This window comes from Populus nigra, chromosome 4, assembly GCF_951802175.1.
Source record: "Populus nigra chromosome 4, ddPopNigr1.1, whole genome shotgun sequence".
Taxonomy (NCBI): domain Eukaryota; kingdom Viridiplantae; phylum Streptophyta; class Magnoliopsida; order Malpighiales; family Salicaceae; genus Populus; species Populus nigra.
In genome coordinates, this window is record NC_084855.1 from 23,886,724 (window position 1) to 24,008,163 (window position 121,440).

At 31.3% G+C, this 121,440-nt stretch overlaps 15 protein-coding genes across 16 annotated transcripts; 9 read left to right on the forward strand and 6 right to left on the reverse strand.

The window, feature by feature from the left end:
• The first annotated feature begins 1,997 nt into the window (after positions 1-1,997).
• Positions 1,998-2,922, forward strand: LOC133691107 (auxin-induced in root cultures protein 12). The gene has a single exon (XM_062111443.1). It carries the CDS (start codon positions 2,042-2,044, stop codon positions 2,804-2,806), a length of 765 nt encoding a protein of 254 aa, XP_061967427.1. The 5' UTR covers positions 1,998-2,041; the 3' UTR covers positions 2,807-2,922.
• Positions 2,923-10,449: 7,527 nt separating this feature from the next.
• On the forward strand, positions 10,450-12,729 carry LOC133691106 (cytochrome b561 and DOMON domain-containing protein At3g25290). Its single transcript, XM_062111442.1, has 3 exons — positions 10,450-11,162; positions 11,336-11,590; positions 12,150-12,729. Exons 1-3 carry the CDS (start codon positions 10,521-10,523, stop codon positions 12,441-12,443), a joined length of 1,191 nt encoding a protein of 396 aa, XP_061967426.1. The 5' UTR covers positions 10,450-10,520; the 3' UTR covers positions 12,444-12,729.
• Positions 12,730-29,863: 17,134 nt separating this feature from the next.
• Positions 29,864-40,378, forward strand: LOC133692067 (uncharacterized). The gene is made up of 14 exons (XM_062112746.1): positions 29,864-30,313; positions 30,403-30,512; positions 30,817-30,879; positions 30,970-31,162; positions 31,351-31,455; positions 31,545-31,675; positions 31,818-32,394; positions 33,949-34,014; positions 34,204-34,280; positions 36,011-36,292; positions 37,841-38,174; positions 38,259-38,411; positions 38,967-39,503; positions 39,928-40,378. The coding sequence occupies exons 1-14, from the start codon at positions 30,047-30,049 to the stop codon at positions 40,114-40,116; spliced, it is 3,084 nt and encodes a 1,027-aa protein (XP_061968730.1). The 5' UTR covers positions 29,864-30,046; the 3' UTR covers positions 40,117-40,378.
• A 664-nt stretch (positions 40,379-41,042) lies between these two features.
• Positions 41,043-43,163, reverse strand: LOC133692431 (ras-related protein RABA5e). The gene is made up of 2 exons (XM_062113365.1): positions 42,575-43,163; positions 41,043-41,487 (listed from the first exon to the last, which is right to left on the reverse strand). The coding sequence occupies exons 1-2, from the start codon at positions 42,915-42,917 to the stop codon at positions 41,174-41,176; spliced, it is 657 nt and encodes a 218-aa protein (XP_061969349.1). The 5' UTR covers positions 42,918-43,163; the 3' UTR covers positions 41,043-41,173.
• A 4,412-nt stretch (positions 43,164-47,575) lies between these two features.
• Positions 47,576-48,372, forward strand: LOC133692430 (cysteine-rich repeat secretory protein 55). The gene has a single exon (XM_062113364.1). It carries the CDS (start codon positions 47,576-47,578, stop codon positions 48,335-48,337), a length of 762 nt encoding a protein of 253 aa, XP_061969348.1. The 3' UTR covers positions 48,338-48,372.
• Positions 48,362-51,965, reverse strand: LOC133692429 (asparagine--tRNA ligase, cytoplasmic 2). The gene is made up of 8 exons (XM_062113363.1): positions 51,119-51,965; positions 50,703-50,939; positions 49,795-50,364; positions 49,479-49,655; positions 49,326-49,387; positions 49,082-49,211; positions 48,923-48,981; positions 48,362-48,760 (listed from the first exon to the last, which is right to left on the reverse strand). The coding sequence occupies exons 1-8, from the start codon at positions 51,746-51,748 to the stop codon at positions 48,577-48,579; spliced, it is 2,049 nt and encodes a 682-aa protein (XP_061969347.1). The 5' UTR covers positions 51,749-51,965; the 3' UTR covers positions 48,362-48,576.
• A 9,432-nt stretch (positions 51,966-61,397) lies between these two features.
• On the forward strand, positions 61,398-62,546 carry LOC133691708 (EPIDERMAL PATTERNING FACTOR-like protein 9). Its single transcript, XM_062112315.1, has 3 exons — positions 61,398-61,663; positions 61,907-61,980; positions 62,088-62,546. The coding sequence occupies exons 1-3, from the start codon at positions 61,591-61,593 to the stop codon at positions 62,262-62,264; spliced, it is 324 nt and encodes a 107-aa protein (XP_061968299.1). The 5' UTR covers positions 61,398-61,590; the 3' UTR covers positions 62,265-62,546.
• A 13,908-nt stretch (positions 62,547-76,454) lies between these two features.
• LOC133691811 (uncharacterized) lies at positions 76,455-78,159 on the forward strand. Its single transcript, XM_062112406.1, has 2 exons — positions 76,455-76,760; positions 77,361-78,159. Exons 1-2 carry the CDS (start codon positions 76,638-76,640, stop codon positions 77,601-77,603), a joined length of 366 nt encoding a protein of 121 aa, XP_061968390.1. The 5' UTR covers positions 76,455-76,637; the 3' UTR covers positions 77,604-78,159.
• Positions 78,160-85,692: 7,533 nt separating this feature from the next.
• On the forward strand, positions 85,693-86,127 carry LOC133690459 (uncharacterized). Its single transcript, XM_062110678.1, has one exon. It carries the CDS (start codon positions 85,749-85,751, stop codon positions 86,040-86,042), a length of 294 nt encoding a protein of 97 aa, XP_061966662.1. The 5' UTR covers positions 85,693-85,748; the 3' UTR covers positions 86,043-86,127.
• Positions 86,128-88,932: 2,805 nt separating this feature from the next.
• LOC133692812 (ylmG homolog protein 1-2, chloroplastic) lies at positions 88,933-89,975 on the forward strand. Its single transcript, XM_062113959.1, has one exon. The coding sequence runs from the start codon at positions 89,024-89,026 to the stop codon at positions 89,771-89,773; it is 750 nt and encodes a 249-aa protein (XP_061969943.1). The 5' UTR covers positions 88,933-89,023; the 3' UTR covers positions 89,774-89,975.
• Positions 89,976-92,666: 2,691 nt separating this feature from the next.
• On the reverse strand, positions 92,667-96,388 carry LOC133691542 (uncharacterized). Its single transcript, XM_062112086.1, has 8 exons — positions 96,206-96,388; positions 95,964-96,138; positions 95,729-95,814; positions 94,976-95,088; positions 94,660-94,725; positions 93,751-93,860; positions 93,587-93,652; positions 92,667-93,382 (listed from the first exon to the last, which is right to left on the reverse strand). The coding sequence occupies exons 1-8, from the start codon at positions 96,298-96,300 to the stop codon at positions 92,990-92,992; spliced, it is 1,104 nt and encodes a 367-aa protein (XP_061968070.1). The 5' UTR covers positions 96,301-96,388; the 3' UTR covers positions 92,667-92,989.
• A 2,383-nt stretch (positions 96,389-98,771) lies between these two features.
• LOC133691055 (uncharacterized) lies at positions 98,772-102,189 on the forward strand. Of its 2 annotated transcripts, none has more exons than XM_062111375.1 (5): positions 98,772-99,138; positions 99,538-99,698; positions 100,028-100,046; positions 100,567-100,669; positions 101,724-102,189. In XM_062111375.1, exons 1-5 carry the CDS (start codon positions 98,833-98,835, stop codon positions 101,828-101,830), a joined length of 696 nt encoding a protein of 231 aa, XP_061967359.1. In that variant the 5' UTR covers positions 98,772-98,832; the 3' UTR covers positions 101,831-102,189. The 2 variants fall into 2 exon arrangements, with proteins under 2 accessions (XP_061967359.1, XP_061967358.1); XM_062111374.1 differs by having other exon boundaries at positions 98,774-99,138; positions 100,028-100,052.
• A 695-nt stretch (positions 102,190-102,884) lies between these two features.
• Positions 102,885-104,443, reverse strand: LOC133690500 (uncharacterized). Its single transcript, XM_062110723.1, has 2 exons — positions 104,052-104,443; positions 102,885-103,377 (listed from the first exon to the last, which is right to left on the reverse strand). The coding sequence occupies exons 1-2, from the start codon at positions 104,132-104,134 to the stop codon at positions 103,038-103,040; spliced, it is 423 nt and encodes a 140-aa protein (XP_061966707.1). The 5' UTR covers positions 104,135-104,443; the 3' UTR covers positions 102,885-103,037.
• Positions 104,444-105,900: 1,457 nt separating this feature from the next.
• LOC133691529 (uncharacterized) lies at positions 105,901-107,935 on the reverse strand. The gene is made up of 4 exons (XM_062112069.1): positions 107,721-107,935; positions 107,357-107,563; positions 106,552-106,728; positions 105,901-106,377 (listed from the first exon to the last, which is right to left on the reverse strand). Exons 1-4 carry the CDS (start codon positions 107,724-107,726, stop codon positions 106,324-106,326), a joined length of 444 nt encoding a protein of 147 aa, XP_061968053.1. The 5' UTR covers positions 107,727-107,935; the 3' UTR covers positions 105,901-106,323.
• Positions 107,936-112,677: 4,742 nt separating this feature from the next.
• LOC133691338 (uncharacterized) lies at positions 112,678-113,937 on the reverse strand. Its single transcript, XM_062111797.1, has 2 exons — positions 113,780-113,937; positions 112,678-113,139 (listed from the first exon to the last, which is right to left on the reverse strand). Exons 1-2 carry the CDS (start codon positions 113,792-113,794, stop codon positions 112,867-112,869), a joined length of 288 nt encoding a protein of 95 aa, XP_061967781.1. The 5' UTR covers positions 113,795-113,937; the 3' UTR covers positions 112,678-112,866.
• Between the last annotated feature and the right edge of the window lie 7,503 nt (positions 113,938-121,440).

The window sequence follows — 121,440 nt, forward strand, 5'->3', positions numbered from 1 at the left end:
AGGGGCAGAATCACCTTTTCCAAAGGGACCCGACAAATTGGTCAGTACAATTTATTTTTGCCCTTAAATAGCAAAACAAATGTATATATTGGTTGAGGGGCTTTTTTATTTTTTATTTTTATTATTTGCATACTAAAACTACCATTATATCCTTTAGAGCATTATTCTATTTAAGAATGTAGTTATTATTGTTTTTTAAAGTATTTTTTATTTAAAAATATATAAAAATAATATTTTTTATTTTTTATAAATTATTTTTTATATCAGCGCATTAAAATATTAATAAAAACACCAAAAATATATTATTTTAAAATAAATAATAAAATTTTAATTTATTTTAAAAGCACTTTTAAAACTTAAAAACAAACATAAATTTAAATCAATACATAATTTTTTTTTGTTGTATTTTTGGCTGCGAGCCTTCTATTTGTCTCCCAATTTTTTTTAACCTCAATGTATATATATAAAAATTTATTGAATCTCGACTAATTTAGTAGAATAAAATTATACGGCTAAAAAATAAAAAATTTTTAATAATAATATATTTCACACAAAAAGCTCAAACTTAAAATTTTATTTTAAAAAAATAAATGCCGGACCACAACCACCATGGGTTGACTCACAACTAAACTGTAAAGTAATATTTCTATAAATAGATAATTTTCTTTGAGATGAAGTTTTAAAATAATTAATAAAACATAAATTAGGAAATACGGAACCCTCCCTCCCTCCCCCCCTCTCTCTCTCTCTCTCCCCTTTAAAGATTGGTATTAGTCTATTAAGTCTTGCAGCTTATTTTGACCAACGCATTCTCAGCCTGGAGTCAAAATCTCTGGATAATCGGTGAAGTTCACATTGGTCAATAAGGATTTGGTGTCTTGTGGATTGCTCAATGATCAATTACCAAACAAGTTATTCAGTGCACGAAGTCATTTTTTCCGACTTATTTTTTGAGGGAGGGAGGGCTTTGCTGGCTGGCCTTTTCAAGTCTGAAACAAAGAACTGAAGGATCCTCTGCTGATTTCTTTTCCCTTTTTGATGATGGGATTTCAGCCAGTTCACACAAATGCGATGATACCTACATTTTCTCCACCCAACCTCAAAATTCTTAAGTGCGATATTGCTGACAATTTACTTTTACGTGAAAAATCCACTTTCAAAACTATAGATGTTAAATTTTATTTATTTAATGAGTTGATACGGGAAATATATGATTTAAAATCTAGTTCGAGTCAAGTTTTTAATTAAATTATCTCAACTAATCTGGTTGGATTTTTAGTGATCTGGTTGGCTCTACGTAACCTATTGAGTTAATAATAAGAATTATTTTGGAAAAAAAGACAATATTGTTTTAATGAAAATGATGATTTGAAGGTTGATGCAATAACCTAATATGTTTTTCGAGTATGTTTGCTAAAACCAATTTATTCAGTCAAACGTGTTTTTGGGCCCTCTTTCTGACTGGAATTCCATTGAAAAACATGTTTGCATTAAAATCTTGTACTTCACATTGGTAGGAGGTATGGACACTTTCACAGAGGTGTTCTAACTACAGTACCGTGACAGTGATATTAAAAAAAAATTGTTTAAAAAGTTTTGTGAATTGAATTATGAAGAAATATGGATGGACAGTGGAAGTGTGAACATGTCCTCCCCTCCATTTCAACGCCAGCACTTCTCACTGCTCCTTTAACGGTACATTTTTGCAAGTAGCTAGGCATCACCCACATGCTCTTTCCACGTTCCTTTAATGCTTCCCTTAAAATCCTCCCTCCTCCCCTTTCTTCGAGCCCCCCCACCGACTCCCACCTCCGCAAATCCAAGTCAACTACCACAGTTCGTCTAACCACTAACATAAATCCACGTCCAAGACCTCACCCCCCATGTTTACGTGTCACCAGCTAATTGGTGAACACACTGTAAATAGCATAAACCTCACTTGCACTTTTTTGCGTACACCACGCTCCCACTATGGCCTATATATATTCTTACAAATCTAGAGGAGTATCCTCACACAAGCTCCTCTGTTGAAGTCTTGACAATGGCCTCCCTTCCCTTTTCTGCCCTCTCTCTGTTTTTTTCCCTCTGTGTTCTGCTAGTCTTGCCCACGCATTCACTAGCCTGCAGCACCTCACAAAAATTCACCAACAACAAGCATTACACTAACTGCACTGACCTACCTGCCCTCAAGTCATACCTCCACTACACCTACAACTCCTCCAATTCCTCACTCTCAGTCGCGTTCATCGCTTCTCCGGCCAAACCCGATGGCTGGACCGGTTGGGGCATCAACCTTAACGGCACCGGCATGGCTGGGGCCCAAGTCATTTTAGCTTTGAAATCCAGCAAAGGCGCACCAGAGGTAAAAACATACAACATCATATCATACAGTGACATCAGGGAGGAGAGACTGTCTTTTGATGTTTGGGATTTGAGTGCTGAGACCAATGCAACAAGTGGTGAGTTTACCATCTATGCATCGGTTAAGTTGCCTGAAAAGGTTGAGTCTTTTAATCATATTTGGCAAGTGGGTGCTGCTGTGAATAATGGGAAGCCTGTCAAGCATGAATTTGCAGCAGAGAACAAGGATGCTAAAGCAACTTTGGAGTTGACTACTGCTCAGAAAACTGGTAAGTCTGCTACCACCACCACCCCAGCTGGTGGCAATTCAACAGGCAATGGTACTACTAGTTCTTCAAGTACCACCACTACTGGTGGCAATAGTGGGAGTTACAGGATTAAGGAGATGAATGTGGGCTTCTGTTTTGCTGTGTTTGTTCTTCTTGCTAGTTTCATTGTTTTCTAGTTCTGATGATATAATTTTTTTTTTTTTGGTATGAGTTATATGTGGTGCTAGGAATTCATGAGTGTTAAAAAAAAAGTATATTTAGAAGAGAATAATTACTTTTTGTCTCGGTGGAATTTGATTCTTCCCTTTTGTTTGCCACTATGGTGACATGTCCTGCGAGCACATCCAATATTAAAGTGAAGTAAACTGCTTTTTTAAAAAAAAAATTACATTAAAATATATTTTTATTTTTAATATTAACAAGTTATAATTATTAAAAATACTAAAAAAAATACTGAATTGATATTTTTTCAGGATAAAAAACACTTAAATTAAAGCACAAGTTACACACTCATAAACTATTTGTAATTGTATAACATATAGTTTGAATTTACATAAAATAATTTATATATCAGAATCATGATGGGAAAAAAGTGGTTAATCTCATAGTAAGGGGGGATCCACCCAACCAAACTTTCATATAGCATAGGAGACACGATGAACCCACAGCCAACAAGCCTCTCCAAAATCTACCTAATCTTCGTGACAAAAATCACAATGCAACAAGCTCTCTTCTATTCCACCTGAGCTTCACAATAATTTCAATGGGGAAAAAGCTAACTAATGTTGGATTTAATTTATTTTTTTTTCAAATTAATTTCAATGGAGTCTTGTAACCCCATTTCTTAAGCTTGTATTCATGCATACCTGCTTACATATAGACGATTAGACACCAGATTATTATATATTTGATGTATGTTTTCTTAAATAACAAATATTCACACTATTTATACATTCACAATGTACTTGTGTTGAATAGTGCCATGCTATTCACACGCTTGTAATTTTCTGTGGATTGAAACAATATTTTTTATGTTTTTCATTTTAGTGCCTTAATCTTTGTTTTCATCAATTGAGTAAGTTAATTGCAAAGTTTGCTAATTACTTTATATTTGTTGGGTAGAGATAAAATTGAAAGGAGGACCAACATAGAAAAGACACCAAAAATAGATTGTGTGTTTATAGTTGATGTGAAAAGTACAATTTAGTCCTTCAATTTTAAAAATTTGAACTCTTCAGCCCTTTATGGTTTCTAAATTTAATTTTGGTGCAAATTTTTATTTTTATTATTTTCAAGTTCATGATTTATGAACACGAGAGAAAGTCTCACCGGATTCTTTTGTAGAGAAAAAAAAAAGTTGTTTTTGCTATTCTGACCACTATAGTGTCATACATGGATCATTTTTTGGGTTTATTAGATTGATAAATTGATTTATAGATGTTTTGAGAGTGTTTTTTTGAGGTATTTTTTTTTTTGTTAAAATGGGTTACAAAATGAGTTTTCAGGGGAAAATGACTCTTGCTTGATTTTTCAGTCATCACTACGGTAGCTGGAATTTAGACAGAGAGACAACACTTCTGATTATTAGTTTTATTCTAAAAAAATAGGGGTAGATGATAAGTCATCTTAAAAAGACAAAATATACAAGGTTTAGGCATGTAAGCTGAGTTATTTTTTTAGTGGTCTAATGGGCTCTTTTTTCAACTTTTTTTCACAATTTTTTTGTATTCTTTGTTTTGGCGAATAATAAATTTAAGAGAAAAACATTATTAGACCTGGTTTGGTTCTGGGCACGAATCAAAGTTTTGACGAGTAAGACACAACATTCATGCCTTTTTTATTGTTTAATGCATTTTCCCTTTATTTTTTTAATAAAAATGCAATTTAACCCTTTGTTGCCATTAAATTTTTTTATTTAATTTAAAATAAAATAAAAATATAATTTCATACTTTTTATCATTTATTTTAAAAAAATCATGCTTAATTGAGATCATATTGATGACCTATATTGTAAATTTTATTTGTTAATTCAACTTAACTGGAGTCAATACAATATGATATATTTTTTTAAATTTCATCTTTAATTCTCTTATAACTCTTCAATTTACTTTCAAATTTAATCTAATTCATTTTCAACTAAGACCCGATCAAGGCCTAGCTAAAAAGAGAATAAGAGGAGAAAAAAAGAGAGACAAATAATCTAATTAGGCTAACTTGTTATGATTGTGTCCATTACTCGAATTATAAATTTCACATGTTAACTCAAGTCAGCATAAAATGTTATTTTTTCATTTCACTTCCTCATTTTTTTATCCAGTCCTTTGGTATTTTATTGTTTCACGTTTTACCTGGGATTAAGCAAAGTTAAAACAATGGTTGTGTGGATTTTATTTTCTAACCAGATCACCATTTAAACGAGTAGATCAATTCACCCTTTACTTGCTAGATTGAAGAAGCCATGTCAACTTTTTTTTATTTATTAACACTTATAGTGATCGATTGATTTTGTTTGATATATTAATTGAGTTTTTAATCCTCTTTCCAGATATTTCATCATATATAAGAAAAAATAATAGCATCCATATTTTATTATTAGTTATGTAATTATTAGTTTTTTAGCCGACCCATGGCAAAGCGTGGGCCCAAGGCTAGTTTTTTTTATTTGAGTATGGCTACTTTTATTTTTCGTGGTGTTTGGAAATAAAAATAAAAATATAAGGGATTGAAATAAATTTTTTAACAGTTGCGGTGTCTAAAATAAAATTTTATCAAAAGCTTCCGTTACGTTACTTAAAATTAGACAAGGAAACAAAATAATACAGTGAATCATTATTATATATTACGTTTTTATTATATCACATATTTGATTACATCATGTTAAATCGTACCAAACATGTCGTTAGTTGTCATGACATCTCAATTTTACATTGTAAGACTAAAATGTAATTTCAAAAAAAAATTAAGGATGAAATAATCTTAAAATAAGGACCACTTCATCAATAAAAATAAAAATACAAGGGGCTAAAACAAATTTCTTAACTATTGCAGTGTCTAAAATAAAAAGTTTATCAAACCCTCCAATGTGTCTATTTAAGATCTATTTACGAGTATGGTAGATATTATTTTTCAATGTGATTTTTGTTTAAATTATATTAAAAAAATTAATTTTTTTTTAATATTAACATATTAAAATAATCAATAAACATGAAAAAATTGATTTAAAGTTAAAAAAAATTCAAGAATTTTGGACTGTAATGTTAAATAGAGTCATTAGGCCTATTTAACATTGTGACAATTTTTGCTTTTTTAATTGTTTTTTACCTCAAAAATTATTAAATTGTTTTTTTAAAAGTATTTTGTTATGGTCTTGATGTGTTAATAAAAATAAAAATATTATTTTGATATATTTTTAATTAAAAAATATTTTTAAAAATCACAATGCATATCATCACCAAATGAAATAATAAAATAAAGTAACTAATCATTATTGTACATTTTTTTCATTGTATTAAATCATATCAATCATGCTGTTAATTGTAATTGGATTAAAGAAAACCAATTGATCTTAGAAAAACATTATAGCTTCGTATTTAAGATTTAAGTATATTGTTTACTTGAACAATGTAACAATAGTTTTACCTTTTCATTCAAAAACATTATCCCTCTCTTTCAATGTCATTTAAGTATTTTTCTTAAAGCTTATTTAAGATCACCAAATTGATTGGTTACAAATAAGATTTTTTCAATCTTAATTACATAGTGAAATGATAAAAATACTTTTGAAATTCAAAAATTAAAGATCTGCATCAAAGTGTATTTTTGTATTTTTCACAATGTTTTTTTGTTATTAAAATATCAGTTGGGGTAAATTTTAGCATTTGACCAAATATAAAAAAACAATAAACAATTAAAAAGCATAGGGAAATTATCAAAGTGCCTTTTAAAAAAAAAAACTAGAGTTAGTGAGTTTTTTTTATCTTTTCACAAAATTTTTTATTATTGTTGTTGTTGTTAAGTCAACTTTGGGAAATTTTGGTATTTAACTATATATATATATATAAAAACAAAAAACAAAAAGATTGGGTGTATGAATGATACCAAGAGACGTGTTGGAGGCGCTCACACCTTGTATATGGCACGTGCAACGTCTCCTGATATTTAAAAATGCCTTCTAAAGCATTGTCGTGTCATCTTCTATATGTAGCAGCTCGTGTCTATTTTGGTGGTCCAAATTTTTTATCAATTATCCTTTCTTTCCTTCTTTTTTTTTGCCTCACATTGAAAATTACAAATTGACCCTTTTTGTTGTTGATTTTTCAACTTCAATCTTTATTTTTATTTTATTTTATTTGTTCTCGACTCTTTTATATAAAGTTTTATTTGTTTTCAATTTCATCCTTCCATCACAATCTACTATATATTATTTTTGTCATTTTGGTCCTTATGTTTTTTATTTCTCATATTTTTCCCTGGTCCTTTTGTAAAAAAATTATTGGTTTTTAATTTCATTCTTCAATGCAAATTGATGGTATTATATTTTTCAATTTGGTCCTTATTGTTTTGATTTCTAATTTTTTTTCTTCGTTATTTTGTAAAATTTATTATTATTTTCAATTTCAGTCTTTAATCAAAGATTTATTTTTATATTTTCATGTCAAGCGAGATCCTCATTCTTTTGATTTTTTAGGTCCTCTTGCTCAATTGATTTTTCTTTAAAATTTCATCATTCAATTGCATATAAAATTTAATTTGTATTTCAATTTTGATCCTTATACTTTAATTGCTATTTTTTGAATTATTTTGTATAATTAAATTTTTTTTTCAATTTTATCCTTCAATATTTGTCCGACTAAGAATTAGACTTCATAGTTTTTTCAAACAGGGTGTTTCAGGTCTAATGACTCAGATTACAAGTTTAAAATATTAACATGTTTTTTTTAGTAAAAAAAACTTTATAATTTTCTTTATTTTTTATTAAGTTATTCTAATTTCATTATCTGAACCGTGAGTTTAACATGATATATCGGGTTGTTGTTTTCTATATTTCTTTTTGTCTAATTGAAATAATATCATATTATTCGATATACTCAGATTTATAACCCGAGTTATATATTATTTAAAAAGAAAATACTTGTGACACCTAAACATTATTTATTAATAAAAAATAATAATACAATTTCCCAACTAAGCGGGAGCACCTCGGATAATACTATATGCATAGTATATGGTATTTGTTACGCTTCTCGAAAAAACTTGAATAACAATTTACTAACAACCTGAAATCTAAATTGATTTTAAAAAATAATAATTATAAATGATATTCCGATTTCAGTAAGAGGCATTCAACGTCTACTTGACCTCTTGCTGTTAAAACACTAAAAATAAAAAGAAAAATGCTAATTTTACCATCAAAGAATCAATTTCTCCGGAAAATCGTATATTATGTATAAATAAGTTGAAAATAGAAAGCATGTTTAGGTAAAAGCTAGCACAACTCGAGCATCTCGGCATGAAATTAGTTGGGAATCAGGTAAAAATAAATTAACATATTTAGGCCAAATTCCACGTGTCATCTCTGCCACCCTTTGTAATTCCCAAATTGAAATCATTTTTCAAATTCTTTTTTCTTTTTTTAACAATCATTACCACACATGCTGTCTAATAATAAGAAAAACAATAATTACATTTCCTTTTCTTCTCCTCACATCCTCTGCGTGTCCTGCTCGGCCTACGTATCAGCCAAACAGAACACTGTAAAAGTTGGATTGACCCAGTCATTTTAAAATGGAAATGTAAAAAATTTAAAATAATATATTTTTAAATTTTCTTAAAACAAATAAAATTTAGCTGTATTCCTGCATTGATCAGGTCAAAGATTAATTTGCTTGTAGAACTATATTTTACTGGTCAACTCTTAACCCAATTATATATAAAACTCAGGCTTTATATGAGCTCATATAATAGGGATTAATAAGCTTTAAGAGTCCCTCTACTTTCATATTTCTTTTAGTATGGTCCCTCATCAATTATTTTTCATAACATAGCCTCTACTAAAAAAATATTAATTTAAAGTAAAGAAAAAAATAAAAAATATTTTTAAAATGTAAAAACAAACATGACCTAAATATTAACCTAAATATTAAGATAGTCTAGCAAATAGTGTCATTGCTCACCTTTTCTCTTCAAATTTAGGATTAAATTGGCCCGAGTCATCCATTCAAGCTACAACTTATGTAATAACACTTATTAACTGGGCTTAATACAACTTCTTTGACACAAACTGAAAAACACGAGTACTTCACAATTCTGTCGAATAGAGTTATAGCATAAAAACTTTAACTTTCAATTTTATTATTGATTTTTTTTTTCAAATAGTTTACTGAAATATAAGTTAAGCAGCTTCGTTTGTAATTGTTTTAGACCTAGATTGAATAAGAAAAATAAAATTTTTAAATTGGATAAATCTTTAACTAAATAGAAAAAATAAATTGTCAAACACAATATTTGATTTCTTAAACATACTTACCTAAACTAAATAAAAATAAGAATAAAAACAAATACTTTTTTCTAAAAATCCTTCCGCGTTACATGAGTCTCTCTATATTAAAAAGGACTCGTCCTGAAGTTAAAATTGTTCTTCCCTTAGTCTCATAGATGTAAAATCCATACTCTCCCATTCTTTTTTCTTTCTTCATCTTGTATGTATAATAATTTTAGATATCAACTTTAATTATTTTATGTTGAAATTTTTATAAGAATTAAAATTTAACAAATTATTTCTTTTCTATTAGTTTTTAAAGTAACAAATTACAAATCTCAAACTTACTTCATCAACACATGTTGTATCCAAACAATAAATCTACCCTTGTAATAATAACAAGCTTGAAATCAAAAAGATCAATATAGCCTCAACAAAAAACTTTATTTTGTTTAACATATTCTATATTTGTTTTTGCACGTAACATCCAACTTGTTAATGAAGATATCATTTATAACATTATTGTTGTTATTATTGTTGTTTACATCATGATTAACATTATAATCATTATCAAAATAAATATCATAAATTAATAAAAAAATATATCAATCCATATCTATTTCATCTTAGACGAGATAACTAAAATCTATATGATATTCATCTTAATTAAAAGACGGTCTTATTTGCTCTCATCTCTCAAATTAGTTTTCAAAGTTAGCCGTGGATCTATGATGACTCTTCATATAATTCTCCTGGTTCCTCATCTCCACCAATTGATGGGTCAATTTTACGATATGTTTCTACATGTCTTGTATTACTAGTTTGTGAACACATCTTTTACGAAAAGAATCTGTCCTTCCTTTTCTACATAAACACATCATATTTTATAATACCTTCCTATCATGATTATTTAACGACATTCAATATTAATTATCAGGAATTGTTGGCCCTTGATAGATGAAAATGCACTAGAAAAATAGGCACTGACAATATAAAAATTTATTAAATAGAATTATCACACAAAAACTTTAATTTAAGATTTTATTATTTGGCATTGTTCTATGAAATACAAGTTAAGCAATTCTATTTATACAAGTTTTAAGTCTAAATTGAGTAATAAAAAATAAAATTCTTAAATAATATTTACACTGAACATGAAAAAAATAAAAACATCAAACCATTTCCTAAACTCAATAAAAAAAGTAAAAACATGAAAAAATATTTTCCCAGATTAAATATACATAAAGATAATTAAAAATCCTCCTACGTCATCAACCTTCGGCATCTGCGGTCTATTTCTTTCCTTCTTTTCTATATATATATATAGTTATCTATATATATATATATAGTTATCTACTGCGCCAAACCTTCAAGAGCAAATCCTTCTCTCAACTTTTCCTTTGCTCTTAAAAATGGCATCTCCGTTTAAAATTTCTGCTTTGCTTCTAACCTTTTGCGTCTCAATTTCTCTAACCTTACCCGTACGTTCACAAACATGCGCCTCACAGACGTTCACAAACAACAATCTGTACACCCACTGTTTAGACCTCCCTACACTCTCCTCCTACCTTCATTTCACCTACGATGCCGCAAATTCAACGCTGTCCGTCGCCTTCTTTGCTTCTCCTTCAAAATCCAACGGCTGGATTTCATGGGCCATAAATCCCAAGGTTGCAGCCATGGGCGGGGCCCAGGCACTGGTAGCGTTCAAGGATTCCAAGGGTGTAATGAGCGCAAAGACTTATAAAATCAGCACTTCCACGCCTTATTCGGTTGTGCAGTCGAAGCTGGCCTTTGACGTCTGGGACACGCGCGCAGAAGAGGAAAGTGGGGTGATGAGAATATTTGCCAAGATTAAGGTCCCGCCGGAGCTGGCGGCGAAGGGGACGCTGAATCAGGTGTGGCAAGTTGGGTCAACTGTCGATGTTGCTAAGGGTGAGCTGACAATCCATGATATGGGTGCTCCTAATTTGAACTCTAAAGGGACTTTGGATTTGAACGGAGGAAAAAGTGTTAGCTCTGGTGGACTGGATTCCAGGACGAAAAGAAAAAATGTAAGCTTGTTTTTTTTTTTTCATTTTTGTTGAAAAAATAACATCTTTTCCGTGCCCTTTTCTGGATTTTGAAGATTTATTTTTGAGTTGGGTTTTTTCTTTTTCCTTTTGGAAAAATTAGTAGCATTGGAAATGAAATATTTACCGTGTTATTGTTTTTTCTCTCTCTCCAGATTCATGGAGTACTGAATGCTGTGAGCTGGGGAATTCTGTTTCCGCTTGGAATTGTAATAGCAAGATATCTGAGAACCTTTCCATCAGCAGATCCTGCATGGTTTTACCTTCATGTTTTCTGTCAGGTCTCTGCCTATGCTATTGGGGTTGCAGGGTGGGCAACTGGTATAAAGCTTGGGAGTGAATCCAAGGGAGTCCAGTTTTCTCTTCATCGCAATATTGGGATCGCACTCTTCGCTCTTGCAACAGTGCAGGTAATTAATTTCCTTCCCAGTTGTGTTCTTCTCCCATTACAAGTTGCTCTTTTCATCCATTTGAAAGGAGAGAAAAGAATTGAATTTGGCCTTTGTTTTCATGTTGAGCTTGTTGATGTCTTTTTTCTCTCCTGTCAAAATCATGGTCACGGTTTCTGGCAATGTACTGAATTATTAATGCGTGAAATTGAATGAACTTGACAAAAATGGTACTTCTGGAGTAGCTGTTCTCCTATGGTATTTCGAATTATAACCCATAAGACATATGAAAAGAAAAGGGTGATGAATTCGGAATTTTTAGCATGTCTCCGTCAGTTTTATTTTCTCTTGGCGTTTTCTTATAATGAAAACTAAGGGGATATATTTCTTATTTCTTAAAAGAACAAAATTTCATTACGAAACTAACTTAGAAATAAATTCAACCCTTTTTCTATAGTTGTCCATTTTCTTGGCCGACGGTACTACTGGCAATGTTTATGGAAACTGGTTTTGTCTGAACTGTTACTATTAATTTTGGATTTATTTATTCTGATAGCAACTCTATGCTTGGAATTTTCAGATATTTGCATTGTTCTTGAGGCCGAAGAAGGACCACAAATACCGATTTTACTGGAATATCTACCATCATGGTGTCGGATATGCCATCCTCATCCTTGGCATCTTGAATGTGTTTAAAGGTCTAGATATCTTGCAGCCTGGAGATAAATGGAGATCAATTTACATAATTGCCATTGCAGTCTTGGGTGGAATTGCTGCATTGCTGGAATTAATCACTTGGATTGTAGTTTTGAGGAGGAAGTCTAGTAAATCCACTAAGCCCTATGAAGGATACGGTGGACAAAGCAGACCATGATCAACGGACTGTTGCTGTTGTCCATAGCAGACCATGATTTTGTAATACCCTTCATCGAACCTCACTTGCCGGAGAGGTTCTAGTGTGATACACATCTCTTCTTAGCTCCTTAATCTTTGTATAATGGTCTGGCTTCATCACTCATCATTGTCTAGCATATTAGTACAAGTCGCCTTGGTTCCATTTTTCTCCCTCATCTTGATCTGGGGTGTAATTTTATGATATTTATTGTGTATTGAAAGGAAAACGAATTCATGGTTTATGATATTTCTTGACCTTGCGATCTTCTTTGATTCTTTGTACTCTGTTTTTCATTTTCTTTTGGTTTGATGAGCTTCCTGCATAAATCTAAGTCTCCCTTCCTGCATAAATCTAAGTCTCCCTTCCTGATGATCTCACTAATGCTTCTGGACTTAGACACCATCTTTTGGACAATCAGGTCAAAAGGTGCTACGAATTTTGATGCAATGCTCAACACCGAAGCCTCGCATTTCTCTAATGTGAGCTCTGTTGGCAAGCAGAGTTGCAAGAGTCATATCAAACATGACCACATCAATCGGAATACTCTCTCTTCCTCGACATTTTTTATAAACTTTTTTGGAATATAAACAAATACAATCAAATAATTTCGAAAATAACCAATTAAAAGGTGTTAAAATTAACAAAGTGTATAAATAAGAATATAATTCAATAATTATGAAAATAAATTATAATTTTTAATTATTGAAAATCCTTGATTTCATCCTAACCTTTGCTGTTCTTATTTTTTCTCCGTAATCCAGCTCCGTAATCGGTGTTTGTATTCATTAAATTTCAATTTGAAATATTGTTTTCTCAACACATACGGATTCAAACAATTATAGAAATAAAATATAATCTCCAATTATTCAAGATTATTGATTTCATCTTTGATGTAATGCCTGATTTCTTCCATAATTGATGATTGAATCTATTGGATTTCAATTCAAAATATACCTACTCCAATTCTTTGTTTTCTCTTGATTTTCTCCATAATTAATAATTATATTAATTGAATTTCAATAGAAAATACACTACCTTAAATTGATTTCTCAACGCATAGTGATTCGAAAATAGTCAAAACACCTTTTGACGTTGAAAAATGACCATCCGATACGCCTTGATCTGGTTACTAGAAGATGTCCATTTATAGTGAATTAATTAGAGAAAGAATTCTAGCAGAGGAAGATCCTATGGAGGAAAGGAGGAGGAGGAGGAGGACGAGAGGGTTATGCAAAACAAAAGTAAAATAAAGAAAGGACCGATCTTGCAAACGTCTCAATGATAGACACCTCCATCATGCATGCTTTTGTTTAATTTATTTCAGTGGTTGAATTTATTTGTTAAAGAAATAATTATTTTTCATCTAAAAGATACTAAATTGATTTTTTAAATGTTTTTTTAATATTTTAAATTTAAAATATCTTACACTGGATTACCAAGCACACTCTACAAATTAAAACAATATTTGTATTTATGTTTGTAACGATTTAAAAATGCATTTGGCTTGAAAGAGTATTAAATTAATATTTTTAAATGATTTTATATGCTAAATTTAAAAATAAAAAAATCTAAAAATATATTTTAATATATTTTTAAATAAAAAATATTTTAAAAAAACACAAACACTAAATATTTTTTTGATGCAAAATAGTCAAAGGTAATGAGGAAATATCTTGAATTTGCGGTCATCTTGATTTGATTTCTTAACTAAAGCCTTCACATGGTGGAATCCCATAGTCGTCCCTATCACTTAAAAACACGCTTTGCTTAACAACTATCAATCACCAAACATTATTCTAATGAAATTCCCCCCAATCTTCACGACTTTTGATGTAACCCATCAAAAAAAAAAAAAATAAATAAATAAAAAAGCCACTTTGTGTAGGGTCCACCGAGTCATGGCAAGTTCCATGGTGCTCCGAGTCCCTCCCACCCTTCACTTTAACCATTCTAGCTTTTGTTGGTTTCTCTAAAAGCACAAGCTTTGTTAATGGATTCCCATGGAAGATATCTGATGTGGAAATTTCTCCCTCATTGCTTGGAAGAAGATGCCAGCCCCTTTGCCAGGCAGCAGTTGGCTTGTCTACTCAATATCAGATTAATATTATTAATCCGCTTAAAGGTGAAGAAAATTGAGATTCAAATTAATAGTGTCTTTAACAAACCTTATGATGAGTGCATGCTCAACGTACCGTTTTAAGGGTTTCAGCCTGGAGTTTTATAGTGAATAAATGAAGAATTACAAGGGTTTGTATGTCTGTTCGTCTTGCATGAAATGTTTCCCCGTGAAGAATTGTGGTGGGGGAGAAGGTGATGACATGATAATGATGGTGAAAAAGATAATTAAAATAATTGAATGATATTATAAAATGATTAATATTTGTAAAATATTTTATATAATTTCATGAGTTGAAAATATTTTTTAACAAATAAATTAAGTTTGTAGATTAACTGTAAAATATTTTAGGATAAACAAATTAACACAGAAATATATTTTTTGATGCAAACACAAAAAAATCTAGGAAATTTATTTTTGTAAAATGCTTTACACAAAACAAACAATTACTAAGTAGATGTTAAATGCCAATAATAAAATTATTCCTGCAAATGCAAAGAGATCTAGCAACTATGAATAGAAATATTTTAATCCAATTGTTGTGAAATAAATGGAGTTTTGGGAGAATTGGTTAAAATCCAATTATTTAAATTAGCATGATTATATTTTTTTATTTTTAAAATATCCTCAAGTTAAATAAAAGCATAATAGAAAAGATTTTCAAAATGCTATAAGAAGTTAAAAAAAAAACCGAAGCCATCAAGATTTCAAGATTAAAAATATATTTTGGCGAGCAAAGGTGGAAAAGTAGGTAGGATCCTCTAAGGTTTGTGAGGGAGATTTTAGATTAGATTTGGAATTAAATTAATTTAAATAGACCAGAACGTAAACGAAAGGGTTTCCATCGTGATTTTTGACAGTTGACTATGCCTATATATATATATATATATATATATATATGACCCACATGCAACACTAAGCAGACGACCTTTTTTCTTAATAATTCACAATTACTAATCAATGAACATGCAGATCAAAAGATAATCATGTGAACTTAATTACATTTTCAACTTTTCTTTTCTTTTCTTTATTTCTGTTCCTGGTTGGCTTAACTATGCATGTGAACTCCAGGTTGTCATTAGTATAAACCTTGACCTCGACTCGAAGATCTGGAGTGTAAATTATCTTTTTAAAAATATTTTTTACATAAAAAATATTAAATTTATATATTTTCATAGTAAATATATATTTAAAAATATATAAAAACAAAAACTAATGTTCTCTAAAACATGTAATTAGTCTATGGTCCGTAACACACAAGCTAGCCACTCCTTGTAGTTGGGATGAAATTTTTTGGATATTAATTCTAAGATTTAAACTTAAAAAATAGATGAAAATAAAATGAATTTGAATTTGATTCCGTTATAAAAATAAAAAGAAATAAAAAAATCAATCCAGCAAATTCCTGGTGATTTTTGTGGACTTAATCGAGTGCTAAATCTCTTGGGAAAAATCAGTTGGGGGTTTTGTTTTAATCAATGGAGAGGAAACATCCTTTTCCAGACTGATCTTCAAATGTAACGACAGTGCAGTGTCATGTGAGCAATGTCACGACGATAGGAGAATGACTAAAATATAGGAGAATGAAGAGAAAAAGGTCATTAAGAAATAAATGGGGTCTGACATCAGCAATGCATCACTAATCGCTCACACTGACCATGACTCCACATGGACATGCCATTATCATTTTGGACCACTTTTACTCAACCCAAACCATAAATAAAATTCCTGTCCTTCGCTTTTTGGTTGAGCCAAGGAAAGGTCAGAGTCGATAAAACTTAGAGTTAGAATGTTTTTGTGTTCACAAAAATATTTTTAAAAACTTTCGAATTTAAATTGTTTTAATATAATGATATAAAAATAAATTAAAAAATACTTTTTTAACATATTTAAATAAAAAATACTTTAAAAAACAACAGTTATAATAATTACAAATACTATCTTGGAAGGCATTTTGAAGAAAAAAAATTAATTTAAAGTAAAAAAAATTAAATTTTTAAAAAATTCTGGTTCAATAACAAGGCCAAAAACCCCTTTGGTGGTGTCTATTTAGAAGTGTCTCAAATATTATTTATTTTAAAATTTTTTATTTACATACATCATAATAATATATATTTTTAAATTAATTTAACACCAGAAAAATTCAAAGATTTGCAAAGTGTGATTGTAACACAAAGGCAAACACCATCTTAGATTGTGTTTAGTGTGTGTGTGTATATATATATATATATATATATATATCTTTTGCAATTACTATTTGAGAAAATAAATTTAAAAATTCTATAGTTTTTTCTTAATTAATTAATATTCGTGGGGTAAAATTATAGTGTGTGAGGTAAAATACAGAACCCAGAATACTTTATTCCTCGAATTTAGTAGAACCACAACCACTCCAACCTTTTTGAGCTCCTCGTGTAATGGGCAAACCTTTTTGAGAATTTTTAATGAAAATAATGTCAATACTCGTTATTTGCATCTTCAGTGTTAACAAATGTTTTTTTTTAAATTAATTAATTGACCGTTTGCATTTTTTAATCAATTGAGTGCAATTTATTTAAATTGATAAGAGTGCATTTTGTACAGTTAGCGGGGTGGATGATAATATTAATAAAAATAAAGTAAAGTTGATAATAATGATTAATAAAAAGAGAGTACTCAACTGGTCGAGAAAGTTTTAAATTTTAAAAAATTATACTCTATTGTTTGAAATTGAAAACACATATATTTAATTTTTTTTTAATGAATTGATGAGAATAAATTATATAAATAATGGGTTTAACGTTTCTATATGTAAATTATATTCTATTGGTTGAATTGTTACTGTCAGTAGATTGCTTTAAACATAAGCAACATGTCCTTCCTTTGAACTTTGAAGAGTGTATTTGCAGATGAGAAGACATGAGAGTCCCGAATTTCTTGAGGCTTAAGCGGCACTGTCTGGGGGAGACACATGAGAGGAAAAACTGGGTCAATTTCTCTGGAATATTTTACAAGAAGGGGACAAAATTAGCCTGTTAAACAAGTATTATCGATATTTAGGGTGCCATGCAATCAATCATGGCAGCATCACAACAATTATTTATTTTTTATATACTATTGTAGTTATAAATATTTAAAGCAATTAAATTGCATTTAGTTAGATTATACTGTTGTGTTTTTAAGGATGTAAAATAACCAATAAGAACTATAGTATATTAAAGATATTTATAAATATATTTTGTTTATATTGAATGATGCATCTTATTAATCTTATATGTTTTTTAAAAAAAATTTGGTGATAAAGGGTGTTCTCAATCATCTTAGACATTAATCGAGACTGAATTATTCAAATTAAAAAATAAACTTAATAAAATATTCTTAGTTTAAGTAATTTGATTCATCATTTCTAACCAAGGTATATAGTACCTTGATAAGAAAAATCTAGATGGTTATAAGTAGCAAATAATGTCTGACAAGTCAAATTAGCTTATAGTTATGATATAGCAGATTGTATATGCAAAAGGTTTTATTTGATGGATACAGAGACTTTTCAATAGTAAAGTATTAACTTTATAAAGAGATGAAATGTAATGATATTTTAGAGATATAAACTCTGAAAATATATATACTGAAAATATTAAGAATAAAGAAATTGTCTATCTTTGGTTTGAACAATTTCTGTGGTATTATAGTCCGTGAATCTTGTTGTTTTGTAAAAAAAATAGATTAAAATAAAATTTTATTATTATAAAATTTTAAATTATATTTTAATTCAAATAATTCGTATTAAATTAATATAAAATATTATTATATTTCAGCCGTTATCCATCATGGAAGTTTTTTTCAGATACATTTTATTTGGATGCATCATAAATTATATTATAGTGGTTGAATTGTTACTATTACTGAGAATCCCTAATTTCTTCAGGCTTTCGCGGCACTATCTGGGGGAGACACATGGGAGGAAACATTGGGTCACTTTCTCTTTGATATTTTAGAAGAGGAGGACAAAATGAACTTGTTAAACAAGGTCTTGTCTGGATATTCAGGGTGTCGTGCAATCAACCATGGCAATGTCACAATAATTAATTATTTTCAATATACTATTGTAGTTATAAATATTTAAAGCGATTAAATAGTATTTAGTTAAATTATATTATTGTGTTTTAAATATGTAAAATAACTAATAAGAAATATAGTATATTAAAGATGTTTTTATACATAAATTTTATTTATATTAAACGATGCGTCTCATTAATCTTACATGTTATATATATATATATATATATATATATATATATATATATATATATATATATATAAGGGCTGATTGGATGTTAACCGAGAACATGTCCTCTGCTCGGACAATTTTAAGGATGCAGTGATCACATGTGGCAGTATATTTATTTGCCGGAAGGAATTCTTCAATTTTTTTAATAATTGAAGAATACTAACATATTTGGTATATATGTAATTTATTAAAATAATTAACAGATAAAGTTATCATTTTAAGTAGGAAAAAAATAGCATCCACAATAAACATTTCTGTTGTCAGTTTAAAACAAATAATACCATGTTTTTTTTTAGAAACAAATTTATTTATTCGTAGAATAATAAATTTTTTAATTATAAAATAAAACATGTATTAATCAAACAATTTTTTAATTAAAAACAGTTCAAAATAACTATGTTTTAATAGACCAATTATTTATCAATAGAGTCGAGCCTTCCATTCTTGAGAAATTGAATGGTTCGGCCCAAAGGAAATATTGCAGCAATTTAATTCGAGCCCATTGACTCTCTTGGAACAAAGCTCATAGGCTTTCTCTGGCTGTGCGTGACCATAAGGTTAAACATATTTCTACTTTTTATATTTTTTCTAGTGTGATGCTTCATCAATTATTTTTCTGAATTTGTTCATGTAATTTATCATGTGTTATTTAAATCATTTTTTATTTCAAATCTAAAAATTAATTAGGGCGGTCAAGTGTTTAAAGATAGCAGTGATAAAAGTGATAAATTTCATGATGTAATGATTTATTGTATTTGATTATTTAATTTTTAAAATCATAATGTAATGGAACATTACAATTGTAATGAATTATTACACTACAGGCATTATTTATTAAAAAAACATATATTAACCTTATATGATTAAGAGTGGCCATGTAAGGACCTGATTGGAAAAGGTTTTCCATCACAGAGACTAAAGTGTATTTTTAATAAGGATAAAAAACCTCAAGGATCAATTTGTAAATAAAAAAAATCTAGAAACTAATGTTATATTATATTAAAACTTAAAGGACTAGAATGAAATTTTATCAAACTTCAATTATTTTACAAGAAAGTTTTGCAACTAAATAAATGAATTTAATGAATTATTCCATTATATTATATTATTACAAAATACCATAGGCAAATGTGTCGTGAATGTTGACAAACGAAAAGATATCATGACTTTGGTTTTAGCCTTTTAGGCCGACATGTTTCTTTTGCACGCTATGGAATAATGCCATTCTCTGGGAGATAATATTCCAAAATATCCAATGAGTTTAAAATTAAAGTTTATGTATTAAATAATTAATTAACTTTTTAGTTTTAATAATTTTTTTTTTGTTAAGATGGCTAGTAGCCGGTTAATACTCGGTAAACCAAAATATCTGGTATTTGTAAAAAGTTTTTTTATAATTTTCAGAATTTTTTTATTTTTAAATATTTTTTTTGAAGAGAAAAATTCTAAAAAAATATATATTAAAAATATTAAAAATAAAAAGATTATGAATTTGAAATCTAAATGATTTATAAAGTATTTATAGCATGTAAATCTTATATTTTTATAAAAAAAAAAGAGGTTAAATGTAATTTTTTTAAATAATATTAATGAAAGATAAATATTTTCTATACAAATATTAATTTTTATATAGTAGATTATTGATAAATTTTTTATTCATATAAAATGTAAAGAGAATAGAATTTAAAATATAGTTAAGCTCGTAATGGTTAGAATCTTCTTTAAAATCGAACCCATAAAAAGTTCAGTCGATGTATTTTGTGTGCGACCTGAGTTTTTAGATAACGCCACCGTAAAGAAATTCTCCTGCCTCCATGCCCGCACTACACCATAAGAAAACAGTACAGGGTAAACTCGTGTTTTTAAAAATTTTATTTATTTTTGTTAAAAATTAAAGTTTTTTTTATATTTTAGATAAATTTAATATACTGATTTAAAAAAAATAAAAAATATTATTTTAATATATTTTAAAATAAAAAATATTTATAAAGCAATTACAACCCCACCTTTCAAGAAACCCTAAAAAAGCCCACCGTCCTCTTTGCTGGATTGCTCAAACACGCGGTGCATCTGAATTTTTGCTTTTGGTCTCTTCCATGATGTGATCGAAGCATCTACACCCATCAATTCATGTATATCTTTTACCGACTTCATTTCTGAAATTCCTGTCGACGTTCTTTTCTCTTGCAGATTGTGGGCAATTGGGACTTCAAAGGCGTGTTTTTATTGAGTTCTTCTGCAATCATGAACGTCAGAGAAGCCGAAATTAGAGAATTGAGTGCAGTTGGGAGGACAATTTCATGGATATCGACTCCAATAAACTTGAATGGATATCAAAATTTTTAGATCTGATTGGCCTCGGAAAAATCCCGAATGCAAAAAATCAAGTTTTGTATTTGGTATAAATACCAGTAAAAAATAGAGTTTTGGATTGGATAGGAATACTAGTTCACCCTGTCCCGACCTAAAATAAATAAATAATTTAAAAATTTTAAAAATTCCACGTATATCAAACTAATTATATATAAAATAATTATAAATTATAGCATTTAAGTTCGATGTGTTGATTATCGTTGAATACCTAAAACCTAATCAGATCAAGGTCAAGTATTAAAAATCCTTACACGGTTGAGTTTAGATCAAATTTAAATATTTATTTTATATTCAAGTTCAGTATATGCAAAACACAAATTAATTTATGGGTAACCATTATCATCCTTATACCTAGTTCAATTTATATATTTGTGGAATCATTATATGCTAGTTCATTTTTAATTGTATTAAGAATTTTATTTCTGTTCCATTTATTATTATTGTTAATAAAGTAATTTTAAATATTAATGTATGTTTTATATATATTCTACTGCTTTCAAAATATCCATAAATAATTAATTAAAAAAATTAAAAAGATGGGTAAAAATTGATATAACTTATTTAAAGAAATCATATAATTAGTGCTAATTGTAAATATTAATTTATTAGAAATGGAAATTTTGTTCATATAATCAGCAACGAATTGTGAATTGTCTATTGCTTAATGTCAACAATAGATTTTTCGTTGCTCATAAATCAGTAATGACAAAAATGCATCTGATATTATTTGTTACTGATTTCATTGCTAAATAATGGATGAATTAGTTGTAAATAGCTCTATTTTTTAACCCATAGAATCGGCAACGCCTGGTCATCATCTTTCAGTCCTTCACGCTTTAGCCTACTGACCTGAGGCGTTCATCACCGGAATCATAACCCAAGGCAGACTAGAATCTCCTCACGTCGTCCCTGTAAAGCTTCAGCTCGTTGGCTCTATCATTCTTCTCCCTGACCTCTCTGGAGTCAGCTCCAACCAAGGCTAGAGAGAGTATCTGGACTAAGCCTTTTGTCTCTTTTGATTGCAGGAGCTGAGTTAATTATTTCTACAGGCTCTGTTTTTGTTGATTACATAGGCTATGCTTGGGCTGCGTTATTTTTTAGCTTGGGCTTTGGGTCATTAGATTTGTGTCATGAAAAGCTGGGCTTTGTTTTCTTTTTTGGATCATGTGTATATAGCCTTGGATTGATCTTCGTTGCTTTCTGGGCTGTATGTTTTGGGCCATGGACCAGGGTTAAGAAGCCTAGTCCATGTTTCTGGGCCGGGCCCTTCAAGGTTGAGTCAAAATCTGTCTAGAAAAAATGCTCTTTTTTTTTTTTTTCCTGAAGCAATTCTTAATTTTGTGGTTTTTTTAGCTAATGGTGTGTTTCGCCAACATTTTCTAACATATTTTTCATGGTTTTTTTTTTGTGTGTTTTTCCAAACAAGTCCTACTTCAATTTTAATTATTTTCCAAACCTTTAAGGGACCATTTCACAGTTAATTTTAAGTATTTTATATTACAATTTTCCCTTTCATATTTAATTTTTTAGATCATGAATCTAAATGTGAGGCGCTTTTATAGTATTAAATAAATTGGTATTTTTAAAAATAATAAAAATAAGAACAACAAAAATCTTTTTTAAAAAAATACAACATTATTTTAAATTGCTTATGACAGGTTTCTCCAATAAAATCATGTTTGCATTTTTAATTTGAAAAAGAAAAGAAAAAATGCATTACATGATTTAATATTTCTTGAAAATACCAAAAAGAAATAGTTATTATATTTTGCAGGCGATTTTAATAATAAATTTATTAAAACCACAAAAACTTGGCCTGAATTAAAAAACCAAGTAATTTGTTTATTTTAATGCTAATGATTGTGAACTTATATGTAAGATGTGTTTTCAATATTAAAATAAACAAATGCAAAAATTTGTTTTAGCTTTATAATAATTAGGCTCAACTCATAAAACCATGGTTCGCTCTACTGGAAGTTGACATTCTTTGACTAGTAGATAAATAAAATGTTAGAAAAACAAAACAATAACTTAATAGTTAGATAAATAAGTAATGTAACTTACTTTAATTAGGGTGTACTAGGGGTTATATTGTTCTTTTTATATACAATTAATCCTCTTATCCATAATCTAATAAGGGTTTTAATAACTAAAATATTAGATGACAACTCCAGACCTGTTTTTAATAAAAAATAAGAATTCCTTAATCTTTTCACTCACACCTGAAGATCCCGATCGAGAAGAATGATTGCCAAGATACCCCACATGTGTAACATCATTTATCATGTGTTATTTAAATAATCTTTTTATTTCAAAATTAAAAATTAATTCGGGCAGTCAAATCTTTAAAGATGATAGCAATAGCAATTGTTATTGCATGATATTTGTGTCGTGTTAAGTTAGAGATAATAAATCATGTAATATAATGATTTATTATATTATTATATTTTTGTATTTGGTTATGTAATTTTAAAATTTGTAATGAGTTATTACCTTACAAGCATATTATATATGTGTGTATACACACACTCCATGTTAAGACTTAATTGGAAAAGGTTTTCCATTAGAAAGATTAAAGTGTATTTTTATTAAGGATAAAAAAAAATTTCATGTAAGGACCGGTTTATAAGTAAAAACAAAATCTAGAACCTAAAATAAATTATATTGAGACTAAAACACAAGCTCAATGGTTCTTGTATTTGGAGTAATATCCATGTTGTTATCATGCATTTTATTTTATTTTTATTAACGTGGGTGTTTGGACCAGTTTGCATGCATTTCGACTAACCTCACGGGTCGTGAAGTTAACGACCTCAAATTTGTGACTTCTAAAGAGCAAACTCAATGTCTAACCACTTTATTTTATAAATTGTGGAGGGAGAGAGAGGCGTAACTGATAAGAAAGAAGACCATGAAACATAGATGTCAAATTTTGTTGACCGAGCTAAGGGGTTGACTTCTAGTTTTCAAGGGTTGATCCAAGTCAACTTGGTAAAATTAATGTAAAAATATTTGAAATTTTAATATTTTACACGAAAAAATTAAAAACAGTCCACGTGAGAATAAGTCATACATGTTGTAAATAACAAAGTTTAAAAGATTATTTTGAAAAAAAATTCATCCCAAATTGAAAAAATATTATTTTCTCATGTTAAGTTGAAGTATTTAAATTGAAAAGGTTGCTTATCCCACGTAACTTTCTTTTTGTGAACATATAATATATATACTAACTAGCTATTTTACTCTCGCGCTCCTGCGGATCATAAATTTGTATTTTTTAAAAAAAACCCTAGCTATACAAGCTATTTTCTAAAAAAATCAAAGCATAAATAAAAAATCTCATACAAGTATCTAATTAAATAAATTGATAATCATTTATACAGATAAATAAATAAAAATTAGTTAACAGTAACAAAAAAAACTAGAGAAATTAAGAGATGAATATAGGCTAAGATATTTAATATTGCAATACAAACCATTTACTTGGTTAATGAATTTATCCATGAAAATCAATCTGTAACATAAATCAACACACACATAAAAAAAATATTGAATAAAATAAAACAAAACAAAAATTATGCAAGGTTGTGCATATTAAAAATATTACAAAAAAATAAATGTTTTTAATTTTAAAAATAAATTTAATCTATATAAAATATAAAAAACTATAGAGGAATCACTCTAACATCATAAAATAATTAAACACACTCGGTATAATAAAAAACAATTATTATTTTAAAAAGGCTAAATAAGCCAAAAAATCACAAATAACGGGTATTAACCAAGACATAAATGAAAAAAAAAATTAAAAAATACATGTAAAAGCATTAATTTACCAAAAAAAATGAAAAGAATGAGGCTAGGCATTGCGGGCTTGGAAAGCTAAGCCTAGTGCCGAACCCATAAAGAAAGTGTCCACGCGCGAACCGTATTTTTTTCTGAAATTAATGGGGTGGACAATGTTCGTTTCATTTTAAAAAAAAAATAGATAACACGCTGTCTAAAATCCCCAGAATCCGACCACCACAATAGTTAGGAAAAATAGGGTTGCTAATTTTTTTCTTTGAGAAACCAAATTTCTACTCATTTCTTACTCAAAAACCTTAGAAACCTTGTTAAGCATATCCATAACCTCAAAAAACAAAACAAATTGTGTCAAAACCTAAAATCATCATAAAAAAATATCTTTTCGAGCTTAAATCTCTTTTTTCATGCACTTTTAAGGTCCGAAAGCATCTAATTTAAACTCCCCTCATCACATGTAACTACTATCTAATATAAAAATCAACCATTTTAGTGGTTGAAATCATCGCCATGACAACTTTTTATTTTTTCATCGGAATCTAGTGAGCCTCCCTTTGTCCTCACAAAAAAAAAAACTAAAAAATGATGAAAATGAAATTTGGTGCTAAAATTATTATTTTATAATTAAAAGGACCGCTCAACTAATAGATAAAAAAGACGGGGGGCTAAAATATAGTTTCCAAATAAATTATAAAGAACCATCAACATTACCTAAGGTTTTTTCACTCCAATCCTGTCTTTTAATTCAATCCATCATTTGAAAAAACATGTAATTGGGTGCTCAAAAGAGCTCAATTAGACAAATAAAAAAATTTGAGTACTCGAAATAAAAAAAACACTATTACAATGCAAAATTAATTATAAGAGCGTGAAGAGTAGGGGGTGTAAATAATATATTTATCTTGTTTTATTTATTAAGAGTAGAATAGTACTTTCAGCTTAACTTATATATAAGCTCTTTGTATTTAGGTTAAAGTAAGAACAATAATACAAGTAAATTAAGGAGAATTCTAGCCTCTTTCTCTTTCATGTTTGTATTTATTTTTGTGTTAATTGAATTGTTTTAACATGGCATCAAAGCTGGTTTTATGAAACGAGACTTGATTCCAAACACAACTTTCACGGATCCAAAAAATTTTTAGAGTGATATTTTATCTCCCGCTTCTGTAAAATCTAGTATTTCGACTTTCCATCAGCTTCTGCAATTTGGTATTTCTGTTCTGTCTCTGCAATTATTTTGGTATTTCATCTTCTGCAATTTGTGTTGTGTTTTGGAGTAATCGTATAATTTCGAGAAGATATTTGTTGAGTATTTATGATATTTGGTACTTTATCTTTCGCTGCTTTTGCATTCTGGTTTTGTTTGTTTGTTAATTATTACTACCAAATAGATTATTTAGTTATGTTGGTTACTTACAGATATGAGAGTTTCACTTTCTCATCCTACTTCTAATTATTGTGACAACCAGAGTTCTATTAAGATTGCTTACAACTCAGTTTTTCATGAACGAACTAAGCACATTGAGATTGATTGTCATCTAACCCATCATTATGTCAAGCATGACACAATTATTTTGCATTTTGTTTCTTCTTCCTTACAGATTGCAGATTTATTTACCAAGTCACATTTCATTTCTTGTTTTCGTTTTCTAGTTGGTAAACTCTTGATACTTATAGCTGTTGCATCTTGAGTTTGAGGGGAGATGTTAAATAATATATTTATCTTGTTTTATTTATTAAAGGTAGAATAATATTTTCAGCTTAACCTATATATAAGCTATTTGTATTTAAGTTAAAGTAAGACAATAATACAAATAAATTAAAGAGGTTTATAATTTTATTTTTTTTATGTTCGTATTTTTTTTATGTGAATTGAATTGATTTAATAGGAGGATCCATAGAAAAAGAGCCACGCAGTTACATATCATAGGCAATGAGCTTCCAATAATTTTCGGATGTAGACCATACATTATGGAAAATTAAAAGCTTATACTGTACATGATGGAAAATTAAAAGCTTATTCTTGTGTTCATAGGAATCCAATTCAATCCAAACTTACAATGTACCACTTGTAAGAAATTTTATCTTATATTTTTTATATTTTATTTATTGATTTTTGTTGATATATATTTAAAGTATCTTTAAAGTTTCCTTAATCAAAATCAAATTATAGGCTAATACAACTTAAAAAATCTTGTTATATAATTAAATATTTTATAAGATGCGTAAATATGTATACAATGAAAAATATGATTGACTTATTTTTCTTAAAATTATATATTTTTTAATTGGAAATATAATTTTGTGTTGATAATTAATTAGGGATGTGGTTGAATTTTCACTGAGGAATTTATTTATATTTTACTTTTATATACAAAAAGACAAACATTTTCCTTTTAAGGTGTACTTAGTTACCAGACAAAAAAGAGAGAACAAAAGTAATGGAAAATAAATAGCACAGGTACTTCGAAAGCAAACTCTATTTTTTAAAGGAAAAATCTATTTTTACTACTATTATTTTCTATATTTCCCAAATTTCAACCACACGCCCATTAATCATCATTGATATTGTTAAACCCGTGATAGTTAAATAAAGTCCACGAATAATCATTATTTTTAAAAGGTTAAATAAGCCAAAAAAATCACAAATAATAGATATTAACCCAGACATAAATAAACAAAAAAATTAAAAAATACATGTAAAAAGCATCAATGTAAAACAAAAAAATAAAAATAATAAGGCTAGACATTGCGAGCCTGGAAAGCCAAGCCTAATGCCTGACTCACAAAGAAGATGTCTGTGCACGAACCATATTTTTTTCTGAGTTTAATGGGGGTGTATAATGTATTGCCTGTCTCATTTTTTGACAAAAAAATAAATGACATGTTGTCTGAAATCTCCAAAATTCGGCCACCACAATAGCTAAAAAAAAACAAGGTGGCTGATTTTTTCCTTTTATAAACCAATTTTCATCTCATTTCTTACTCAAATACCTTAGAAACCTCGTTAAGCAAATCCATAACCTCCAAAAACAAAACAAATTGTGTCAAAACCCAAAATCATCTTGAAAAAATAATCTTTTTCGAGCTTAATTTGAACTCTCTTCATCACATGTAACTATTTGATATAAAAATCAACCATTTTAGTGGTTGAAATCATCGCAATGACAACTTTTTATTTTTAGACCGAAATCTAGCGAGTCTCCCTCTGTCCTCACACACACATAACAAAAAAAAAAACTGGAAAATTCTGAAAATAAAATTTAATGCAAAAATTATTTTTTCTAGAATTAAAAGGACCGCTCAACTAATAGATAAAAAAAGGGGCTAAAATATAATTTCCAAATAAATTATAAAGAATTATCTATATTACCTAAGTTTTTTCACTCCAATCTTCTCTTTTAATTCAACCCTTCATTCAAAAAAAAAAAATATATGTAATTGGGTGCTCAAAAGAGCTCAAATACTTTTACAAGCAAAATTAATTATAAGAGCGTGAAGAGTAGGAGGATCCATAGTATTAAAAGAGCCACGCAGTTATATATTATGGGCAAAGAGCTTCCAATCATTTTCGGATGTAGACTATACATGATGGAAAATTAAAAGCTTATTCTAGTGTTCATGGGAATCCAATTTAATCCAAACTTACAATGTACCACTTGTAAGAAATTTTATCTTATATTTTATTTATTGATTTTTGTTGATATATATTTAAAGTTTCCTTAATCAAAATCAAATTATAGGCTGATACAATTTTAAAAAATCTTGTTATATAATTAAATATTTTACAAGATACGTAAATATGTATACAACGAAAAACATGATTGACTTATTTTTTTTAAAATTATATTATTATTTTATTTTTTTCCTTAATTGAAAATATAATTTTTGTTGATAATTAATTAGGGATATGATTGGATTTTCATTGAGCAATTTATTTAGATTTTACTTTTATATATAAAAAGACAAATATTTTTATGAGTTGTTTGAAAATATGGCTGCGGTTGTTTTTCAAAATATTTTTTACTTATAAATGTATTAAAATAATATATTTTTTTTATTTTTTAAAAATAATTTTTGATATCAACGTATCAAAATAATTTAAAAATATTAAAAAAATATTAATTTGAAGCAAAAAAAATTAAAAAATTAAAAAATTTTAATTTTTTTAAATATAAAAATAAACAAAGCTTTAATTACCAAATAAAAAAGAAAGAGAACAAAAGTAATGCAAAATAAATAGCACAAGTACTCGAAAGCAAAATCTCTTTTTTTTAGGAAAAAAATATTTTTACTATTATTATTTTCTATATTTCCCAAATTTCAACCATACACCCATTAATCATCGTTGATATTGTTAAACCCGTGATAGTTAAATCAAGTCCACGAAAAATCCTTAACTTTTATTTAATCACTTTCCAAATAAAGTTAAAAAATTACATAATTTTTTTTTAAATAACTCATTCAGTTTTCTTAAATTAAAAAACATTATTCTTCAAATAAATTATTTTATAAGATTACCTTAACAATGTTTTCGGTTGATCAAATTTGCAGTATTTTTTTTTAAATATTTTTTTAAATTTATTTGTTTATGAACTCAACCATACGGGTGACCATATAAACAATCAAACTTGTGGATATCTTTTAAAGCAAAATAAACCTAAAGCTACTCCATGCACTGCCAAAATATAGTTTAAAAATCATAACTTGATTAAAAATATTTTAAAATGCTTTTATTTTTTTAAATAAGAAAATGCGAAAAATACCTTGTTTAAAGGCAAAATACTTTTTCTTTGTTTATTATTATTATTATATTTGGCTGCAGCCAGAGGGCTTATACATTACACGCAGATTGCCCCAGCTGCAGTTCCTTCCACGGACACGGTCACAGTCACAGTCACCCGTCACCACACACGTTTCTCTTTCCCTGGCGCCTTCTCCTTCGAATCTATTTTTCAATCACTCTGTCGCTAGGGTTTCCTCGTCACCTTCCAATCCAATCCTCAAAATCTTTCTTCAATGGATTCGATACAGAACAGAGTAGAGGCATGGATCAGAGACCAGAGAGCCAGGATCCTCAAGGTATCATGGGGGCCACTGCAGTGGAGAATGCGGTGGCCTCCGTGGATCAACGGAGACGAAAGAGAACACAGAAAGATAATTCAACAAGAGTACGAACTCAGGAAGAAACAGCTTCACGATCTCTGTAATGCCGTCAAGGCTGAGTCCGTTGCCGATTTGCAGGACATTCTATGTTGCATGGTACTCTCTGAATGCGTCTACAAGGTAGAAAGAAAATTAATTAAACCACACTTTACTGTTTGGTTTCTTAGAAAATCAAATGTTTTTTTTTAAATTATTTATTCTCTCGATAGAGACCTGCTGATGAGATGGTTCGAGTCGTGAATAAATTTAAGGCTGACTTTGGAGGGCAAATCGTTGCTCTGGAACGCGTGCAGCAGTCTGCAGATCACGTACCTCACAGGTTCGCTTTTTTTTTTTTTCCTTTTTAATTGATAAGATAAACAAGGTAGAATTATTTGTTTTCTTATGTATGTTGCACTTGGAGTTTTTATTATTTTAGTGTTCAATGCAACCTCAAGCTATCCTTAGAGCGGTGTAAATATAATGGGATTTGGATGAATCGGAGCGTTTCTGTTTATGTAGAATTTGAATGAGGTTTTGACTATGCCTATGTGGGTGAACATTTGTTCAAGGAGTGCTTGTTGATTTTGGGCTTATGTTATGGCTTATTTGCTTTTTTTTTTTTGGGGGGGGGGTTTGTGAAGGTACTTATTGGCAGAAGCAGGCGACACACTATTTGCTTCATTTATTGGAACAAAGCAGTACAAGTAAGTATTGTGGATATTTTGTGGGTTGGATGTTGAAAGATCTTTTGGTTCTGAGAAGGTGATTTTGTTTATTGAAATTGTTATGACTAGGGATGTCATGACCGATGCAAATATACTGCAAGGTGCTATATTTCATGAGGATACTGGAGAGGATACTGTCCGGATGGATGTTGTTGAATCTGGCCAATGTGAAAGCCAGAAGGATAGTGGTGAAAATTGTTTGAATGCTTCCCAATCAAAACCAAAACAACTAAAAGATCAAATTAAGCCTGCTGCCCATCGAGTAAGTTTGCAATCTATAATTTTCAAAACCTTTCAATATGGTTCAATTGTATACCCCAATGTCTTTTGACTGTTATGATCTAGTATACTGCGTTTCTCAATTATATCATTGACTCTAGCTGTCCGTGTTCTGGTGCAGATTTATACTTATCTACTGTTTTGATTTTTTCCTCTTAAATTTTATCTTAGGGTTTCATGGCTCGTGCTAAGGGGATTCCTGCTTTAGAATTGTACAAGCTTGCTCAGAAGAAGAATCGAAAACTTGTATTATGTGGACATTCACTCGGTGGAGCTGTAAGTTTGACTGGCTTGCTCTGTAAGCTTTATTGGATTAATTGCTTTGGTTTTGTATTTCTCATATTCTCCTGTTCTGTCTTTTTCAGGTGGCAGCTTTAGCTACCCTTGCCATTCTGAGGGTCATTGCTGCATCCTCACCATCGAAAGAAAATGAAAGAATCCAGGTTAAATGCATCACATTTTCTCAACCCCCAGTTGGGAATGCTGCTTTACGAGAGTACGCTCCATTTCACCTCTTTGATTGCCATCTCTCTCACATGATGAAATAATTGAAAATCTAGATACACCTTTTTGTTCGCTCTCTTCTGCAAAAAATGTTAATTTATGATATCCTCTCTCCTCTCTCAAATCTCATTCAGTTATGTCCATAAAAAAGGCTGGCAACACCATTTTAAGAGTTACTGCATACCAGAGGATTTGGTGCCCCGCATCCTATCTCCTGCTTATTTTCATCATTATAACGCTCAACCTTTGTCAAACAATGCCGAGGTTGAAAGTTCCGGTGGAATTACGTCAAAACATGAGGAAAGAACAGAAAAACCAAGGGCACAGAAGCCAAAAGAGAATGAGGGAGAGCAGTTGGTTATGGGCTTAGGCCCTGTGCAGACTTCTTTTTGGAGACTTGCAAAACTTGTGCCTTTAGAAGGTTTTCGAAGGCAATATAATAAATACAATGGAAAACAAGTTGATCCTATAGAAACAACATCAGCAGCTAATTCTGCAAGACCTTCAATCGAGAATGTAGCTGAACCGCAATCTCTTGAAATCCAAGAGGGTTCTGATGGCATATCTCTTAAGCCATTATCTGACAATAATAATGGGCTACCAAACGAGGCAATGACGGGAAAAGTGGCTGAAAAAACTAATGCTAAAAGTGAGAATAAAAGGAACTGGAATAGAGTACCTTATTTGCCGTCATATGTCCCATTTGGTCAGGTAATTACATGAACTGATACTTTATTTTATATTGCTTTCTGGTTGGTATTTTTTTTGGACATGTTAACATGCTTGAGAGATGAAATATGAATGAACTGTAAAAACATTATCGGTGATTGATTGGTTTTGGTTTCTGTTCCTTTCATTAATGGGTTCCATTAGCATGTTTGGATGAGTGCCCTTTAATTTTCTTTGATACTTTCAAAAGATAGTATGTAATAGTGTGATGAGGGGTATTCCTCCTTGGACTAGTCTTCTGTGTTTTTCCGTTAACGTACATTCTTGAACAAAAACTTTGCTACTTTGCTTCCCTCATTTGTTCTATAAATTTTATTTCTCAAAATATGGTTTTCAGTTGCTTAGGCTCCTTTGCTTCAGTGTTTCCCTTACATAACAGGCATTGATTATCACTGTTGTTTCCTTTTGTTGGTTCATGATCTCAGCTAGCATGACTATTAAGATAGATAGGTCACTAGGGATTTCTTTGGTGAGGAGGGAGAAGTAATGATACTTTTAAACAGTTTGCAATTATGCTAGAATTGTGGTTTTATCTTGGTATATGAGCTTGCTTGGGAATATTAGTCCTTTTGGATATGTCGCCCTGGAAATTTCCTATAATCCAACATCAAGTAAATTGGTTTACGCACTCAACCTCTTAACCCAATTTTGCTAAACCAGTTGATGGAGGCAAGCAATTGGTGGTACATTTGAATATGAACACCTTGTTGGATTTCTAATCTGTATCCCATCAAGATGTGCATCAATCCTCAACCACCCTTGTGGAATGTGAGGCAGTGCCAACATTCTAGCTGTTTACTTCCCTGGTTTTTCATTTTTATGTAAAGAGCACCTAAGTTTCTAGTGCAGTTAAATGCGGTCTCTGCTCTTATTTCCTTCACCCTAGTTGTGCGGTTCCTTGTCATGATACCCAAGCCTAAGTTTGAGTTGGATTTAACCAAATACAACTAAAAAGTTCACCACAGAAAGGGAAAAAAATCAACTGGCAGTGGATATTTAGGTCAAGGCATCTGTTATTTGTCCTGCAAGGTGGCCTCAGTTTAAGTATATGACTGTGGTGTTTCATTTTATTATTTGATTGAATAAAAAGGCTGTACATACTTAAGGTCTTCCATCGTAGGGTCATGGGAGGGGAATTTTGGAAACAGTTTTTCTTATAGGGTCTATTTGATGAGTATACACCTGACAGGACAAAATTATCTCATTGGGGAGGTGACATGGAATTCTGGCTACAGGAGGGTACAAAACTTGTCTTTTGTCCTTTTCCATGCATGCTCCAATAACAAGTGCATTTGAAGTGTCATGGTTGTCCTATACCATCAGATATTCCAAACACCACATTAATTTTTATGCATGAATTACCTGCTCTTGAAAATTGAATCTACCACCCTTGTGGTTGTGGTTGTGGTTGTGGTTGTCAGCCACATATTTTACCATTGCACCTATGAGTGGTCTCTTATCTCAGAGAAGTCATAGTTTCCATGGCTCATCTTGCTCAGTAATGAATTATTAACAAAGATATTTCATTCATGCCAGCTCTTTCTCTTGGGGAACTCATCAGTGGAATTATTGTCGGGTACAGAGTACTCTAAATTGACATCGGTATGAGTCCCTTTGCTTACCCCATTTGTTTTCACTCCAGCTTTTTTTTTTTGTGATAGGATTTTTGAACATCATGATAAATTGCACAATTTTTAGTAGTGTTTTGTGCACCAGTATCTGCTGAAGCCAGGAGGTAAAACTCTGGGATCTCTCATTTTGTTTGCTTTCTTCTGGCAAAGACATTTTCAGGTCAGATCTGTGATTGCTGAGCTAAGGGAACGACTTCAATCACATTCAATGAAGTCATATAGGTTTCGATTTCAAAGGTACCATATTGTTGTCTGCTGAAGATTACTTGGTGTATTTGAAAAAATTGAACTGCAATTTCAGCTGGTGTGATTTTTCACCTGGATTGATAATATCAATCATATCAGCTGGCTTGCGCATGTTCCATTCCCTCACATATGCAACCATCATTATGCCTAGATTTATAGTTGTACTTGTATGCTTTATTAGTTTCAGCTTTAATTTCACATGATGCAGCTGCAGTTCTAATTTAGTTGCAACTTTCTGCTATAGGAAATTCTGCAGATGTTTAACTCTTCTTTGAATGCTCTTCTCTTTCTCATTTCCCCCCCTTTACCTCTCTCTTCTTTCTTTGGACAACTAAAATGGAACGCAAAGAACTCTTCACATAGCATCAGATTCAAGGCTAAAAGTTGTCCAGCATTATCATAACTTGTGAGCAGGTGTCATTTGGGAGAAAAATTAGTTGTGAAGTTGAAAAATACAAAAAATTTTACCAACAGAAATGTAATGCAAGGTTATCAATCGAACCAGGTTCATTGCCAATCAGGAGGAGAAGTTCAGTGATTTCCTACCTCCTCTCTAGTTACGTGTCATGTTTGGGATATTAGAAATAAACTGGAGTTTGAGAGTTTTGTTAATCCAGTAATATTGTCTCTTGTTTCTGAAATGGGACTTCCCATTGATTAGAATCCAACTCTTTTGAAGATGAAAGGAAACATGCTCCATATCACTTTTTGTGGTTAATAATTGATGTTGTGAACAAGCAAATATTCAAGCCCCAATCTGTTGGCAAGTTATGCTGCCTGGAATTTTGAATTCAATTTAATTCCAACACTGGAATTTTCACTCAGTAACAAATGGTAGTGGTGTCAACATAGGGGTAGGGCTTTGTTATTCTTTTCCAAAAAAAGGAGGTTTCAGGTTGTTGCTCATATATCTAAATGATTGCTTGTATATGTATTTAATGCTCATCTTTTTCATAGGCACTCTTCCTTTTGTCTCCTTCTATATCAATAGTTTGGTGGCATGGTAGAAATGTAGTGGTCATGTCCTCACCTTCCCTCTAGAAATCAGTAATCCAATTGTAGGGGAAGTTTGTAACCAGCTGTGTTTTGGGGTTATGTTTTATTTTGTTTAGGGACTTGGTAGTTGAGAGCAGTTCTGTAAGTAGAAAGATTAAAGAAAAACAGAATTAAACCTACTAGCCTCACACTACTAGATTCAAGGAATTTCCTTACCTAAGCTTCTCACCTAGGGTTTAAGGATTCACTCCTTAATGAAAGCATCACTCTCAAAGCAAAAGGCCACACTTTATTAATAATAATTCACTGATGCTCAAATTAAAACGTTATAAGCATATTTATAGGTTTGAGTTATTCGTATTCCTACTTGGCATGGATTTGTAAATAAGAATCATAACTATTTCTATTTGACCAATTAAGAGAAACCTGAATAAGAAATTAATTTTCCCAAGTAAAAGGTGCTCAACATTTCTTAAATTGCTAGCAAACATTTGTCTTCGCAGAATTTTTTTCAAAAATTACAAATCTGCCATTGCCTAAATTACTAGGCTGCATCATTCTTGGAACAGGAAAACATGGTTTCTAGATGGTTGGATTGTAAAGCAGCTAGATTGCTCATACATCTGCATTATGTTTTGGAATTTGGAAATTCTTATCTTACATGCAAGTTTCTTTTTGTTAAAATTGGCATGAGATGCATATTTTCTCCCATTTATCGTGTGCAGAATCTATGATATGTGCATGGGGGATGGCACATCATCTTTCCTTGGAATTGAGCAACTGCCTCAATTTCCGAATTTGCAACAGTGGCTTGGGCTTGCAGTTGCTGGTGCTGTAGAGCTTGCACATATTGTGGATTTACCAGTTATTCGCACAGCTACTTCAATTGTTCCTCTTGGATGGAGTGGTATTCCTGATGATAAGAATGGAGAGCCCTTAAAAGTTGATATCACGGGTTTTAGGTTGCACCTTTGTAATCTGGTTCATGCTCAAGTAAATGGTAACTGGTATTGTCCTTGACTGCCCCCTATTTTCTTTTTCATGCAATATAGAATTTTCAAGAGGTTATCTTGAGCATCCAATATGGGGCTAAACAGTGTTTAGAACTTCAAGTTTTCAGTACATCTACACAACCTAATCACATAATTCTTGCATACGTTTTTTTCATTCGATAAATGATGTTGTTCTATTCATTTGGCATCTTATCATATCATGATTCCTTTCATCTGGAATCCTATCTGGTATGCATGTACCTCATTTATTGGTGATGATCTTATTTTCTCTTTGTGCATGCCCTCAGCACATAAAGTCAGCTTTTGCTTATATTGGGTAGACCCAACCTGAAATAACTTGAAATTTCTGGGTTGGGCTACACGACCTGTGGGTAATCCTTGGGGCAAGCATTATAGTAAACTTTAAGTTTGCCAAACACGAAGTCTGCTAAAGTAATAGATAAACAATGCTACTTCAAAACTTTTAAACTTTTTCTTCCATTTGGTTAAATAAAAAACAAAAGCAATCTTTTTTTTTTCCTTTTCTACTCTCCATTAAGATTTGTACTCTCCTTGGTTGTCTTTCCTTGTATATCTAGATTTTCTTCTTTGAATTGTTGGTGGTTTTCATAACACAATTGTTGTCTAACTTACACACACAAGCACACACATATATAAAGATGGCATTTGTGGTTTGACAAATTTGTGTAGCTTATCAAGAAAAAAATTGAATATGTTGCCACACTCTCATCTTTTCTTTACTTATGAGATAATTTTCATAGAAAAAAAATGCACGTCTAATGTGTTTGCTCCATATGAGAAAGTATTATATCTTTAAAACAGAACAAATACTTCGATTTTCGGTCATTGTTATTTTCTTGAAAACCAAGAAGTGATGCAGAAATAATTGGACAAAAAGTTACTCCATTAAATTTTGACTTTTAATTCATTGCTAATACGAATATATATGTTTTGGTAACTATCATAATTGTATGAGATGTGCACAATTCATAATTTCATATACATGCATGTAGATTTTAGTTTGTAATAATAGTCAAATCTTTTCATCTGCAAGAAACAAATGCTCTCAAACCTGTGGGATGACCTGAACTTGCCGAAACCTGATGGGTTAGGGTTAGGATCAAGACGCACAGACTTGAGCACTTAATTCCTCCAAACCTGAGACAACCAGACCCAGTTGCCAAGTCTAATCATCATGCCTTGTAATTTCAGTTTGTTTGGAACCTGGCTTGCTTCTTTTCCACCTGGGCAATGATGCTGCTTCAGTACTCTCCATTTTTTACTCCTTTAATGAATTTTCAATGCTTTTCAAGTATTGTGTGCCTCCATGGATATATTTTGCTATATGTGAACGTCAATGTTGTCGGTTTAAATTCTTCACAACCTGCCCAGATATTTGTTTGTGCTGCATTTAGAATTTACTTAGAGCCATCAACATCTTAACTTTATTGGTCAATTAAAAAAAATAATATCTCAAGAAGTGATGAATGAAAGCTATGTAGTTTACTTAATTTATGTTAATCATATGCTTTTTGCGTCCAGGTGCTCAACTACAGTGGAGTCATTTCCTTCAGCACCCAGCTACTATTCAAATAATGGATCACAGCCAGAATTACAAAAGATAAGGGTCTTAGTTGGGGCACCACTGAGACGACCACCAAAGCATCCAATAGTAACAGATTCTTTTATGCCTGTTTTTCCTTCTATTGATTCAGATGCTGCGAATCTCATTAAAGAAAACAGTTCAGGAAATGATGAGAAGTTCCTCCGACCAGATGGTTTGAGTGATTTTTGTATTTTTTGTACAAGTGATTTTGCAACTGTCTCAAAGGAGGTCCATGTCAGAACACGTAGAGTGCGCTTACTTGGTCTTGAGGTGAGAATATTCAACATAGTAACTCTGATTATACAAATTTTTTTGGCTAGTTTTCTACTCAATGTATTGAGTTCTGTTGTGTAGGGTGCGGGTAAAACTTCTCTTTTTAAGGCTATTATGGGTCAAGGCAGACTAACCACCATTACCAATTTTGAGAATATTAATTTAGAGGCTGATATTCAAGAAGGTGTTGCTGGTGGTGTATGCTACTCAGATTCAGCTGGAGTAAATTTGCAGGTATGTTTCACACTGCATCTCTGTTGGAACTCTATTTGCAATGTTGGCATGCATGTAGATATAAATCTTTCTAGCTCTCCCTTTTTTTTCTTGTCAAATTTAGTTGTACAGCATTTAGTAGAATGTCTTTCTTCTTTCCAGAAGGGTAAGTGGCATAGATTAGTTGGGAGAACAGCAATAGATGAGCAGATACAAGGCTTAACAAGATTATTGAAAGATTAAACTAACCTTAATAAAACTCCTGCATCAGTAAGAGCCTATTTTTTTTTTCCATTTTCCTTTAATCCAACCTTTATGGTTTTTGTTCCAAGCTCTGACAGTGAGTTTGTGGAGAGAACTTGCCTTCTTTTAGTTTTTCTGAATTATGTTTTTTATTTTTCTATTCTTTCCACAAACCATTGTTTAGGACAAACAACGTTGATGTTTGAGTTTTCGTAGTTTTGAGCAAAAATGCTGAGGCATTGGAGTGTGTCCAAATTCTGCCTGCTTTGGCGAGCCCTTTTCTCATTGACATTTCCTACACCTTTGACCTTTTGTTTTGTTTGTTTATTGCAGGAGCTGCATATGGAAGTCTCTCATTTCAGGGATGAACTGTGGATGGGAATTCGTGACCTTGGTAGGAAGACAGATTTGATAATTCTTGTGCACAACCTCTCCCATAAGATTCCTCGTTGCAGTAAACTGAATGCCTCACAGCAACAGCCAGTCCTTTCACTTCTATTAGATGAGGCTAAAGTTCTTGGAATTCCTTGGGTTATTGCTGTAACAAACAAATTCTCTGTGAGTGCACACCAACAAAAGGCAGCAATTGATGCTGTTTTGCAGGCGTACCAAGCATCTCCAAATACTGCAGAAGTTGTCAATTCCTGTCCCTATGTCATGTCCAGTGCAGCAAGTGCCTCATTGTCATTGACTGCAAGTAATGGAGATTCTTATGGGAAAACAGGTGCTCAAAAGCTTAGTTTTAATCCAATTAATCTTGTCCGGTGGCCATTTCAGAAACGAGACACCATTTTAGCTGTTGAGGGTGTGAACTCACTTTGTCAACTTGTCCACCGTGTGCTGCAGAGCCATGAAGAGGCCTCTTTACAGGTATAGACTCTTAATCCAATTAAAAAAGTAATCCAATTAAAAAAGCTCTGTTGTTTTCTCATATTGAAAATCCATTGGGAATAAATTACTTAAAGAAGGTATTGATAATCAAGCAATCGGTTTGGCTTGAAAAGAACAAAACATAGGAACTACAGTTTCATTCCACTGTCTGCCACATGTTCCGGTACAACTGCGACATCCAATTTCCATGTGGTGATTGGATCTCATTGATCAGATGGCCTTTTTACTTGCTCACACTTCGAATGCTGAAGTCAACTTAATTTAATAATGTTGACTGGATTTCTTTCCACATCAAGCAGGAAACCATGTGCATGCTGCACTTCTTACTCTTTTGTGATATTTATATCGATCTCCTTGACATGCTTTGGACAAATTCTGAATGCCTTGTTGGTTTTGATTCAAGGAATTTGCTAGAGATAGGCTTTTGGCAGAGCTGGCACGAGAACATGCACTGGCAATAGATGCCAGCCGAAACTCTAAAGCCAAGGCATCTTCTTTAACCGCTGCGGCTGTCGGCGCCTCCCTTGGGGCCGGTCTTGGCATTGTACTGGCTGTTGTCATGGGTGCAGCATCTGCTTTGAGGAAGCCCTAATTTCTTTTATACTTTCCCATTATATGTGGTGAAAACATGTACCTTTCCATTATAGCTTAGTGTAAATGGTATTTATCTTAGTTCCGAAGATACCAGTATTCGGCCATTTGTTTATTCTAGTCATGTAAATCCATCCTTAGAGCCCTTCTTCTTACCTTTAATTTTTTTTCGGGATCTTGCCCTCCAACACAATTTTAGTTTTTGTTATGGGAAAGAAATTATTATTATTATAATATACGTATATGAAGCTGTGTACACTGCCTTTTGTATTGGTACTTGCCTGGATTCCAAGTCATGGGGTGCAGATAACAAAAACGCCAATCGAACTATTTAGTGGAAACTAGCTATTTTGATACGTAGTGCATGTGATTCCCTTTGTGATTTTGAATAATGATATATAAATAATTTAATTAATTCTTTAATAGTGTAGTACACTAGTACGTCAACTTTATGCATAAAAATTAACAATTCATTAAAAATTAATGACAACCCTGGTTTGTGTGGCCAGATGGGACAAGCATAATTCACTGAACTCTTCTCATTTCAAAACATTATATCATTTGTAGAGTAAGGTATTAGGAACGATGGAAAGGGAAATTAGAACGTCTTTTAATATTAAAGGTAAGTTTGTTTTTCAAAAAAAAATTAATTTTTATTTTTTTATTTACTTTAAATTAATTATTTTTTTGACATTTTAAAATTATTTTGATAGGCTAATAAAAAATAATTTTTTAAAAATTTTAAAAAATATTATTTTAATATATATATTATAAAAAAAATACTTTAAAAAACAAATACTAATGAAAATATATATTCGGTCTCTGTATCTGTTTTTCCTTGGTCATTATGCAGTACAAGCATCATCAGCGTTTTGAATTCTCAAAAAACAAGTCACATCATACAACACACGCAGTGACAACTACTAGTTCGAAAAAAAGCTTAAATGATTTTTATACTTGTTGCCAAGGATAATAGTAAGTAAAATGCAGAGCCGATCTGACAAAAAGAATTCAAACACCGGACTCGGACTCGAATTACACTCCAGAAAGAAAAGAGACTATGTATTGCAGCAAGAGAAGCCATACTTTTTTGACGAGTTGTCCCCATTCACCAGGCTCACTCGATTGGCTGTCAGCTCAGCCTTGTATGAATCAGAGTTTAAGATTTTCCTGCTCATATTATTGTAGATTTCACGGATAACAACCTCGAAAGCAGCTTCAACATTAGTAGAATCAAGGGCAGATGTCTCCATGAAGAATAGACTTTCTTCCTCCGCAAGGCTCTTGCCCTCGTCTCTACTCACTTCTCTGATACTGTCAAGATCACACTTGTTCCCTACAAGCATTCTAGCGATCGCAGTGTCGCAATGAGCTGCAAATTATGCAAAAAAATGTCAAGTTTTTGACAATTCTGAAAGAATAATTTGAAGGGATGAAAAAACACCTGTTAGGCTAAGAGTTTTTCTTTTCTTGAGGGGATAACAGAAGCTAGAATTTCACATATTTCAAATATCAAATGCTCTTTAGTTTCCAAACTGTCGCTGTTTTTCAGTAAAGGATTTGAACAAAATCTTTTACCAATTGGTATCATTAGAGTCTACATTTATCGAATCAAACTGTTATCAGACAACTGGAATTTCACTCTTCTCAAATTCCCAGATCCAAAGGATAAAGAACTGTCTATTGACTCTAAGGAGGATGGGAGGTGATAATTATGGTAAACAGTGCATAACTCAATTCAATTAAACCTTGATCTCAACAAGTACTCTTTCGGTATTGCCTTCGGTGCCAGGTCCAGCAAAATTAAGGTATATAGGTATTAAGGATCGCAGCACAACAGATGAGTAAAGCACTCCACAGTATGTATCAAGGTACCAAGAATGTTCATTTTAAACTACCAATGCCTAGATTGCTACACCGCTGGGGGTCCTGAAGAGAGGAAACTGGATTTAAGATGCTAATAAATCTAAATGCTACATCAATCCTCTTTGATCATCATAATGTAGTACAAATGTTGCTACAACTCAGCTTTTTCTACGCTTTGCTTTCACAAGCCACACATACTTGTGCTATCGGTTTAGACTCGAATGTATGAATGAAGTATTAAACTTAAGAAAACAATCACTAAGATACTTCAAAACCCTGCATTTTCTGTTTTTAAGATGCTACTGGTCTACTGCAACATTAGCATATGGGAAGGCAGAGTAAAGTCGATTTCTGCTCACCACTCGTCTACTAGTTAATAAGGCTCCATGTTTGATCTGCAACATTTCATGTTGTTTTACCATTTGTTTATGAGAAGATGAATTTTTTAAGCTATTCCTAACATTCAAATAAAACAATATTATAGTTTACATACCTAAACCATTGAGCCCATCAAAGCCACAACCAATTAACATTTCGATTCTCTCAACAACCAAACAGAAAGAAGAAAGAACGAACAAGAACAAGAAACTTACTGCCAAGTTCATCAAGCCACCTCTTAACACTATCAAAGCTCGTCCTCCTGGTGATATCATAAACAATGAGAGCACCAACAGCACCTCTATAGTAAGCAGAGGTGACAGCTCTAAACCTCTCTTGACCAGCAGTGTCCCAGATCTGTGCCTTGATTTCTTTGCCATCAATATCCACCACTTGGGTCTGGAACTCTACCCCAATTGTAGCCTTTGAATTGCTATCAAACTCATTTCTAGCAAATCTTGACAACAAGTTGGATTTCCCAACAGCAGAGTCTCCTATGACCACTATCTTGAACAAGTACTCTTCACCCCCTTCCCCTTCTTCTTGTTCTCGACCCATTGTTGCAGCAAGAAGGAGTTGCTTTGGTTTACGTGTGGATTATTATAGTTAGTGACGGGATTTTCTTACGTTTTGGGATGTGTGAAAGGGGCAACTGGCATTTGCACTGAGACTGCTGCAGACTGGCTGCGTAATTGGCGGAGCTGTTTTGTGATGGATTTTGGCGGTGGCTTTGACTAGAGAAGTTGGGGCTTTTAGTATTGCTTTCCAGTTTGTGGTCGGAGAATTAAAGGCTCATAAAAATATCTTTTCAATTTTTTCCAAGTGAAAAAGTACTCATATAGTCTTATATATTTCTTTTTAATAATGAAAAATGTCAAAATAACGAGGAATATCTTGAATCTGATATTCCATTCATTATTATACAATATACTATATATAAAAAAAACACAGTAAAAATAGTAATTTTGTAAATATTTTACTGTAACGATGATAAAATTATATATATTTTTATTATTATTATGAGTACTAGGTTTGTAATTTTTCATATGCATTTTTTTTGTTAATAAAAAACTTGCTTTGTTTTTTTTCTTTATATTTTTACACTTAATCTATTTGTGATTATTTTTTTTGTTCTTGTATATTTTTTTGTAATTTTTTTTCTTTGTTAATAGAGTATCGATATGTTATTTTTTTTTTAAATGAACCAAGCATGAAATAAAGTTTTATTAAAAGGAAATGATGTACAAAATGACATAATTATAGATTTACTATAATTTTTAATTTATTTAATTAAATACATGTATAAATCTTTTGATTTATTATTAGGATTTTTTTGTCAAAAAACCATACTGAAAAAACCTGCATATTTTTTTTGCTAAAAAAATTCATTTGACCGGCAGAGAAAAAACAGCTTAAATAACCATTAATTATCAAAATAATAAGCGTGTTTGATCTATAATTATAAGAACTGGCTCGACCGGGCATATTGATTCGGAAAATCTGCAATTCCAAACCTAATTTAGGTAGGATTTTAATTTTTTTTTTAAAGTATTGATCCGGTTAATGTAATCAGGTTTTTAACGTAACGAAGGTAGGAGAGGCAAAGAAATGGGATGATTAGTAAATCATCAAATCCTAATCTGCCCCATCTTTTAATAAAAACATATCTCTAACCCTATTTAGACAATTATTAAAAGATCACTTTTCTGGGCTTTTTGCAGACAATAGAAATCATCTAATTGTTTTTTAAAATATTTTTTATTTAAAAATATAATAAAATAATATTTTTTTAAAAAATTATTTTTAAAGTTAATATATCAAAACAATTTAAAAATATAAAAAATAATTTAAAATAAAAAAATAAAAATTTTCGATTTCTTTTTAAAATATTTTTAGAATGTAAAAACAAGAAACCACGTGAAGGCACCCATTGGTTCAAGCTCATCGCATTAATTAGTGCAATTCGCTAGAAGATCGCAGCCATTACATAAATTTGCTTGCCTGGGTTCCTGTAATGATCCTTAACAGCAGATAGTTGTATTGCCAACAAATCCTACGAGAAATTTATATATGTAGTGTGTGACAGCAGGCCAAGGGCAGATATATTTTAATGCTAGAATAAATAAACGAGAGGCCACTCGGGCCCCAATTATGCGAGCTAGGCCAGTGCTTAGACTTTGAAGGTGAAAATGTGCTGTATCATTGAACCAGCCATCTTTTTCCTCCACTCATTGTGGTATACTCTTGGGGCGAGCCATTTAGTAAAGAATGTCTGCTTCAATATCCCCACCACACCCACTAATCAGACCCTCATAAGTCAAGCTCAGAAGAAGAACCTCAAAGAAACGATGGAGTTTCAAGGGCATTCCAATTTGAGGCAAACAATGAAAAACGTTTTATATCGTGCTCTTCTTGCTGTGCTACTTCTCTACCCCTCCATTGCCACAGATCCTTTGAGGAACTTGTTTAATGAAGACGGTGAAACAACCCTCTTCACTATACGGGTAACAAGAGCTCTACACCAGCAAGAATTGATGACTTGCCGGCTAAACCTGTTTCCATAGCCAGCTCAAATGGTTAGGCGGCTACAATCTATGGCCTGGCACAATGCAGGGGTGGTGGTCGAAACGAATTGAGCTAATATGCCTTCGAGCAGCAAAGACTGCTCAGGATGCCTCCAAGATGCAGCAAAGCAAGTCCACCAACTTTGTCCAAACCATACGGACGCAAGGATTTGGTATGACTGCTGCTTTTTAAGGTATAACAATAGGGAATTTCATTGGAAAAGTTGACTAAGGTTTTGGTATCTATTACTTTACTGTTGAGAGTGTAACGGATCCTGAAGATTTTAACAGAAATCTTGGAGCTTTGATGAATAAGATCAGATCAGAAGCAGTTCTGGCAGAGAATGAAGGGCTTGGAATAGGAAAGAGCGAGTTGTCAACTTTCGCGACACTTGTGCTCTGGTACAATGCACAAGGGACTTGGCCCCAGTAGATTGTGCTCTCTGCTCATTGCTTAGCTTTTGCGGTCAACAATTTTCCAAACTTCTGCAGCAATGGGAACTGCTGCAGGGTCATATACAGCAATGGGAACTTCTGGGGTTTAAAGCAATCTATAATTTATAAATTTTTAAAAACCTGTTTTTTCAAACCGTAACTACAGAAACTACATTAGTATCAAACACATACTAAACCCGATCCGGTCTGTTACGTCAACAAATAATACATTAAAGTATGTGTAGAACAACCAGCTGATTGATTCGAGGATTATTAACATTATTAACTAATAACTACTAGATATTTTGATTTTATTACCACGTTTAATTACAAATTTTATTCATTGCCACGCTACATTTAATTTTCCCTACAACGCCATGGCTTATTGATTTATCTCATGGATTTTTTTAGCTACAGCACTTCTTCTATTTTAGCAGATTTATCCATGAATACCAACTTCTTTGTGTAACTTGGTTGACCTGCAGCATGAGATTGATGAGACCTGCCTTTTGCAGGTCTCCGCTGAAAATTATCTTTTACGAAATCGGTAGCATTGCCCGTCCTGTTGTCATGCACTGAAGGAAAAATGGTGTAAAATTAATCCTTCAGAAAAGAAGAAAAGAAGGCTAAATGATCCAAAATTATCCACGATTTTGAATCAAAATTAATCAAACTATTTTTTTTGGATGAAAATAAGCACTTTCCAAAACTGCCTCCTCCTGGTAGCTCTTTGGTAAACGCCAGCGAAAAGACTATGGCCTGGAACCACGTAGGCGTGACATACGTGAGCAGAGGAGACTGCTCGACTTGCCTTAGAAATATTGCAGCAAAGCACCTTCTTTGTCCAAACCAAGCTGATGCAACGAATTACTGGTACCACGACTGCTTTTTGAGGTATAGCAAGGAGGATTTCTTTGGAAAAGAGACACATCTAAGGATATTTATTAATTGATTTTAGATAACGTTTCGAACCCTCAAGATTTTAATAGAAAACAAAGAGCTCAATTCGATGCATAATTATCAAACCGAGACTGGTCTGACTAGTCAATTTGTTGATTCCAAGTCTGTTTTAGGCTGAGTTTGCTTTTAATCTGTTTAGAAAGGTGATATGTTCAAATTATAGTAACCTTAGTGATTTATTTAATTTGTCTAAACTTAAGTGAGATGCAAGAATATTTTTTTTTTAATTTTTGTCAAAACAACATGATTTTATTTTTCTTTTAACTTTTTTGTTCATGACAACAATAATTTTTTATAAACTTAGATCGACATGTTTAATTACGAGTTAATTTGACTAACCCGTAACTTGAATGTTAAATCATGTCTAATAACCACGATACGGTTGCATGGCAAGCTGTGTGCTGCAAAGAATAAAGGGCTTGGAAAAGAAAAGATTAAATTGTAGACTCTTCATGCCACGGCACAATGCACAAGGGACTTGGCTCTGATAGATTGTGCAGAAATCGGCTTCAATGAAGGAATATGATGAATGAAAGCAGCCAGAACTCCATCTTTAAGCTACGTTCTGATTGAACTTTTAGCATGTTGGAGATGCGATCGTTTATTTGTAGCATGATTAGATACTTGATTTGTGTGTTTATGTGTATTATCATCAATCTCAAATCTTGATTTGCTTAGTATTTTACCTTGATACATGCTCGTCTATGTAATTCTCATAGCTGTTTATAAATGAAGATTACAATTATTTCTCATTCGTCTCAATCTAAAAATTTAAACCGAGTATTATATTATTCTTTTACATCATCAGCTAGTACGAGGCACACTTTAGGTATTTGATTGGTGGAATATGACTTGGAATCACAATCACAAGATGGTTGAAGGCATTATTGAGGTCTTACTTCACTGGATTCACCTAATCTGATTGTCAGCAAATGCTAAAACACTGTTTCATTGCTTAACTTGTGCCAAGAAACATTACTTGTTAAGTGCACTCAGCTTGTAACAGCACCATCACTAAATCTGGAATGCAAATTAAGCATTGATAGGATGGTTGCATTGAAACCACCGGAGAATTTAACATGAATAGGTTTAGCAGAAAAAAATATCATGTTACCTCCACTTTCCACCACTAACAAAACAAGCCAGTTGTTCATAAGGGCTTGCAGTGGGATCCCTTCATCAACTACCACCACCCACAATTCATGATAATATAGGAGGCACCGAGAAATGGTGATTCAAGCAAATTGCGAGTAAACCATGAATTTATTATCCATCCTTCTCCTCCTATTATTGCTATGCACTTGCAGTGCAGATCGTGCGGGAGAGTTCTGCAATGCAGACAGCGAAATAAGTGGCAACAGCCAGATATTTGCAAATATTGACAGGTTATTGCCTGTGTTGGTTTTCAGGACTGCCTTGACTGGTTTTGCTACTGTCACATATGGCAAAGGACAAGACAAAGTCTATGGTCTAGCACAATGCAGAGGAGATGTGAGCAGCAAAGACTGCTTCAGTTGTATCCAAGATGCAGCAAAGCAAATCCGTGAAGTTTGTCCAGACCAGGCCGATGCCAGGATTTGGTTCGATTATTGCTTTTTACGGTATGACAACATAAATTTCATTGGAAAAGTTGATACAGATTTTAGCATAGTCTACTTTAATGTTGAAGAAGCAACAGAATTTGAAGACTTTCATGATGAGCTAGCAGCTCTGACGGATCAGATAAGAGCTGAAGCTGTTTTTCCTGGGAATAGAGGGCTGGGAAAGGGTGAAAAGAAACTATCTAGATTTGTGAAACTTTATGCTCTGGTTCAGTGCATTAGGGACCTATCTCGGATAGACTGTGCACAGTGTCTGGCTATTGCTATTGGAAATTTCCCTGACTTTTGTGATGACAGAAAGGGATGTCGAATTTTCTATAGCAGCTGTTACGTTCGATATGAGCTCTATCCATTTTTCTTCCCCATTGATTCCAGAAATTCCCTGGTTAATACTTCAATGGTTGTAGCTAATCCCTAGTTTGTGTCGTGAAAATCAGAAATCAGAATCACTCAACATAGGAATTGTCCTGTTTCAACAATTAACTTCCTTTACACACATAAGAATAAGGTCACTAGTACATCTTGCCTCTCTTGTATGCTGTTGTTATGCTTATGCCATTACATATTTCCTTATTTTATTTTCTTGTCCATGAGACAAAGAGTATGAATGTATGATATTTAATTCTTGATTCTTGAAACCAATTTCTTGAATTCTGGTTAGTTGTTTGCTTTGCCGCGGCTCCTTGGAAAAGGGATCACGTCTCTAACATCAGGGAGGCCAGTAGTGAACAGAACCATAAGATCAAACCCTAAACTGAATCCAGAATGCTCGACTGTTCCATGCCTGCGAAGATCCAAGTACCATTCATACTGCTCTCTTGGCAAGCGTAATTCTTCAATCCTGCATAAAAAATATAAACAACATAGAATAGAAACATTGCCCTTGTTTTGGTCAGTAACAAGCAACTGTGTTTTGATCATTTGTCAAACTGAATGTTCATCGAGATGAGCTAGCCTTAAAGTTAAATCAAGTATCAGATGAAAGTAGTGCCAAGTTTCTTACGTTTTGTTTAGCATATCAATCCGTTCCTCACTTTGGCTACCTGTGATGATTGTTCCAGCCTGCAAAATATACATCATCCAGTTTATAAGCAGTCCAAAGTAGGATTAGGAAAGCTTCAATTATAAAGCATGCTTCTCTTTGAAGAAATTTTGAGCTTACCTTGGGTACAACCATATCAAATGCAGCAGCTGTTTTCCCATCATCATTCAGTCGTACATAAAAGGGCTTAAGTTCTTTTGGATAATTGTATATGATTACAGGCTTACGATAGACATCTTCAGCCAAATAACTGCCATCCATTAACATATAATAAGTACCAGCATTAGGAAAGAATGCCTCACTTCCCATCTTTCCCGATATTTGGTCATGGATATATGCATATGAAACATCACATTAGGCATACCTTAGATGCTCTGGAGTTAGAGCAATGCCCCATTCTTGGTTTATTTCGAATTTAACTGCAACCTGCTCGCCATTTGTCAGAAGGGATATTTATGAGATAAAATTGTTTTGAGGTTAATATGTTTGCAAAAAATAGATGGGAAATGCAATTTACCTTCTTCAAAGCTTCCATGTAGGAAATCTTTTCAATTGAAGATGATATCATTGATTCAAGACGATAGCTGCTAGATTTGTCGATACGTTTAGAAACAAATTTCATGTCTTCTGAACAATTTTTCAAAATCCATTTGCAGAGGAACTTGAAATATTCATCTGCACAGTTCATTGCATCCTGGAAGCCAGCAAAAGTTTATAAAATCAGTTCTGCTTCTGTTCAATCATAATAGACTATAGAAATGATGCCTTCAAATGATTTTCTAAGCACTAGTGTGTCATGAACCTGACAACAGGAGGAAACATGATTGCCATACCTCTAATTGTGAAAAAGCCATTTGAACCTCAACCATCCACATTTCTGATATACGATTTGCAGATTCCTTTCTATCCGCTCGAAATCTAGGTCCGAATGAGAAAACATTTCCCAATGCACAAGCATAGCTCTCCAGATGGAAAAGACCAGAAACAGTAAGGTAAGTTTGTTGAGAGAAGAAATCTCCATAAAAGGAAGGTTTATCAGCCTTCATTGAAGGCCCTGATTTCAGTTTCTCTTTTGCTTCTAATTGTGATGCTAATTGGTTCGTTTTACGCAAATCTTGAATTGCAGAAGCCAGTGCCTCTCTATTGCTTTCACTTCTCTTTAGTTCTTCAACTAGATTACTTTTCTGAATTACAGCAGCCTTGACAACTTCAAGGCTAACACCTCCTGTATTATTCTGTTTGCCATCTTTTCCCAAAACAGTTGTGACCTGAAACTTTTCGCTAAATCCTTCGCCATCTGTTGTTGTGATAATGGGCACCTGCACATAGAGAAACCCCTTGTCGTGGAAGAATGTCTGAGTCGCAAAAGTTAGGGCACTGCTGATTCTCGTAACAGATGCCACCTGCACAATATGAAAACATTTCAACTAATCATTTGAAACGGCTCAACTTTAGGCTATGTCACATTCTTGGTTGGGGCCTTGAATGTATATGATCCAATTGCCATCATTCTAAGCAAATATAAGCATCACCATATGCTTCACCGCCTCTTGCAAGCACTATTGTAATGGTCAATTCACATATCATTTCCAGGTTCTACTTCAAGTATAACATTCCAGGAAGTAAGGTTAATTTCCAAATGAACACATGCTACTACATCTGTAAGTAAAATGTTATAACCAAACATGACATGGCTTCAAGACGTGCAAAGTAGAAAAGTAGTGATGGATGAAAAGCTTACGGTTGTTGTTCGAGGCCGGAAATGAGAACAGTCTCTCAACGCCTCCAATGGCAATCGTTTCTTTGATAAAGGATACCTGTCTTGTTCCACTTTCCCTATATGAAGTATTTGCTCTACTTTAAGCTCAATGCTATGTTTTGCCTGCATTGATGGCTCCTTGAGTACACCTTCAACTAATATACAAGTTCCGATAGGCAGCAGCTGGCTGAGGGGAGCTATAGAGGAGTCCACCACGACCTGAGAATTTTTGAACAACAGTCAAAAAGTGACATAGAAAAGTACCCCTGATCACATCATGGTTCATAGGGCAATGAGACAGTAGCTTAAGGCATATCTAGTGAAGGGAAATGAAACCCTCTAAATTCGAATGCTTCAGATTCTGAAACTAGAGGAAAAGGTGAAATTAGCATATATACCTGAAGACTTGCAACAGAAGAACCATCACTAACAAGCAAGTAAGCAACAGAAGGTCGAGGCGGCTCAGGAACTGCTGGTTCCGGCTTCTCACGAACAGGATGACTGCTACCACCCCCTCCAAAAATCTTTGCTATTGATCTAAATATAGGTATTCTAGACTGAAAAATCTCCACACATCTCCCATCTTTGTGCCCTGGAGACACATTAGGCGCTTCAGTAGTCTGCTGTTGTGGCTCAGACACAGCTGGCTCTTTATTCACCTCCTTGGAAGACTTCACCCAACCACCAACCACAACTCTCTCATCCACAAATTCCCTCCATCTGTCACTTGGCTCTAAAATGGTTTTCAAAACCACCCGGTTTGAGTATTTGGATGATGGATTGGATGAGGAGGTGGTTACAGGTTCTTGGGAGGACGTATTGGGTTCTTGAGAGGCCGATTTGGACCCTTGGGAGATCATTTTTGGTTCTTGAGAGGTTGCTGTGGGTTCTTGAGAGGTTACTGTGGGTTCTTGAGAGATCATTTTGGGTTCTTGAGAGGTTGTTTTGGGTTCTTGAGAGGTTGTTTTGGGTTCTTGAGAGATCATTTTGGGTTCTTGAGAGGCTATTATGGAATCTTGAGATGCCATGTCGAGATTCAGAGAGAAAAGAAAGAGAGTAAAGTGATTGATACAAGAAACAGATAGAGAAGTCGAGATGATGTTGAAGCTGAATTGAAAAGGGAGTGGATGATGAAGGGGGTGGCATGGTGGTGGTGATAAGAAGAAATAATCAAAGACGGATGCTTTTCTTGAGAAGTTAAGGGAGAGGTAGGGAGAGGAGGAAAGGGATTGTTTAAGAGATTTGAGAGTGGTGTAGGCGGCAAGGTTTGGTATTCTTCAACGATGGGTTGGGTATTCTATTCGCGGGATTTCCACTTCAAACTGCCATCCGTTTTTCAAATCTTCATGGCCTTGCTGTTTTGATGGGCTTCACTTTGCCAAATTTCTTCCCAATTATTTGTTCTTTAATCTCTCAAAAAGTACACTTTCGGTGGTTTTTTTTTATTTGATCTTGGTTATAAAATTTGGATTCACTTAATAAATTTATTTATTCATGATTTAGTTGGTTGAGAATTTATATCAGTTCAAGTTAAAAAAAAATTCTAATTATATCATTTGTGTTTTTTGTTTTCTCTTACATATACTAAGTAACAATTAAGTAAATTTAAAGCAATCAAAGCAATTTTTTTTTTAGTGAAACTTATGTAAAATGTCTAAGAATAAAACTATGGAATAAGAAACTAATTAGACAAATGGATTGTGCAAAAATATTTTATATGCATAAGATTTCTATTTTGGTCATTGAAATTCAAAAGGCAAGTTATAAAAATAGAGTAGCATTATCTGTTTACTTTTTATTTTTATATTTATAAAAAACTTAATAGAAATATTGTACTTTAATTTTTTTTATCCCCAAGACTCATAATATTTCTTGTTTTTTATCAAATTTTTATATAAAAAAACATATCTATCTAATATAAAATAACCTCATAATAAATATAGCAATTTTTTTAACATATTAATATATGCTTTCAACCTTTATATCATTACAAACCTATATAAATTATCATATAAAAAAAATAAAAGCCAAACCTCTCATTATAGTTGAAAATGAAGACTGGTTGTGTCTGATTTCTTGTATTTTTTTAAGATTTAATAGTTATATATATAACAACTCGTCTTTTCTCGTCATTACAAACTTTCTTGAGTCGTGAACTTAGGAAAATATAATAATTTTTTTAACATATTAATATCATTTAAAGCTTTACTGAAATTTTAACAGAGTTTACCTTTAACATGAATCTTTTTTCAAGTTATCAATTCCTATGTACATATTTATATCACAATATCAACACTGTTAAAATATTTTAGACCTTAACCAACTTCACTAGTCAAGAATAGTAATTATTTATCCTTCCTAATTCTCTATTTAACAATTCATTTCCAATCATAGTATAAATCATTTTATAAAAAGTGAAATAAAAAATATATGAACATTTTTAACTAAATACATACAATATTAATTTAATAAAACTAGAATAGGTTTAAATCTCATATTACCACCTAGTAAAGGAAGAGTAATAATTAAATTAAAAATATTCCTAGTATTGATTTCATTTATATACAAGTTATTCTCATAGTTACATTACAAAACGAAATCAATGTATTCCAAATTTTATTATCATAACATAACTAAAAGAAATACTAGATAAGATCTATTGTTTTGTTGGAGTCAATGATAATTCTAAAAACAATTTATTTTTATAACATTAGAATATATTGCAACAAATAAATATTAAACACACATATATCAATGGCATAAGCAAAAACCAATTTTGTCAACTTTAGGTAAATATATCAATTTATATTAGATTCCAATTTAGTATTGATTTACCAGTTTTAGACTAGGGTTTAGATAAACAATACTTCATAAATACTTGTAATCCTAATGTTACAAATTTGTTTTTGAGTGGAAACATAACTCTATAAATACTTGTAATCCTAATTTAGTATGAATTGAAGGTTTTTTTCTTTTCTTTTTCTTTTTACTATTAAGTATTAAGTTTTCTCGGAAGATACTCTAATGTTTACAAGTTTGCCTGTTATAAAATTAATAGGTGCTTGTAGTTGTAGTATTTTGTAACTTAGTAGTTATACTATATAAATAATAATAATAATACTCAATAAGCACTTGCAATATCTTTTTTTTTTATTGTCATTACTTTTAAGAGATGCTGTGTCTTTCAATATTCAATTAGACTTATATAAGTTCTTTTATAACGTCCAATAAAAATTAAAATAATAAAATTTATTATTTGTAATTCGTATTCAAACACAAAAAAATTGCTAAATTGAGGGTAACAATGGAGTAAAATTTAAAGTAATCAAAGCAAAATATTATTTCTAATAAAACTTATATAAACTATTCTTTTGGGCACATAACACAATATTTATGGATGTTTTACTGTATATCCGTTTTAATAGAGGTAAAATGATTGGTTTTTTTTTTTAAATAGTAATGGTTAGTTTAGTTTCTTTTTAAATAACTCGATTTAGGGTAATTTAACTGTAATTATTGTTTATTATAAATTGTTGCCTTACATTTAATGAAGAAAAGACATATTTTGAAAACTAACCTAATTTTTATGTTTGTAAATAATACTATAGTAATTATATTACTCTCTATAGCTCTACACTAGCATATTGGCCCGCACTCCGTAGCGGGGTGATAATAATTTTTTTTTCAAATGTAAAAACGTTTAAGTTGAGTTAAAAGCACGTGGTGTATTTGCACTATCACCATCTTCAAATAAAATATTTTCAACGATAATACTATGAATAGTGAATAGCAAAGTAATGTCTAATACACCGACAACTAATTTATTTTCTTGTAATTTTTTTTCTTTTAAGATATTTCCAATTTTATTTTCCTCTTTAAGTTTTTTTCATGTCTCTTATTGAATTTTTTTTTCATACTGCAAAGAGAAAATAAATTGACGTGATTTTTTATATTGTACAGAAATTGGGTGATGATAATTTTTATTCATATCAAGTTGGTTGAATTTCTTTATTAACGCTTATTTGTTTTTGTGTTTCAAATTTTTTTTAAAAAAAAATTAATTTTTTTATTTACTTCAAATTAATATTTTTTTATATTTTTATATTATTTTTTTAAAAAATATATATTGAGACTGGGTCGGGCTATGATTGAGTGCAGCTATGTAGCTAGACCGAAAGAGCTAGACCTAAGAATTGGGTGTGGCCCCGCATCCAAACTCAAAGAGATTGTACAGAGGTTATTATGTTAGCAAGAGTGTCTTTGCCCATGATAAACTAAATTTTTTGTTGCCTCGTAATTTTGATATGATCAACATACTTTGTTTTCTTTTTTTATGAATTAATTATTTTATTTTTATTAAATATTCATTTTTATTACAGGTTTATGCGTGAAACACAATCTATTAATTAATTTTCTTAATGAAAAATTCGAGGAAGAATATATATTCTCGTGATTTGTATTCAGCTAGACCCAATCCTCTTGGATCCAGATGTTGGGTCCTGCTGATGTTGGGTCTTGCTGCCCAGCAGGACCCAATCCAGTAGGACCTAAGAGTGTTAGGTCCTGCCATGCTTGCAGAAGGACCCAGAATCCCATGTTACTCTTGGGTCTGGTTGTCCATCTAGACCCAGCGATCTTAGGTCTGGCTGGGCAGTCGGACCTAAAAGTCTTGAGTTTAACATTGGATATGGCTGATCATGCCTTAATGGTCCTTCTTCAATCTCTCCAAACCCCGAAAAGAAACTCATTAGCTTTTGCAGATCCAAATTTGCTCCCATATTAATCAAATAACTCTTCCTTTGCGTATACTCAAAAACTGGTTATTGTGTTTGCGCAGCAGCGTCAATTGGCTTAGAAGGTCTAGCACTGGCTTAAACGCATTCATCAAAGCCTCAACATTTGTATCCCAACCAAGCCCATGAACAAAAATCTTCTAGCGAACCGAATCTTGGCCAGCCACTTGCTGGATTTTATTTGCAAAATCTCGTTAACCATTCGTTGCTTCACGAAGTAAATTAATTAACTGGTCTTTTCCAAATGGTTCAAGAAGTTTCTCAATTGGTTCCTCATCTTCGTCATCATCGTCGTTTAGATTCTCAATAGCTGAGATTTGAGCATTTTGATTGGTTTCTTCATCTGGATCATCTTTGTTATCTTTTTCCTCCTCTTCCTCTTCCTTTTCCTCTCTACTTTTTCTTGTTGAGGTTCTTCCTTTTGTGGTTCTTATTATTGTTGTTGTTTCTTCGGCAGTTTTTTCTGTCATTTAGGTGGATATGGAGTCGAGCTTTCATTTTTTAGCCATGAATTTTGAAGAGGAGAGAAAATTCAATATCATTGAGTCTGGCTAGCAAGCCTTGGATATAGGTGCCCAAACAAACCCAATCTCAATATATTATTTTTATTAAATAATCTTTAAAAAATAATACAAAAATATAAAAAAATATTAATTTGAAGTAAAGATAAAAATTTAAAATTGTCAAATTTTTTTCAAAGAATTTTTTAAACGCAAAAACAAACATGCTTTAATAAGGAAATTCAACCCAACCTGGAAAGAGAAAAAATTATCATTACCCTACTTTTGTATAATATAAAAAAAGTCACAACAATTTATTTCCTCTTTACCGTATAAAAAATATATATATTTTTTCTTTTTGTAATTCAAATTAATATTTTTTTATATGTTTGTATTATTTTGATGCGATGATATAAAAAATTAATTTTTAAAAATTAAAAAACTTATCTTAATATTTATTTTTTATTTTTTCAAATAACCCTTACATAATAATGTAACAGATAACATATTGGCATGTGCTCTATGCTTCGTAGCGGGTCAAAAACTTTTTGTTTTCAAATTAGAAAATGCTTGAGTTGAGTTAAAAGCACGGAATGTATTTGCACCATCATTATCTTCAAATAAAGTATTTTCTACAGTAGCACCATCTTGAATTTTTTTTTATTTTTTTCTTTAATTGAAATTAATATTTTTTGATGTTTTTGTATTATTTTGATGTGATGATATAAAAAATAATTTTAAAAAAATAAAAAATATTATCTTAAAATATATATTTTAAAATAACCGTTATGTAATAATATAACAACTAACATATTAGCTAGAACTTTATAGTGGGTGAATAACAATTGTTTTTTAAAATATAAAAATTCCTAAGTTGGGTTAGAAGTGCGAAATGTATTTGCACCATCACCATCTTCAAATAAAGTATTTTCTATAGTAGCACTATCTTTAAAATTTTTTATTTTTTTCTTTAATTTCAATTAATATTTTTTGATGTTTTTGTATGATGTTGATACAAAAAATTAATTTTAAAAAATAAAAAAATATTATGTCAATATTTTTTTTTTAAAAAAATATTTTCACAAATAACCATTACGTAATAATAGAATAGCTAGCATTTTGACCCACACTCTGCAACGGGTCAATAACAATATTTTTTTTCAAATTTAAAAATGCTTGAGTTGGGTTAAAAGTACGGAATGTATTTGCACCATCATCATCTTCAAATAAAGTACTTCATATAGTAGCACCATTAATAGCACATAATAGAGTAGCACTCAATACATATACAACTAATTTCTATCCCTTGAATTTTTTTTCTATCTAAGATATTTTGATGATAATTTTTTCTTCATTTGAAGTTGGCTTGAATTTTCTTATGAAAGCATGTTTCTTTTTGCATTTCAAAAAACTTTTAAGAAAAATTGAAATTGAATTTTATTTTTTTCCTGATTTCAAATTAATATTTGATGTTTTTGTATTATTTTGATGTGATGACAGACCTAAAAAGCCATACCCAACAAAATTTGAATTTCCTATTGGGGACAAGACCCAATGTTGATGGGTCTCGCCAACGCTAATGACCCTACCCTAAGCAGGACCCAACGTTGATGGGTCTTGCTGGGGGCATGACCTAACGTTGAAGGGTCCTGGTCGCAGCAGGACCCAAAACAAATGGGTCTGCTTCCAGTAGCACCCAACTCAAATCGGTCCTGCTCTCAACCGGACCCAAAGCTATTTTGGATCCCGCTGGGGGTAGGACCAAACGCTATTGGATCATGCTGGAATAGTACCCGACAATGATGAGTCTGGATGCAGCCGAATCTAAAACTATTTTAGGTCATGCTAGGGGTAGGACCCAACTCTAAGGGGTTCAAACCCAAAACAATTGGGTCCTGCTTGGGGTAAGATCTAGCACTGATGGGTCTTGCTGGGGGGAAAAATTAAACAAGAGAAAAGGAAAAAAAATCTAAAGAGGACAATAAATAAAATTGGCAATATCTAGACCCAACGCTATTGGAAAAGAAAAAAGATGCTTATAAGACTATCAAGATATGTAGGGGAACTCGATGCACTTCAATGAGTGTAGGTCGCAGGAGGTAGTCCATCCGAACTATATACCCTCTTCCCTTAAGTTGTTGAAATGCATTCTTCACGTCTCTTGGTGGTTCCATAGACCGAACTCTCTTCTACGTGCCCTACACATTCTACTAATTGGCCCGAGATCTACGCCAAAATTAAATACGAGAAAAGGAAAAAAATCTAGAGAGAAAAACAAAAAAAAATGAACATATCTGGACCCAAAGCTATTAGAATCTTTTGGAAGCGATTTAGGTATGGCTCTAAGCCAGACCCAGTAGCTCTTGGCAGAAAAGACAATGCCCCTAGATGCAATTCTTGATCAAAAACACAACAAAGGCAACGCCTCCCAAGGTGCTACAGTGTCATCCACAGTGCAAACAGTCTATGGCTACAGCGTCGTTCACAGTGCAATGAGTCTGCATCCACAGTAAATCTATAGTGTTTTTCCTATACGTTTTAATATATAGCAACTGTGCAAGTTCATAGTTAATTGTCTCTTGGTCCATAGTGCATACATGTACAGTAAGTCCACGGTGAATTGTCTCTTGATACACAGTGTATTCATGTACAATAGAAATCCAATGTGTTTTAGAGTTTTGTTAATTAGTAGAATTTCTTTGATGTTTGTGTTTTTTTAGTTTTATCGATGTAAATTAACTATTATTATCGTGATAATTAATTTACTTATATTTATGTAATATTGCATAGACTCGTCTAATAATAAAGTTACCAATAATGTAAGGATTGTAATATAGACATTTAAAGTGTTTGATAAAATAGTTTTAATTAAATTCAGCCGAATTAAATAGCACTTAAATAAAAAAAATTTTGATTATTTTTATTAGTTTTTAGTATTATATATAAAATATAAGAATTATATTGTGTAGAACATTTCAAAAGACATTAAAAAAAATTTATAAACCATTTTTTAAATTAACGTGGGTGTTTGGATTAGCTTGCGTATATCTTAATTAATCCCACGAGCTTTAAAATTAATGACTATGTAAGTCTCTAGTAACCCTGAGGAAACTCGAACTCATAACCATTAATAAGTAAATTCAAGACCTAACCAGATGAGTTACTCTATTTTAACATGACTCATGACCACCTAATAGATCTCTCATCAAGGGGTCGTATTTAATTTTTATGTACTTCTTAAATTTTTTTTTCTTTTTTTCCTTTTTCTTTTGAGAGTATAACTTAAAAGTCATTGCGGTTCAGATTTCATAAAGAAATCTTCGAGGGCTTCATTATTTTTTAAGAGGATTGCAAGAGAGGGAGGAGACTCAGGAGACAAAACCATTCAACCCCATATATATATATATATATATATATATATATATATATATATATATATATATATATATATATATAAACAGCCTATCCAACAAGTTAATCCGATTATTCATCGGTTCAAAGCTGACATGGATCGAGTTATACTTTAAACTTGTTAATCCGATTATTATTTTTTGAAAAAAAAACTTGAAATGAGGCCTTATCAATACTCAAACGTACAACTCCATGTAAACTTCAATTGTGCTTATATTTATGTAGGAATTGGGTTCAAGCTTTTCTCGAATTTTTTGTCATCAATGGATTTTTAGGTTATTTTTATTTATTGAAAAGTGATTTATAGAAAATCAATTTCTAAATTTTTATATGTTTGTTTGCTATTAGAAAAGTTGGTCTATGAAAAATACTTTCCAGTCAAAGGAAAATTTTGTTTTGTTTACAGAAAAGTGTTTTTCTTTTAATTTGAGAGGAAAACACTTTCTAGAAGTTGTGAAAAATTTAGAAATATTATATTATTTGCTGATTATATCAAATGTGATCCTCAAACTTTTGATTTCTATATATATTTTGTTTTGAATATTTTTTTTTCAATTTCATCCCTTAGAATTTAATTTTTATATTAACTTTGGTCCTCATTTTTATAATTGTTATTTGCCTTTCTCTTATTATTTTTTAATTGAAATTTTTTATCTATCAAATTTGGTCCTCATTCTTTTGATTGTTACTTATTTTATTTGAAATAATTTATGAATTGGTAATTATTATTATTTTAATTTTTTCATCTTTCATTTTATTTTTATTTTTTAGATTTAATGTCTATTATTTTGATTATTATTTTTTTTAATTTCATTCTCATTCAACTTTTTAATTTGTAAGATTTGTTACTCGTTATTTTAATAAACTTGAAAAAAATAAAACATTAATAAGTTATTTTCCAGCTCATTTTCCGTGACATAATCAAACACTAAAAAATATTTTTCAACTTATTTTGCATTACATTACAAAACATCGAAAAATAATTTATTTTCTCGAAATTTACTTTCTAAAATAAAACTATTTTCCAACAAATAAACAAGACCTTAATATATATATGAAAGAGTGTGGTTCGTTCAAAAAATTCCTCCCTCCCTCAATCTCTCTTTATATATATCTATGAAAAGCTTGGATTTCTCATAACTCCATGGCATGCAGAAAAGAAATAGTATACACCCTCTTGAACTAAGACATAATTTTTGCTTGTTTAGATAACAATTAAGGCGAGGCTAACTCTAGGCTTGGATTGCAAGGGAGACGGGTTAGTTCATGAGCTACTAGTCAATCCAAAAAAAAAATGCTTTTTTAAAACAAAAAAAATTGAGCAAGATTTAGCAGTAACAGAGGATAAAACAAGATCTCGAAACATCATTTCCCAAGTTTGAATTTCATCGCATTCTGATTCTGATACGCTGAAAACGGTGCTAGTACCATGCCGTCTTTTCTAAATGGCAGGGGCACAGTTCATGCATATTTTAAGCAAACACAGTGTGATTTTCAGTGCTTGTTTACTTGACCAAAATACTGTAACTTAGTGTTCAACAGGTTTCCAACATATCTTTCCTGCTATTATTCACTGTGGAGCTGGGGTGGCTGTTTCCTAGGGCTGGAAGCCCTGGATCCTTCTATCGGTTGGTAAGAATCGTAAGATGTCTCCACGCTTCTTCCAGCCTCAACAGGCGTACGAATAATGTCTAACTTCAGACAAAATCAAAATGATTCTCTTACCTGAAATGCCTCTGTTGCCCTCCAAAATTCATCAAAATAACCCAAACATTAAATGGTCAAAAGTTCAATGACTACAGATAAGGTAGCGTTTTCATTCTGTTTTTTGTAGTGTTTTTTATTTATAAATAATCAAAATAATGTTATATATATATATATAAAATAAAAATAAATTTAAACACTCAAATCTTAAGGTACATTCCAGTGATTGATCCCATGCTTGCTCTAGCTCCAGCCTCTAGCAGGTACTCTGTCTTCTTTAAAAGTGCTGGGGACCCCTTCAGTCTTTGCAGGTTTCTTGCCAGTCTATCTCTTCTTGGCATCGATTGACCACAAACTCTCTCAATCTCACCCTCTCAGCCTCCCTCTCTTTCTCCCTCATCCATCCTTCAAATATATTCACCACCTACTCATAAGTTTACTCCCCTTGATACAAAGGGAAGAATGGCAAACACTAGACTATGCTACTTACTCTCCCTTCTCTTTACCTTTATTCTTGCAGCGTTTGTTATTCAAGGTTACATGAATCTTTTTACCCTTTTGGGTTCCTAATATTATCTTCGTATCCTTCGTTCAAGTTTTAATACTGCTTGGTCTAGCTTAAAGCTCACTTGTTGTTTCTTGCAGTACTGCAATCTTTTCTCTTCTGTTTGGTTGTCAAGAAAATACGCTGACCACCTTATCTTCTTTATTTGTACCCCAAATTTACCAGCTTAATCTATCTAGCTTATTGATACCACAATTCATTTATGCATTGCAGGATCCAGAAATCAAGAGCTGCTGACTTATCATCAAAGTATCAGTACACCATCACAGGAAGATTCACAGGCGCTGGTAAGGACTAGTTAACAAGCATTTACACACACACAAAAAAAAAGTAACTAGATTTGCTTAATCTATCGGTAAATTTTCTTTGATTTTTCCTAAGTACGCACGTACAGGGTGGCAATGAAGAGCAGATGTCTTCAAAGAGATTGATGATTGGCTCCACAGCTCCGACTTGCACTTACAATGAATGTAGAGGATGCAAATACAAGTGTAGAGCTGAGCAAGTTCCTGTAGAGGGAAACGACCCAATACACAGTGCATACCACTACAAATGTATTTGTCATAGGTGATGGCTGGCTAGCAAGGTCCTTTCAGATTATATAATTACTTAATTTCCCAGTTGAGTTCTTGTATGGTGTGGTTTTTTAATCAAGAATCATGCCACTAGTGGTCTAAAGTCTAAGCTCTAATTAAAGAGCTTCTTCTTCTTTCTTTTCTTCTTCTTTTTTGGCCTGAAAAGATTAGCTAGTTCAATGCTTGTCAAGATTAGCTTTGTAGCGTCCATTTAGGTGCTTGAATTTTTGTCTTTCTGATAAAAACATATATATTTTTATGCAATTTCTTAAGAAAAATATACTTGTAAGTTTCTGTCATTTATTAATATAAGATGGCTTTTAATTATTATTTCGAACACTAAATATTAAGACGGTAAAAATAAAGATAACATATTTTTTGTATTTTTAATTTTAAAAATAAAAGAATTCACTACAACACTATATATATATATATATATATCTTTTTTTTAATTAAACATATTTCTATCTCTTTTAATTTGTGTATCTTTAACAATCACCTCTATTTTCCATTTTAGAACGCTTCTTGTTTCTTTTTTACTCAAGACTAGAACTTGACTCCCTTTTCTTTTCTTTTCTTTTCATTTCTTTTCATTTTGCTGCATAATTCAAACTCTATATGTGCACCTAGTGTGCGTATAATTATTGTAAAATTCAGGAGAATGGAAGAGAATTATTTTGTGTATGATAATGCCTTTAAAAATGTTTTTCAAAGTGTATTTATACCCAGGGGCGGAGCTAGGATTATTTATTAGGGGAGGCCAAAATTAATATAATAATATATAATATTTATTTTAATTTATTGTATATAAGTTGTAAAACAAAACATGTATAATTTAGTTTTATTCAAATAACTTACTACAAACATATAATGACCTTTGTATAAGATAAAATATTTAGAGCAATATCAAATTGAGTAAAAAACAATAAAGTTAATTTCATCTTCATAATGTATTCATCACTTTAATATTGTTGGTCTTTATACCTATCAAATATAAACATACAATGAAATATTAGCTAAAGCGAAGCATTATTTATATTTGATAAGCTTTGAAATAAAGCATAAAATAATAAAGAATCAATTCTTCTTAGTTTGTTTATCGTTCAGCCTAAAATCAAAACATATATCGTAAGAAAAAATTGATAATTTTGGTGGTCCTGCTAAAAACAAAACATAAAAAAAAGATCCAAGCATAATCAAAACAAACCAATAAAATATATCTAATTAATTAGAAAAAAAATCACTATAACAAGAATTCAAAAAACAATTGGTAGAACTAGCAGATTTGAGAAAAAAAAAAGCAAAAATTATAAAATTATAAAAGAACCTCATCAAATTATTAACAAACATCTTAAAACAAAAAAAAAATAGATTTTAAATTTAAATTACCTTATTTTATTTGATGAAAGATAAATTAATTAATAACTCTGCTTCAATTTTTTTATTAAAAATTTTTACTTACAATTTGTATTTGTATTTTTCTGTTTAATTAATTGTAGCCTATAAAATTTATATTTAGAATAAATTGATGGCTCTATTTTTTAATTTCCAAAGTAATGCGTTTATTTTTTTTTCCCACGTAGTTCAAGAGTGAATTAGGAAATCAAAAGTAAAATGATAATCAATTACTGTAATAAGACCCACTAATATGACACTTCCTCTTTAAAACTTAAAATGTTTTGAGGGGGGGCCCGGGCCCCTGCTTGCCCCCCCTCAGTTCCGCCCCTGTTTATACCCAAAAACAAGTTAATATTTTTTTAGATGTTTTTTTTATATATAATTTTGATATATTACTATTAAAATCATGTGAAAAACATGTCAAATTTTATCATTTTCAATTCAATTATATTTTTACAAAAATATAATTATACCACGTTATCTAACACATGTTCAAATGTGGTAGCTATTGCTTCTAATAACAGTACTAACTATGCTTAATAATTTTGGCTATGAGCTGCTATGGTGGCCTTACTTTTTATTTTCGTTTGTTTTCCCTGTATATATAGCCTGCTTCCAAGGAACATGAATCCATATAAAACATCCTTTCCTGATATATATATATATATATATTTTGTCTAGCTACTGTAAATTATTACAAATTAGTTATAGTTACAACTTATATATAGGTCCAAAAAAGTATAAAAATGATTGGTCAAAGAACATTAAAAAGAAAGCTACATTTTTCTTGGAGGTACGTTTATCATGAAAGGTTGGGTGCATATCAATTTCATGTACATGTTTTGTACATGTTTGGTATGTAAAGAAATTAAAGGTCGAAAGAGACTCAAATTATATATATCAATCTCATACAAGATGATTCAATTCTCTAGTTATGGATGCTATCTTTATCATGTAATTAGACTAAAAATATGGGATAAGCAATCATTAGCTCCTAGACTTATGATTATATACTTAACTACCACCACTAATCTCGACAAGTAATATTGACATGTATACAAAAGAATATTTTTCAATAGCCTCCTCAAACTGGTTCCAAAAAATTAACGGATCCAACCTTGCTCATAAACCGGTGAAACTATTGGTCATTTTTACGCATATAATAAGTAGTAATACGCTTAAATTGAACTTGTTAATGAATACAGTGACAATTCACTTCAATGTTCTTTGTCTGTTCAAGAAAAACAAGATTAGAAGCAATATGTAGAGGCCTGATTATCATAAAAAAAGTGTCATTAGAGTAATGCATGAACAACCTAGAATAGTAAGAAGACTTTTAAGCCATACAAGCTTACATGTTACTATGGCCATAGCATGATATTCAGCTTCGACACTAAAAGGAGCTACCACTTGCTGTTTTTTACTTTTTTTCACAAAACTAGGTTATCACCAACAAATATACATTAACCAGTAGTAGAAAGATCAAGTGCATTTCTGACCCGATCATAATCGAAATACCTCATAATGTTAATGTGCCTATTATTATTTATAACTATGCCACAACCAATAATGTCTTTTTTTAAATACCGCAAGATGCGTGTCACTGTACTTAGATGTTGAATGGTTGGAGCATGCATGTGTTGACTAACAAGACTAATTGCAAATGTAATATCAGGTCATGTGATAGTCAGATATATAAGCTTTCTAGCAAGCTTTTAATAATAACTAGGGAAACCAGAAGCTTCTCTCAAAAAATCAAGCTTAAATTTTCTATTTAGTAGAGTAGCAACAGATTTAATTTGTAACATATCAACATCTTAAAGCAAATCTAAAATGTATTTATGTTGATTTAAAAACAACCATTTGTTGGAAATTGTCATTTCAATTTCAAGAAAGTAATTCAAAAGACCAAGATCCTTAATTGGAATATGATGTTGGAGATTCTTCTTTAATTGAGCAATAAAATCAATATTATTTCTCGTGATAATGAGATCATCCACATAGATAAGCACCATCAGTTTGTCAATTGCACCAACTCGGATATATAGTGAAAAATCAGCCAAACTCTTAGAAAAACCAAGAGCTTCAAAAGTAGTAATCAATTTCACATGCCATGCACGAGGACTTTATTTCAAACCATAAATGAATTTATGGAGTCTACAAACAAGGTTAGGATCTCTACTTTAAGAATGTTTATGACAAAGTTTCATAAAAACTTCTTCAAGATCTCTATACAGGAACACATTTTTAACATCCATTTAAGACAAAGACCACCCATTATTAATAACAACTGATTGAAGAACTCTGACAATAGTCATCTTGGCATCTAGGGTAAACATCTCCTTGTAATTAACACCGAACTTCTGAGTAAAGCCTTTAGCAATAAATTATGCTTTATGTCAATCAATAGAACCATCAAAGTTGAATTTCATTTTAAACACCCAACGATTACTAACTACATGTTTGCTATGTGAAAGAGGAATTATACTCCAAGTTTTATTCTCCACAAAAGTTGTCAACTCTTCATTTATAGCTTTCTACCAGACAACTTGAGATTAAGCTTTTTGAAAATTCTTGGGCTCATGAACATTGGAGATAGTTATAAAGCTTTGTGCAAATGTGATATTCTTTGATAATTCAGAGATTTAGTAATTGGATACCTAATTGTATGAGCAATATAGTCTTGTAATTTTGAAGGAGGGTGATGAGCTCGTGAAGGATTACGTCGAGAAGATACTGGTTTTCCTTGTGCAATGAATTATTGCAGTTCATTTAATCCAATAATAGCTTATGGATATACAACACCAACAAAATCCAAGTTATCATTAGAGGCACTCACGGAAGGTGAAATATTTTTAGTGAGATCATGAGTTGGCATCAAGGCACTCACAAAAGGTGAAGCACTTTCAATGGGGTTTTGAGCTGGTATGAGCCAATCAGTGGAATGTTCATGACCAGAATCAATATTGGGTCAGGGGAAAGACTCAAATAGTATCTTCTCTTGACTAGTACACTCAAAATATGGATCAGTTTCAACAAATTATACATCTCTAGTGATATATAATTTCTTGAAGGTAGAATCATAACACTTGTATCCTTTCTTAGTTTATGAATGGCCCAAGAATATGCAATTAACTGTTCTAGGATCAAGCTTGTTACACTGAGCAGCCAATAAATGTACAAAACAAGTGCAAGCAAAAAATTTTAGATGAAACACATCCGACTTTTTGTCCTGCAATACTTCAAGAGGGCATTCAGAACTCTATGAGACCAAAAATATTTTGTAACATTCATTTAAAGAATTATGGCTCAAGTCTTCTCTAGTAAATCATGATTTTTACGTTCGGCTATCCCATTTTATTGGGATGTACTAACACAACTAGTTTGATACAATATGACATTAGAGATTAAATAGTTTGTCATCTCATGAGACATATATTCTATGCCATTTTTAGATCAAAGAATTTTAATATGAGCTAAAAATTTAGTAGCAACCAACATATAGAAATTTTTGAAATACCCAAAAACTTTGCATGTTGATTTCAATAAGTATACCCAAGTAACCCTAGAGAAGTCATCAATAAAGGTTACAAAATACTTAAAACCATCAAGAGAAGTCAAAAAAGGCCTTCAAACATCTGAATGTATAATTTTAAACGCTTGAGTAGTTGTAGACAATGATGAATTAAAATGAAGCCTAAAAGACTTAGAGAAATGACAAATATCATAATCGATAGTTCATGTAGGCAAAACCAGAGTTATTTTACTAAAAATAGACGTTAAAGGATGTGTTGGACGGTGATGCCATAAAAGATGCTCATTGATAAGAGTGAAGACAACTTGAAATCCTTTTGAAACCTGAGAGTCAGGAGAGAAATAGTAGAGACCATACAAATAAAAACCTTCACCAATCATCTTCTTAGTGATGAGATCCTTAAAGATAAACTTGTAAAGAGTAAATAAAACTTTAAAATTAAATGAGAATGTTAGTTGGAGACGAAAAGCAACCGAAAAAGAAAAGCAGGAATATAGAGAACATTAGACTCTATAATGTTTGAAACAAATTTCATTTTACCCTTACCCTTTATAGAAACACCTCTTTCATTAGCTATAGAGATAAAATAAAAAGGATTGAGATTAGAAAAAATTTGGTTAATTTATTTGACATATGATATGTGACACCAAAATCAATAACTCATAAATCATGTAAATTACCAATCTCTAATGCAGTCATAAATGCAATCAAAATACCTTAGCTAGTTTCAGAATTTACATCAGCTAATAAACCAACAAACCAACTAACTAAGAAGTGCTGAAGGCTGATCATGTCTTTAGTTAACATCTCTATCTTGTACTGCTCCCTGACTGTGCTTATCTTATAAATATCTTGCAAAATCATTTAGCAAGGCAGGAAGATTAGAAGAAAAAGATTTAGTAGAATGTGTAGTTAAATGAGCCTTATGATTAGTGAATCATTTTCCTTTCTGGTCATTTGCAAATTTAGGCTTCATCTCTTGGTGTAGGCTCTAACAACGAGCAATAGAATGTCTAATATTGTGATAGTACTTCCATTTGAGATTCAAACATTTACCCTTGTAGAGTTTTTCTTCAAATGATGGACGAGCAAGATAGGGACGAACATCAGGAGCACTTGGAGTAATAGTACGATGCATGACCTTTCTATGAACTTCCTCATGTTGAATTGTGGCACATACATTCTTAAAGGATGGAAGTTCAATATGCATTAAAATATGGCTCCTTGAGTCCTCTAAATCAGGACTAAGACCCACTAGTAGTTGGAAAATACAATCCTCTTCTATTTGTTTCTACAAGACAGCCGCATCAACAATATAAGGTCTATAAATCTCCAATTCGCTTTACAAACCTTTTAAACTTCCCTGTAAACTTACAAAGGGCTTTCCATCCTAATGAAGACTAGTAATGTCCTGGTGAATCTAAGAAATCCAGGCAGAATTGTTTTGGTTGCCATACATATCATGGCCAGCATCCCAAAAATTCAAAGAGGACTCTGAATAACTAAAAATCTTGGCAAGATTGTGTTCCATTGAATTAAGAATCCAAAACATAACTAGTTAGTCCTCTAACAGCCAAGCCTCATACTCTAGTGAGTTAACATCAAGAGATTTAGTTGTGATATTGAAAAATCCCGACTTTTATTTCCCAGCAAATGCAATTGTAATTGCCCTTGATCAAGGAAGATAATAAAATTCATTCAACAATACTGGACTCAATTTATGAGAAGTGTTGGTGTCTCCGTCAACAATATTGGATGAGGAGATAGCCATCTCTTTTGAAAATTCAGCCGTATCATGACTCCTGTTTTCTGCCATAACAAGAATTACAAAAAAATAAAAGCAGGAAGATAGTCTTACTGTTCTGATACTATAAAGAAATTAAAAGTTAAAAAAGACTCAAGTTCTATATATCAATCTCATACAAAATACATGTGTATATATAGAGGATTGCCTCCAGTTATTGATGCTATCTATATCATGTAATTAGACTAAAAATATGGGATATGCAATCATCAGCTCCTAAACTTATGCTTATATATATCCTTAAGTACCACCACTAATCTAGGCAACTAATACTGACATATATAATATTCTCCAATAGTATGAGATTAAAAAAATAAAATATTAATAATAATTGTCGAGAGATAAAAAAAAAACTATTTGAGTGGTAATTTTAAGTAAAAAAAAGGAAGAAATTAAAAAGCTTTGTTAAGGTTAAAATTCGACCAAAAAATACCAATTGGGCTCCCGTAAAACACATCTCAAAATAGTGGGAAAAAAGAACTTAATTACTTCCATTGCTGTAATTCGTAAACTCCATTACACTTTTATCAAATACATCCTTAAATGTTCGTATTAAAAAAAAAACATATCCTGAAATGTGAAAAGAAAAAAAACATAGGGATGGAATCATGTGCAAGTGGGCACAAGTATGTTGAGGTGGTCCCTAAACAAAGACACAAGCTAACAAGGGATCACATGGGCAACTGGTTTGATTCCATTAAATTTAGCAAAGTGTTAGAGAAACAGCCAAGGATGCTCGTAAGAGCATGGAGGTCCCATCTGCAGAGCACAGAAACATGCACTGCAAGTGTTGCCAACATTTCAAACTTGGATGCATCATGCATTTCTTGGCCCAGCTTCTCTGCACTTTCCCTTTCGCTTCAGAATATTCTACCATCCCATTTTGATTTGCATTTTCTTGTTGGTAGACAATCATTCACTTCGCTGGGCTAGCTGCCCACTTCCCATTTCATAATTATTACATTCTAGTTGTTTTTTTATGAAGAAAAAGGTGGCAGGTGTTCATTGCAGTTCTTCGTTGCATTAGTGCTGGGCCTGGCGACTTGAAAAAAGTTCTAGGTAGATGGGTTATTGGATTAACTTTTGGATTCAAATTCGATCAATAAAAGTTCCTCGATGTTGCTTTGGTTAAGTTTGGATCGGTTTTGTCATAGGTAATCTGGCTACTAAAAATTCAGCACGCTTTACCAAGTTTCACAGTTAAATATTTTTTCCAAATCAACTTAAAAGTAAATACGTGTCAAGTTTTAAATTACGAGTTTTTCCAGGTCAATTTATTGAGGCTAGTTTGATAACTATGATTTATTCATTCATCTCTCCATTTGCTCTAATAATCAAGTGCATTCAAAAAAATCCAATGAGTTGTACCAAGTACTAGCATTATTTATGATTTGTCTGTCGATGTAATATAGTGTGGTTAAAACTGTATTTTATTTTAATGATAATTTTGAAAATGATTAATTAATCAACTTACACTATAATTTTACATTATTCAATGGAAGATTCTCTCTTGAAACCTTGGCTGTAGAAAAACTATAATTTATAGTTTTTTTTAGAATTTATATTTTCAAACCACAACCCAAAAAGCTATCTTAAACTCATAAAATAAAAAAAATAGAATATATCTCTTTATCCATCCCCGCCAACTCCTTGAACTTGTTACTAAGAGGTTTTTGGGATAGGCAAGGCAACAAGACATGTGTAAATTAGTTTCTTCAGATAGGTAAAACAAATCTTATCACTGTCATAATAAATCAGATTTTATTTATTTATTTATTTATTTATTACGATGTACAGACCTTGTCAACAACATTTGTACTGGGTATTCTCATTTTAAGATTTGCTAGGGCATGGCCCAAATCATATAATTTGAGCAGATTTTTAACCACTGGGCCTCTCCTTTGTGGATGAAAATGAAATGAAATAATAAATAAGGGGAGTGGGCTAGACAGAACTTGCCAGTTTCAACTATCAGCCAATGTAGCTCAGGGACTAAATTGTGTGACCTTAGAAACAAAGAAGCCCGAGGATAGACATAATGCTAGAATGAAATATAGCCCAATAAATTGTTTCATTACAATGGTGATTTTATTTTATTTTATTTTTTGTTTCGGGTTTTAGGTTTTAACCAATGTTATTTGGGTTGAAATTATCAATCAAATGTGAAATTAAAATAGGCGATGCATTTTATTTTTTGTATTTTCAATTAGAATAAATTTTTTATTTTAGTATTTTGAAAATTCACTAGTTTTTTTAATAAATAATCTTAAAAACCTAATGCCTAGAGTCGTTATGAATTAATATTAATATTTTCTTTCTTTAATTATGCTTGGTATTTTGCATGAGGTGGTGGGGGGATTAAAAGGTTAACAAGTAAACTCGTTTTGGAGGTTAAGTGTCAACCTAGTGAAGGGTATGATAATTGAGAATTTTTTAGGATTTTTATTTTTGTTATTTGGATTGATTTATTTTTTCAAATTTCCACTCATTTCCCCTTTATTTTATTTAAATAAATATCTTGATCTCACCATTATCTAAACATTTATTTTTTTTAAAATTTCCAATTTAAAATCTATTAAACTCTACCCTTATATTTAGTTTCTAATTACACACTTCCAAACATCACAATTATGGTATGAAACACGAAATTATTAGCAGAAAAAGGAACACGAACTATCACGGGTCATTTCCCTGTCGAGTGCCCCTTCCTTTGCCGACACTAACCAGTCTAAGACTCTAGGGTCAAATTGCCCTGCTTTCCTTACTAAACTTTAAGCCACTATTTTGTTCTATAGCCGAAATCAAGGAGACATGCCCAAAAATACATGTTGAATCTTTGAAAAATCTTGCTGGTGATGCTCACATGTTCATCATACAAGTTCACTTTCGGTCTCCGATAATGTTTTGAATTGATAGCGACTTGAAAGTTGATCCTGAGGCTGCAAGGATTTGCTAGTAAAGGAAGAGATTTATTAACGTTTTAGCATGTGAATCCTTATCTATGTCGGCAAAATAATTTGGTTCTCTTTTTTTAATTCATTTTTTGAGTTTATTATTAATTAGTATATCAAACTAAATAAAAGACGTTTTCTCCATGTTGTTTTGATTAGTGTAATGGGATATAAATTACAAGTAGAAAAAAAATAGAGATATGTTTGGTTGTTAAAATAAAAAATATATATATAAAAATAAATATGTTTAATGATATGAAAACGAAAGGATATGGAAGTTTTATCTTTTCTATCTGATATTATTATATATTTTTTGTTTTAAAATAGTAACTAAATACTATTTAAAAATAGTTTTCTAGAAGTTAATTCTAAAATACCTTTTATCATAAAAAAAAAAACAAGTTAACTATTTACTATTATTTTGCTCTAGCTATCTTAAATTCTTAATTTCATAGAGTTCCCCACTTGGATCCTAATGCCCGTGAAATGCGGTAATAAACAATTAGAGGAAGAGGATGGGTGTGTGAGATCTAGTTTTTTTTACCTCTAATTACATTATTTTTTTAGTAAAAAGTTTATTTTTAGTCAGTTTTGTTCTTGTAACTAAATAAAAAAATAAAAATTATCATAATATCAAACCAAATGATATTATAAATCATGTAAATGATCAATTGATTGTATCAAGAACCACAATTATTATATAAAATATAAAGTTTATAAAATTAGTTGAGATGCGCGTAAGTTAATCTGAATAAAAATAAAAAGAATCTAATAAAACAAATTTGAAAGATATATAAGGGTAAATAGTGATTGCATTAATTAATCAAGAACGTGTTTTTGTGGGACATGACATGCTTAAATAATTTCAGACAAGATCATGTATCCTTTACTTTGAGATTAAGGTTGTTAATATCTACTTAATCAGACCATGTGAACAAAATCCTTCCTCTAATACGGCTACATGGACACGAAATATTTTAAATGCAAAATAATAAAGATACTTAAGCAATGCTTACAGCACGATTGCATCACTTGAAAGAGGTGTCGACACACATGATCTTTGCTAGAGCTAAGAAAAATGGGAAAATATGTTTAGTTGGCAGAATAAAATCTTCAGAAATTCAAGCTCTAGTCAAACAATTATATTAAGCATTTGAAAGTTTCATATCATTTGTTTGTAGCTGGATTGTAGTCTGCATAAACATATATATTTTAAGACAATTTAGAAATAAATGTATTTTATACATTGTTTGTTTAATTACTTGTATTCACCAAATATGATCAATTAAATACCTTTATTAATCTTAAATTTAAGAGTTTTGTAAGGAAAAAAAGAGGGTTATAAAAATGTCATTCAATTAAAAATATTTTTTTCCAGTTTATTTCGTGAATTTTGATTATTGGTAACAATTCAGAAAACACAATACATGTTATGAAAACACCTGATTTGAAAGAAAAAAAAACAATTAATGGAAGGACGACAATCCAGATGGAGGAGCCTTTTTTTTTTTTTACAAATTCTATAATGATTAATAAAAATAATATCCACATCATTATTTTTACTGGTAATAATATACTAGTAATTAATTAATCATCTCTCTAATAACTATTGTAACTAATTAGTTTTATCATAAATAACAGATATGTAATGTATGGAGTGTTTGTTTTCGTGGATAGATATACTTTTTAAATTGTTTTATCTTAAAAAAATATATTAGTAACTAATTAATATTTTTTAGGTATTTTTAAATTGTTTTGGTATGTAAAAAAATATAAGAAAAATTATTTTAATATATTGTTAATTAAATAATATTCTTAAAAATCACGCATTAATCATCTTTGTGCCCATTAACTGATATTGTGCTAATGCAAAACAAGGTTTGTTCACAATGAATATAAGAAAAATATTGTTTCATCATAGTGAAATTAATTTAAGGGCTTTCCCAGTACCAAGGACATATCAAATCATGTGATTCATGCTTCTGAATCGTGTTCGGATTTAAAGAAAATAATAGGGGGATAATATTTGTAGTTATTTTTTAAAATAGTTTTTATTTAAAAATATATTAAAATAATATTTTTTTATTTTTAAGAAATTATTTTTGATATCAATACATTAAAATGATTTAAAAATATTAATTTAAAATAAACCAATAAAAAAATTAAAATATTTTTAAAAATATTTTTTAAATGTAAAGATTTTATTAAAAATCAATTATTAATGTGTTGATTTTAAAAAACAATTATTAAAATAATACTATTTAAATTGTTGATTCTGTCTCGGATTGTAAAATCCTAAGATTTTATGATCTGACAACTTTTTTAACAACCATACACCCATGCTTTCGGATCAGAGAGTCGATTTTATTTAAAAATATATTAAAATAATGGAGTTTGTTAACTAGCAATTAACTCCCTTCAATGATGGACTGTGTGTCAATAAAGCTACAGAGTTTATCTACTGGAGTTTGTTACTGGGGTTTATTTTTAGAAAAATCAAAATAATATTATTTTAAATTTTTTAAAATAAAACAAATTAACTAGTTTTAACTAGGATCATACATCAACTCCTAAATAATTTATTTTTAAAACCCGTTTCAGGTAGGGGTGGGTTGGCTAAGCCGGATTTAAATCAGTGATTTTGAGAATCAATTTAATTAATTCCCGCTAAGATAAAAGGAAGAATATTTAGAAGGAATGTTGATCCAGTGATGTAAGTAACCGAAGTCTTGATGAATCCCCTAACCTACTCGACTAAGAAAAAAACAAAAAGAAAAAATTAAATGTGTGTATGTTTGGTATTGTAATATAATGAGTTTTTTTTTTATATTTATTATTTATTTTTAACATCAATGCATCAAAATTATCCGAAAATACTAAAGAAAATATTAATACAATAATTTTAAAAGCAAATATATTTTTAAAATGCACTCAAATACAATTAAAAACACAATATCAAAGGACATTTAAGAGGATGACAAGTAAGTTTTAGCTCACATACATATATCCAAATTGGTTGTTTTCCAGATGGGATTTCCTCTCATTGGTCCCAAAGAAAGGCAATAAATTGATTCCATCAAGTGGCAATGCAAAGCTATCACAGCTATCATCTGGTAAGATAATATCATTGTTATCTTCTCAAGTAACAAGAAAACAAAACAAAAAAAATAATAATACCGTAGACAAAAGAATATAGATTGATATATATTTTTGGTATTTTCTGTTTCTTTATATAAAAAAACTATAAGTCTACTAAATAATAATGAAAATTACAAGCCTACAAGTTAAATGCTTACTAATTATATTTTTTATAGGATTACTAATTTACTAATAAACAAGTTTACTGATAAACAAGTTTTAAAAATTAGATTCAATTACATAACAATTTATATAGGAAAAGTTATATATATATATATATATATATATATATATATATATTATAGCTCATATATATAACTATATCCTCTTATTAGATAAATATTTTTATTTATTTTTTCATTGTTTAAGGTTGTTTGGTAAATAAATTTTATGCTTATATTTATATATTATGTTATTGAACGAGGATATTAGATCTTTGGCGCTATTTTGTAATTGATTTGAACTTTGAGTTTTTTTTTAAAACAAAGTGTTTTTGAATTTAATGGAGCTTTTTTATATATATTTAGTTATGTTTTTATTTCATAAATTTTAATGACATGTAATTACAAATCAAAGAAAAAAAATTGGTGGCCCTTATTTTTTCAATCTTTTTTTAATATTCATACCATCTGTCTAAATCTTTCCCCTTTTTTTTATCTATTTCTATTTCTTATGATTTTTTTAACAATAAAAAGCATATTCTAAATGTAACAGCCAAATAATTAATAACAGAGAGACTAGTAGTATTTACAGACTAATGGTACAATGATTGGATTAAAGAATTTTGAAAATTGAAGTCCTCGATCAAACAAATCTATAATACGTGAACCTTTATGAAAGCTACGAAAGTGTACGGACATATTCCATCAATGTAGTTAAACTTTTGGGATTAAAAATGTTAATAAACTTTTAAATCTAGAAATATTCTGATAGTTAAGAATTTAATTTAATTTTTAAAAATAGTTAAAAATAAATTAGAAGTCAATTTACTATATTTAAAAAGAGAAATTACCATTAAAACTACCTTATCTCAAATACCCATCTACTTTTTTAAATATATATATATATATATATATATATTTAAAGTAGTAATATAAAAAATAAAATGAATTAAATTTTATTTTATTTTAATATCTGAATTTAACTTATTTATTTATTAGATTTTAAATTAATACTATAGACAGAGAATTAGCTCCGAACAATATGTAAAAGCCGAGTCAACTGGCAATGACCCGTTTGGCTTTTCCCCTACGAAGCCTGAAAAGGCAAGCGAAGAAAGAAATCACTCTATTTAGTATTCACACAATATATAGATTGAAGGCTTCTCTCTTTCACCCCCCCGCCCGCCCCCCCCCCCCAAAGCAACCTCTTGTCTTCTGGCCTGTCACTTTCTCTCCCCTACCTATCCCCTTTTCTGTCTATATAAACACTCAGACCCTTTCCAAGAAAGTTACACCCAAGACCCAACTTTTCATATAGCTTTTTTCTTGCTTCTTGCTCTCTCGTGTAAGTCCTTTTCTTCTCTTCTTTTGGGGAAATAAGTATGACAAAGGCAACCGAAGGAGAAAGTGTCACTCTTGATCTCCTCAAGGAAAAAATGGCTGAGTTTGCTAAGGAAAGGAACTGGGACCAGTTTCATAGCCCCAGGAACCTGCTGTTGGCTCTGGTATGTTCTTGTTTCTGTCTTTATTTTTCTTGTTGTGTTACAACTATTTTTTTTATGGTTTCTTGTTTTTTTCTTGGGTCTGCCTATGTAGTACTTATGACTTATATGAACCTTTTGGTTTTGCATGACCCAAAAAAGAGGCATGATCATGCAAATGGAATGAATTTGTATGTGTTTCTCTGTAGTTTTCTTTCATTTTTCTGTCTATACCTTTTTGTTTTTGACCAGATGAATTCATCTTTTTAACGGGTTGGGTTTTAATTATTTGTTTTATTTGATTCATTAGGAATTAACTCAAAGATGGGATTTAATTTTAATATATTTTTTCCATAATTACTTGCTTAAATCTCAAGTTAGGTGTGTGAGACAGGTGCCGTACTATTTCATGTTTATCTCTAGTCAAACGTGACCAACTATGCAAAAAGATTGCCCTTTTTGTTGTCATCGATCCATGTCAAAAGAAATATTTGGAACACACCTTTTCCCCTTGCCTTTTCCTCTATAAAGTAAAAATGACAAACGAGAGAGTAACTTTTGTCTATGATCATAGTGTTTTAAAGGCTTATTTCTGTGTGATCCTTACACGGTGATGATTCTTAGGTGGGTGAAGTTGGAGAATTATCGGAGATATTTCAGTGGAGAGGAGAGGTCCCAAAGGGACTTCCTGATTGGAAAGAAGAGGATAAAGTACATCTTGGTGAAGAGCTCTCAGATGTCTTGCTATACCTTGTCAGGCTCTCTGATATCTGTGGTATTGACCTAGGCAAAGCTGCACTGAGGAAAGTGGGACTCAATGCCATCAAGTACCCAGTTGGCAGCAAGGGCTCTTCCAAGGAAACATAACAACAACAATAATGATGGCAAACATCCCTTGAAAGTTGGGACGTACCTACCACCTACTGTTTTAACATTTTGGTCTGTCTGTTTATACTATATATGGAATGTTATGGCTAAGTGTCTTAGCTAGGTGCTATAAGGTTCAATGGGACTAGAACGACTAATAGGGGGCAGGGATGGGGGGATTTCTTACTCTGTTTGCTCGGTGACTCGTATGGACGAGTGCTTTTTTTGGCGCTTATGGATTCTTACAGATTATGTTTACTGTTTTGGAAGATGAATCAAATCCTTCTGACAGATACGGTGGCGATTCTGTAACATTTTTCCTATCTGCAGTTTTAGCATTCAGCCCTTCTCGCAACCCATTCTTTCCTTCTATGGCTTCTTGGACGTGGAAGGAAAGGAATGTAACTTGCGGAACGCAAAGGAAAGGGGGAAATGGACTTTATGATGCTAGGAAACATGAGTTATTGCAAGGCTCGCAAATTGTTTGGGTATTTAAAATAAAATCTTTGGATCGAGTTTACCTTATATGAATATTACTTAGATTTTATCAAGTTAATCGAGACGTTGCAAGCTATTCTCTTGAATCATTTATAGTTAATCGGATTGAATCTTTGTTCGATTCCATAACAAACCTAGTCCAAGAGCTAGACTAGGTTTTATAACAATAATGGCTAATTTAACCAAAATTCTTTCACTATAAAACACTTTGTATTGAAGGACTAGATTATTTTAATTTATCCCATAAATCTAATGGTTAAAGTCTTTTTTTGGTAAGTGAAGAGACTTTTTTCCCCATAAGAATTAGCTTTATTTTCTTCTTGAATATATAAGAAACTTGTAAAATTTGTTTTATTAAGAAATAAAAGGCGTGAAAATCTAAATCTGGTGCTCTTTTGGATCAAGAGCATGCAGGAGCAATAGAATAAAGTCTCTTGCTTAAGCATCTAAAACTCTCTTATCACTAAAAGACAATGAAAAAGGAAGCTCTGGCCAATAGAACTCCAATGTATGGCAAGCAGTCACCGGATTGATGAAGTGTTGTTAGTCTGTGAATCTGCTGCATCAATTAAGACGTCGCCGGCCATCCCCAGAAAGAATCTCAACGTGTCTTCCCCATGATTAGCCATTCCATAGCTATGCAGAAAATGTGAACCAGCTGGATTGCCAAAAGAGGTAGAGATTTGTCACGATTATCCCTTTGCCACCCCCATTGGTTCCCGTTAGTTTTGCAGATTCCACAAAGAATATGTTTGTTTGATGAAAAATATTTTTTTAAAAAAAATAAATTTTAAAAAAGTAAATTTTTTTTTATATTTGATATTGTAATGAAAAATAAGTTGAAAAATATTTTTCAGTATTTGGTTATGTTATAGAAAATTAGCTGAAAAATAACTTATTAATATTTTATTTTTTTCAAGTTTATTAAAATAACGATGAACAAATCTTATAAATTAAAAAGTGAATGAGAATGAAATTGAAAAAAAATATAATTTCATAAATTATCTCAAATAAAATAAATAATAATCAAAATAATAAAGATCAAATCTAACAAATAAAAAAATTGAAAGATAAAGAAATTAAAATAATAATAATTACCATTCCATAAATTATTTCAAATAAAATAAGTAACAATCAAAAGAATGAGGACCAAATTTGATAGATAAAAATTTCAATTAAAAAATTATAAGGAAAAATCAAATAAAAATTATAAAAATAAGGACCAAAGTTAATATAAAAATTAAATTCTAAGGGATGAAATTGAAAAAATAAATTATTCAAAACAAAATATATATAGCAATCAAAAGTTTGAGGATCAAATTTGATATAATTAGCAAACAATAAAATGAAAACATTTTCTTGGAAACGAAGCTAAATTTTTCTTTGACTGGAAAGTATTTTTTGTTCACCAACTTTTCTAATGACAAACAAACACATGAAAGTTTAGAAAATGATTTTCAAAAAACCACTTTCCATCAAACAAACACTCCCTAAAAATCATTAGTGTTATTAAACATAATCCATTGTTGGTGAATTCGGTTACTTGATCATCCGAGAATTAATTTGATAGAGTTTTATAATAAAACAAGTTAAAATTGATCCGGTCAAATTTAATTGACTCAATAATGATTTGATTGACTAAATTAAAATTTAAGTGATCTTAGTTAATTTTTCTAAAAACAATTTCACAACAACATTATTATAATTTAAAAACAAATAAAATAATGAATTCACTTGAGTAAATCTAAATTTATCCATGTAACTCTTAACCTAAATTCTTGAATCAGGTCATGTGTCAAGTTGAGTGAATCTAAATTTATTTACCTAATCTTTAATCTAAATTTTTGAATCAGGTTATGTGTCAAGTTGAAATTCATGAAATTGACATATGGAGTCATTATTCATTGGAAACATGGAAAGTGGGCCTTTTTTTAAGATTGTTTAAATAAAAATTTAATCTCAATTATTGCAAGCCGTCTAAAAAATATAGCTTATTATTGAATAAAAAATATATATATCGAAAGGGTATTCTTCTTCTTTTTTTCTCTTAATTGATTTACACATTACAGTCTAATATTACTTTAATATTGGTTGTTCTATTTATTCTACAACTCAACATGAAAAGCTCATCAATTAATTTATTAATGGTCGAGATGGAGAATCCATCAGTACCTAAACAAAATTCATTATTATAAAGAAAAATATGATTTTATTTATAGCAATAATATTATTTAGAAAAAAAACAATAATTAATAGATTTTTTTCCCTTACAAATAGGCATGTAATTGATTAGACTTTTTAACTCGTCATTGTTGAGTTGCCATCACCAGAGTAGAATTCTTCCAGTAGAACAAATTAAAGAAATCTAAATTCCTTAACTTTTACAGAGCACAAAGAAGAAGATGTGCATCCAGGGCATCATCATGGCAATCTATTCAGTCATAGATTGCCATTATAACCAACAATGGGCCATGGGAAGTAGGCAGCAGCACCACCAAAAACTTAGAGCTACAGACTTCAAAAAGAACTTGAGTACCAATTCTTCGTGCTTCTTGATCCTCCTCGTGACAGAGTTTTTTAGTGCAGTTAATATATATTAAAATTAAGCCCACTGAGGTTTCTCACTCTCTCTCTCTCATCCCATCTTTGACAATTCTTTCCATGGTATTTGATATTGAAGATGAGAGCGGCGCCGTGGTGGCTGTGATGAGTGGGGGGCAACGGGGTGGTTTGATGTTTGAGGCTAAGGTGAAGATAGAACAGTGGTGTTCTTAACCTTAAATTGCCCTAAAATTGTTTCCAAAGTCTTGGATTCTCAGTGTGTTATCAGCATGGGGAGGAGAGGGGATTAGACCCTCTTGAACACTTCATTCATACTTTAAAAGATTAACAAGTTGCCTGTAGTTTTCTTGCATCGCATCGTGCAATTACAGGGAACTCTGAGGGAACTTGCTATGTATTGAATTCGCAAGATGCAAAATGTCTTAATTCATAAACATTAATCAATTTTAAAAGATTAATTTGATGGTTAAGAAAACATATCGATTTTTTTTTTCAATTTCATCTATTTGCATGTAGAATTCACTCCTAAAATGACAAACGATGGCCTAAGAGTCTAAGACACACATCGCCTTTGAAGAGGATTAAAACGTTTATATTATATTCTTTTTTGTGATAAATTCAAAGTTTCACTTTCATATTTAAATATAGTTTTATATATATTAATGAAATCTTAATCCATAATCCATATCAACGATTATAGAAACCAAAACCTTATGAAATGTCTAGAATTCAAATCTTTTGGGTTTGTTTAGATGCTATTAATTATAAAATATCACTTTGTTTTTGAAAGAATATCAAATATTTATTTCAGAATAGTTATTGAAAATTTATTCAACTAAATATTTACTTGAATTTTCTAGGTGTAGATTCTAATTCACTGTATTAATTATATTTTAATTTTTAATTTCTAAAATTTATTTATAATCAATTCATACTTGATTAATCCTACCAATTTATTTTTTTTATTAATGATTTTTAATGTGTGTGATCCATTTGATTTCTAATATGTTAGTTCAAATCTAAATTATAATATTAAGTGAGTTAAATAATTTAATTTATTATCAATTCAATGAATTAATTTATTTATATTTAAAATGCAAGTACAACGCCTAGTTGGAATTAAAACTTAACATTTTTTATATAAAATAACTTGATAATATTAAGTTTAAATATCATTTACATAATTGCAACGTAAATCTTTTTATAAATATAAATTATCTTTTAATATAGATTCATGCTGATCAATTTAATATACTTATTATTTAATAAATATTTACAATTTTTATCGAAAATTTGTGTTTACTGAATATTTAAAAATCAAACATAATATACTTTGTGATGCAAAATCATATCATACCATTTTTCTTCCAACAGTATAGACTATAGAGGATACAACATCCCTTTCTACTGCATCATCCAATTTATGTACCTGTGGCCTGCAAGTTGCCCTGATAGATAAAATATTCAAGAAATTAATAAAACATTCTAACAAATACTGTACGCAAAGAAACGACGTGTGTTTGTGAATGTGTGATCAGAATTGAAGTCAATTGCAGCCATCACAGGTAATTCACAGATTATTAATTAAATACAATATGGCTAATTGTCCCATTCCAACTATCACTATACTTGACGCAGAAAGTTTTATGCCGCCAGCTTGTTCATGTATATATATATATATAGTTTTTTTAGTTTAACGTGGGTGTCCGGATCAGCTTGTGCGCACCTCCACTAATCCCACGGACCCTGAAGTTAACAACCATGTAAGCCTCCAGTGGTCATCATATGAGCAACCACAGGGCTCGAACCCGAGACCACAGAGGGAACAAACCTCTTGATCCCAAACTTTTACTACTGGGCCACCACCTAGATGGTTAAAAAACCTATATATATTTGATTCCTATACTGTAATATCTATTTAATACTTAGTCCTTTCATCAATTTTGCATTCTTTTCCTCTCTTTTTTTTTTGAAAAATATATAAGAGAAATGAGTAAGATGGAAAAATTTGATGGGAAAGAAAACATTTTTAGAAAGAGGAAAATTCTAAATTGAGGATGATCAACATTGATTATTACTTGAATTCTATTTGTATTTTTCTCCGTATACATAAGTAGTGAAAATCTTTTTGTTGATTTATACCGACTAAAACAATGAAATCATGTTTTGCTGGTAAATATCATTATAATTTATTGGTGATATTTTTTTTATCGATATTTATATTAGTATTTATTAATTTTTTGATAGTGATAAATCTTTTCTTGATCACTTAAATACTTTTATATTATTATATATTTTATATTACACCCAAATATCTACTCATATTAATTAAAAACAATATTTTATTGTAATAAAAATCTTTATAATTATAATTAGTCACTTTATAATTTTTTTCATAAAATATTTTTATTTAAAAAACAAAAAAAAAACACGAAGACATTACTTTGAGATTCTAAATTAAGAAAGGAAGTTCACATTTCCTTCATTACAAATTTTCCACACATGTTACATGTGTATTTTGTCTTTCTTATGTAGACTTTTGTGTATATGATCATGGCTTAGAAAACTTGAAACACCATAAAGAATAAATCTATCATGTCAATCCCAGTTCTCCTCACTCCCTTCGTCCTCTCCCTAGCTAGTTGGGAAGCTGAAGCTTCTGCATCTTCATCTTCATCAATGGATTTAGGGTTTCAGCTAACTTGGAGTCCTTTTGAATTCATTTACTAACCCTACCATGTCATATACAAGCGAGCCTTGGGTCCTAATTCGAATCCAAAACTAAGAGAAGAGCCCATTGTAAACTGGACTTGTCCACTGCTAATCAAATCCATGATTAAAATCACAAACTTTTTGTTTTTTGTTTTTTTTTGTTGATGAAGTATCATCTTAATTTATCTCTATTAATAAGTAATCTTATACCTACCTAAGATTATTTGTCTGTTTAAACATTATGTAAAATCCTGAATAATACAAATTAAGTTTTATAAATTATTCCGAATCAATATATAGTAATTTATTGATGTTTTATTTTTACTATCAAAACTTTAAAAGATGTTTTAAATTAACCAAGAAAATAAAAGGCAAAATAATATTACAATCTTCAACTTCATAAATTATTAAATTCGTTCTTTTTTTTTTATAAGAGATCTTTGATTATTTTCTTGGTAATTGTTAACTTATCTGGATAAAAGAATTCATGCAAATTAGATTGTACTTTTTAGAAAATTCTATTAACGTTTTGTGCGTAATACATAATTTAAATTAAAATATTTTGAAACAAAAGTATTCATGAATAGTATTATGGTACTCGTAATATTCTCACACTAAAAGCTTATTTATTTATTAATTGGATATTAGTAGATTTTATTGAAAAAAACAACTCATTTTAATAAAAGAGTTTATAAATATTATAATATTAATATCAATTGTTGTCGGAAATTGTTTTTAATTCCTTTCAAATTACTAAGACTTCATTCTAAAACAAATAAAAATAAAGACACTAGATTGCAAAAAACACTAAAGTTAAGACATTGAATAAACAATTTTGTCCTTTTTCCTACACTAATCTTGGGTCGCTAATTCAACATAGGTGAGCTGTAAATTCCGCTAATCACGCAGCGTACGAGAAAAGTGAGATTTCATCGATAAAAAAAAAATTTGTAATTTTTTTTTAATAGATAAGTTTACCCCTCGATTTTTTATTATTAAAAACACTAAATCATATTAACAAAAATCATTAAAAAATCCATTTTTTATTATTTACCCCTTGATTTTTTAAAAAAAAAATTATGAATGTTTTATTTAATTGTAGAAAAAAATTAATTTTTTTGTTTTAATAAGTAAAAATAGTATTTAAAAAAAATGACTTTATTTCTGTTATCATAAACTAATGAGCTAATATTTAAATGACAATTCGGGTCTTGAAAAAAAAGGACTAATAATATGAAAGATAAAGTAATTATAGATATATTGATGAAACAATCTTGATGTTTGTAAACATTTGATGTCTCAGGGGCATGATCTCTTAATTTACTTTTCTTTGAAAGTTTTGATATTTATGTGCTCGAGTTTTTTCTATTTTTTATGTAAAATTTATTTTTTGTTTAAGTTTTTTCTTTGAGTTTATAAATCAAAATAAAAAAAACCAAAATAAATAAATTAAAAAATTCTACATGCGAATAAATAAAAAATAGAAAAAATATTTTTAAAACATTTATTATCAAGTTTATTTATTTTTAAATTGGAACCAATAAAATTCTGATAAATATCTCTAGATTTCTATTATCTAAAACACTAAATCATACACAACCAATTATCCAAATTGGTATTAGAGAAATGCCTTCACAAAAAAATTATTTTATATTGAATTTCTTGCACTAACCTTATTTAAGAGGCCGTTTAGTATTATAATAGTTTTTTTTTTTACCTGAACAAAAAGAAAAAAAGCATTTGATTAATCAAATAACTTCTATCTTTTGCAATGATATCTAATTATATTTCAAACTTAGATTTTGTAAAAGCTAAAATAATATATTTTTATTTATAAATATATATTTTTTTAAATGCAAAAAATTATCTCACAATAATATTAACCAAACATTTATTTTTTTTTAATAAAAAACGCAAAGTTAGCCCTATGCCAACACATGGATTGGTTGCGCCAATGCCCTCTCTTAACTCTTAAGTTAAGCAAAAGGATTATAGAGATTAAACATAGATTAAACAATATAATAGTCTACATTCTAGTGTAATCATATCACTTAGAACAATTGGATCCTTTAGTGCTCAGCACACCTCACCCACCACTTCTTTTTAACTCGTCTTTAAGTTTAGTAAAAGCCCATCTCTACTAATGATTACTAGCACGAGCTTAAAGCAAGTAAATATATAATGATTGTTGTATTAAATTCGGCTGTAGCATCAGGCCTGGAACATAATGATTGTTATAATTGCTGCTATCATGCCCATCATGATTAACACCAGATCCACCTTTAACGTACACAGTATATAAGAATTAAAGAAAGAAAGAAAGAAAATAACCACAACACTTGAAGAACACATCACCACTAGCTAGCTCACAGCATGCTCAAGAGAGGTGCTATCACTGTATCCATGTTTTCAAACTCCGCCGTGTTAGTGGGGTGGTGCAGGGGACGTAGGAGGCTAAGGAGGCGGAGAGTTGGCACTATAAGGCTAGGGAATAAGAAGCGAGGGTTCTGCCTCGTGTCACGGCCGGTGATCCAGTGGGGTGTCATGGTGGCTCCCCTTCGAATGCTGAAGAACATCATCATGGATATGGCACCTGATGGCCGGTTCATTGAGGCTTATTACTTGTCTTTACCCTTTTTACGTCCACAAATATTTCCTCTATGTTGATTCTTCTGGTGTTTAATTTCCCCTTTTTTCCTTATTTAAAATCGTTCGCAAATCAATGCACAACAATAAAAGCATTATTTTTTTATGTTTTTACTGGCGAAATGCTGGTGTGTGTTGTGTTGCCAAAAGCATTATTTTTTGTGTTTTTTCTGGTTAAATGCTGGTGCAACCATAGCATATTGCGATGTCAAACACGCACTTACAGTTATCCAACTGCTGTTTGTATAATGAAATATTTAATATATTATAAAGTATCCATCAAAGAGCTGGAAATCCAAATGAAGGAGCAGCAGAAAAACTAATTTGATTAGCATAAACTTAGAGTTATCCTCCAGGAGCATGTTGATGTTCTTATATGTGAAGTTGAGTTCTTAGAATAGAGTAATGTTCTGATGGAGATGTTAAAAAAATACGTGTAAAGATGAGATATTAGAAATGAGATTAATTTGTGTTTGATGAGAGATCATTGATAAGATATAAATTAATTTTGATTTCATCTTTATTTGATGATTTTGTAATAAATTGTGCTGAATGTATTGCGTTTGAATGTGATTTTAAGCTTCTTCTTTTTTTCCAATTTGATTATCTTTAAAATGTATTAATAGCTATATATTTTTTCAATTAATGGGAAAATTAAATTATTGTTTGAGTAAAAAAATTATACATCCATATATAGTAAAATCTTTTTATTCATTTGACTATCCTTTTTAAATAATTTTTTTGGTAATATTTGTCCACTCAATAGCGAAAAGAATTATTATTTTAATATTCCGATACTAATTATTTTTCCATTTAGGTACTAAATATTGTTTTATAATTAATATTAAAAAAAAACCATTGTTTTGAGAAAAGAACTAAAATTCATTCTATTTTTTCTTTCATTTATTATTATATCAACCTGATAAAATGAATTTATATATTCAATAATAACTTGGTCTCCTTAAATAATTAATTATTATATAAATAAAAAAGAAATGAGAGAGAAATATGTGAGGGATTTACAAAAATAAAAAGAAACGTACAAAAAAGAAATAAGAATCTAAAATAAAAAAAACGTAATTTGGGCTTGGACAAGCCATCCCAAGCCCACTTGGGCCATTATGCAGCCTAGGAATATTGGAAAGGAAAGGCAAGGCAAGGATGCGCCGTCATCCACGTTCTCCGTCTTTTCTGAATCTGGCCATTTGCACGGATATTGATGATTAATATTGTGTTTATTTTTATGTTTAAAAAGTATTTAAGAAAATTAAATTTTTTTTTGTATGAATTTAAATTATTTTGATATATTGATATTAAAAATAAATTTTAAAAAATAAAAAAATATTATTTTAATATATAAAAATACTTTAAAAAACAATCGTGACTGGAATCTCGTATACTATTTAAATGATTATTTAAAAGTGTATTAAATATTGTTTTTCACATTATTTTTTATTTAAAATAATATTTTTTTATTTTTTAAAATTTATTTTTGATATTAACATATTAAAATAATTAAAATAAAAAAAATTAATTTTTTTAAAACACAATCAAACATTAAAACAACCCTAAAAAATGATAAAGCAACTCTACAACCTGTTAATTATGCCTGTAAATCATAGTCTATTGGATTATAGTTTATTTTTAATGTCAATAGGCTGAATGTCTATAACGAAAACCTATATATATATATATATATATATATATGAAATATTTGCTTCAGCTTCCTTTTATCGATCAATATTTATAAATTAACTTCAACAAGTGTTTATTATGGCTATTTTCTCCCAAATTACTAGTCAATTAATACATAATATCCCAGTGTCAAATAATTCATTAATCTGAGCAGTGTTTAATTATTATTTTGTAACGGGAAGATGGTGGTCTTTATTTATATTTTTTGTTTTTTAAATATAAAATCCATTAAAAATTATAATAAAGAACTGAAAATTTCTATTTTTTTCTTTTTATATGTCCATTTCGTCTAAAAAAAAACTAACCAAACCTAACTCAAAAGTTAATAACCATGAAACAAAATATTTAGTTTTTTAATAAAAAAATTGCAAAATTCCCACAACTAAAGGTCAAATTCATTGTTTGGAGCTTGGTGTCAAGAATGCTTCACTTTCACCTCAGGGCATAGAATTACTTGAAAGGTGAGATTGAAATCAGAAATAAAGATGTTATGCATTTCTTCATCCTCAATTTGTTCTTTATAAAGGTTTGTTTGTTTTTATGATACCAATCCTTGGAGATTCAACTTGATCAATATGCTTCTCAAAGTTACCATTTAGAGTCTGAAGAAACTACAAGAAAATAATTTTTTAAAACATGTTAATTGAAATTTTTATAATCTAATAAAAAAGAAATTTATTACTTATTTGATTTTTTTTATATTATTAAACTTGGACATCAACTATGTGATTTATAAGTTCAAATTCGGACTTGATTGGGTTTAATGTCAAAGTAAATAAGATTGTTTGATAAATTAATTATAGATCTAATTTATTTGGTCAATTTAATATAATTTAATTTATTTCAAAATATAATTTTATTTTAATATTTTAAAAATATAATCTTAAAATAATAATATTTTAAATTAATTTACTGATTCAAACTAAGTTTTATAATTATAAGAGTATTTGAAAGTATAATAGTGATTGTTTTTTAAAGTATTTTTTACTTGAAAAAATATCAAAATAATATATAATTTATTTTTAAAAATTTATTTTTAATATCAACATGAAAAAAAAATTAAAAAATTAAAAATAATTAATTTAAAACAAAAATAATTTTAATTTTAATAAAAAGTTGATTGAAATTTATTCCTAAAACAATCCTTATCAAGAATAGTGTAGCCGTTAAAATTAATGATAAAAGAAAGTGAAAAATCGAAAACCCAGATAGCATAAACCTTATCGATTTCTGCTTTTGATAGTTATCACCACATCGTTTTAGCCATCGAAAAACCGACGATATCCCCATAACAAAGCAAACAAAAAATGGCAATGATGCTTTCCTCCCAAACCGGCGCCGTCCTCCGCGCCCCATTCCTCCCCTCCCACTCTAACCTCTCCCGCCGCCTTCCTCTCACCACCACCACCACCACCACCCTTTGTCCGCCATCACAAAACCCCCTATCTCTCGCTCTCAAGTTCCCTAAACCATCACTGTCTCCGACTATCACCACCAAACAACGTATCCATAGGGTTCACCTCTCCCCCCAATCCACACAAATCCCTGCCGAGTCACAACCCCAGCTCATCGGGTCAACCCGAACCGTCGCTACTATCCTAACCCTAGCTCTATCTCTCTCACGCATCTTCGTCACTTCAATCCAAAAATTCGTTCTTTCACATAATCTTTTCCCCACTCCTGATCAACTCATGGCGATTCGTGCTCTACAAAGCAACCTGGTTCACTCAGTGGGCCCCTTTTTCTTTGCGGCGCTTAAGGACCGTCCTACCGGGTATTTAAACACCCCATTGACGGTGGTTGCGGCCGGTTTGGCTAAATGGCTCGATATATATAGTGGGGTTTTGATGGTCAGGGTTTTGCTTAGTTGGTTCCCTAACATTCCTTGGGACCGTCAGCCCTTATCAGCTATAAGGGACTTGTGTGATCCTTATTTGAACTTGTTTAGAAATATAATTCCTCCAATCTTCGATACTCTTGATGTTAGCCCGCTTTTGGCTTTCGCGGTTTTGGGCACACTTGGTTCCATTCTTAACAGCAGCAGAGGAATGTACTGAAGAGGAATCGCTTTGCCAACCAATTTTACTGAGTAAGCAATAGGTTTTAAAGTTGGCTTCTTTTTGAGCTTTTGGAATTGGGAGTGTTACCTAGTGGCATTGATACTGTAATAGATATATAGATTTTATGAACGTTGTTTTCATGTTAGAATCTGTAGACTTATTTATGTTCCGGCGATTACATGCTTCTTTTATTTGTATTGATGCTGTGTAGCTTGCTTTTTCCAGCCCGTTCATGATAGTTTGGCAGCATACTTGAAGTTTGATTTCTGTTTGTTTATATAGAACTTGATGTTCAAGTTGAATTCTAAATGCTTATCTCTTAATGTTTTTACCCTGAGTGTGCATTCCGGCTCCTCGGGATGGGAAAAGAAGTGCAGCTTGTTTCAATGAAACAATGACCTGCAAGTTTTTGCATATAATATGTGCAAGGAAAGTTAAAATGTGAGTTTTGTTCTTTTTTGTTCAAACGAGATAGTGTCTGCTAAATCCCAAACCTCACACTAGCATCAATTGAGTGATCAAAATTTTACCTAGGTATATATATTATCGTATTGAATGTGCAATTTTTTCATGAATTCTTTGTGCCCGTTGTCATAGATTACATGAATTTCCTAGTAGTGAACTGAGGTTCATGAAGATACTATGTGGAGTCTGACAGAAATATGCCCTTTTAGGTTTGTAGAACGTGCAAGCACAAAATGTACTACCTGCTGTAGTTTTTATTAGTGTGAAGTATGTCAAATGGAATTTCTTTCAAAATGTAGGCTATCTATACATGATCCCTCTCTTTTGACCGAGACTTTAGAAGCTTTTGTTAGAGATGTCTATGAGAAGTTTCATCTTGGTTGGTTGTGATTCTGTTCGGCATTGATATATGCCTTCCGTAATTGGATTAATTTGATTTATGGGTGAAGGGTTTATTCTTGACATCAAGAATCACCCTTTCTCTGGTATGACGAAAATTTTGGCCAATATTCTGTAGCTCTCTCCACCTTATTTTATAAATCATCTTCTATGAAGTTATGCAATACTTGTTTAGTTCTTGATCCAGCTTCAAGTAGATACATGAAATATATGCCCTTGCTAATGAGCAATGATGGCTCTGCTAGCATTCTTAGTTAGGTTAGGTTAGGTTAGGTTATAGTTGACAGAGCAGGGTTACGGGCTGTTTGAATGGGGTTGGCACTTGCATGGACGTATTAAGAACTGTGTTAGAAGTTGACTCACAAGTGATTGAGGCTCATAGAACAGGATGATGACTCTTTCTTGCTGGGCATCATTAAGCGTCTTCAATCTCCTTCAATATGAGTTCAAAATTAGAATTCTCTTGTGCCTATAGAGAAGCTAATGCTAGTACATGATCCTACAGCCCTTGCGGTTACAGAACTTTGGTAAATTGCTAGCTGCAGTAGCCACGGAATGAGAACAATCTATTTGAGCCAAGTCCCATGTGCAATGAACCCTGGAAGTTCAAAATTCGATCTTCTCTTCGCCAATCCCTTTTTCCTTTGGCAAAACAGCTCGTGATCGAATCTTATCCGTCAAAGCTCCTAGTTCTATATTGAAATATCCAGGGTTAGGGACCTTCTCAAAATTGAAGCATTGAACATCAACAGATGCTTCAACTTTCCTCTTTGCTATACTTGGAAAGCAGCTGCCATGCCAAAAAGTTGCATGTGTGGATTGGAGAAATTTGGCGCATTATTTTGGATTTTGTTTTGTAAAATTAGCATAGTGAACGTAGAAATTTGAATTGTTTAAAAAAAGATTTTGGTGAAATACCACAATTTGACTATGTCGCATTTTAAAATAACGATATTTAATAAATATCATATTTTTAAAACGTGACATGATTAAACTCTAATTTTTTGTCTCAACCAGTCGACTGGTTGGGTCTAATTGTATTAATTGATCAATTATTTTACATAAAAATCATAATTTTATAAAAATTTTCTTTTAAATATGAATCATGTGTTAAAATACATATTTTTATTCAACTTGTAGACTAAAAAACTTACTCCAATTAAAATTTTAAAAAATTATTGTTCGCACAAAAATAAGTGATTCCAAGTAGTAAGCATGAGTCTGTTATAACTAAATGAGAATTTATCTATAATAGATTATGTGAATGACTTAACAGATATATTTATAGACAAGTAAAACAGGTTTAGGTCTAAGAGAATTTGATCACATCAGACTAGAATAACAACTTAAAAATGAATAACTTTTGATTTGACTATTAGATCCTCAAATTTTTACAGGAATTTCTAGAAAATAATTTTCTATAGTAGTTATTGCCTTGCTATATGGACTATAAAATCTTTATATATAAAAAATCTCGTCTAGATCCTCTAGTTTTGACAATTTTAAGACTTTTCTTGTTATTTTTAAAATTGATCAACCAATTTCACTCATTATTACAAACTGATTGACTAATTAAGCTAGAAATAACATAATTTAACCATATCACGCTTAAAAAACATGATATTTATTAAATGTTACTATTTTAAGCACAACAAGATCAAATTATATTATTTTATCAAAAAAAAAATTGCTTCTATATCAATACACCTATATTTTTTATTTTATGTGCTAATTTGCTCAATATCCCATTATTTTAGCGTCCCAAACTTGCCCTGCTCGACAACAACATAGCCTCCAATTCCACTCTTCGTCCCTCTAGTCGCTTGCTCAACCCAACATGCATATATTATAGTGCTGCGCCACGGTAGTGGGCAAGCAGCAGTCACGCAATCGAGCCCTCTATTTTCTCCAGCATGTAAATAGAAAAGGCTCTAATTATTTTCTCTGATCAATACTATATATCCTTGTGTTTGCCGAGGCAATCTAAAAACTGCCAACTTCCTGTAAGAGGAAGAAAATCATGGGGTCAGCGAAAAGATATTAGAGAAATTTAACTTTTTACATGCAGTCTCGGTAGCATCATCCCAACAGTAGCTTCCAACCAGATACAAGGAGTGCTACCTTGTGCTTACAGGGTACCAATTGGAGGTGCTAGCTAAAGTACCCACAGATTCATGCAAAAAAAAAAGGGTCAAGACACAACCTCCCATGCTGAACTGTGCTGTAGGCTTGTGTTGTACAATAAAGCTCTCATCTAGATCTCAGAGATGACAACCACAAGGAAATTAGTGTTGAAGTGTGTCTATATACATGTTGCTCGTGATTTATGAATTTCAGGGTGCCCGAATCCTATTTTTTGCCAAAGTATGAAAGAAGTGTTGGCTGTTTATCATCAACGCTCTTGAGATTGGCCTTCTTCTTTGCTGGACTTGCCCGTGGTTTGACAATTTCATCTGTCTTCAGCTTCGAATCAACCAACTCCTCACGGTCGCGTTTGGTTTTGCACTTCGTTTCACCCTCATGTGAAAAAGTTTCAAGTTCTGATTTCAAATCATAGTCCACTGTTTTAGCGGAGCATGGAGTTTCTAACTTCTCTTCGCTTTCATTCTCCTCTTTCACACTTTTTGGCTCCAACTTGAGAGATTTGCCACGTGTACTTTCTTCAGGATTTGATTCTTCTTTAAATTCCTTTCGTGAGAAGAACTTTGAGATAGTACCCTTTTCCTCCATCTTCAAATGTATCTGCGAGACATGCTGAAAAATTATAAATAGTCGATTCGTTGAGAGGAATAACAAATGAGGCACATGTCTAATGAAAACAGCGAGGAAGAGATACACCAATACACCACAGCTCATCACTAGCACCATAGTTTTATTTTTTTCCATTTTCGAGAGCCAAATAATGAAAAATTACAAAATGTTATAGAAAAGGTAGACTTTCCGCACCTCTTTAATGCACTCTGGTCCATCAAAAGATGGCTTACCCATCGCAGGTGTCACTGGGTACCATACCTGAAGATTAAAATTGGTGTAAATGAAAGATAATGTGGAACCATTACTCTACTAGCAGATGGTATTCTCATCTTTTCTTAAACAAAGAGAGCTCTTACCAAATCAGAATGTTCATAAGGCTTAAGCACCGTATCAAATTTGGAATTGGAAGAAACACTTAGCCATGTGTCAGTTGCTTCCTTGTCACCCAAAATAACAGGCATCCTGTCTGTAATACGAGTTAAAAATTTCAATACTCAGTAGCTCAACTTCAGCAAAGAATGATACAAACTGAAATGAGAGAACCAAATTAAAGAGTTTTTGACAACCACATTCAAGGAAATGATTTCTTCATCATCAACATTGCAAGCATGAAAGCATAATGTAGCTGTAGTAAGACTCCAGTTCCATTTTTTCATTCACGATGCACAACTCATTAGTTGGATGATTTCCATAGTTTTGCAGCTTTTATCATGATATATGAATTGCCTGAGAATTCATGGCCCGACCTTCTCCCTTGCTTCTTGAACCAACCATTGAACATTTCTGGCGCATTTGTTATAGTAAAGAAGGGTAATAAAACAGTCCAAAAAAGAAACTGCAGCTTCCTTCTCTGCCATGCTCATATGATTAGAATTACTGCTGTAATAAATGTTCCCTAAGATCTGGAACAGACAAGTAAACCCTAGCATACCATGAATGCTAATGTAGTTGCCGGTCAATATTTGTGAGTGCAGTAACTACTGGAATATATCTCTTTGAACATTCTATTTAGTTCCACACATGTGATTCTTAAATGATAAATGTGCAGGACTTTAGATTTCATAAATCAATTCACAAGGCACTGGAAACTGTGATTTGGTTCATTTTCTGTCATCATAAGACTACAAAACCTGACATGTATAAGGACCTCCTTGTTTATTTAACATGCAATGTTTAGTGCTATTGAGGAAATAATATGATAGCATACACGCATCTCATAAAATTGAAACAGACAACATGAATGAACTAAAACAAGCACCACTCACCATGCAACCATTGTATAGCTGAAGATGCAGCAGTAGTGACTATAGTAAAGGTGTAAAGTATCTCGCCTGCAGAAAAGCATAAAGTAACGAGATCATCTTTCACAGTTTATGCATTATTAGGGAACTAATCATAGACTAAAAACATCATCAAACTGACACTAAGAACAGCACAAGCATCTTATTTTATTCACTGGAAAGTTCTGCTTCAAGTTCCTAGATGTGATGGAAGTTAATAATAGGATTGACAGGACATCTTGTTAAGGAGCTAATTTTTTCAACAAGTCATGTCTTGAAGAAGTATGGAAATAGCATTCACCTTCAGAGTTTTGCCATGAATCATAAAGAGCAGCAAACACAAGAGGCCGACCATCCTTGAAATGAATGTAGTAGGGCTGCTTTTTTGACCCATCTTTTTTCCACTCATAGAATCTGAAAAACCATTTGAAGCATGAAGCATGTGACATATCATTTAATACAGTAATACATAACTAAGCTGAAACTTCTATTTCCAAGTGCATCAGTGAACAAAAATGCACACATATTTACTTGGTATTCAAGTAAGCACAAAAAATGTTGTTGTAGCATGCGGCTCATAAGCAGATGAGTGAAGCGGAGCGCACTGAGAAAATTACTAATACTCCTAGGACGGCTAAGGTCTACTATAAATACACATTATGTAACCATAATTTGACAAATAATGAAATAAAAGCTCTTCGCTTCGCTTCTGTGATGTAGTCACATTACCAAACCACATTAAATCTGTATGTTTTTCTTGTTTTCTCTCTTGTGCAATATTCATTATTATTGCTACAGGTTTCACAACAAGTGCAAATTAGGTTAGGGCAACTTCAATGTTAACAAAACCAACCATAGTTTAGAAAGATAACATAATCATAATCAAGTCACATTGTATCACCAGCATTCACAAATGCCTATTCGAAGTCGTAAGATCCTCTACCACTACCGCATACTTTATGTTAAAATTCACTCAAAGCAATCCACAAGTAAAATATAGAACTGATAATTGTTGATAAGTAATCATAAGCAAACCAAAGGGTACAAAACACACCCTTCTACTGCAACAAGACACCTGCTTTTCGGAATCAGGCGACGAAAAGAAGCCTTTTCGCTCAGTGATTCAGATCGTGCATTAAACTGCATTTTTCCACAATCACAAATTAAATTAAATTATGCAAATTTTCTAAAAACAAAAATATTTAATAATTAATAACAACAGTATAATAATTAAATACAAAAAACCACAATACATACATCTATACGTATACACATATATAAATACATACCATCTTGTAGAAATCTGGTTTCTCAGATTTCTTAGTGAAACTAGGAATTAATCCCCACTTCATACAGTGGATAGCATAACCGTCCCCACCGCTGGCGCCAGCGCCACTGGCTGCGTCGTCTCTACGGACAACCGCCAAATTCGAACCCGGTGATGCGTTGTAGGATGGGCGGTACCTAAAATGAAACTCAAAATTATATCAAACAACAAGCCAACACTTCAGCAGACAGGGAGAGAGATTACCGGTCCATATTGACGGAGCGGACGGTGGCGGTGTTGCGGTGGCATGCCCTGGGGATGTCGTCGGCTCTGAGAGTGCAACGCGCTCTACCACACATCTTATCTTTTCCTTTCTGCTGTGCTGCTCCCTCTTTCAGTTCTCGTCGTCGATTGCAACTGCTGACTTTCCTCTTCTAATGCCTCAGCCCACCTGACTTCGTTTAGGGGTAAAATACATTTACGGTCCCTTAAGTCTCAACACTTAGTCATGTTTGCCACTATATTTTAATCTTGATTATACAGGATCTTATACTTATAATCGTTGGTCAGTGCGGCCCTTCCTTCTATTTTGTTGTGAGAGGGTGGCTAATAAATGATGTAAATTTTATATTGTAAATGATTTTGATTGAGCTATTTAAATGGATCATATTGATGCAAAAATAAAATAAGAAATAAAGAAACTTTCAGTATCAATTTTTTGTATTTTCTTAAATAAAATATTTGTGTCTTTGGAACTTGGCATTTTAGATTCTTGTTTTTTTTTTTTTGTAATTTGAATTTTCATTTTGGCTCTTCTTCTTTTATTTTTTATTTTATTTTAAATTTTTTTGTTTCATCATAGATTAATGGGATGTAATAAAAACAATTTATTTCTTAAAATTAACACCACAAATAGGACAATTTTGGAAGGAGAGACAATGTACAGCCAATAATTGAAATTAAAAGGTATTGATGGACTAAATATAAAGAAAAGGGACTAGTATAATCAATCTCCTAACCTTGAGGTACCATGAAACTATTTACTGGAATATGAGCGGGAACAAATTGTTTTCTTCTCTTGTGCTGCGTGCAATGCTGTAGAGACCGAACGAAGCGGACCGTTCGATTTTCTTTCTCGAGATTGCGTGAAGGAAGTGATTTTAGTTGTTTTTTAAAAGTATTTGTATTTTAATTTTTTAAAAAATTAATGTTTTTTATGTAAAAAAACTTTATAAAAATATTATTTTAATATATTTATAGATAAAAAACTTATTTTAAAAAGTATTGTGTCATTGCAGTTTTAAATATACCATTAGTCATTATGTAAATAAAAATTAAATGAAGCAGATGAATAAAGATAATTTCAAGAAAAATAATAGTTTTTGTTCAAAAATATTGAATTAGATGATGCAAGGGCATGGCCAAGTTCAGTTTCATTGTTAATGTTAAGTAATTTTATTTTTTATATTTTTTTATTAGCGTGGGGTGTCTGGGCCAGCTTGTGTGCACCACGACTATTCCTCACGGTTCACTGAACACCCTGCAAGCCCAATGAACAGGTAAGGCACCGCGGGAGTGACAGGCGTACGCAAAGAGTGTCGAACTCAGGACGACAGAAGGAAACAAGCCCCCACACACCGCTAGAGCACGACCCTCAAGCATTTAATGTTGCGTAATTGATAGATAGTGACAGGGTTGCGAAAAAAAAATTAATTAAACTGAAAAAAATAATTAAAAAATTAAATCATGAAAAAAAAACTGATTAAATTAATTAGAATTTTTTAAAAAACTCACTGGTTGGTTCGGTTTCAGTTTTATAAGCTTAAAACTGAAAAAACCGAACCGAACCCTAACCAAAAAAACAAAAAACAAAAACCAAGCCAAACCGAAAAAACCGAGTCAAACCGGTTTGAACATGTGTTTCCCCCAAAATAACCGAACCGAAACGGTCAGTTTGAACCGGTTTTGGTTTGGTTTCAGTTTTTTTTAAACTGGTTTTGGTTATTTTTTTTATAAAAACCGAATCGAACAAAAAATAATCACCCTTATATAATGATATGTTTTCTTTGTATATATAAAACCTTATGCCATTACGTAAAATATTAAAAAAAAATAGTGAATATCATAAAGGATGAAGTTGATTTATTTGTAATTAATAAAAAAATAGTTTTGTATTTAAAAGATGGGTTTCATTAATAAATAAAGATATTTTTATATTTCTATCATTAATATGCGTTGAATAAAGATATAAATTGTAATTAATAAAAAAATTGGTGCATAAAATAGTTTTGTATTTAAAATACATGATATTTTTAATAATTTCTCATGATTATTATGTAACGTAAAGGGCTACCTTTTATTGTTATTGACTATAATTTATCTGATTATTATGTAACAGAGAGACTACCCTCCATCGCGTAGCTCAAAATCTCCCAATAAATAAATAAATAACAATTATATGTCTTGAAAAAAAAAATACTAAAACTATGTCAAGAAAAAAAACTATTAAAATCATAATTTATAAATAACCAAGCAAATTAAGATAAGGGAAGGGAGTTTGAGAGTGTGTTATTAGTTATTTTTTATAGTATTTTTTATTTTGAAATATATTAAAATAATATTTTTATTATTTTTTTAAAATTAACATATTAAAATAATTTAAAAATATAAAAAATTAATTTTAAATAATTTTTTTAAAAAAAGTTTACTCTTTGTAACACAGTATCAAATGGGGATGAAAAATTGAAAAGAGTCAGATTACCCGCGGCAAGTCGGGTCAGTATTCCTAACCGGTTCACTCGTTTTTCCTGCTCAAAACTAATCCCGGTTTAGGCACTCACTACACCTTCGCTCCCAAGTCCCAACCCGAAATCCTCAGCCCTACCTTCCTCATGTCTTCTCTCGTAAAACGACTCCACCACCTAACCCCATGCCTGCAGTCCACCGCCCACCAGCTCCGCCAATTAAGAACCGGGGCCGGCCCAAACAGGCGGCGATCCAAGTCCCCTCCCTTTGCAGCCAAGAAGACTGATGAGAAATCGGACTGGTGGATAGTCGACGGCGAGATGCACGAGATAGGAGAACACGTGCCCCCACGTGAGCGATTTGTTATCCCTAGAGACAACGTCCCCAACAAGCGGCGAAAGCAACTTCGTGAACAGTTCATGCGCCGCACTCGCCTTGTTATCAAGGAATCAGTAAGTGCTCATTCCTCCATGCTTCTTCTGCTTGCTACAGGGCGGAGCTAGAAATTCCGGATTGAGGGGGCGAATAAGAAAATAATTGATTTTTTGGATGCTAAGCTTGTAAAATTGAAGGGTATAATAAAGTTTCAAACTTTTAGGACTACAATGCGAAACTTTTCAAATTTTGGGATGCCATGTACCATCCATCAACTAGGTACATCTTTGAGCATGTCATGGATTTGCCTGCAATCTGTTTGAGAATTTGACTGGTCGTTTTCTTGCTTGGGTACAAAACAGCATGCTTGATGATTTTGTAGAAAACAAGGGAGCAATGGTGGGCTGTTTAGTAAAAAAATGTTAATCTAAGCATGTGCCTGAATTTTGGATTGTGCCCTGTTTTTGTAATTGAAGGAGCATGAACCTTGGTGCAAAAGATACATGGAACTATATCAGGAGCTTAGAGAGAATTGGGAGCGGCTATACTGGGATGAGGGCTATTCCAAGAAAATTGCGCGAGATCATGCAAATTATGAGTCTGCTGAGGATGATGATCAAGATTTTAACCCGTACAGGTTTGTCAATGCCAGTTTCTACCCTCGTTTGTTTTGATTTTTCCCATAATGGTCATTTATGGTGGGATGGAGTGAGAAAGAAAAGGCTTCCCTTAGTTCATTTAGAAAGTCTTTCATTTACTGGTGATGAATATAAATTGTTAAGGTTGTAGTGTTTATACTTTTAATACTCGATCTATGTTTCTCTGTTTTTCTGTCATTTGTTTATGGTTTATGTCAATCGATTTCTTGTTTTATTGATGTGTAGTTAATGCTGATTTATTTGTTATATGTTCAAATTTTCTCTAGAGACGGATAATCAGTCTTTTTTTTTTGCTTGTTTGCAACAGGAGCAAGCGACCTGAACAGGTGAAGGTACGGATCCTTTGACAACTTTGTTTAAGTTTTTGGAACTGGTACTGGTCATGATAAAGTGATCTCTTTGATACTGATGACATGATTTAGATTTGAGCTATTAGCCCTGATTTTTACACCCACTCTCCCCACAATGTTTTTTTTTTTAAAAAAGAAAGAAATAATGGACACCAAACATAATGTATCAGCTTTGCAAACATATGATTTTTATTGTTTTAGGTCAGTTTGTCATTTGTCACAGGCTACATTGAATTGATTCAATTTGTTATTATAGAAATTTCTGAAAGTTTTATGTTTTAATCGTTTCTATTCCAAAAGTGGGAAACGTACGTATGCATGGATGTTTCTCTTTTGCAATAGGATGGTGCAGGATGCAGGAGGCCTAGCTTTTAGTAACATCTTTCTTTTTCAGTCTAAAATGATGTTAGAGATTTCAAACAGTTTGATCTCCTTCCATTTTTACTGTAAATAAATATGTTGTTATAACATGTATATGACTGGGTCTTGAATTCAGGACCAGGATTTTGGGAGAAACAGGCAAGGTGATACATGGGAAAAGGTTAGCCAAATTCGAGATAAATTTGAATATGACAGAGAGAAAAGAATGAGGGAGAAAGGTACGTTCAATGCATTTAATTTACTCAATATGTGGTCACTTATATTTCTCGGGATAAATTGGTCAAGGGGTCATTCTTGTAGGTACAAGTAGCTGATATGCTCAATAATAACTTCAAGTTGATTTCTTTTATCAGATTATTTGTCTGTTAGGCAGTCCATGATTAAATATTTGTGTTTAGCATGCTCATTATAAATTGCAGAGCTGGAGTTTGAGCATCCATAAGCTTGGTTTTGATTGACTAACAAACATATGTATGTAGACAAGCACCTATATGTATTTACATATATACATGTATACATGTATGTTTTGTGTTTTCTTCTTCTGAAGAGCACGGAAGTATACAAATTTTTCTTCTCTTCTTCAAAGCATTCTAGATAGAAGAGGACATTTCAACATAAAGTATCTTCTTATTTACCTGGTGATCTATTGTAGAATAGTGTTCATGCACAGTTGCAGCCAAGTCAGTGTTTTGTTTTTTAGTGCTCACATCTGATGCTTTATGTCACCTGCTAATCAAATAAGCTCTTGAATGTGCGTGGCATGCATTTGTCAAGGTGCTAAACGATCTGTTTCTCTTTCATAGAATCTTGATTTTATTTACTAGTCAACATCGAATCTCATATTTATGAAAATGCATTATTGTGATTCTGAGTGCACAAACAGTTTAATATAACCTGGAAAAAAAGCCCTTCAATCCGCTCACATTACATGAAGCAAATGCTTTTGTCAAGCTGATAGTCAGAGGACAGGTTGCATTGAACATATCGTGTCAAGTACAAAAGAAACCAAAATCTTGTATAGCTGGGTTGGGTATGAATTTTCTATTCAACCATGCAAAGGGCAGATTCTTTTTGATGGAGCATTTGATCATATAGCTTTCTCAAGTAATGTTTCAGTTTTGGTCATTGAAAACTTAGCTGATTGAGAACCAAATAACATGTTCGAATATCATATAACTGCAGTTATTTTACATGACGCAATCCTTTTTATGAGTTCCCTTCAACCAAATTTGTACTTGCAGATCTCATTTATTTTATGTATTTTATTTGCAGCATTTGCACCGATGAATAGAGGAACTTCTTTTGACTTGCCTCATTCAAACACCCAGAATCGGCCATTTGACACTCAACGATACTTCCCTGATGAAGGGGACTCTTAAAAAGGATTGCGAACGATCATGTAAAGAAGACATCAATGCAGTTCTACTGTCAAGTTCCCTAAAGTTAAAACCATTGGGGGTTCATAGTGGAGATCTGCAAGAAGAGCGTTTAATGGTATTTGGTCCTGAAATCCATGCCATACACACCGATTGACCATTGTCTACCACACCAGGAAGCAAGGGGTCTCTGATAACACATGGATTGCACATCATTTTTTAACCGAGTTATTAGTTTTGTGAATAATCTAGCTTATGATGTCCCTTTCATGAACGTAATTGCCTGTAAGCGTAATTTATCTGGATCATTAATTGTAAGGAAGTTGAACTTTGAGGCATAAAGTTTAGAATTTTTTCCACAATACATTTTTCCCTGAAGGTGCTCCCGGAAAACTCTATGCTGGTCCTTGTGTTCATCTTTAACTTTAAATTTGATTATTGTATCAGACTCAAATGTATCGGCTCAGGACAAATTTTTAAACTCAAAATTAGAATGATTTATACACCAGCTTCCTCTACCCATCACCACCACCGCAATCATTATTAAAAGGAATATAACAAATAAAAATATATAGTAGAAAGGGTGGTAGTCGTTGGTTTGAGGCAGGCTGGTGTCAAAACTCCCTGTACTGCAAGAACTGAGTAAATGCACACTGATTTCTTCATACCTTAGCATGGCAAAGTGGTTGGTTAGAGTAATTTTTGAAATCTTTGGCTATAACATATAGATGAATGAAGTTTTTGGAAGGATTGCATCTACAGCTCAAGAGTTGGTTCGTTATCATTTTGGCAGTGGTAGTATTTTCCTTTTCGTTTGTAACTTGTTCTTGTATTTTCCCGTTTGAAATTCTAGAATCGAGATAATTTTTACCAAATATGAGACCTTCAATTTGAATATTTTTCTTTTAAACATATTGGCCAAACATACTACGAGCTACAGCATGTTTTTTCGTTACCTTCTATGTTATGCCTGTTATCTATCACTTTCACTCCACAGATAGAGGGACCTCAAGTGCCTCGTCACATTCAAAAGAAAAATGAAAAAAGAGCGTGGACAGAAGAAGGAATAGCACTATATATATATTAGTATTATATGACTGAGAAAGCAAAAGAATATGTGCATAGCATCCGACTCCAGTCATTCACATTTTACCAATTGAAAACTCGGGAGAGACAAAAGGGTCATCTACACCTTGTGGATTTCAAGCTCTTAATTAGAATTGCTGTAAGCATTGTTAACAGCCGCAGCAGCAGCAGCCCTGCCAAACCTTGATAACTGAGGTTTTTCGTTGGAGAACTTGCGATACAGGATCATCTTCATGAAGTCAAGATTTTCACTACTTTCCTTGTCACTGTTATACTCCTCTGACATTTGAGCAGCAGTGCTTCTAGTAGCTCGGTGAAGATGGCACCTGAATGAACCAGCATGGCTAGTTGGTGCACAAACGCAGGTCTTTTTGGAGGCCACAGTTAGCTTGTTTTCATTCACTTTCATGCTTGCATTGGCCAAACCCTCAACCTGAGGAAGCCATCCCTTCCATTTACTCGCCCTGTTAATGAAAACCAAATCATCATTAAGTTGATGATTTTTTTAATATATTTTTGATATGTTAATGTTAAAAAATTAAAAAAAAATCTACAAAAAACTTATTATAATATATTCTCAAGTTAAAATGAGTTTTACACCACAATACTAAACAAACAAAATCATCCTAAAAAGGAAAAAAAAAAGGACAAGGAAAACACATGTTGATAAAAGAAACCAAAAAAGAATCTGAGTAGCAATTGCATGGTTACTTTCACGATTTACTCGCAACCAAACCAAAACCTATGTTCTAAAGGAAAACCTATTGGTATTGTTATTGTTTTTCAAAAAACAAATTCCAAAATTCATCCACATCCATTAATCATTATTGATCTTGGTAAACCCCACAGTGGCTAAATAAAAATCTTCAACTCGAAATCATGGTACCCAGGAAAGAAGAGGCGAGTAGTGTAAGGGATTAAGCCATGCGGGCAGTAGGAGGAGGAGGCCATGGTGGAATGGTGCCTTGCTAATAACATGCTTGAACATATACCCTATTGATTTCTCAATTTAATTTGATAAACAGGTAAAAACCCAAAACAATCAACAACAAGAAAGAAGGAATATAATTTTCTCTTCTCAAGAGTTATATCAAATCAAGAAGTAATTAAAGAATCAATGCAGAGCAAGAGCACGTACAAAAAAGTCATTGCCGGAGCTGGGCCGGAATCTTTCGAACTGGGAAAACCAGCGTCGGCATCAGCAGGTACGATCATTTTCATTGCACAAAGACTAGTGATGATCAAGTAACAATACCCAAGAAAAGATCAAGAAACCAGAATTAACCTTGGAAGAAGAAGAAGGAAGAGGGAATGTGTATAATATAAACGTAAGAATCGCTCAAAAAGAAAGGTATATCAGAGATTTGTAGTGCTACTAAGCGAAGTAAAACAGGCAGACACACAGAAGTTTCCTTGTCAACCAGAGTTAACAAGGAACTGATGTCGTTGTACATGGAGAGGCGGTTTGATTTTATTTCCTTATTGGACAAGGAAGATTTGTTTTTTTTTTTTTTTTGAATTAGTAGATTAAATTAAAAAATAATAATAACACATGCACAAGCCATCCAATTGTATACAAGGTTGTAATAGGAAAATTGCTTAAAACTGCAAAAAGTGTTTTAAGAAATAAAAAGATTAAAATTGCTCAAACATTAAAATATTAATAAACAAAAATGTTACTTTATTTTTTTTAAAATAAAATTATATAATTATACAGCTCAAAGAAGAAACACACGCTCGAGGTTAGATCGGTCCGATCGATCCACGCGATGAGCCCTTGACCATACACATCAAAATTCTAATCAAGTGAAAGAGTCCGGTCAGGCAGTCACCTCGCTCAGATTCCTCTGGTTTTTCTTTTGAATCTTGAACACTATACAAGTTCTATGCTCGCGTTCATGGCATTGATTTAGGGATTGGAGACTTTACAGAATATGATTACTCGACAAGTACGTTCAAAGAGGAAAAAAAAGATGGTGTCAAGGAAGGAAAGAAGACTGGTCATGATGAAATCTTGCACGCCGAGACCAAAAGACACAGCATTTACTGGGTTTTCTTTCCCTTCAATTACTATTCTTTCTCCCGTGGGGGGATTGTTCTTTTTTCTCGTGGCTATTGGCTTTCGCTTGGAAAAAAGATATTAAAAACCGGTAATAATAAATGTAAAATTATATTAATTAAGGCTAAGATAATATTATTTATTTTTAAACAATATATCATCATCATCATTATCAAAACAGTATTTTATTATATCAAATATTTATATTAATATCAAAACATATAATTAAATCATTATCATAACTACATAACTATAAAACTAACATTTATTTGTTTACGAGACATATCTTTCATGTTTGTATTAAATATGTTATGGTTGATTATCATATTATACTAACAAAGTTGTTACTAATGCCATGCAAATACCACACCCCTTTTCCTTTTTTTAACTATTTTTTTATTATTATTTTTAGGTTCAAGCGTCGGGTTAAATCTTCACATCATCTTGACCACTTGACTTCATCATCTTTGACCACTTGACTTGGAGAAAGAGTTGGGAAAAGAAATCATAAAAAAAAAAAGTTTTATTTTGAAAGATTTCGGGCACGCACTTGACCATGGGCTTTGATTTCTTATTTTGATTTTAGATAAAGCAAGACCTTAAAACCATACTTTTAAAATCAACTTGAAAATTGATTTAAAAAAACAAAGTCCGGGTCACAAATTAGAAATACCAAACAAGAAATTTAGTACATTTTTTAAAGTTTCAAATTCCAAACTTCGAATAATGTCATACAAATTCCATGGAGGTCCATTTGATAGTAAAAGAAGCACTTTGGTGTGATGATATCATACAAATTACTTGATCAGTCAGCCAGCCAGCCAGCAGCCAGTCAGCCAGCCGTCAGTCAGTCAGTCAGCCAGTCAGTCCACGCACGAGTTACTCTAAACTGGACATGGAAAGGGAAGGAAAGAAAGAAAGAACTAAATGCAGAGGATGAAATTGCTTGAGAGCCTTTTTGCTTTTCTTTTCCACATAAAGGGAATACAAACTTGCCCCACAAACCAATAAGCCCCCCTTATCTTTTTAAAACCTTTCTAATTCGTCCCTATTTTCAAATGCCATAGAGACTTTCAAAGAACAAATAAAAAAAAAAAAAAAAACCACCGGAAACAAAAGAAATGAAAAACCACCCTTCACCACTCGGCAACAAGTCCCAGCTAGCAGGCTAACTAGTAGTAATATAACATAATTTCTGTCACATTAAGGAATTAGGTTACGTTTGGTAATGCGGCCAGTAACATACTTAACAGCGTTACCAAACGGGCACTAAATAATATGTGCTTCTCATCCCCTTACTATAATATATAATATATATTAATATAAATATATTTACGCAGCCCTGCAGCCTTCAAAGAGCACAGGTGGGCATCAAGCAGCTTGAAAAGAAGCACAGCCCTCCCCTCTGCACGAGGAAAAACAAAAAAGAGAAAAAAAAATTAAAACTTAATGAAATTCAAAAAAGAAGAAACTAATAGCTTTGTGAGGTATGTAAATAAAAAGAAAAAATATTTTATAAGCAAAGTAATAATGGAATCTCAATTTGAAAGAAGGATAAGAAAAGTAATGTGAGCCCTACCTTTTTGGTTTTTGCATAAAGGAGCTCCGGTGAGATTTTATACAAGTCCTCGTCAACTGGCTTAGGTGTTGGCCTGGTCGAAATCGGAGGAGGACTTGGCGATTCCTTTACATCACTTGTCACCGCCCAACTTTGCTCCCTTTTCTCTTCTTTGGCTCGAGGGCGACGCATTTTTTCCTGAGAGATTCATCAATTGTAACCAGCATTTCCCAAATGAAGCTATCAATGGAACTATAATTAATTTCATGTGTTGCTAGTTAGCTTAGCCATGGCATCCATCAATGCCTAGGCCCTAGACTAGCCCTCGTTGTCATAAGACTTTGGAGGATTTTTTTTTAATTTTTCTTTTTCTTGGGAACATGACCCGCACGCCATAATTTTTTTAAAAAATATATATAAATGAAAAGCAATCGATCAAAGCTTAATGCATCCTCTACACATCATATGGTTATGTCCCCTAGTTCATGCCCCCTTTACTTGAACTTCTTTTAATGAATCTTCTTTTTCTTCCCCGTTCTTCTTTGAACTTTTACTTGTCACTCTAGCCCCACCACCACCTTTCATGATCCCTTGATTCATGAGCATGAAGAAAGATCATGAAGAAAGCATAAAAAAAAAAAAACCCGGAAACTAGGCATGGAAAAATTATATGCTCACTTTTAACGATTGTTTGATGATGTTAAATAATCATCTAATAATAAAATTTTAAGAATAATTGTCTTTTTTTTCTGAAACAAGGCTAGAAAAATTGTCGAGGGCCAAAAGATGGAAGAAATACAATGATATGCTCCATATATATACATACCCTACGGCGAGGAACGACGATCATGGTAGGAGTGACGACATCATTCTCATAGAGATCACCAGCAACATAGAGATCACGATCTTCTGAGTAACTGTAACGAAGCAGACCTGCTTGCCTGGCTGATTCAAAGCACTGAGTGAAAGGCATATCATTGTTCCAGTCCCAGCTTCCAAATGCTGGTACATGGCTCCTTGAATAATAATAATCCTAGCCCACCAAAAAAAACAAGAAGAAGTCAGTGCATATTGCAATAAGCAAGAGGAGAACTTTATAAGAAGAGCAAAGAGACAGAAAGAATGGGGAGTATATATATTTTGTAACAAATGTGTGAAACAAAGAGCAAAGTAGAACAAACAGCGCTTACTTCCATTAATGGTGTTGGAGCAGAGAAGCGTTGGAATCTTGGAGATGTTTGGATCGTACTCCTTCTAGTTTGTTTTGTTCTGGGGTGTGACTGTAAGTCTTGTGAGTGCAAGCGTGGGTGCAAAACATCAATTTAAAAGGAGAAAAGAGGCTGCGGCTTGTTTGGCATCGTCCTAGTTTTTGCTGTGCAGTTTGAAAGATTAAGTTTAATAACTATGTTTTTTTATTAGCTAAAGGAGAGTTTCTAATGGAATCATGTAAGAATATAATATAGATTAATTAACTAAATATATTTAAGTTTATCATTGAAACAAAACACGGACCCCATAAACTCATAAACAAACGAAGCCGAGAGCTTGTGGGAAAAGTAAAAGGCATATAGAAAACTTGAACTGAGAGGTAAAAAGGGAGGATGAAACAACTCAGATAACGAAGTTTCACAGTAGAAGACAGGAAAACAAAGAGGTAAGGTCAGACTTGAGAGAGAGAGAGAGAATGATGGGGCAACAAGGTGAGGTTGCTTTTTCTTCTGGATTCTTTCTTTTTATATTGTATATATCTTTAACTTCTTTCAGGGTTTTTGCTTTGCCTGGCTACTTTGTCGCAGATCATCAGAGAGTGTATATTCCAATGCAAGATTTATCGATAAAGCTGAGTTGGTCTCTTCCTTTCTTGGGGTTCACCACTCTGCAAGCAATTAAGCAAGCAAAGCCTCTCTCTCCTCTCCTCTCCTCTCCTCTCCTCTAGCCTATCACGTACGACTTCAGCTACAGGCACATTAGGTACTCTAATCGGGTAGCTTTTTTAACTCTTTTAACCCCACACGCGTGGCCATTTTTGTGTATGGACGCTGCGATTTGTTTCTGTGCGATAACCGATGACGTTAAGCCTCTGTAGACAAAGTTGTAGGGTTTGCAAAAGTAAAGATGGATCAATTAATGGGTTAGTCACTGATGAAAGGGTCAACGTCCAACAGTGAGCATTTCTTGAAATTGCAGTAGACATGAATCACATGACCAGGGAAGAGAATTCTTACCGCTTCACTAGCACTGGTGTTTTTAACTCACGTTATGGTTTTTCTCAACTCCAATTCCTCATTATTAATCCTCTAATGTTTGATCTTTCTCTCGTGGTGGGTAATTAGCAAGCACCGTCAGAGAATTAACCAACAGTTTGTTATTTATTTATTTATTTATTTATTTTAAATTAATTATATTTGATGTTTTTATATTATTTTAATATAATAATATCAAAAAAATATCTTGAAAAGCAATCATTATCCTATTCTCAAACACCTCTACTAAAATGCTGTAATTTTTTTATATGTTTTTCTTGAAATAACATTAAATTATATTTTTTAATTTTTTTAATATTTATGAAGTGTTGATTTTAAAAATAAAAAAATTTCAAAAAATTATTTTTTTAAAAATCATTATTACATTATTAAACACAGAATCGTAGCTATATCCGTCAACATGGATGATATTGAGTATTTGAGTAATTTTTTTATTAAAAAAATATTATTTTATTTTTCTTTTAAATTTTGAAGTTCAAAGTCAATATTTTTTTATCATTTAAAACTCTACGGATTTACAAACACATAGGAAAAGTACTCCTGCGGTCACAACCTTTTCCACGGGATATTTTGGAGTAAATGGTTGTTATTATTTTTTTTAAATAGTTTTTATTTTAAAAATAAATAAAAATAATATTTTTTTAATTTTTAAAATATTTTTTAATATCAGCACATAAATATTATATAAAAATTAATATAAATTTTGATTTTTATATGATTTGACATTAACGTGTAGAAAATTAAGTGTGGATGTTATAATATGGTAACGCATTGTATTATGTTTTTTAAAATAATTTTTTTTATTTTAGATATTAATTAATCAAAATCAATGAAAATTATCATAAAAAATATCAGAGTAACATTTTTTTAAGTAAAAATTAATTTTTACCGTACAAAAAGCGAAACTTCTATATTGATTTTGGAATTGAATTGAGAAAAATCTAATAGAATCGAGGTTGCTTTAATCATTTAAAAGTAAGAAAAAACAGTGAGAGGATAAATTAATTGTTTATATGAATTTTGATTTTTATATGATTTGACATTAATGCTTAGAAAAATAAGTGCAGATATGATATTATGGTAATGCAGTGTATTGTACCTTTTAAAATAATTTATATATTTTTTTATTTTGATATCAACTCATTAAAATTAAAAAATATCAAATTAATATTTTTTTCAAGTAAAAATTAATTTTTAAAAAAATTAAAAACCAAAAATTACCATTAAAAAAAATCTAATGGAATCGAGGTTGCTTTAATCATTTAAAAGTAAGAAAAGAGAGCGAGAGGATACTGTGGCAACAGAGAAAATGGGATTTATTTCCTCTATTTATTCATGGAGATTCTAGCCATTCTCTACAAGTCAAGTCAAGTCAAGGGATCTAAGCTCACTACCCTGTGAACCATGGAGGTTCTAGCCATTCTGTTAGATTGCTACTTAGCCTTTAAACCTGAGCCAGAATTGAAAAAGAAACGAAGAATAAAAAATCTCAGAGGGCCCTCTCGATCTCCTCGCCCATGCCAACATGGATATAGAGGAAGTTCTTCTTTATTCTTCTTAGTTTGTCGTTTACAATTAACACAAATACAAGAATGGCCATCGTCCCTGCTAGGTTGCAATCCCATGACTCGTTCTCTTTTGCTCGTATTTTGAATTAATTTTGGAAAAAAGATAAGAGTCATATAAATTAAATATTCATATACATACTTTGAGTAATTTTATAGGTTTTAAAATTAATAATTATATAAATTTTTAGTGCTCTTGAGATTTGTGAAACTCGAATGGATAACTTTTAGATAGCAAACTTAAAGTCTGACTAGTTAAGTTACACCCCTTAAAATTCACAAAAAAATTTTATTCCACCTCTTGATAGAGTTATCAAAATATTTAATTTTTTTTTAATTTTCTTGTGGCTAATGAAGTTGCATCTTAAATGTTCGGATTTATTATTTAAGAAAAAAAATCAAGGCATCGTTATTGTATAATTATATCATCATTAAGTTTTATAAAAGAAAGAAATTATAAGAAGGGCTAAGATGAATTTACACACTTATATGATTCATTTTATAATCCAATGAAAGAAAGTGTGATTTGATTTTTGTGCTTTTCTTTATTGTAAGGACTCCGTTTGCTGACGTGCGGTGTAGTGCGTGGTGTGGTGTGATGCCATATATCTTTTACTCACATTATAAATTTAAAAGTATTTAATTAATTAACACATTATAATTTATATAAGATTCTCTTTTAAAATTTGATTAAAAAACTATAATTTATAAATTTTTTAAAACTTATTATTTTTAAATCACAGCCATTAAAAATACTATGATTATAACACATTAAAAAAAACTAAAAGGGCTTGATAAATTACCGAGCATGTGAGGAGATTCATTATGAATTTAATTAGTGTAATGATAATTTTTAACAATTGCTTTTACATTGGAATAAAATTGTATTTTTTATGGGATTCAAATGTCATTTGATAATTAATCGGGAACAAAGTTGTTGTTCTATATATTTTATGTACAACTGAAATACTATATTGGTCATAGGAGCTCAAATAATTGGCCTCCGGCTCATGGGCTTTTGCGTCTTTGCAAATTTATTTGCATAATTAAATAATGTTTGCATCCTTCAGGTTTAAAAAATATTGGCATTTAAAGAAGTTATTATGCTTTTGTATATTTTATGTACAGTAAAATTTCATGTTTGCCGAATAACTTTGAAAAATTAAAGGTTAACTTAGGAAGTTATTTTCATATTTGCATCATAATTTCTTTTGTAATATTCATATGCTTTTAGAGATTTTTTAGTAATTTATAATATTATAATATTAATAAATCGATATAGTAGACCTACATGTGTTGCACACATGTAGGCGTATCATCCCCCACGCCATTCTAGGGGACCTTAGCTATTACTATATTATACAAATTCTACGAGTTTTTTTTTCTATTTGTTTTCTTTTCTGCAAGTTGTTTCGGTTTTATATTATAAATTGTGTTTTAGTTAATTTATAAAATATGGTCTCCACTGTTTTATCGATACAATGTAGACCATATTGAAGGCTAGACCTTAGCTATTACTATATTGTATGGTTTAGCACAATGAAAGGCTTAATATAGCATGCATGATTCAAGTTTCTGTTGCTGCATGTTTCTCTTTCCGAACACCTTCCTTATTACACTAATATTTCCTTTACGCAGCAAGTCGCTAGGAATCAATTCCATGACTTGGAATCTAATTCCGATTCAAAGCTGCATGCATTGGAAAACTAATTAAGGAAAAAGAGAGCTGCTCCTAAGCTAATAACTTATTATATAGTCGGTGAAATGAACATGGTTCGGGGAAAAATAAAGAAGGGCCGGGAAATAGCTGGTACAATCACTTTCGACAATAAAATACTAATCCAATGGTTAAAACACAAGCTAGGAAGCCACAAGTGGTTCGGGTTTTAGTTAGATTTTAATTTATTCAAGTTTGATCTAAAATATTTAAATTTATTATTTAGTTTCGACTCTATCCCGACTCTAACCCGATCGAATCGGGTTTATTATTAAAAAGATATATAATTTAGATGGAAATATATATATACATAAGAGATTTTTAAAATGAAAGTAGATTTTTACTTAAGAATATTTAAAGATTTAAGAGTAAATTGATATTTTAGTTATAAATTGAGATTATCTAGAGGTATTTTTTAGATTAATCCTATATTAAAGGGTAGAACTTCAACTTCTACCTAAGACCTTATTTTATATTTTTAGCTTAGGCTTTACCACTTGTCCTAACCATTATGGATTGATTACAACCTAGCTAGGCAATAAATACATTAGAGAGAGATCTCAACAATGAAGTAGTTAGTTAATAATTAGCAAATAATAAATTAACTAATAATCTTAGGCACACTTTATAATATAGTTTTCAAGATACTACACGCAACAGAACAAGACAAAATAAAACATGGGAGGTGTCAAGAAAAAAATAATAAAAACACATAAATGATAAAAACCAGACACACATATAAGATTGTGATCACCACAGCCTCTCCTCATGTAAGATTTCTTTCCTTGTCTTAAATCAAGTCACCATCTTCAGCTTCTAGTTCGTCATCAAAATTAGTGTTTGGCTCATCTTCACCAATAATAGGTGAATATTCTTCCAATTTCTCCTGATCTGCTTGCTCTTCATCCGATTCATTTTTCACTTCCTCTTCTTCGTCATCAGCATCATCCACAACCACTTCGGGTTCTTCAGTTGTGGCAGCTTTTTCTTCAATAACTACTGGACATGCCTGTGATGAAGTTTCAGCTTTGTTGGTCACCTCTTTGACTGGCTCAGCTTCAACCTGAAATATGAAGTACCATGTCCATTAATTATACTCCCTTTATATATAATGGGACACACATGAAAATAAATTATATATGGACCAACTTGGTCTAGCCTGATAAAAGCTTGTTGACTCACCGATTCAGGATCTTGATAAATGAAAAATCCTATTTTTTTCTTAAAAAAATAAACTTGGATTAACCCCCGGTTGATTCACTACTCTCAGATGTTGCCTCGAGTTGGCTCTTGTATATGATCACTTCCTCTAAATTCTTAAAAGTAAACTAGTCAACTTTCCTTGGTTTTGGACCGTGGTTGGGTGGGCATGATGCGCAAGCTCACATATAAAAAAGGGGTTCAAACTTCCTTGTGTAAAAGTGTTTGAAATAGTTTATAAAATAAACGTTATTTTATTTTTGAAGGTGAGGAAACTAGATAGAATATAACGAAAGAGAAAAACTATCTCAAAAAACTGTTAGAAGATCATTCTCTGTGAAAACTCTTTGTACAATGGTACGTAGGATACCATATTTTGAAGCTTCTTCAAGCTCTATGGCTAGGAGTAGAGGTACACTCCATATATAGTTCCTGCAACTCAATTTCATACTGAAAAATATTCGCAACTGAATTTAAGAGAATTGATAGCAGGGAGGGAGCACCTGGGTAGAGGCCATATTGAGAATTGAGGAAAATGGAGATCAAGGAATCACAGCTAGCGAAGGGCAGGAAAAGGTTTGAAAGAGCAGCACAAGCAGCTTCTGGGACGAGATGAAATGAAATGAAATTTGCAAGGTGTTTGGGGCTATTTATAATGCAGAGCATGCATGCCAGGCATCCATATGCTCTCCATATGATAGATACTCTCTGCTCCCTTAACTACATACATCAAACTTACTAGATTCGAAAGCAAGCCTCCAAGAAAATCTGGAATCGAATTCTGTTCATTTTTAGAATGCTAGTGGTCAGGGGAAAGGAGTCCAACTACTACTAATCATACATGTTATTAAGGATACTTGTTAAGATTTATTAGTATACTCTATTTCAAGGGGATTCCCATGCGTTAAAAATTAAGAATTCCATTAGAAAATTCGAGTTTCAATCTTTAATAGAGATGGAGTAACCGGATTTAGAATGGAAAGAGAATTGTTATCTATATATTAATGTAATCCAAAATCCACGTAAACTTCTGCTTCAACCCATGAAATCAACAGCAATAATAAATACTTTTAAGTGTTAATCATGGGATCAGCGTCTTGAATTTTTTATATATATATTTTAAATATATTATGTTGGAATGTATATTTTAAAAATTATTTGGAAAAAGAATTTAAAATAATAATTTTTCACTTGAAAATATATTAAAAATATTATTTTTTTCATCAAAATCATTAAAAAACACTAAAAAACATTACTTTAATATTTTTTATTACCAAGTAAAAAACAGTCTATAACAGGTCCGATCATGGCCACCTTAGCTAGGGCAAGGAATACATGAAGATGCAGGAGGATAATAAAAGATAGGAAAAGCAATGTTAATCAATTGATCATATGCCAATATACTCCATAATCAAGAACTTTACCATACAAGAACCAGTTCCAATCCACGTTTCAACAATGTAGTGGGCAGATCAGCTCAACTTGCAAGTCACGAGGAATTATATGTGGGTCCGAGAGCACGAAAATATGCAAAGCAAAGGGGTAGTGCTCGTGCTTTAACGCAGGCCACTCCCTTGTGAAGGTTCTCTGTAGGGTTCGTTTTGTTTGTTGAGATGTCATTTCGAGAGGTGCAAATTCTTGCTGTTTTTGATGGATTGATTTGCCATGGGTGCCATGCCAGGCTGAGCCATGTATAGTATATGTTGGTTGAGAAATCTTCATCGTTATAATGGAACGATGAAGCACCACAGCTTCATTTCATTCTACTCTCGATTTTAGCATGGGGATTGGAATATTGTTTTTGTATTCTAGTTTATTTTGTCTTTATTGTGTTTCGTTATGCTCCTTTAAGATTCTAGTCTTGCGTTATAATACCACATTCATCATTAAGATAAAAAAAACTAAGGATTGACATCAAAATTGAAGATAGGACAAATATTCAACAATTAAGGATTGATCAATTGGGGCAGTGTAAAAAGCTCGTCCCTTTTTTTTTTTTATGATCACCTAACCTTTTGTTTTCGAATTGGTCCGTTCAAGTAGAATATATTTGGAATGGAAATCGAATTGGTCCGTTCAAGTAGAATATATTTGGAATGGAAATAGCAATTTATTTTGGTTGCTTATGTACGGGATTTCGCAATGCATAAGAAAAATTTTCTTGCTCACTTGATGCTCAATCTCGCAAAACAATTAGCATTGAGAGAGATTAAATTTAAAACTTACACAATAACAAAAACAAAAAAGAACGAGCAAGGGAGGAATAGCTAGCTCGTGCATAGCACGCGCCAGTGTGTGAGGAGCTCCGTCGTGCTTTAAAGGCACGTAAGGTCTCCTCCAACCTCCTAAAGAGGTCTTTTGCGGTCTCACTTGGATTGTCCCAGCAGGATCTCCATCGTAGCATGGCAGGTATGGGTGGCGGTGTGTCACTGACAGCATTTTTCTCTCATCCTCTTTTTTCACTCGATTTTTGTGCTTTTCTTTGTTAATTTTTCACTATATCAATTTTGATCCTCATTCTTTTAATTCTTCTTTTACTCTTTTTAAAATTTGATAGTTTTTTCAATTTCATCTTTCAAAATTACTATTTATTTTCTATAAGGTGATCCTGGTCTTAATAACATAGTCGCAAGTTTGGAAGGTTAACACAAGTTAACTTGAGTCATTTCTTTTCAATTCTCTTTTTTAGAATTATTTTTTAAAAAAATATTCTTCAACAATTGGTTGATTGGAAACTTAGTTTCACTCGAGTCTTTTTTTGTCATTTTTCCATGTTAAAGAACTTATACTGAAGATTAAATCTTAACAAAGTTTTAACCTGAAAAATGAGTAGACTTCATTTGGTTTTTGTGTTTGAAACAATGTTTAGATGCGTTTTAAAAATATGTTTGGCTTGAAAACGTATCAAGTTAATATTTTTTTAATTTTTCCTAATGATTTTGATATATATACTAATATTAAAAATAAATAAAAAATTATTTTTAAGTGTATCGTGTACCACAAGCACTAAATGTTACGATTGGTGGATATTTTTATGTGAATGAGAATTGGAGTAATGTATACAATGAGATTGTTGCATATTTTTTGTGTGAATTTTTTTATTTTTATTTTCTCTATTTAACTTTTATGTTTACTATTTGATTGTAGAGATTTTTTTTTTCTTATCAAATAAATATCTTTATCAATACATGAATGCGAGCATACCCACCACATATTTGATAACAGTTGATAAAAAAAAAATTTGCATATAAAATATTAGATAGGTGGCTCGCACTATATGGCAGGCCTATCATTTTTTTCTTAGCAGGAAACATATCAAGACGATGAAATTTTTTTTTAAAAAAAAATCTAAGATTTTGACCATTTATTCAAGATCAAAAAAATATTAGAAATCAGTAAAAAAAGCTCGAGTCAAACTTGATAAACTTGTTGAATCAATGACCCAAAACATGATATCAAGATATCTCTATAGAAAGAAAAGGTAAAAACATAAAGAATATCAATTTCCAAAAAAACTTAATTAAAAAAACAAAATTCCTTCAAGTATTGCCTCAAATTAAATGTCAAAGGATAAAATCAATAAATTTAATTTAGTTAAAAAACAAAATTCCTTTTAAAGAAGCACAATTTAACAAAGACCCGGAAAAAAAAACCCAAGGCAACCCTTGTTATTTTAAAAAGAAAGATAAATCCTATAGAAAGAAAGTAAAAGAGAATGTCAGAGGAAGAAATATGAAAAAGAAAAAAAGCTTACAAAAAACCTAGCAAGCCCGAGTGAACCTCGTAAACCTGGATTTTTTTTTTTAATCTGTAATCTGTTAAATGTTTTATTTGAGCTCAACCCAAGAGCTGAACACTTAAAAAAATAAATGTAAAGGATGAAATCAATCAATTTAATTCAATTTAAAAACAAAATTTCTTTAGAAAGCTAAATTCAACATAGACAAAAAAAAAAAAACCATGGCAACTCGTGTTATTTTCAAAATGACTAAAAAATACCATAGAAAGTGAATTAAAAAATAACAAAATGTTGGAGGGTGAAAAAAATAATCTAAAAAAAAGGAAAAAAAAGCCAAAGAAGTCTCTGTCAACTTTGTAAACGGGGGTTAATCTCTTAAATTCACAAACCATTAAATTTAGATCCAGACTCAATTAAGAAGCTAAACATCTAGCGAATTAAATATTGGAGAATGAAATAATAATATAAAAAAATCTTGCAATGTCAAAAAAATACAATAATAAAAAAATAAATAGATATTGATAGGAAAAATACTAAAGAATGATGAAACTGCAAAACAAATTGCAAAAACAATCTAAAATAATAAAAATTGTAATTAAAAGAATAGAAACTAAATTTGATAAATGAAAATATTGATTGGGGATGAAATTGAAAACAATTCTTAATTTAATAAACTATTCTGAATAAAAAAAAATTGTAACAAAGAAAATAGGGACAAATAGAAAAAACCCCTTAATTTCATAAAGTATTCTAAATTTTTAAAATTATAATAAAGAGAATAGGCATGAAATCTTAAGTACAACAAATTTTAGGGACTAATTTGATTTTTTAATTCCAGCACAAAAATGAGTAGAAGAGAGGAAAAAAATAAAAGGCATGCAAATCAATCTAAAAAAAATCTTGCAAGTTTAAGAAAATACAATAATAAAAAAAGAATTAGATTTGATATGAAAAAAAATAAAAAATGATGAGACTAATTTTTTTTTGCAAAAACCATCTAAAATTTAAAAAATAATAATTAAAAGAATAGAAATCAAATGTGATAGATGAAAATATTGATGAAAACAATTCTTAATTTAATAAACTATTCTAAATATAAAAAAAAATTGCAACAAAGAGAACATTGATGAAATTAAAAAACCCCTTAATTTCATAAAGTATTCTAAATTTTAAAAATTATTACAAAAAGAATAACGATAAAATCTGAAGTACAACAAACTTTAAAAGCTGATTTGATTTTTTTTAACTCCACCATGAATTTTGAGAAGAAAGGAATAAAAAACAAAAGATAAAACGCGCCACACCGGTCGCCATAGTGCTACACGCATCGTTGATCTTTAGAGGGGACACCGAGGCATTTTGGAAGCCGCCTTGTAATCATAATTTTGGCCATTGAACGGCGCCGCCCCCGCTATCTGGAGGCAGATGGCACTATTCACCTAAATTTTTTTTTATTTTTATTTATCAAATTACTATACTACCCTAAAAACATTTAATAACCATCAAATAACCATACGTAAATAACAAAAGAGTCTTTAAGTCGAAGATTAAGAAGGCGTTTGGCATTGAGGTTGCGGCTGAGGTTCACGCTCAGCCACAAATATTAACGTTTGGTTAAGTTAAAAATCGAGTTTGGTTTTGGTGGGACCCACTTAAATTGCGGGTGCGGCCACGGTTTAACAAAAGCAGAATTTACATGCTTCTGAGTGGATTAATTCAGCTGTTCAACTGTTCACGTGAACAGCTAGGAGGTGGAGAGAGAATTATAACAGAAGAAAAAAATACACCTGCAGTTATTATTAGCTTAACTAATGATAAAGGAAAGAATTAGAAGTAGTATGGCTGTAGTATGAGCCGGAAGCAGCATGAACTAAGGGAAACAAAGCTTGCCTTTGCGTTATTGTACTGGGTTTTTGCTTTAGAAGCCAGACTAATAAAGAAAAGCTCTTTCCTAATTGCTGCTATGCTTCTAACTATGAACGATAATTAAGTCGGGGTTTTTGAGAAACAAGGAGGTGCAGACTTCGCAGTACAGGAGAAACTAGAGAGAGACCTGCTTCTGCTTCCTAAAACAACGTGATACTAGAGCAGAGTAAAGCCAAGCTGCAAGAACAGGACAACAACGAGTTCTGTAGAGGTGCTCAGTTGCAGAGGAGCCACTGTCACAGGTTGAATTAATGCCATGAAAGAGCTCACTGGGAAGGTCTAATTGGCAACCAGCAAGGTTGGATTGTTTAGGGAATGCAGGGATTGTTGCTGGTGGTGATGGGTTCGATTTGGGCAAACCCAAAAGGAGAAGAGGAAAGAGAGCGAGTAATAAAAGGAAAGTTATGTTGTTTAGGGACAATTCACTCTACACACACAAGTGAACAGTGTATAATAAATTAATTCACTGTTCATATAAATAATTAAAAATTTTAATTTTTTTATTTTTAATTGAGTTTTATTTGAAAAACCAGTATTTAAATTATTCAATATCACTATATAAATTAGATAGAGATCACTTAATGACATAATATTTGAAGAATTTGATCGCAATCTCAATTTTGTTTTTGATTATATTTTATTTAATGTTGTTGCGCGCTTAAAAAACCAAAAAAACTATAGTCCTTGTTGGATGTATTTCATACGTAATGGAATTCTAGATAGTTTAATGGAACAATAAAAAATATTTTATATAAAATATTATTTATTTCATGATATAATAACAATAATTAAATATATAATATTTAAATTAAAAACCATCAATATTAATATATATTTTTTAAAATTATTTTATAACCTCAATTTCAAAAACTTTATTAACCAAACGCATTAAATTACTTTTTGTTCAACCTCAATTTCAACCACAGTTTTAACCAAACATACATAAATATCAAATCAACCTCAACTAAAAGTACTTTTTATAAAACAACTTTTTTTAAACCACAACCACAACAGCTACCACAATACCAAACACACTCTAAAAGGACCTTGCTCGAAGTGATTTTTTTTTAATCTTTCAAGGACAATTAATTAGTCACATCATGCTAAGAAAAAGCAAAAAACACTGAGTATCCCCTTGTAAGTAATGATTAACTCGAACTCGAGGCATGCTATTTTGTTTTGCCCATCAAAATCAATTTTTAATTGTGGATTGGCATAATAAAAGTGCAATACATTTTAGTAGTATAGAGTGTAATTTTTTAATTTCATACAGTGAAGTACAACGTTGGAGTCGAGGATTTTGTTTCATGGTTCTACTTCGCTTTGAAGATGTCTTGATGTTTTAATGGAGGGCCGTGATCTGTGGGGATGGGAAGGAGTCGTTCAAGACAAATTGTGTAATTAACAATAATCCTTTTCCTCTTGCCTTCTGTTTTTAATTATTTTACGAATCTTGTAAATTGAGTTCCATGTGACTGGTGATAATTTTGTGATGTTCACTTCACCAATATCTTTCATGGATTGAGATTGATGGAAATGACTGTTGCGTTTGTTTTACACCTGTTTTTTCTGTTTGTAGGGCAACAAACATAGAAAGGTTTTTGATAATAAATCAAATTGTGTTTTATATTGTGAGATTCACTAAAAAATTAAGTTTGAAATGTAGTTTTTATAAAGTAATTTTTATATGTTTTTTTAATTGAGTTTCGTAAAATTCTGATTATTTTTACGTTTTAAAAGTACTTTTAAAGAAAATTGATAATTTTTTATTTTTTCTTTGTTTAAAATTAATATTTTTTAGTGTTTTCAGATCATCTTGATGTACTAATATTAAAAATAATTTTTAAAAAATAAAAAAATATTATTTTGATGTATTTCCAAGTAAAAAGTACTTTGAAAAACAACCGCAACCATACTTCTACCAAACATTTTAGTATGTATTTTGCTACATATAAACTTCAACCACAATTTGTACCAAACACGTATCTAAATCAAACTAACCATAGCTAACTATATTTTTTAAAACTTACTTTTTAAAATCAAAACCACAAAAATTACTTCAAAAACAAACACACTTGAAATATAATAAGGGATTAAATTTAAGGAGTGTTAAATGAATTTAATTATAAAAGTCTAGGTAGCATGTTGTAATCTCTAAGAAATTAGTGTCACGGGTTCGTATCACTGAATTATAGGATGGTCAGAATAATTTTTTTATATTAGCATTTAAAAATGATTTAATTTCAATAATATGGAGGTTTGGGTGTTGTGATTTTTAAAAGAGAGAATGAGGGGTTCCATGGCACTAAACAAGAAATCCTTTCTCCTAATAATTGGGTTTCACATTACAAGACAAATTGAAGGATTCCTTCCAATCCATTTGACGATATTTTAGCTGTGGGTGCCCTGATCTTCCTATCCAATGGGCCAAAGCAGTATAAATAAGAAACAGCATTCATCCAATTTTTTTATATATATATATTTGATGATTTGTATAAA

Coding starts and splice junctions, on each gene's coding strand:
- LOC133692429 (XM_062113363.1), bottom strand. CDS start 51,748: ATGGCATCTCAAGATTCCATAATAGCCTCTCAAGAACCCAAAATGATC. Junction 50,365..50,702: donor TCCGGCCTCGAACAACAACC/GTAAGCTTTTCA, acceptor CATATTGTGCAG/GTGGCATCTGTTACGAGAAT. Junction 49,388..49,478: donor ACATGGAAGCTTTGAAGAAG/GTAAATTGCATT, acceptor AATGGCGAGCAG/GTTGCAGTTAAATTCGAAAT.
- LOC133691106 (XM_062111442.1), top strand. CDS start 10,521: ATGGCATCTCCGTTTAAAATTTCTGCTTTGCTTCTAACCTTTTGCGTC. Junction 11,163..11,335: donor CCAGGACGAAAAGAAAAAAT/GTAAGCTTGTTT, acceptor CTCTCTCTCCAG/ATTCATGGAGTACTGAATGC. Junction 11,591..12,149: donor TCGCTCTTGCAACAGTGCAG/GTAATTAATTTC, acceptor TGGAATTTTCAG/ATATTTGCATTGTTCTTGAG.
- LOC133692067 (XM_062112746.1), top strand. CDS start 30,047: ATGGATTCGATACAGAACAGAGTAGAGGCATGGATCAGAGACCAGAGA. Junction 30,513..30,816: donor GCAGATCACGTACCTCACAG/GTTCGCTTTTTT, acceptor GGGTTTGTGAAG/GTACTTATTGGCAGAAGCAG. Junction 36,293..37,840: donor GCTCAAGTAAATGGTAACTG/GTATTGTCCTTG, acceptor TTTTGCGTCCAG/GTGCTCAACTACAGTGGAGT.
- LOC133691107 (XM_062111443.1), top strand. CDS start 2,042: ATGGCCTCCCTTCCCTTTTCTGCCCTCTCTCTGTTTTTTTCCCTCTGT.
- LOC133691708 (XM_062112315.1), top strand. CDS start 61,591: ATGGCAAACACTAGACTATGCTACTTACTCTCCCTTCTCTTTACCTTT. Junction 61,664..61,906: donor TGCAGCGTTTGTTATTCAAG/GTTACATGAATC, acceptor TATGCATTGCAG/GATCCAGAAATCAAGAGCTG. Junction 61,981..62,087: donor AGGAAGATTCACAGGCGCTG/GTAAGGACTAGT, acceptor ACGCACGTACAG/GGTGGCAATGAAGAGCAGAT.
- LOC133692812 (XM_062113959.1), top strand. CDS start 89,024: ATGGCAATGATGCTTTCCTCCCAAACCGGCGCCGTCCTCCGCGCCCCA.
- LOC133692430 (XM_062113364.1), top strand. CDS start 47,576: ATGAATTTATTATCCATCCTTCTCCTCCTATTATTGCTATGCACTTGC.
- LOC133691542 (XM_062112086.1), bottom strand. CDS start 96,300: ATGTGTGGTAGAGCGCGTTGCACTCTCAGAGCCGACGACATCCCCAGG. Junction 95,815..95,963: donor AACCAGATTTCTACAAGATG/GTATGTATTTAT, acceptor GGAAAAATGCAG/TTTAATGCACGATCTGAATC. Junction 93,861..94,659: donor AGCTATACAATGGTTGCATG/GTGAGTGGTGCT, acceptor CTCGTATTACAG/ACAGGATGCCTGTTATTTTG.
- LOC133691811 (XM_062112406.1), top strand. CDS start 76,638: ATGACAAAGGCAACCGAAGGAGAAAGTGTCACTCTTGATCTCCTCAAG. Junction 76,761..77,360: donor GGAACCTGCTGTTGGCTCTG/GTATGTTCTTGT, acceptor GATGATTCTTAG/GTGGGTGAAGTTGGAGAATT.
- LOC133690500 (XM_062110723.1), bottom strand. CDS start 104,134: ATGAAAATGATCGTACCTGCTGATGCCGACGCTGGTTTTCCCAGTTCG. Junction 103,378..104,051: donor GCTCCGGCAATGACTTTTTT/GTACGTGCTCTT, acceptor TTTCATTAACAG/GGCGAGTAAATGGAAGGGAT.
- LOC133691055 (XM_062111374.1), top strand. CDS start 98,833: ATGTCTTCTCTCGTAAAACGACTCCACCACCTAACCCCATGCCTGCAG. Junction 99,139..99,537: donor GCCTTGTTATCAAGGAATCA/GTAAGTGCTCAT, acceptor TTGTAATTGAAG/GAGCATGAACCTTGGTGCAA. Junction 99,699..100,027: donor CAAGATTTTAACCCGTACAG/GTTTGTCAATGC, acceptor TGTTTGCAACAG/GAGCAAGCGACCTGAACAGG.
- LOC133690459 (XM_062110678.1), top strand. CDS start 85,749: ATGCTCAAGAGAGGTGCTATCACTGTATCCATGTTTTCAAACTCCGCC.
- LOC133692431 (XM_062113365.1), bottom strand. CDS start 42,917: ATGGGTCGAGAACAAGAAGAAGGGGAAGGGGGTGAAGAGTACTTGTTC. Junction 41,488..42,574: donor GTGGCTTGATGAACTTGGCA/GTAAGTTTCTTG, acceptor CATAATTTGCAG/CTCATTGCGACACTGCGATC.
- LOC133691529 (XM_062112069.1), bottom strand. Junction 106,729..107,356: donor TCGTCGTTCCTCGCCGTAGG/GTATGTATATAT, acceptor TGAATCTCTCAG/GAAAAAATGCGTCGCCCTCG. Junction 106,378..106,551: donor TTTATGCAAAAACCAAAAAG/GTAGGGCTCACA, acceptor TTCCTCGTGCAG/AGGGGAGGGCTGTGCTTCTT.